The following is a 138,233-nucleotide window of genomic DNA, read 5'->3' as shown; positions in this document are numbered from 1 at the left end:
GGGTGGGGAACCTTGCTCCCAGGAGCTGCTAATACTCTGTTACCAGCTCTGTCCAGTCTACCCAGGTAGCCTCTCCCTTCTGTGTTCTGGAGTGGAGCCTTCCCCTCCCACAGCCCCCCAGCTCCTACCCCATTGCTTGGGGTTTTGACCAACCCCACTCCCACTAGCCCCTAGACCCCAGCTTCTGGGCAGCTCACAATAGACATTATTGAGACACCTCATGGATAGAGGGGCAAGAAGGGTTGAGCACGGTTTGGCTGGGTCCCTGTGCCCAGCCTCCGCAGCCTCCCCAGCTCCTCCAGCTGCTGCCGGTGGTGTCTGCCACCTGCGGGCACTGGCCAGCTATCTGCTGTGCCACACCCTCAACAGAACCTCAGAGCTGGAGAACACCTGTGCACTTGGACCAGCTGCTGCACCGTCCAGGTCAGTTCCCACCGTGTCCCACGGTGCCCCACTCCCTTTGTCACCCAGGTGACTACTACCTGAAATGCAGAATCCAGAGGGCAATGCTTGTCCTCACTGATGCATAGGCACACATTGACTTGGATTGCAAAGTGCCCCAAATGACATCAGACTTTCTGATGAGAGTATGTTTTGTCCTATTGGCTTGCCAGTGCACTGAGTGTGGACAACTCAAATGAGCTTCATCTGCAGCTCGAGGTTGACAAATACCTATGTATGTCAACCTCAAATATCTATGAGGTTGACAAATATGTTATGTTATATTCAGGAGGCTACATTGGTGCAACTCTTAAAGATTGGCATGAAAATTTTGTTGCTAATTAAAAATGGGCTGTAGGAAAAGGGGATAAGGGACTTCTCAAAATTCCTTTATGGGGTATGCAAGCAAAAATGTTTGCCTACCCCTGTTATAGGGCGTCCGCTGTTCCTCACTGGCAAGGTTTTTGGACTGGTCATTGTTCTCCAAACTTTGCACATGATGGATATTGTGATAATGCAAGGGGGCGGGATGAGGTGTTTAATGGGACACTGGGTTAGGCTGTGACCTTCAAGAGCCTTTTTATGTTCCATCTTGACCTTCAGAGGTTTCCAGGCCCAGTGTGTGGGTCCTGTGTTCTTCTTCCTCCCACTCTAGTCTTTTGGGGGTCCATCTCACGCATGTCTGTCACCATGGGCTCCATCCTCATGGCTCCCATCTTCCAGCACTGCTTACTGTCACCTGCAACTACCAGGTCCCAGGGCCTGGTCCATCCTTTCCCATGGGTGGGTCATCTCGGGCTCTCCTCTCCTCCACTTGGCCTCTGTCATTCTGGGTGCAGCATCTCATCTCCATCACTGTGGACTTGGCCATCACCCATCTATCATCTACTTCACCTCCATCATCCTCGCTTCAGGCTCATCTGGCCTCTAGGGCCTTGTACATGGTAGGCTTTCATTCATTCGTTTGCACATTCGGTGAAGGTCTACTGTGTGCCAGGCCCTGTGCCAGACATCGAGTAAACGAACGTTGCCCTTGAAAGTGCACACCTCGGGGAAATGGACAAGAGTCGGCGGATGGCGGAGAGCCTGGGCCAAGGTGGCTTGGGGAAGTGGTACAGAGAAGGGGCCACCTGACTTCTTTGTGGGGGCAGGGAGTAGGAGGGGCCCAGAAAGGAGAAGCTATGTGTGCCTTTCTCTCTCGCTGGTGGCTGACATCTCAGAAATGGAGCCAGGAGTTCTGCCTCCCTCCCTGGTCCCTGGTATGGTTCCTGCCTCTCCCTGAGCTTTGGGTCCTCTCACTCTGCATCCCATTCTCTGGGCCAGCCTCCTTGCTGTCTACTCTGTTGGAGATTATGCAATCCCCCCCAGATCCTTTGATGCTGGTTACATCTTTCCCTTGTTTAGATGGTAAAACTGATGCTCAGACAGGTTTCTTGAATGTCACATGTAGGAACTCAGATGGAGGGTTAAGGATCAAATTCTTTACACCAAAGAATTTGGTGGAAAGAATAAATGCATGAATGATGGGGGTAGTGGTGGGGGAGGCAGACCTTTACTTCTCATTGCACAGCCCTGGAGTTATTTAAGGCAGAGTTCAAGAATAGGAATGTGGGTTGGAGGAGGGAGAGTTATTGGGAGTGGGGATGGGTGGGCTAGTCTGAGATGGGACTGGTCATGCATCTGGGGTAAAATCAGAAAATGGAAGACTAGATTGTGAATTGTTTGTAAAGCAAAATTTGTTCTATTGTAAAATCCTGAGCTATGTCCTTGCTACTTTGTGCTGTTACAATGTACTTCCGTTATCTAAAATGATGGTGGTCATGATGGTGTTTTGTCTATTGATTTTAATGTCTTTGGCTGTCAAATATCTATTTTTGAAGTTTCTAGGTCCTGGAGAGTCAGAACCCTGGACCCTGTCCATGAAGACCTTGTGGATGTTCTGGGGGGGAGGGGATATGAACTTGTGGGGTATGACAGTGGCTCAGATGTTTTAAAGGTCTCCTTTAATAATTGGGGTGGACCTTGGTGGTCTTCAGATGTTTCAGGATTTCTAATTTGGAATTCTGCCTTTGGTAGATGAACTTCGAGAACGTTTAGGCTTGTTTAGTTGCTTGTTTCCATTTGATTATGAATCAGAAATCAGGTGGTGTGTGCAGACTGTCTAGGGACCTGTAGGGTTGTGGTGGCACCCTTGGTGTCTTACCTTCCCCTCAGCATGGCCATCACTTACTATGGTAGAGACTGCAGCTCTGGAATGTTTTTGAGGACAGATACCACTCTTAGGTTCCTGTGTCAACTAGGCCCCTCCTCCACTCATATGTCACACTGAGCCCCACCTCCACTCATGTGTCACAGTAGAGCCACTTCTCCACTCATATGTCACACTGACCCCTCCTCCATTTATATTAACAGGGAGCTCCTCTTCTACTTATGTGTCACACTAAGCCAATTCTCTATTCATGTGTAACATTGAGCCCCTCCTCTACTCAATTGTCACTCTATCCCCTCCTTTATTGATATGTCACACTGAACCCTCCCCTACTCATAATTAGCAAGAAGCTCCTCCTCTAATGTGTCATATTGAGCCCTTCCTCCATTCGTAATTAAAGGGAGATCCTTCTCTACTCATGTGTCACACTGACCTTCTCTTGTACTCATATGTCATAGTGAGCCCCTCCTCCACTCATATGTCACTCTGAGATTCTTCTCTACTCCCGTCACAGAGACCTTCCTGTATTCATATGTCACAATGAGCGCCTACTCCACATGTCACCTCCTCTACTCCATTCTTATGTCACACTGAGCCCCTCCTTCACTCATATGACACACTGAACTCCTCCTTTTCTCATGGCACCCTGAGCCCCCATCCACTTATGTGTCACACTGAGCTTCTACTCCATTCTTATGTCACACTGAGCTCATTCTCTACTCATATGTCCCACCAAGCCCCTCCTCTACCCATATGTTACATTGAGCCCTCTCTCTACTCAATTGTCACATTAAGCCCTGACTTCACTCGTGTCAAACTGAGCTTCTACCCCATTCTTAAGTCACACTGAGTTATTCCTTTACTCTTATGTCTCCTCCTCCATTAATATGTGACACTGAGCCCTTACACTACTCATGTGTCACACTGAGCCCCTACCTCACTCATGTGTTACACCGCACCCCTCTTGTACTCCTCCTCTACCCATGTGTCTAATTGACCTCCTACTGTAGTCATGTGTCACAATGAGCTCCAACTCTACTCATGTGTCACACTGGGCTTCTCCATTCTTATGGTAGACTGAGATCTTCCTTTATCCTTATGCCACACGGAACTCCTCCTCTACTCATATGTCGGCCTGAGCCTCTCCTCCTCTCTTATGCTACACTGAGCCCCTTCTTCACTTAAGTGTCACACGGGGCTCTTTTTCCACCCATATGCTACACTGTACCCCTCCTTTACTCATGTCAAACTGAGCCTTTCCTCCTCTCATGTGTCACACTGAGCTTCTCCACTCTTATGAGCTCCTCCTCTCCTCATGTGTCACACTTAGCCCCTTCTCAACTCGTGTGTCATACTGATCTCTCCCTTCACTCGTGTGTTATATTGAGCTCCTCCTCTACTCATGTTTCACATGAGCTCCTTTTCTAATCATATATCATACTGAACTTCCCCACTCTTAGGTCACACTGAGTTCTTCCTCCACTACTATGTCACACTGAGCTCCTCCTCTAATTGTGCCACACTGAGCTTCTACTCTACTTATGTGTCAAACTAAGCACTTCCTCCACTCATATGTCACACTGAGCCCCTCCTCTACTCCCGTGTCATATTGAGCCTCTTCTCTATTCATGTGTCACTCTGAGCTCCTCCTCTACTCATGTGTCACACTGAGCTCTCCCACTCTACTCATTTGTCACACTGAGTTCTTCTACTTTGATTTTCAACTGAGCTCTTTCTTCACTCTTAGGTCACATTAGGCTCTTCCTCTACTCATATGCCATTCTGAGTACCTCCTCTACTCATGTCACACTGATCATCTCCTCTATTCATGCATCATATTGAACCCCTTCTCTTCTCATGTAATATTTACCCCACCCCCACTCATATGTCACACTGAGGTCCTCCTCTCCTCATGTGTCACACTGAGGCACTTTTCCACTCATAAGTCACACTTAGCTTCATCTCATGTGTCACAGAGACCTTCCTTTACTAATGTGTCACAGTGAGTTTCTCCTCTACTCATGTGCCACAATGATCCCTTCCTCTACTTATATATTTGTCACCCTGAACCTCTCCTCCACTCATATGTCACGCCGAGCTCCTCCTCTTCTCATCTGTCAAATTGAGCTCCTCCTCCACTCATGTTTCACATTGAGCTTCTGCTTCAGTCATGTGTCACACTTAGCTTCACCCCCACTCATATGTCACACTGACCCTTTCCTTTACTCGTGCATCATACTAAGCTCCTCCTTCTCTCATATATCCAGTCTTTCCTGTATTCATGTTTCACACTTAGCCCCTCCTCCACTCATATGTCACGCTGAGTTCCTCCTTCACTCACCTTTCACAGTGAGCTCCTCCTCTCCTCACATGTCACACTTTGCTCCTCCTCCACTCATGTGTCATACTGAACTCGTCCTTCACTGCTGTGCTATACTGCGCTCCCCCTCTACTCATGTGTCACAGTGAGCCCCTCCTCTACTCGTGTCACACTGAGCTCTTTCTCTAGTCTTATGTCTAATTGAACTCCTTTTCCATTTGTATGTCACACTGAGCTCCCCCTCTACTCATGTTTTATACTGAGGCCAGCCTCTACTCACGTGTCCCACTGAGCTTCTGCTCTACTCATGTACACTTCCTTCATTGATGTGTCACACTTAGCTCCTCTTCCACCCGTGTGTCACAGGGAGCTCCTCCTCTACTCATATGTCACACTATCCCATCCTCTACTCATATGTCACACCGAGATCCTCTTATACTCGTGTCATAGTGAGCCCCTCCTCTACTCGTGTATCACACTGAGCCCCTCCTCTACTCACGTGTCCCATTGAGCTTCTGCTCTGCTCATGTTTCACACTGAACTCTTCCTTCACTGATGTGTCACACTTAGCTCCTCCTCCACTTGTCTCACAGCGAGCCCCTCCTCTACTCATGTGTCACACTGAGCTCCTCCTCTTCTCGTGTGAAATTGAGCTCCTCCTCTAGTCATGTGTTACACTGGGCTCTGCCTTCACTCATTTGTCACACTGAGCCCCCCCCCACTCGTATGTCACACTAAGCTCCTCTTCTACTCATGTGTCACACTTATTCTCTCCTACACTCATATGTCACACTGACCTCCTCTACCAATATGACACCTTGAGCCCCTTCTCTATTCATACGTCACACTGAGCACCTCCTCCATTCATGTCAGAGTGAGCTCCTCTTCTACTCATGTGTCACACTTATCCCCTCATTTGCTCATGTGTCACACTGACCTTCTGTACACATGTGTCACATTGAGCCTGTACACATGTGTCACATTGAGCTCCTACTCCATTCATGTTCCATATTGAACTCTTTTTTCACTGATAATGGCATACTTTGCTGCTCCTATAGTGAGCCCCTCCTCTGCTCAGATTCCTCAGTCACATGTCACAATCAGCTCCTCCTTTACTCATGTTTCACAATTAGCTTCTCCTTCACTCATTTGTCACACTGCGCTTCTCCTGTCTGTATGTGTCACATTGAGCTCCTAAACCCAATCGCTACTCATGTGCCCTATTGAGCTCCTACTCTACTCACGTTTCACACTGAGCGCCTCCTTCATTGATGTGTCACACTTAGCCCCTCCTCTACTTGTGTTTCACAGTGAGCCCTTCCTCTATGCATATATCACATTGAGCTTCTCCTCTACTCATGTGTCACAATGATCCCTTCCTCTGCTTTTCTGTCACACTGAGCTTCTCTTCCGCTTATATGTCACACTGAGCTCTTTATCTTCTCATGTGTCAAATTGAGCTCTTCCTCTACTCATGTGTCGCACTGAGCTCTGCCTTCACTCATTTGTCACACTGTGTACCCCCTCTACTCATGTGTCATACTGAACCCCTCCTCCGCTCATATGTCACACTGAGCCCCTCCTCCGCTCATATGTCACACTGTGCCCCTCCTCCGCTCAAATGTCACACTGAGCCCCTCCTCCGCTCATATGTCACACGGTGCCCCTCCTCCGCTCATATGTCACACTGAGCCCCTCCTCCGCTCATATGTCACACTGAGCCCCTCCTCCGCTCATATGTCACACTGTGCCCCTCCTCCGCTCATATGTCACACTGAGCCCCTCCTCCGCTCATATGTCACACTGAGCCCCTCCTCCGCTCATATGTCACACTGTGCCCCTCCTCCGCTCATATGTCACACTGAGCCCTTCCTCCTCTCATCTGTCACACTGAGCTCCTCCTCCCCTCATATGTCACACTGAGCCCTTCCTCCGCTCATATGTCACACTGAGCCCCTCCTCCTCTCATATGTCACACTGAGCCCCTCCTCCGCTCATATGTCACACTGAGCCCCTCCTCCGCTCATCTGTCACACTGAGCTCTTCCTCCTCTCATTTGTCACACTGAGCCCCTCCTCCGCTCATATGTCACACTGAGCCCCTCCTCCGCTCATATGTCACACTGAGCCCCTCCTCCGCTCATATGTCGCACTGAGCCCTTCCTCCGCTCATATGTCACACTGAGCCCCTCCTCCGCTCATATGTCACACGGTGCCCCTCCTCCGCTCATATGTCACACTGTGCCCCTCCTCCGCTCATATGTCACACTGAGCCCTTCCTCCGCTCATATGTCACACTGAGCCCCTCCTCCGCTCATATGTCACACTGAGCTCCTCCTCCGCTCATATGTCACACTGAGCCCCTCCTCCGCTCATATGTCACACTGAGCCCCTCCTCCGCTCATATGTCACACTGAGCCCCTCCTCCGCTCATATGTCACACTGTGCCCCTCCTCCGCTCATATGTCACACGGTACCCCTCCTCCGCTCATATGTCACACTGAGCCCTTCCTCCGCTCATATGTCACACTGAGCCCCTCCTCCGCTCATATGTCACACTGAGCCCCTCCTCCGCTCATATGTCACACTGAGCCCCTCCTCCGCTCATATGTCACACTGAGCCCCTCCTCCGCTCATATGTCACACTGAGCCCCTCCTCCGCTCATATGTCACACTGTGCCCCTCCTCCGCTCATATGTCACACTGAGCCCTTCCTCCGCTCATATGTCACACTGAGCCCCTCCTCCGCTCATATGTCACACTGAGCCCTTCCTCCGCTCATATGTCACACTGAGCCCCTCCTCCGCTCATATGTCACACTGAGCCCCTCCTCCGCTCATATGTCACACTGAGCCCCTCCTCCGCTCATATGTCACACTGAGCCCTTCCTCCGCTCATATGTCACACTGAGCCCCTCCTCCGCTCATATGTCACACTGAGCCCCTCCTCCGCTCATATGTCACACTGTGCCCCTCCTCCGCTCATATGTCACACTGAGCCCCTACTCCGCTCATATGTCACACTGTGCCCCTCCTCCGCTCATATGTCACACGGTGCCCCTCCTCCGCTCATATGTCACACTGAGCCCCTCCTCCGCTCATATGTCACACTGAGCCCCTCCTCCGCTCATATGTCACACTGGGCCCCTCCTCCGCTCATATGTCACACTGTGCCCCTCCTCCGCTCATATGTCACACTGAGCCCCTCCTCCGCACATATGTCACACTGTGCCCCTCCTCCGCTCATATGTCACACTGAGCCCCTACTCCGCTCATATGTCACACTGTGCCCCTCCTCCGCTCATATGTCACACGGTGCCCCTCCTCCGCTCATATGTCACACGGTGCCCCTCCTCCGCTCATATGTCACACTGAGCCCCTACTCCGCTCATATGTCACACTGAGCCCTTCCTCCGCTCATATGTCACACTGAGCCCCTCCTCCGCTCATATGTCACACTGTGCCCCTCCTCCGCTCATATGTCACACTGAGCCCCTCCTCCGCTCATATGTCACACTGAGCCCCTCCTCCGCTCATATGTCACACTGAGCCCCTCCTCCGCTCATATGTCACACTGAGCCCCTCCTCCGCTCATATGTCACACTGAGCCCCTCCTCCGCTCATATGTCACACTGAGCCCCTCCTCCGCTCATATGTCACACTGAGCCCCTCCTCCGCTCATATGTCACACTGTGCCCCTCCTCCGCTCATATGTCACACTGTGCCCCTCCTCCGCTCATATGTCACACTGAGCCCCTCCTCCGCTCATATGTCACACTGAGCCCTTCCTCCGCTCATATGTCACACTGAGCCCCTCCTCCGCTCATATGTCACACTGAGCCCCTCCTCCGCTCATATGTCACACTGTGCCCCTCCTCTGCTTATATGTCACACTGAGCCCCTCCTCCGCTCATATGTCACACTGAGCCCCTCCTCCGCTCATATGTCACACTGTGCCCCTCCTCCGCTCATATGTCACACGGTACCCCTCCTCCGCTCATATGTCACACTGAGCCCCTCCTCCGCTCATATGTCACACTGAGCCCCTCCTCCGCTCATATGTCACACTGTGCCCCTCCTCCGCTCATATGTCACACTGTGCCCCTCCTCTGCTTATATGTCACACTGAGCCCCTCCTCCGTTCATATGTCACACTGAGCCCCTCCTCCGCTCATATGTCACACTGTGCCCCTCCTCCGCTCATATGTCACACGGTACCCCTCCTCCGCTCATATGTCACACTGAGCCCCTCCTCCGCTCATATGTCACACTGAGCCCCTCCTCGGCTCATATGTCACTCTGAGCCCCTCCTCCGCTCATATGTCACACTGAGCCCCTCCTCCGCTCATATGTCACACTGAGCCCTTCCTCCGCTCATATGTCACACTGTGCCCCTACTCCGCTCATATGTCACACTGAGCCCCTCCTCCGCTCATATGTCACACTGAGCCCCTCCTCCGCTCATATGTCACACTGTGCCCCTACTCCGCTCATATGTCACACTGAGCCCCTCCTCCGCTCATATGTCACACTGTGCCCCTCCTCCGCTCATATGTCACACTGAGCCCCTCCTCCGCTCATATGTCACACTGAGCCCTTCCTCCGCTCATATGTCACACTGAGCCCCTCCTCCGCTCATATGTCACACTGAGCCCCTCCTCCGCTCATATGTCACACTGGGCCCCTCCTCCGCTCATATGTCACACTGTGCCCCTCCTCTGCTCATATGTCACACTGAGCCCCTCCTCCGCTCCTATGTCACACCGAGCCCTTCCACTAATCATGTGTTGCACTGAGCCTCTGTCAAACTAATGTACAACATTGATTTTCTGTCAATCCTGTGGGCCATACTGGTCCCCTCTTCTACTCATGTGTCACATAGAATCTTTTCTCCTTTCATGTTTCACATGGAGCACCTCCTGCACTCATGTGTCACAATGAACTCTTCCCTCACTTAATGTCACATGCCCCCCCCACGATGCACTACATCCAGTTTCTCTCCAACCCATGTGTTACACTGAGCACTTCCCCCACTCATGTGTCATACTAAGGCTCTTACTCACTCATGTGTCACATAGAGTCTCTCCTCCTCTCCTGTCCCACATAGAGTAGTACCTCCTTCACCATGTGTCACACTGAGCCCCCTTTCCCACTTATGTGACACAGAGCCCTTCAAATGCACCTGTCACATAGAGTCCCTCACTCATGTGTCTCATGCAGCACGTCCTTCATCCATGTGTAACTGAGCCCTTCACTGTGAATGACACATGTGTCACACTGAGTCCTTCTCCCACTCATGTGTCACATGGAGCCCCTCCCCCACTCACTGGTTTCATGGATTTCCTCCTCTACCCATGTGTCATACTGAGGCCCCTCACGTCTGTGTCCTGCTAAATTCCTCCCCACCCATGTGTCACATGGAGCCCTTCCCCAACCCATGTATCACATGGACCTCCTCATCTGTGAACCCTTTCCCGCTTCCACGCCCAGTTCTCCTTGGGGCCTGTGATAGTTACTGGCCTCCAACCATGAGGCAGGCTGTGTGAATGTGGTGTTGGTGAGTGAGTTCACTGGGAGGCCCCTCACAGGGGAAGGCGGACATAGTGGGCAAGAAATATGTGCAGGAATAAAGGAAGCTCTTTTATTTTTTTTAAGACAACATTTTATTGGGATCTCTACAGACATATAATCCAACCACTAAAGTTCACAATTCAATAGTTCTTAATGCATGCACAGGTATGTGTGACCATGCACACATTTGACTTTAGAACATTTTCATCACCCCTATAAGAAACCCCACAGGCTTGAGCTCTCCTCCCCATGCTCCCATCCCTGCTCCCCCAACCCTAGTCAGCCCCTCATCCGCTTTCTGTCTGGGGGAGACTGAGCTCCCATGGGGCTCAATGACTCCTCACAGGTTCCCAGAAGTGCCCGCTGAGCCCCACTGCAGACATAGAAGGTGAAGCAGATGGGATGGGATCAGACCTCTGATGTCACTCACAGCTTCTGCGCCAGCATCAGCCATGCTCCCCCCGCTGCCCCCCATTTCTCCCACCACCTCTGCAACCTGGCCCCTCTTTACAGTCTCCTGGCCTTCTCTTGGAAATCCAGGCCCTGGCCAGCAGAGGGAGCGGCAGGGCGAGGTGGGTTGCACCACTGTGCCACAGGTCCCCAGTGGCATGCCATGCTACCTGGGCTGGCTGTCCCTTGCTGTCGCTCCTCTAACCGCTAGCAGCAGGTGTCCTACCTGCTATCATGGCGCTTGCATTGTGCTTCCTGGAGGAGGGTCGCGGCCACAGTCAGTAAGTGGGGGGTGAGAACGGCTTCATCCAGGAGTTGATGCCCAGTTATCCAGCGCCTAGATGATGCCTTTCTTCATCCCCTTCAACCAGCGCAGCCCCGGACCCTCCTCTGCACCCCTGGCTGCATGGGTCACGCCCTCACGCTTGTGCTGCCCTGCCAGTCTCTTCCCAGCATGCTCTTCTCTTTCTCTTCTGCCGCTCCCCGAGATCCTGGAGGGGTGCCTGGGGCTGGGCCATCTCTGAGACCCCATCATTGGAGGGAAAGGCTATACCCGCAGTGGGACACTCCCCAGGGCTGTGCCCAGGGCCACCGTCTGGCTTGGTGGCTAAGAGCAGACAGGCGAGATGTAGATCAGGGCTTCTCCCACCGACAGGGCTGTGCTGTGCTTTCGTAGGGAGCCCTCTGAGGGGATCCAGCTCCCAGGAAAGAGGGGCAGGTGTTGGGGAGACCGTGTCCATTGTTCCCAGGACTGGGGTGGGGGGCGAGGCTCTGAGCAGACTGACCCTTCGCTGCCACAAGAGGAGGGTCTCCTTGAGGGGCCTTAGCCTCTACCCAGGACTCTTCCATGACCAGGAGGCTGAGGGCCCTCACAGGCGGCTGCTTCCTCTCTCCTGGAACCCAGTCTGGAGACAGTCCCGGCTTCCCCAGGACTCCCAGCTCTGTGTCCCCCGACGAAAGCTGCCAACAGTTGCCCTGCTTTCGCTCTTGTCCAGCCCTGCCCAGTCTGAGTGCCCAAAGGGCACTAGACCAGTGTCCCCCTGGGCCATGGCCTCTGTCTTTTGTGTCCCTCACTATCTCGGGTACCTGGTGGGAGGTAACCTGTGCTCATCCCCTGTGCTAGTGGCATCCTTAACCCACTAACCATCCATGCAGCCAGCCCAGGCACATGCGTGGGAGGAGGGCGGGGAGGGCCCTTAGAGTAGGACAGGGGTCATGGCTCCCGCCTCCTTTCCTGCCCTACCCCCCTCGCTCTCTCCTCCCCTGCCTCCTCCGCACCCCCTCTCCCATGCCCCCTCCTCATCTTTGCAACTTTGGTTCTTCATGGCATCAGGAGGTGGTTGTTGCTTCGGGAAGACCTTCCCGAGGAGGACACAGCTTGCACAAAGGCCGGGTGACCTCGTGGGGCAGTGGGAGTGTGTGGTGTGTGCATTTGTTGGGTGAGTGGGTTGGAGCAAGACGTGTGTGTGTGTGTGTGCGTGTGTGTGTGTGTGTGTGTGTGTGTGTGTGTGTGTGTGAGACAAAGGGAATGGAGGTGCCACCATGGAATGCTGTGAGCTCAGGACAGGCCTCTATCCCACTCAGTGACGCTTTTTGATATAAAAAGAGGAGAGGACAGTGTGTGGCAGGCGGGCCTCTCTCTTCTAAGTTTCCTTTTTGCAGAACTAAACTGACCTCTGCGGAGGCCTGGGTTCTGCTGCCGGGTGGCTGTGCGATGGTGTAGGTGGACGGCACATCAGAAACAAATCCTGTGTGTTCTGGGAGACCTTGTCAGGGGTCAGGATGAGGGCTGCTGTTTGGGTCCACCATCCCCGCTTGGTGATGCCCATCAGCCAGCAGCAGGGGCCTGGGTGTTTGGGGGTGGGGGTGGGAGATGGGCTCCGTCTGTCCTTTCCTCTTTCCCCCTTGAGGAGTGGGGCAGGGTTGCCCCGGTGGGCGGGGAGGGGGCTTCAGGCTTCCAGAGCTCCTGCCACACCTCTCCCACGGAGCCCCTAATTGGATCAGTGGCCACTTGAAGGAAGGATGGGCAAATCTGGATCTGAGAGGTGAGTACCATCAGCTGCCTGAGGGCAGGGGTGGGCTGAGGTGGGAAATAGTCAACAGCCTCATCTGGGGTGGAACTCAGGGGTCCCCCTGGTCTCTCAGATGGTGTCAGAGCTTGGTGGATGCCAGAAATCTGGCGGCTGGGGAAGGTGGACATGGTGCATTTGGGCCTGGTCTAGCATGGCCACTGGCTTATGTGCTAGGCACCTGTTGTCCAGAGTAATCAGACACTTGTCTTGAGTTTTTATTGTATTTTTTTGTGGTGGCCATGATATCAAAGCCCAGTATGTCATTTAATATGAATTTTCTTTCTTTTTTGTTTCAGGAGTAAAAAAAGGTTTGTATTGTGTGTGTGTTTAATTGTTTCTAGAAAGTGGGGACCTCATCACCCAATGTCTTTGCCTTTTCAGCCGTCCTCAGCCCCGGGGGCTGCCTCTGTTCTCTGTGAGTGGGGAGAAAGCCCTTCTGGTTGGATTCGGTGGGACCCAGGGCGACCAGGACTTCCCTGTCAGGTGGTGTAGGAGGCCATGGCCACTACAGTGCAGGCAGCCCCTCTGGTCTCCCTGTGTGTGCACGCACATGTGCGTGTCACTGTGGAAAACGTGTGCACCATAGTGGGTATTGGGACTCCCCACTGAAGGATAGGTCTGATTGTTTGGTGACAAATTATCCCTTTGGCCTTAACTAAGGAGTGGCCCCGTTGACCCTCCTCTAGCGCTGACCTGGGCTGCAGGGACATGAGAGGCCATCCATCCACCCCCCAGCCACTCAGGACAGCCCCTCCCAAGTAGGCATGTAGGTTTGCCCTGGGGGGTCCAGTCTCTGGTACCCCAAGGCCTGCCTGAACAAGACCCCGGTGTGGGAGTGGCCTCCTCACCATGACCACAGGCTCTGGCCCAAGAGAATTCACACCACAGGATGCGAGCCCCGGAAGAGTGTCATCTGGGAACAGATGGGATTTTAGGAGCCAAGGGCCCTTGGAGATTGTGTCTTGTTGCCCCTTGCACTCCCCTTCTCTCTTGCCATATCCCAATCCCGGACAAGGATACTGAACCTGTGAGAGGGGTGTGCAGCCAGTCAGCCTGGGACTGGTTGGGGTGGGGACAGGCCCAGAGACAGAGCTGAGGCCCTGGCTCTAAACCTGGAGACCCTGACCATGATCTCCTGGTGCTGCCATCAGGGCTAGATGCCTAGAACAGATGGACGGGTGCGTGAAGGCCAGTCACCCTTGGGGATCAGGGAGGCCATAGGGCATGAGGCCAGTGTGGAATTGGGGAGGGCTCAGAAGTCGGGGGTCAGAAGAGGATGTGGCTTTCCTGAGGGTGAGTGGGGAGGGGCAGGCTTGCCAGGGGGGTGGGAAGTCAGGACCCTGGAGAGCCCCTGACCTATGACCCTGAGGTCTGCTTGGTGACCTCAAGGGAGTGCCTTCAGGGGCAGATTTCTGTGCTGAGGGGGCAGCCCTGGGTGCCAGGGCCACAGGCCCAGCTGCAGCTCTGGGTCAGGCTGGGAGTGGGCCCTGTGCAGGGTGGGGCAGGGGTGCTCATCGAGGTCTGAAGCTGCTGCAGGGTGGGTGGACCCCGAGGCCAGGCAGGGGGCCCTGGGTGAGCAAGTGTGGGATGGTGGCATGAGTGAGCAGTGAGGGGGCCAGTGCCCCTCCCTCCAGCCTCCCCTCCCCCCACACTGCACCTATCCCGTGGGACCCTCCCCCTTCTCAGGGCTGTGCACTCTCAGAAGAGCCATTTTGCCACTTTAGGGCAGTGTGAGGACCTTGGCTTTCTCCATTGGGTAGGGGACAGTTGGGGGAGTGTTAGAAACTGCGGCTCCTTGGTTCTTAGACCCTGAGTTAGGAGGCAGAGTACAACCTGCCCACCCCTCATTTCTCGTGGGGGAGGAAGGCCCAGGCCAGAGGTAGGACTTGGATTTCTGGGGTCCCTACTCTGGGCCCTCAAGAAGAGGCAGTTCCCCAGTGTTCCCCCTTCCTGGATTGTGTGCCAGGCGCCAGGCAGGGCCTGTTTAAGTGGGGAGTTCCGCCCTACCATCTCCCCTCTCCTTCCCTCCCCCCTCCCCCCTCCTCCATCCTGTCCCCCCCCCCCCCCCACCACTCTCCACCTTCAGATCAAATCACAAAGTCAGATAATCTTTTCTTCTGCTTTATTTTGGGGTAGAATGGGGGGACATGCAGGGAAGGGCCTCATCTCCGTGGCAGAAAGCAGTGGTCTGGTAGGAACACTCTCAGCAGCTCAGCACAGGCTCTGGGGGTCTCACATGTCCTCAGTCTCTTTGGGAGCCCCCTGTGCTGTCAGTGCTGGGAGGGGGTTTGGGAGCCCTCCGTGTCCCGTGGAGTCAGGGGGACTCTCAAGGTTGCAAGCCCGGTAAGTACTGGTGCTATGGGACGTTCCATGGAGCACACTGTCCAGGTAAGAGGCAGAGTCAGGGTCAGGCAGTGAGTGTGGAATGGGCTGGACCGGACTGTGGGGGTGGCTCGCTTTGCAGGGGGTGGTGGGGGTGGGATGGGGACGGCACCACAGCACGTGAAGATGTGGGCGTGGGGTCGGGTCCAGGGGAGCAGGAGCACCGGAGCTGGAGGTAGAAGTCAGTGGAGCACCCGAGGTCAGTGTCCCAGGATGGCACAAGGTGGCCATGTCGCCACTTCAGCGGGGTGGGTCTCTGGCATCTGCTTGCTTGGCTGCTTCTGCTGTGCCTGATTCCTCACCTGGCCTGGGGTCATGGGGTCATTGCTGCTCATCACTGCTTTCTCCTATCATTGATCTCACTCCCAGTGGTGGGCCTGGGACCTGGAGAATTAAGACGGAAGGAATGTGTAGCCCTGAGCTGGCTCTGGGTCTCTGATGACTGGCTAGTCTGTTGGCACTGTAGATGTTGCTGGTTGATGAGTGGAAGAGATCATGGCTCTTCTTGAGTGGGTTCCCCTTGAGTCAGGAGTGGCAGGAGGAGCGCTGGGTCCGAGCAAAGCAGACAGGCACAGGGAGGCTGAGTGGAGGTGGTGTTGGGCGTCTGGCGCAGAGGAGTGGAGGGTTTGTTGCTGGTGAGGAAGTGTTTTCAGTTATGGTCCGAGTCCTCATCATCCTCAGGGAGCTCCTCTAGCCTTGCTCCGCCCCTGGCCTGTCTGCCTCGGAGGGGGACTGGATCCTCTGCGCAGATCATGGCCAGGAAGTGGGCCAGGCTCCTGGCCGCAGGGTCCTGATGAGGCAGATTGGGTTGATCTCGGTCCCCATACAACTGTCTATACAGGAAGTCGAGGATTCCACCAGAGGCCCGTGGTGGGGCTGGAGGGGTAGGGGAGGGGTCGGCCGCCGCAGCCTCCTGCATCTCGTCCTCTTTCTCTTCGTCCCCTCCCTCGTTCGCTTCCTTCACCTGGACCCCTTGTGCGCCTTCCTCCTGCACGTCGTCATCCGCCTGCGCGTCCTGCGAGGTGTCTTGCAGGCCGTCATGCAGGCCACACTGACGGTAACGTTGCAGGTCGTCTTGCAGGGCTTCTCGCAAGACGACATCACTGCCGATGACGTGCAGCTCCAGGTAGTGGCTCCTCCCGCGCAGGAGGGGCTGGGATCTGTCTCTGGGAGCGACTCTGACACAGAAGCGCTCGCACAGCATTGTCCAGAACTCAGATGGGAGGGGCAGGACCCGGGAGCCCCGGGGCAGCAGGGCCCTCTGTTCGGCCCGTTCCTCAGCCCGGATGGTGACAGTGCCCACGAGAGGGGGCATCTGGGTCAGCAGCTGGGTGATGGCCGTGGCGATGCCATGGTTTGTGAGGAGGGACGAGTCCAGAACGAGGCGCAGGGAGCGCGTGGCTGGCAGTAGTGCCACTTCCAGAGTGGGTGCGGGCAGCAGCGGGAAGTGCTGCTTCATCTTCAGTATTGCCAGCACGGCCATGGGGGCCAGGGCTTCCTTACTGATATGCAGGTCTCGGAAGAAGTGCAGAAAGAGGCTCCTCATCTGGTCCATGTTGAGATGGACAAGGAGGTTGCTGAGTATTTGGTCCATTTGTAACGGAGTCAGGGCCTCTTGCTCTTGGCTCTGCCTACTTGGCTCTTCCTGGGGAGGTACATGTTCATTCTCCTTTTGTTCCCGCAGTTCTGGGAGTTGATCCCTGAGGGACCCTTCTGTGGTGACAGGACTCAGAGGCCGGGTGTCAGTGAGGGCCCGGGTGACAGTGCGGGCCCGGGTGTCAGTGAGGGCCCACGTGTCAGTGAGGGACCGGGTGTCAGTGAGGGGCCACGTGTCAATGCGGGCCCGGGTGTCAGTGAGGGGCCACGTGTCAATGCGGGCCCGGGTGACAGTGAGGGGCCACGTGTCAATGCGGGCCCGGGTGACAGTGCGGGCCCGGGTGTCAGTGAGGGGCCACGTGCCAATGCGGGCCCAGGTGACAGTGCGGGGCCATGTGTCAATGTGGGCCCGGGTGTCAGTGAGGGCCCGGGTGTCAGTGAGGGGCCACGTGTCAATGCGGGCCCGGGTGTCAGTGAGGGCCCGGGTGTCAGTGAGGGGCCACGTGTCAATGCGGGCCCGGGTGTCAGTGAGGGGCCACGTGTCAGTGTGGGTCCGGGTGTCAGTGAGGGCCCACGTGTCAGTGCGGGCCCAGGTGTCAGTGAGGGCCCGGGTGTCAGTGAGGGCCTGGGTGTCAGTGAGGGCCCACGTGTCAGTGCGGGCCCGGGTGTCAGTGAGGGCCCGGGTATCAGTGTGAGCCCGGGTGTCAGTGTGGGCCCGGGTGGCAGTGCGGGCCCGGGTGGCAGTGCGGGTCTGGGTGTCAGTGTGGGTCTGGGTGTCAGTGTGGGCCCGGGTGGCAGTGCGGGCCCGGGTGGCAGTGCGGGCCCGGGTGGCAGTGTGGGTCTGGGTGTCAGTGTGGGTCTGGGTGTCACTGTGGACCCGGGTGGCAGTGCGGGCCCGGGTGGCAGTGCGGGCCCGGGTGGCAGTGTGGGCCCGGGTGACAGTGTGGGTCTGGGTGTCAGTGTGGGCCCGGGTGGCAGTGCGGGCCCGGGTGGCAGTGCGGGCCCGGGTGGCAGTGCGGGCCCGGGTGGCAGTGCGGGTCTGGGTGGCAGTGTGGGCCCGGGTGGCAGTGCGGGCCCGGGTGGCAATGTGGGCCCGGAGAGGCCCACGGTTGGGGTTCTGCAGCGGCAGAGAACCGCTGCCATCTTGTTCGGGCTTCTCCATGACATCGCAATGGAAGCGGCCGAAGAACTTGGCCCACTGCCCCGGGAGAATTACGGTGAGCCTGTCATTATTCAGGGAGGCTAGATCCTCTGTATTGAGAAGGATCATGATGGGCTCCTCGGTGCTCTCCAGGTAGCAAGACCACACATCCAAGGCAGCCTTAATCGCAATAGTCTTCATCCTCAGCGGAGAGGAGTTGGCCTCCTCAGGAGCGAGGTCGCGGGAGAAGAAAGCGCAGAATACTCTTTTGCCGGTTTGCTCATCAACTTGCATGAGGGAGGCGTACAGAGCGGTCATGCTGACTCCTGTGTCCAAGTAGAACTGCTTGTGGCGCTTCGGGTGGTGGAGGAGGGGTGCCTTGCGGAAAGCCCGCTTCACGCTTTCGAAGGCCTCCTGCTCCTCGTCACCCCAGTGGAAGGGGTTGGTGGTCAGCAGCTGCCGCCGCAGGGGCTCCGTGATGGCAGCGAAGCGCTCCACGAAGTGGCAGTAGGGGGACATCAGCTCCATCAGGTTTTGCAGGGACTCCTTAGAGAGGGGGATCGGGTAATCCCGGATGGTCTTCACGACGCTCTTGTTCAGCCTCACCCCTTTGGGCGTCAGGACAAAGCCCATGAATTCGACAGTGTGTTGGTGGAACTGGCTCCTGTCCAGGGAGCAGTAGACGTGGTGGTGTCGGAAGCGGACCAGGACTTGGCGGATGTGCCGGAGGTGGGCCTCCTGGCTCATTGAGTAGATCACGACCTCATTCCCGTAGGAGAGCACACATCTGCCCAGCAGGTCTTTCAGGATGCAGTGCATTACGCTCTGAGGGATGAGAGGGTCTGAGCAGATCTCAAAGGGCTGATAGCTTGTCTTCTTTTGAAGCTCCAAACCAAACGCTACTTTCCATAGCTCCTCTGCTGCCTTTTTCTTGCCTTCCTCCACAATGATCCCACGCAGCTCCAGCCTTGTGAACCACGTAGCTCCATGTAACTGTTGGAACAGTTCTGGAATTATCTGTTTCTCCTCCTGCGATTCCTCCTCTTCATTCCCCAGCCTGGCTGTTTCTTGCATCCCAGCACCCACAGGTTCCGGAGGAGCCACAGAGGGACGCGTGTCGGCGGTGCTGCTGTGATCACTGTCTCCAGCCTGCTGAAGCTCAGAGGGCTCTGATTCAGAAAGATCATCGGATCCGTCTGAGCTTGGCTGGTCGGAAGTCTCATCATCTGCTTTCTTCGGGTTGAACACGTCGGCAAGGTCGGAATACTGGGGCAACAGTCCGGGCAGCAGGCTGATGGCATGTCTCTCGAGTGTGGTCGATGGTGGGAGTGGGCTGAAGCAGTTCTTCAGGCAGTAGGGAGAGTGGAAGGTGCAGCGGCCTCTGGCCCAGTCGATATCGGGGGAGTGGACTCGGAGCCAGTTGATGCCCAGGACCACGGAGAAGTTGGGTGAAGGAACGATGTCGAATTCAATAAGCTCATGGTGGTTCTGATGAAAGCACACCAGAGGCTCGGTGTGCAGCCAGACGGGCTCGTTGCCAATCAGGGAGCCATCCATGGTGTGGATGGACTGTGGGTAGGGCTTCTCAAACAACTCAACGTAGTGCTCTTGGGCAAATCTCTCATCCATGAAGTTGGAGCTTGCCCCCGAGTCCACCAGCGCCTGTACCGCGACACTGTGGTAAGGGTTCACTCTCACCATGAGCAGCAGGAAGACGTGCCTGCGATCGATATCGGGCTGGATTTCGTAGGTCAGCCAGCTGCTGACCGGCCACTTCTCTGGAGCAGGTGAGTCCATCTTGGCCAGGTTCCGAGATTGGGTCTCTGGACGCATCCTGAGCACGGCCTTTCTCTCTGCCAGGTTCTCTTCTATCTGCAGGACGAGGGCCATCAGACTGTCCAGCGAATCTGGCTGAGGGAGCTGGAACAGATACTGCCTGATCTCCTCGTTGAGCCCCAGGCACAGGTGGGCCTGCAGGACTTCGTCTGGCCAACCCAAGGTGGGTACCAGCTCCCGGAACTCGTCGATGTAGTCAATGGCGGCGCGGTCCCCTTGCGCGATGTTGAGCATGGTGTCTTCTGCCACACGCAGTTCCTCCTTGTAATGGAACATGTTGGTCATGGCCTCCATGAAGGCTGGGTAGTTGGTAAGCAGGGGGCTTCTTTGCCGCTTCAGATTTTGGGCCCATTCGAGGGCCGTGTCTGAGAGGTGACTGATGACGAACCTCACTCGCCGGCGGTCGCTGCGGAACTTTCTCGGGTAGCCTTGTATGATCATGTGGCAGTGCACGAAGAACTCGGGGTAATCTCTTCGATCGCCCGAGAAGATTTGCGGTTCTGGCACGCGGCCTATTCTGATCGCTTTCATGAGGATCTCTATGGCTATTTTTTGCTGCTCTTTGAGGTCTTGCATCCAGAAGTACATAGAGGTGAAGGAGCTGACCCTGCCCCTTAACTCCAACTCGCCGGGCTCCTCCTCCTCCTCCTCCTCGTCTTCACTTAGGTCAGTGTCGTCGTCTTCTTCGTCCAGCTCTCCCTCATTGACTGATGCTTCTTCCATCTCACCAGGCGCCTCACCGATGGGATCCCCCACTTCCTGACGGGAAGCCTTGCATGACTCCTCCAGGTCTTGGAGTAGGTCATTGGGTGGATCCTTTATTTCACTATGTCGGCCACTGGATGGCTCCTCCATGTCTTGGAGGAGGTCAATGGGCAGCTCTCCCATTTCCTGGGCTGGGCCTTGAGCCAGCCCCGCCGCCTCCTGTACTCCGCCTTCTATCTCCATGGTGGTGTTGGATGAGCCCTCAGAGGACTCCATTTGTTTTGATGATGGATTCTTACGCTCCATCATCGTCTCAAATGAGTCTTCAGAGGGTTCTATCATTTCGTCGGATGGAAAGGAGTGTTCTCTGAAGACTGGTAAGGTGGTGATGCGTCCAGTCAGTGACTGGGACCACAGCGATCAGAACCTGGTGGGGGTAGGAGATGGGCAAGAAAGGCAGTGGTTTAGGGTCTCAAGAGGTCAGGGTCAGATTCCCCAGGACAAATCAGATTTCCAACACATTAGAACAGAGAGAAACCGGGGGAAGCCTTCGGGTCCCACGTGTGGTGCCCACAGGGAAAGAATAGAGAATATGTGTCAACCCCTGACCTTCTTGCCTACTCTCTCCCAGGCCTCCTCTGCCTATCTGGCCTGCCTACTTCCCAACGGCTGTGAGAAATTCACAGCCCATAAATTTGGTGGGGTGATGGGCCCAGAGCACCGTCGCCGGCAGGCACCTGGCAGAACACACTGGCCACTTCATTCCACCCTGGCACACGTGCCTGGTCAATGCTCCTTCCCTCCTGTGGTCACCCGAAAGCCACTGAGCTCACATGTCAGTGCTGTCCAAAGCCAGCTCTGCAGGCCAAGTGCTCTGGAGCAAGCTTGGCCTTGGTGTGAGGCAAGAGCCTCTAGCAGGGATGCCTGCTGTTTAACAAGTTCAGGGGAAGAGGAGAACATGGGCACTTGGCCACTATCCTGTCAGCTGGCTCGACTGCCCCAAATAGCTTTATTTCCTCCCTTAAATTCAAAGTAGAAATTGGGGGGGGGGGGGCAGCGGCGCGCTGGATATAGAGCTCTGGATTGTGGGTTTTATTTTTCCCATAAATATTTAGAAAACAACGAGGAGGTGCCAGAGATTTGCACGTTGCGATGCGATCCTAACTTGGAATTTTTTGGCTAATTTCTCTTCCTCTCTTTCATCAACTTGCATTGCTGTGTTTTCCTCAACTTCGAGTTGTTGGGGAAACCTGCCAGTCATCTCCCCACCCCCCCTAAAATCTCTACTTTCCCTGGATTGCCCTCTCTCTCTGTGGGGTTCAGGAACTTCCAAAAGTTCGGCCTCAGTTCTACACGTGCAAAACGTATTGACTTGCCCTCCCCTCTACCCCCGCCCCCACTTCCAGTCTTACTGGGTAGGGCTGACCCCTTCACTCCAGCAGACAGACCCGCTCTGTTGCTGGTTGGTTTTCCCCTAACATAGGGGTGTATCCAGTTGAGTTGGGATATTGAGTGAGGAGTAGAGGTGGGAGGTCTCTTTGACATCTGATTGTCTTGGAGTGGACTTTTGAAAATCTAGTCCTGGTGTTTTTAGTGGACCAAGACTGAATTTAAAGCGATGCTTTGGACGGGTTTTGCACATTTCTTTGCTGGGGCACAGCAAACTGAGTTCTGGTCATTCAATAGGTTAGCTCTACGGTTCCTGCTTTTACTTGTGTAACACCTTTTGTTACTTCTCGGTTTTCTCCATTAAAAACAAACATTCATGCCCTTCTGTAAAACTCTTCATTGCCTAATGTCCAAACCATCCAATGAGATACAAAATTCTGATCTGCTGTTTCTCAAAATTAAGTAAATCATCGTTAGCATGACAGTTAAATTTGATCCTGCAGGACCTCTGATTAAAACTTTTGTTGTTTCTTTACTGTCTACATTATTAAGTCCAAATCTTTTTGCATAAAATTCCTGACACAGAAACTCCCAAAAATCATTTTCTGGCTAAAATTTTACGGCCATAGAACAGAAAATTCTGATCATGCTGTTTCTCAAGGTAGATATTATATTTTTTTAGCATAAAATCTCCTCATCACCATCTTCTTCATTATCATCATCTCCATCATCATCAGCATCTGCATCATAGAATACCTTGCATAAATTAACTTATTTTCTCTTCATAAAAAGCTATGTGTTATTATTGTAAAATTACAAATCTGTGGTATAAAGTTCTAATTGAAATACTAAATTTGACTAAGTAATTCACCTAATTTTCTATTAGGAATAAAAATCTCAGTATATCTCTTAAGACCCATAAAACCCTCTTTTGGCTAAAATTTTAAATTTAAAAATTTAAATTGGTTAAAATATAACATTTAAAATATAAAAGCTCAGCATCTCACTAAAAAACACTTAAAACTATTAATTGGCTAATATTTAAAATAAAAAAATTGATAAAATTTAAAATCTCATGTCTTTTAAAACCTTTGGCTGATATAAATTAAAATTGATTAAAATTTAAAATCTCTATGTTTCCTATTATTAATATTAAAAATTTTAATATTTAAAATTTTAATTGATTAAAATTTTATTTTAGTATATCAAAGTCCTTAAAACTCTGTTGGCTAAAATTTAAACTCCTTAGCAAGATGATTTAAAAACTATAGATAATATACCCCTTCTTTAATATAAAGTCTACAATTATTAATATATTTACAAACTTGATGATGCAATTGATTAAGCCCTTAAACTTCCTTGTCCTTAACCCAAAATCAACTATCCTCAGCATGTCATAAAAACTCATCTTAATAATCCTTTTAATATCAAAGTTTAAACTTTTAACAAGATGCATAAATGTTATCTCATAACCTCTCTATTTAAAGGTTGCAAATGTTTTTTTTCACCGTTTATAAAATATGAAGTTTCAATCACTTACCATAAAACAAAATTTTTTTACCATGTAATTTATTTTCAATCTGACAGATATAGAACCCAAAGTCTTACCTAACTACTTCTTAAACTCTTTATTGACTTAATTCCAAACTTCTAAGCATGATAAAAAAAATTTGACCATGTCATTTCTCAAAATAAAAGGTCACACTCCTTTGCCAGACACTTTAATTTGGTCCTATAACTTCTGTGGAAAAGCCTATACTATTTCTTAATCACCTTTAAGACAATATCTAAACTCCTTGGAATACAATAAACATTTTATTTTGTAATTTCTAGGCACACTGCTCTTATCAAACACAGAAATTTCGCCCTGTCCTTTTTTTAAAAAAAAAAAATTTTTTTTTAAAAATATATTTTATTGATTTTTTACAGAGAAGAAGGGAGAGGGACAGAGAGTTAGAAACATCAATCAGCTGCCTCCTGCACGTCCCCCACTGGGGACGTGCCCTCAACCAGGGCACATGCCCTTGACCGGAATCAAACCCGGGACCCCTGAGTCCGCAGGCCGATGCTCTATCCACTGAACCAAACCGGTTCGGCGCTGTCCTTCTTTAAGATTTCTTAATGGCCCAAATCCAGATTCCTTAGGAGGCACAAAAAAGTGATCCTGTCATTCTTCCAAGTAGTGTCTAACCCGCTTCGAGTGCTCTGGGAATTCAGTCACATGACCTTCCCATGAGCCCGGCCCCGCCCACCGTTACTTGCTGTGAATGATACAGTTCCTCAGCTTGAACTGCAAAAGGATGCACTTGTGCCAAAGTGTGCCTCCCCTGAGCTGTCCGTGCTCGTTTATCATCTGGTTCATCAAATCCAGGCACCTTAGCATAAAATTTGTTTTGCCAGAGAAATTCCCCTGGAGACAAACTCTTATCAGTCACTCCTTAAAACACTATATTGGCTAACATCCCAATGCCTCTGCATTGAGGGTTCAAAAATGAGATCATACCCCTCCCTGAAATGAAATGCTCAAATGCCTTCAACTCTCACATGAAATCTCATCTCCTTGGCTTGATATAAAAATCTGATCATATTATCTTTACCATAAAAATCTACTTTTGTCGCCCTGCTGAAATGCATAAGTTTGAGCATGTAACTCAATTTGAAACTTTTCAAGCTTTCTTCATTGCCTTGTAACATAAAGTCCCAACTACTTAACATAAAATGCAACGTTTTACCATGTAATTTATCTTCAGACTGGTCTATAAAAAAACCTAAATCTCACCCCGTCATTCTTTTAAAGCCTTTATTGGCTTAAATCCAAACTTATTAGCATGATATAAAAATTCGATCTTGTCATCCCTTAAAATAAAATTCACACTTCCTAGCACAGTATATAAAATCTGATCCTGTAACTCTGCCTTAAACTCACACTCCCTCTCTCAGTTGTGGAATTATGGAATAAAAGGCCAAGTTCTTAGCATAAAATGTGAATTTTATTTTATAATTTCACTGCATACTGTTTATCAAATACAAAAAAATATCATGATGTCCCTCTCTTAGAACTTTATTGGCTAAAATCAAATTTCTAGGCGTGTGGAAGAATCTAATCATGTCAGTGCCTGGAAATAAATTCCAAATATTTTTGCATATTCCCAATGTTGATCATGGAAGTCCCCTGATTGAAATCTCTCAGCTTTGGTGCCAACATCAATCAAAGCTTCTTGGCATGTTCCCAGAGTCAGACATTAGCATCCCCTCGACCCATAAAGTCCAAATGTTTTTAGCATGATGTGTAATTTATGGCTGTTCCTTTTCATGTTATAATTTTCAATGTTTCCTCATTGCCTATAATGTAAGAGTCCAAAGCCATTGGCCTTGAAATACATTTTATCATGTTTATCTGCAGACTTTATCTTCCACAACAAAATCCTCACCACATTTCTTAAAACCCTTTGGCAGGAACCCAAACTCTTTAGTATGATTTAAAAGTTTGACTCTGTCACTCCTCAAAATAAAGTCCAGATTTCTTCCCCCAAGCCCCCAAATCTATTCATGAAAGCCCTGCTTAAAATCTTTTCATGAATCTCCATCACTGACAAAATACCTGGACATCTTAGCATGATACCGATTTACTGGTGGTATTCTCAGTTTAAAACCTTCCTTATTTCATGTCCCCAACACAAAACCCAGAGGCCTGAGCGTGGAATGAAAATTGCACCAAGTATTTGCTAAGCTGAAAAATCTTCACGATGCTCTTCGTTACTTTGGATACAAAGCCTAAGCTTTAGCCCCCATTCCTCCTCAGACTTCGCAGGAAGACCTGGTCTCCTACTTCTTGCCCCCAAACAAATCTTGATTTTATTGCCTCCAGGTCTTTTAATATTTTGAAGCTGGTACCTCTGTGTATAGTTCATTAATTCATACAGCGGCATGTCCCGATTCTTTTTTCTAGGACAGGCACTGGACCCTGCGGGTAAAGGAATAGAGGCAGCCTCGCCTTGCTGGACATCTGTCATCAGCAAGGAGGTGGGGACCAAGCCCTTGCTGTTTCATGCCATGCTGGAGGTGAGCGTGGGGTTTGTGGGGCAAGACTGGGAGGTCTCCCTTCCACCCCTGGTGAGCATATCCTTTCAGGGTTCTCTGGGCTCAGCTGTCCATCCTTTGGTGAGGACTGTGGGGCCTTGGGACCATCATTTCTGAAGGTGGAGGTTCCCCCGCCCTCTCACCTATCCCTCCATGCCCACAGCTGCCCCTGCCTCTTCTCTGGCCTCTCAGTCTTACGAATGTAGTTTCATCTATGTTGAGGTCTCAAGCCACAGGATGATTTAAAAAAAAAAATCTACTAATTTGGAAATTCTCATTTCATACCCCCCTCCCAAGTCAGGATTGAGTGCACCTGGTTCGGGGTCTTTGAGTCAGACCCCCTACCCCCGGCACCCACAGACAGACACCCCAGCCTCACCACCTGCCGTGCCCAGAGCCTTCTTGTTCAGGACAGCTCCCTGCTTGCCTCCGAGCAAGTGGCCCATTGGGTCGGGGCTGCCAACGTGTGTCTATGAAGGGTTGGGTGTGGGGGGGTAGCGCGGGGGGGCCAATCCCGCAGCAAATACCTCTGCCTGTCAGCTCACTTGTACAGTAAAGGAAATCTGATTTTAAAAATAGAGCTTGGAAGAGGAGATGAGAGGATATTTAGGAGCAGAGTTGAGCCTGGGGTAAGAGCGGGGGGCGGAGGAATTAGGGGAGAGGTGAGGACACAGGAGGAGGGCGGGAGGCCCAGTTGCTGAGGAGGAAGGTAGAGATGGTGTACATGAGGGCAGAGGGAGAAGAGGGGGATTGGGACTCTGCGTTCCGTGCTCCCCTTTTCTGGCCTCTTAGACCCCCGCCTTCACAGGGGACCCTGGCTCTCTGGGCTACCAGGATGGGTGTCCGGGCCAGCATCAGGCAAAGACCCTGGCAGCCTCTAGGACATACACAGAGCCATCTGGGTTTGAAGGACCAGGGCTGTAGTCACTTCTCATTCAGCTTCCTAGTTGGGAGTGGGCACAGAGAGCGGTGGCTCCTTGGGGGCCCTTGAGGAGGGTCCCAGTGGACTGTGGGCCCTCCCGAGGGCTGCTGGGCTGGCACAACTCGCATTGGGGTGCCTCTCTTCCAGGCCCCTGCCTTATCCATTCAATTGCCTGGCTTGTGGCCTAGAGACCACTGGGCCTTACAGATGAGAAAGCCTCCTCACCTTGACCCAGAGCTGCCATTCTCCCCTCCCTTCCCCTGGGTTTGTGAATGTCAGGCCCCACTGGGCCAGGGGCTTCACTGGGGAAACTGAGTCTCTAGAAGGGCATCACTGTGACTCAAGACATGCAGTGAGTTCTGGCAGAGCTGGGGTTGTCCCCAGGGCCACTCTTCCAACCCCAAACCGGGCTGGGTTGGGGGGCCTCTTGGAGAGGGTCCCTGAAGCCCCTCACCACCCCTCAAGGTGAAGGGCAGTGCCCGGGACCCTGCCATGTTCCTGCAGCCAAGTCCCTGTCCCCCTCCCCCGCTCCTTGATTGGCAGTTCCAGGGGGTAGCTGGATCACTCTGCCCAGAATAACCCTGGGAGGGGGAGAGTGTCGCCCGAGGGAGGGGCTGGGAGAGGGGTCACAGAGAGAGTCCTTCTGAGCTGCCCAAATCAGACGGGCCAATGAGCTGCTCCCAATGCTGCTCTTGCCTTTCAAGGCAAGTGGGTAGGGGAAGGAGCCAGCCAGCTGCCAGCTGGGACCCACGCCTACTTTCAGGGTGACCCGCTCCTCCTGGGCCCTCAGTTTCCCCAGATCTGCTAGGGGGGTTGGGTAGTGGTCTTCTCATTTTGTTCCTGTCACTTTGGGATCCTGAGGAGGTGTTTGAAGGGTGACCCTGGGGAGCTTTGGTGAAGGGAGGGGTTTGGCAGAGCAGGTGGAACTCGGGGATGGCGCCCACCCCGCCTCAATTCTTAGAAATAGGGGTCCCTTCTATTTCATTTCTCTAGAGGCCCCCACATGGAAGCCACTGTGGAGAGCACCAGCTGGTGGTGTCTTCTCGCGGGAGGGGTCTCAGTGGAGTCTGGTGGTGTCTCTGGTGGCCAGGAGCTGCAGGCGAGGAGCCGGTAGCCCGGGGAGGAGGGCCCGCCTGAGTAGGAGCAGAGGCCAGGCTCGGGGCGCCCATTTACAAACGGAGGAGCACCTCTCTCCCAGGGGAGATGGGAACAGTAAGGGCCTGTTTCATCATTAGGGCTCCCGTGTCACTACTTTGCGAACATCTGCTGTAATTGCAGCGGACGAGAATCAGAGAGCATTTTCACACATGGTGCCGACGTTAATTATTTCACTGGCCTGCCTTGACAAGGAGCGAACCAAGTACAGGGCGAAACAACTATTGAACACCCCCCCTCACCCCCCCCCCCCCCCCCCCCCCCCCCCCGGCGCTAAGTGGCTGGTGATGAGGCTGGGGAGGGGCGGTCTGTGCAGATGCAGGAGGTACGTGATGTCCCGACAGAGGTGATTCGATTTTTTAGTTAAAACTAATGTTTCCTTAGCATCTGCTGGGTGTCAAACAGGACCCTCACCACTCGGTCCGTTAGTGACTGCTTTCCTCATAAGGTGGTTTATTCCCTGTTTCCCAGCATTAAATGTAGGGGTTCAGCAGGCCCAATTCACGAAGGAAGAGGCGGGGGCAGCATTCAAACCCCGGCTTTCCTCTCTGCCCTGGTGGAGGGAGGGGCAGGAGCAGACACCCCTCAAGGGGTTGGCAGTGGCCATTTGGGGCCAGAGAGGAATATTTCATTCCATGGTCACCATGATCAGCCTCATAGTCGATTGGGAGACCAGACCAGAGGAGTGGGGGTCTCAGTGTCGCCTCTATCTTACCGAAAAGCTCATGGGGTCATTCCCAATTCATTTTGGCTAATTTGGTTGTCGGTGGAGGGACAGGACAGCTGGCCCAGGACCTGCTAGTTATAGCCGCCCAAGTATTTGAACAGAGATATTGAGAACCAAACGAACCCTTTAACCTTTCTTCCTAATGGCCGGCTCACCCCATTAAGTGCGCATCCCCTCCACCCCCAGGCCCCTGGGGGGAGGTCAGCATGGGACCTCCGGCCCAAGTCTTACCTTTGATGCAAGTAGTCACTGTAGTCAGCGGATGGGCTCCCGTCTGGTTGACAGGAACTGCGCTTCTTTCTAAAAAGTTATGGGATAAATGAATGTCTTTAATATGGAAGTCCGGGCTGTGTGACAAGCATGCATTTTCCACAGGACAATTTAAAATTTGTATGCGGAGCTTTTCTCACCTGACTGTATCATTAACCCCCTTTTCCCACATGGTGCATTTGGGTCTTTCCGTGGGATTGCTTGAGTGCTTACTACGTGGCAGGCATCGTTTCCGCGCCCCCCACCCCCCAAATATGTTTTTATTGATTTTGGAGAAAGAGGAAGAGAGAGGGATAAATAGAAACATCTATCTCTTTGGCTGCCTCCTGCACGCCCCCTACTGGGGATTGAGTCGGTAACCTGGGCCTGTGACCTCTTGGTTCATGGCTTGATGCTCAATCACTGAGCCACACCAGCCAGGCCAGGGCACTATTTTAATTCTCTTACTTTGTATAACAATCCGTGAAGGTGTTACTTTTGTTACCCCCACTTTCCAGAGGGGAATCTGAAGCCCAGGACGCACCTCAAGCCACCCATGTCTCTAACTGGCACGTCCACATCACTGAGAGCCACACTGGCACTCAATGTCCAGCACCTTGTCCTTGCTGGGCCCCCATTTTTCTCTCCAGCAAATGCCCTTCAGAGTTGATGTGAGTTGGGCCCAGCCTGTGTGCAACTCTGAGTGCAACTCTAAGCTCCCTGAGTTTTGACTCCAAGGTGGTTGTAAGTAGCATCTTTCCAGGCTGGTGGCCCGGCCCTCACCTGAGAACCCCCACCTACACCCTGGGGGACCCTCATGGTGTTTTGCCCACAGTCCGTCAGCACACAGTAGGGCTGCTGGTAGCAATGGGTCCGGTGGAGGAGGAGGAGGAGGAGAGGAGGAGGAGGAGGCTGCGGTGGTGGCTGGGACAGGTGGGCTGCATCCTGGTTGGACCCATGAGTAATTTCTCTTCCCTCCCAGGTGGCCAGAGGCGAGGCGGTGGCTTTCTCCTAGGAAGGGGGCAGATGCCTGGCCCAGGATGGAATCAAAGGTCTGAAAAGGATTTATTTTTTTCTGATTTTAATATTTGAACAATTTGTAAATATGTGAACCCTTCAGAATGGAACTAACTTGAGCCTTTGGTTCTACAGCCGAGGCTCGCTGCCCCCTGGAGGGCAGCGAGTCGGTGGGTTCCCGAGGCCAGGGTGCGGCACACCTGCCCAGAGCGGTGTGAGGACCTCCTGCGCTGACCTCCCAGCAGAACGAGTATGTATGCTTGTGACACTAACAGTCTTCCTGGGGAGGTAAGGGCCTTGAGGATTCTACAGTCTTAAAAACAATATAGTAAAAAATCCAGAACCATGCAATTCCTCTGCCTGTCATAGATAATCAAGGGAGGTGTTAAAAATCTCTCACTTTGATATGAAAAGGTGCTGACAACTGTGCTTGGGGCTTATGGGGCCTGCACAGGGTGAGAGAGGGCATGACCCCCTGGGAGGAGTGAGTGACCTTGAACCAGTGACTATAGGTCCCCCTCCTCCTGCTTCAAGTGTTGCCTTGCTGCCTTAAATGAAATAACAAGAAATGCTTGGCACGCAGTCGGTACTCAACACAGGAAAATGATTCTTACTTTGGTGGTTTATTCCCTGTCCCCTAACTGTCCCTTTCAAAGCCCTTCTCGTTTGTGTAGAAGCCAGGGGAACAAGGGGAACAGGACAGGGAGGGTCCGCCTCGGTCCCCAGGGCCTTCTCTTGCATCAACTAATAACTTGATTGACAGTACCTAGATTTCCGTAGGAGGAGTTGGCTGTCTTCACAGCAAAGTGCCCCGGTCTGCAGGTGGCCCAGGTAACTTTAATCTGGGTATGGCATTTTATTTTTATTTATTATAAATATATTTTGCATCTGAAAAACAATTTCAGACACTGGACGGGCCTCTCCCAGAAAAAAACAACGCTACGTAATAAGCAGCAGAGCCGGACAGAGGGGAGGAACATTCTAGAAGGTCCCCATCTGTATAGGAGGAGGGACTCTACCCGATGAACCCAGAAATTGCTATGTGCAGATGCAGGAGGGTTCAGACTCATTTGGGTTCAAAGCTGGCTTAGTGTTGTGTCCTTGGGGTCTCAGGGCCTCAGTCTGTGTCTTTATCTGTAGATGACAGTGGGCTCGTGGCGCATGCAGCCCCATGCTTGAGACAGCTGAGAAGGGGTGCCATGTCCTACGGCGGATGTGAAGCGGGCAGAGACCTGCAAGGTTGCCCCCATTCTCATGAAACTGAGCCGTTAGGAAATACCTGTGTCCTTCAGCCACGTCCCCTCTGGGTTAGAACGGGGAGAAAACATGGCAGCTGTGGGTTCTGCATGGGGACTGAGCTGTCGGGGGACCCAGCAAGGCCGGCTCTTTGCCAGCAAGCCACTCGGCTGTTGACGCTTGTGAGCTGCGTGGTTGCTGCTCCCCAGAGGCCCATGTCCCCTTCTCCCCGGCCGATCTCATGTCACATTCATGTTCCAGTTAGCTAATCCCGAGGACACGGGCCAGGGCATTAGCTTTCAGGGCCTCTTAAAAACGTACTCCCCGATGGGTGCATTGCAGACACCCGCTGGGCAGCTCCGGGGGGCCTGGGGGCCGGCGGGGGTGAAAGCACAGCCTGCGGCAGGGGCACACCTGCTGGCCTCCGGTCACTGACACGCCACTCAAAGGCCCCCGGCTCCAGCTTCAGAGCACAGGAAACTAAAAAAGGGATGATCTTCAGGATAAAATGAACCCCTGTGTCTGCAGAACTTGTTTTGGGGGATACATGACCACTTCTGCTCCATCAGCCAAAATGTCCTCCCTTTTGTATTTTAAAATAACCCACTCACAAAAATGTTGGTTATTTTAATTATGGGAGAAACGCATTGATAATTAATACACTCGTTACTGAAAATGAACGTTCCCGATAAAAGCAAAAGCCAGCTCCAAGCCCTCCCTCCACCCTAGCTCCCCCCACCCCCACCCATTCACTGCTGCTGTTAAAGGGTTTCAGGGTTATGGTTGCAGATATTTTTCTGTGCATTTGCATATGGATAGAAATTGAACTCTGAAGTGCATGATTTTCTTTATTTTTTTTGCATTAACTATATCATCCCGTACGTTTCCTTTCTGCGCAGCTCGTTTTTCTTCACCCAGGAATCTGCTTGGAGATGATAAAGATCGACGCCATTCCTTATAACAACACGGTGGCTCCCCAGAGCTGTGCACACCGGAGTTTATTTAACCGCCTCCCCGCTGCCACGAAAGCTCTCAGTCCTCACCCCGTGGGGACGGGGAGTGGAGGCAGGTGTGAGTAATTGCTAATGTCTGGATTTGGGGAGTGGGCTCCCAAGCGTTTATGGCATTATTACAGATGAATATATGAAGGCATACATTAGCATAAAACAGGGACATGCCCCGACCAGTGATGAGAAAGTGTTTATGAACAAAAGATCATGATGAATCCAGGCCTGCACAAAGCACCAGGGTCCATTAGGGGACAATGGGGCTGGCTCTTTCATGCCTTTTGAGAGCTGTTTAATATTCTGGGGTATGCACGCACCACGGCTGACCAGACTCTCCTCTCCTGTCGAAAAATCCCAGCCGTGTTTGCATTGGTGTGTGTGTGTGTGTGTGTGTGTGCATATATGTGTGTGTGCCTGTGTGTAGGTGTGCGCGCGCATGCACACGTGCACATGCACAATAGCTTTGGTCCAAGTCCCCGTCGTTGGGGTGGCCGACAGGTTCATGGGTGCTTGTTATATTAGATGAGAAGATAAACAAACATGAATACATAAAATGCAAGTGTTCCTGGCATAGATAAATGAGGGCAGATCACGAACCAAGGTTTTAATTAATGTGATTCCGCTCAACTGCAGCCTGCGCAGAAGCATCTCCGTGGGTCCCGTTTTGTGCTGTTTTGTTTTGTTGTGAATGACCCGGCAGGGAGCACTGCTGCGGCGAAATCTGTAAACACGGTTCCTTCCCCGCTAGTTCTCAGAGGTGGGATCGCTGGGCTAAACAGTTTGCAAAGTTTATTTTCACGGAGTGGTCTTTCTCAAATGCCATTTTGACCTTATCACTGTTTTTGCTTTAAATCCTCCATCTGACTTCCCGGAGCTTCTGGGACGTGGTCCAAGAGCCTGAGCCTGGCACGCACGACCCTTTAGGGTCTGGCTGGAAGCTCCCCAGCCTCGTGCCCTCTCTCTCTCGCCCGGTTGCCCCTGGGCTTGCTGCACCCCACAAACTACCTGCCCCTCTCTGTGCCTTTCTCCTCGGGCTTCAAGACCAAATGTATTCAAAAGTCCAGCAAAGCGTAGTCCCCAGAATTGTAATGCCTCATTGATGGGTCTTCCTAGTCCCAGACAGTGTTTTGCATTTTTCTAGGATTCAGGAAACTGGCTACATGTTAATCAGCCCCTCTCCTTTGTCCCTGGCCAGAGCCGCCAGGCCCTGCCTTGCCTGGATCTGACATCCCGTCACTGAAAACCGCCTCATATTGTTCCCGGCCGATGGGCAGTGTCGGAGGTCGGAGCTGTGTGCTCTGCGGCACGGTGAGTGCTCAGAATACCGTCGAACTGCACACACACGCCTGGGGGTGGCCCAGCTTGGCACCCCTCCTGCCCCACACTGCCCGGTCCTGCCTGGCACCCACAGGTGTGCAGTGCCCCAGAACCCGGGGTCCACAGCTCAAGCGTAGTAGCAGCTCATGTTGTGAGCGCTAGTGGCAGGTTTTCGAGGCATAATTACAGCCTGGAAATGGCTGATTACGTCTTCTGTGGCCTGCTCCTCCCCCGAGGGAAATGGGACTGGTCCCGGGACATGAGAAACATCCTAGCATGTGACAACAGGGCCACCAGCTGGGGTGTTGGTGGCAGCTCTGGGGAGAGGACACGGGTGAGAGGGGTGCTTGTACCTTAGTGACAGTGGAATGTTCTAGAAAGAACACAGGCTTTGGCGTGGAGGGCTAGGATGCCAAGTGCACATCACCCTTGGGGTAGAGGATTTACCCCGCCCTTGGGGGGAACAAAAGGCACCAGCATGATCAAGGTTTTGGTCCCTTTTGTTTCCCTGGGGTCGGGAGAGTAGAAAACATCCCTAGAAGCGGGCCATCTTGAACTCAAACCCAGCTACTGAACAGATGTAGAGCTGCATGTCTTTTTTAATCATTGAGATGTTCTGTGCCTCAGTTTCCTGATATTTAAAACATTAATCAAAATCTCCCACGGGCTCCAAGAGCAAACAACACCAATGATTGACCCGGCCCGATAGCCAGCATGCCATCCCCAGCAAAAATCAGCAGCCCTGTCCATCTACCCCCCCTCCTGAAATGCTGCACCCCCCTCCCGAGACGGGCAGCCCCTTTCAGAGCCCCTCAGAGGAGACAAACAGGCCCAGAGACAATGTGAGCGGGGAGGAGAGCCCACAGCCCCAGGGCAGACCCCCTACCCCCTACCCCCTACCCCGGGGAGACAGGCCTTTCCCCTGCACCCGGGGGCCAGGGAGGGGCTGCCCTGCTGGCTCTAACTGGGTTCTCTCCTGAAAAGTTTGGTGATAGTTCCTTTTATTTTTTTATAAATCTGTATAAAATGTCAGGCTGCTCTTCAGGCAGATTTTTCAGGCTCGTATTTTATAGACTTTGGCAGGGGCGGCTCGGAAGGAACAGTGGTTACAGTCTCCAGAGGTTCATAATTCCTGGAAGAACTTCTGGCTCAGCCTGCCTTCTCCTAAATTTCACAGAAAACGCTCCTGGGCCGGGCCCAGCCTGAAGGAGGTTTTTGTGCCTGGGCGCAGCCTGCCTTGGTGGGAGCATGACTTGTATGTTGCCTTTTTCACAGAAGTGAACTTCCTCGGCCATCGAGCACAAAGACTCCTCTCTCTGAATTTTGGGTTTGTTTACTCTAAGCGAGGCTCAGTCAGACATGTCCACCCCCCCCACCCCCCTCCACCGCCCCGCCTGTTTCTTTGCGGCAAATGCAGCTGCCCCTGTCTCTGCAGCCCCAGCCTCACGCCCTGGCTTCTGATGCGGTGGCGAGGGAGGGGGGCTCTGTGCCTGCAGTAGGGAGCTATTGTGACCTGGGCCTGGGACAGCCCCCTCCTCAGCTGGAGCCCCTCCCCAGCCAGCCTGCCCACCATAGGGTTGAGGGTTTTAGGACCCCAGGCCTCTGGCTGGTGAGGGACGTGGGTGGGTGACTTTGCACATCCGCACCAAGCATATTCTGAGCCCTTTTCTGAGCCACCGGCTCCCCCCACCAGAAACCTTCCTTTGCACGGTTTCTTCTGTGCGTGACTTCTTCCGAAGCGGCCATGAAATGCCGCAGAGGCTGCCACACACGTGTAAATACCACTTTGCCAAACATGTTCACAACACCAGTCACTTCATAGATTTAAACAACAGCAACGACGCAAAACAACCCAACGGGGCTCTGAGAGACAAATGGTCTCGCCAGCAGCACCTAGGCGGGTGGCCCGCGGTCTGTCTGTCTGTCTGCGGGGAGCCAGCCTGCGCTCTCCACCTGCAACACGATGCTGCCTCCCCACGGTGGGTCTGAGCAGCGGTTGGGACCCCGCGGCTGACAGACAGACAGTGCCCTGGCAGCCTGGGCTGTCAGGAGCGGGACAATTCAGGCGGCAGTGACAAGGGGCTCTCTGTCCCTGCGCCCCTGGTGCCTCCAACCTCCTCAAATCTTTCTACCCCTTGAGGTGCATCTGTGACCCCAAGGGTGCACTAGGGCAGCTTGGTCATTTCAGGGACAAGGAACCCAGGCAGCGCCCTTAGCCAGCCTGTTTTACACCCCCGCCCCCCCCCCACGCTGAGTGCTTGCAGTAGGAACAAAGACAAGAAAACTCCTTTAGAAACTGCAGAACAGAGCCTCGTCTAGCGGGGGTCCCCTGATAAAGGCCCCATCCACCCGGAGTTCCTGGGAACAGAGTCCCCATGAATGGGCATGGAGAGCCAGCCCCAGACGGCAGAGTTGGCCTCATTCATCAACATGCAGGCTCCTCGGCCCCAGCCCCGGATGAGGGGCTTTCAGGAGTCCCCAGAGCATCCAAGTCACGGTCCAGCAGCGGCCGAATTGGTGGCTGCGGCCCAGCCTTTAGGAAAGGGCCCTGCTTTTCCCATGACCGGCCAGCCCCTCAACTCAGCAGATCCCCCCTCTTCCTACTCGCCCTCTGGAAGGCTGCCCCCCACCCTCTACACCCGCCTGTTGCCCCTGAGAGGACTCAGGCCAGCCTTTGTGAGCCTGGGAGCCAGGGTGGGCACTGGGCCTCTCCAGGTGGCCCGGCCCTTGAGATGGGGAATTGGCTGCAGAACAGCCCCTCACCACCCCCCACTGGCCCCGAGCACTCACCCCCTTTCTCTGCTCCTCTCCCTCACTGCCTCATTGTGACAGAAGCGCTCCACCAGCCAGCGGTGCCTTTGCCATGCAGCTCAGGGCAAGGTACGGGGGACAGTGTGCATCCTTGCTCTGACCCCAGCCTGCCTCCTCTGCAGCCAGCCCCTCTCGCTCGCTCGGGACTTAGCTCTGTAGGAGCTGCTCTAAGGCCTAGACGTGCGGGCTGCCAGCCCGGGCAGGGAGCCGCGCTGCAGCCTTCCGGCCAAGTACCGGCCTGCCTCTCTCTGCTCGATGCCTCCAGTAACAGGGAGCTCCCTCTCTCCCGGAGCAGCCCGCTCAGGGCTCGCACACGGCGCGGCTTTGCCGAGCCCTCCCCTGCTTTCTGCATCTGCCTCCGTGGCTCGCGCAGCCCCCCTCACCCCCTCTGCCCTCCGCTCTCTGCAGGCAGCCAGCTCCCTCTGGGTCCGCTCCTTCCCGTGCGGTGGAGCAAGCCCCCCATCAAGGGTCAGCTCTGGGGTCCCCGTCCTGGTCCCAATGACAGCCGTCTACACCTGTCCCGCCTGTCCCCGCGCCTCTGCCCCTGCAGTTTGGGAGCCGGGACCGGGCCCTTTGCCCTGCTGTTCTGCAGGGAGCCCAGGGGAGGGCGCGGGTCTCCCCTCCCGTGTCCAGCTGCGCTGGATCTCCCCGTTGAGCGGCTTCAGAGCCCTCTCAGCTTTTTATGGCCCCTTTGCTAGTTGCCAAGGAGAAAGCTCTCTATGCAAACCCTGTCTTTTCCGCAAGAGCCGCCAGGCAGGCGGCCCTGGTCCGCCCGCCGCCGCAGCCTCAGCACAGCGAGCGTGGCGGGACCCGCAGGCAGCTGCTGCGGGGCTGGGGGCCTCCCGCCAGATTCAGGCAGACTGGGCTTGACTCCCAATCCCCATCTGTGACCACAGCAATTCCCTTTGCCGTTTTGAGCCTCCATTTTTCCTCTGAAAAGGATATGAGAGGGGCTCCCACTGGCTTGAAGTGAGACTAAAGGAGATAAGAGTAGCCTAGCTCACATCAGAAACTTCATGACGGCCAGTGCAGTAGACACGGGGACCCAGGGAGGGAGGCACACATGGAAGGAGCGTCACCAGAGAGAAACCGGTCTGGCCTTCTCCAGACTTGCACCACATGCAGAGGGGACCCTCTCCATGGCAGAGGGACCCCTCTGCCGGCTTAACCGCGCACACCAAGCCAGTTAGACGCAGCTAGAGGAGGCCCTAGGCCTCTGAGCTCACAGTAGATGCAGTATATGGTAAAAATGACATGTAAGCCCACATCTGTATTGAATAAAGCAAGAATTTGCATTGTATGTGCAGCCTGAGGGGCTCGGGGGGCTGAGGCATAAGACACATCTTCCCTTGCGGCTTCCTGGCTTCCTAGAAGGGCCAGGGTAGCCGGGGTGTCTGAGGAAGAGAAGCCTGACTGTCCAGGCATCCACAGACTGTGGGAACCAGTCCCCCATCCATGCCCTTTCCCCCCAAGCCGCCGTAGTGCACCTACCTTCCCGGGCCCAGACCCGAGTAGGACAGACTGGGAAGCTGGACACGGAGCTGGATGCTGGTTGCTTCCTGTCCTCGAAGCTCAGTCTGGTGGGGAAAGAGAACAGGGAGTGAGTCACTGTAAATCAAGTGATCAAGGGGATGATGGCAGTTGAGATTTATGGAGCCCGATGTAGGGGCCAAGCTCTGAGCTGGGCTGTCTTTGCAGGACTCTCCCCGGCAGAAACTCTGAGCACCGGCCTCAGAATCCCCATTAGATTGATGAGGAAACCGAGGCAGGGAAAAGCGAAGTCCCCTACTCACCGTCTCTCAGCTGGTGTGAGGCCAAGCCAGGATAGAACCCTAGACTGTCCGAGGCTCCCACCACACCCTGCAGCTGAACAGCTCAGCGAGGCTGTGCTGAGTGCTGGGGGGACGTGGGTGGGCAGGGATGGATTGATTAGTTATAAGCACCTCCCAGCGGTGCTTGAGATCCCCAGCTCCTCTGTGGCCCAATCCGTTTGAAGGGCAGATTCAAAATTAGGTGGTAGCACCTATGGGCAGAGGCTTATAAGGATGGCGTTATTACCCTGACGTGGGGGGGAGGGCCCTCCCTCCCACCTCCAAGCAGATTGCAGATGGAGATGGGGAGGGCTGGGCCTTGTTTGTGTGGACAGTGAGTGAGGACAGAGCTGCTTCCTGGGGAGGGCTGGCTTTGGAGGGGATGAGGGCTGGATGGCTGACGCAGGCAGTCGCTCACCACAGGAAAGTGCCCCCCACTAGACCCACTCCTGGGGGGAGGTCCCCCAGCCCCTTCTCTGACGCAGACAGCCACTCTGAGCCTCTGAACCTCAGTTTCCCTACCTGTGCAAGAGAGATGGAAACTACGTCATGGCAAGGAAGCCCCTGCTCTCACGCCCTCTCTCCAGCCCCCTACCTCTGCTACGGTCTCCAGACACCTGTCTGCTTGCCAGAGCAATATTCAACAGTTTCAGTGCGGCGAGCGGGCGGGGCGGGCGGGAGGGGGCTGCGCAGGGAGGTGGGGGGGGGGGTAGGCTGCTGCATCAGGCAGGCTTGTGCCGGTTAAGATTTGTGCCAACTCACGGTGCAGTGGAAGCAGACGTTCTGAACTCTCCAGACTCCAGCCGAGAGTCTGTGGCGCCCCCAAGTGCCACAAGGGGGCTGCCTGGGCCACATTATCAGCCAGGAAATTGAGGAGGGGGAGGCCGTCAGTAGGGACTGGCGGTTTTACTTTAGGGGTGGCGCTTTAAACTGCGTCAGAAGTGTGCTGGGGCCAACCTTCCCTGGGCTGGGGGCCCCAGGAGGGGTGGCCCGCCCTGCCTGGGGTGGCGCCAGCGCGCCCCTCCCTCGCAGAGCTGTGCTGCAATGCAGCAGGCTGCCAGAGGGCCGGGGAGCTGTCCCGGGGCGCTTTTCCAAAGTGGGAAGTGAGGGATGCTGGATCGGGGAGTCCAGGAAACTGAGGGTGCAGAGGGTCTAGCAGCTGCAGAAAGGGCCAGAAAGAGGGAGAGGTGGAGGGTGTGGTGGTCCCGGGGGCCTGGGGAGCCTGCAGTGGACCCGGGGTCCGGTGTGAGTCATTTTGCAGTGATACCACTGGTAGGAGAGAGGGAGGGGGTGCTGAGAGATGGGGAAGAGAGGGGCTGAGGACAGCCAGGGCCCCTTGGCACACATTTTAGGGCAAAAGCACCGACGTTTGTCCTCCCCAAAAAGCAAAAAAAAAAAAGCACAAAAACAAAAAAGCACCGGAAAGCTCTGCAGCTGACTTCTCCCCAGCCAGGCTGTGCAGAACGTGGGGAAGGAAGAACCAGGTAGCCAGCTCTGCCCTGGGGGAGGGAGGTGCTGTCAGGCCCTGTTAGAGCCGAAGAAAAGGAACAGGGGCCAGGGCAGGGCTGGAGGCCCTGTGGGAGGGTGGCTGGAAGGTCTGGGGAGAGCATGGGGGAGGAGGTGGTCTAAGAGAGGTAGAGAGGTGGGGTTGCAGGAGGCCCTGGGATGGAGAGAGGCGCGTGGGGAGGTGGATGGAAGCCCACAGGAGGGTCTGCAGTGGGAAGGAGGGCCGGGGGGAGGCTAGTGGGCGTTTGGCCCTGTAGCCCCAGCTCCCAGTTCTCACAGTCTGCTCCCCCAGGCCTGGACCCCCTCTCGTCCCCTCTGCACCCTGTGACTCAGCTCCCTGTTTTCCACCCGGGGTTCAGCTGAGACCCTGGGCCCCTCTCTAATGACCTCGTGTCCTCCACTCATTTTTACGTGTTGATTTTCAAACCCTCTAATTAGGAGACATGTCAAACAGCACAGACGGACGCACTTTCACGTTGCTGTCACCCAGCTGTGGTTGCTATCGCCTCTCAGTCCATCCGGACCTCCCGCTGTCCTTCCCCCGCCCGCCCCTCACCAACTGTCTTGAAGCCAAGTCCACATCGTTATCTCTGAGGACTTTTCAGGATGTATCTCTAAAAAAGAGAACCCTTCTGCTTTACAAACATAACCAATGTCATCATCGCAGTTCAGAAATTAACAGCATTTCCTCAGTGTCCGCCCAGCATCGATTCCGCTTTCCAATATCCCCCATAAACTTCTTTTACAGTCGGTTACAGCCTGTCCTGCACGCTCGGGGGCCCTGGGCTCGCAGAAGTGAAGTGCAGCTGTAGATTCAAGGGCCTCCAGCTGTACTCCCCTCGCCCCAGGGAGTAACCCAACCTCAGTGAGTTTCAGTTTTCTCATGGAAAACAAGACAAGTTCTGGGTCTCTCCCAGGGTCACTGAGTGCAATCGAGATAATGCACGTGAAACCCCTCTGCCTGTGTCTAATGCATACCAGACGCTCAGCAAGCAGGAGGAGCTAGAACTAATCCTTCTCCCATGGAAACCTCTACAGGGGCCTTGGGCGGGGTGGCAAACAGCTGGCTGCCGTCCACCAGGCAGTCCACCCCCTGAGTGGGTAAGACATCCCAACCAGGTCCCCGGGCTGGGACCTCTTGCTTCGCTGGCTCACAGCCCAGCTTCCCCGCTAGCAGACAGCAGTTGCTGCATCCCAGGTCCCCGCCACCCCCCTACCCCGGGACCCCACCGTGGGAAGTCCAGGCGGGACCACTACCCCAAACTGCAGTGTTTACAGGCCAGCCCTGGGCACCACGGGGGGCAAGCACACTGCTGAAACAGGGCAGATAATTTCTAAAAAGTGTTTCTCTCACGCAGGACATCCCGGCTTTGTCCCTGCGCACATCGCGGCCCGCTGGCATAAGCGGAGCGAAGGAACGCTTAATGGTCATTTGCTCAGGCCGGGCACCATCTGTCCGTTCTCTCTCTCCATCCTCATCCGGCTGTCTCACTGCCCTTTACTTTACAGAGGAGAGGACTTTGAGAGGTTAGTGACTTGTCCAAGGTCGGCTAGGAAGCAGCCCAGGATTCCAACCCAGGTTTGTCTGATTTCTGTGCATAATGGAGAGGAGGAAGGAGGGATGTAAGCTGGGATGGATGGATGGATGGATGGATGGATGGATGGATGGATTAGAAATAAGTCAGTTTCTCACCAAGGCGAAAGGCTTACTTGTTCCGTGAATAGGGGTCCTCTGCGTGGAGCGCCTGCCTTCGTCTGTCTTGCCTCCGAGTGCACTGACTGGCTCAGGTGGCGCAGGGACAACAGGTGGGCTGCCAGTCCACAGGGACCCAGTCCCAGTTGTGTTGCTGGAGCTGCTCAGCGTCAGCTCTGAGCCCCAGCCGCCTTCACAGCGCACCGAGACAGCAGGCAGCCTCCCCTTCCCATTGGCTCTCCTGGATGGATGAGTACTCCGTGACCCTCACCGCATGCTGGGCCTTTTCTAGCCACTTGGCGTAATTGCATCTCATCTAAATCATCACAGCCAACCTCCCTGATAACAATTACCCTCCTGCACGAGATAAAAGGAAACTGAGGGCTAGCAAGGATAAGTGACTTGCCCCAAACCACACAGGGAGCGAATATAGAATCGGCATTTGAACCCTCGCTTGCTTTTCTTTCCTTTTTTTTTTTTTTTTTGTGATTGTGCCTGAGAAAACCTGTACTCCTGGGGGGTTCACCCATGTCAGACTCAACCTCCTGGCTCATCAGGGAGCTGGACTTCTTATCCTCTGGACTCTAAATTTATTTCTCAAGTAACAACTTCTCTAGCTCATCCTATTTGTTAAAATCACACACACAAGGGTCCAACTTATCCCCGACATCCTACAGAACAATTAATGAAGTCCAACTAAAGTCCCGGTAGCTCACGTTATGACTGAATGCTGAGGAGACCAGACGCACACAGGACTCGAGAGCCCGAAGGGGTGCGAGGCAAGGCAAGAGGGAAATAGACAGTGGGCGCAGGGGCAAACCGGCCAGCCTCCCCGAAACCCTGCTCTCATTCCGCAGGTTCATTGTGAGCATCGACTGCAGGTGTGAGCCCTGTGACCCACATCCCAGACACTCGGGGTTCAATCCCAGCTCCCCCATGGACTAGTTTTGGGAGTTTGGACCAAGTAGTTCACCTCTATGCCCCAGTTTCCTCAGTGGCAATATGGTGATACGAACAGTACCTTATTGAAGATGAAGTAACTCAAACATTTAAAGTGCTTAAAACAATGTCCGTATATGGTGAGCCCTCAAATACTTCATTGTAATTGGCATTATAATTGCTATTCCTGCTCTCCCTGAGGCGGCATTTAATACCTTTGCCTGATAGGAATTATTGCCCAATTGCCCACATTTCACAGGTGAACAGGTACGCTGGTGTGTGCGGCTGCCTTTGGAGAGGGGGTGGTCAGACCAGCCCTCCCACTCCCCCAGCCATGCAGCCACACACCCGCCTTGCAGGCTGATGGGAGCATCGGGGAGGAAGAGCTACCAGGATGAGGCAGGCATTGGATTTAGGGTTCGATAGGCTTTGGAGCCAGAGCTCGCACGTTTGCTTTGTAGTTCAGCCGTCTTCCTAGCTGTGTGACTACACGCAAGTCACTGAACTTCTCTGAGGCTCAGTTTTCTCATGTGTAAAATGGGGACAAGTCTATCTAAATTACTGAAGCACTCTCCTTATTGTTTCTATCACCGCCTTTCCTGTCCACTTTTTCTCCATATGGGTGACCCTGGACAACACAGGAGTGAGGACTGCTGACCCCCTCACACAGTCAAAAAAAAATATGTGTATAACTTTAGACTCCCCTAAAACGTAACTACGAATACCCTACTGTTGACCAGGAGCCTTACAGATGAGATAAACAGTCAATTAACACATATTTTGTATGTTATGTGTATTTTATATTGTATTCTGACAATAAAGTAAGCTGGAAAAAAGTAATTAAAAAATCATAAGAAAGAGAAACAACCTTTACAGTATTTACTGAAAAAATTCTACATATAAGCGGGCTTGCAGTTGAAGTCTGTCCTTCAGGAGTCAGCTGTTGGTCTGATGACCGTCTCCTACCTGCTATACTCACTTTTTCTTGTCTGTTTTGTTCCCTGCTATATCCTAGGCACCTAAATGCATGCTCACCATTTTTTGGGGGGGTGGGGGGATGGAGGGGGAAGATGCTGTTGAATTGGACCCACTGCAGAGGACTGTCAAGTTTGCAAAGCAGGCAGCATGGTGCCTGGTGGAGAGTGTGCATCCAATAAATATCGGCTAATTATGATTATTATGTCTAATCCACAGGACCGCTGTGGCGAGGATCAAACAGGATAATGTATGCTAAAGCATGCTGTGAGCACAACGTGCTTGGTCCAGGAGGTACCACATTATCGCTCCCAGGCTGCTTACAGGGAAGGCGCACTTAAACTTCATGCTTTGCATTTACACCACCTGGGTGGGAGGGGAGACTGATGGGTTACTGCCCCCCGAGGCTCCGCCAGGGGGTGGGTCCCCGCCGAGGGACGAAGGCAGAGCTGAGAGCCACATCCTAGCGCCCAGTGTGGGGTCTCTCCATGACTCCATATCAACGTCCCCATAGATGTGGTTATGAATATATCACACTGTATACCAGCGGTTCTCAACCTGTGGGTCGCGACCCCTTTGGGGGTCCAATGACTCTTTCACAGGGGTCGCCTAAGACCATCGGAAAACACATATATAATTACGTATTGCTTTTGTGATTCATCACTATGCTTTAATTATGTTCAATCTGTAACAATGAAAACACATCCTGCATATCAGATATTTACATTATGATTCATAACAGTAGCAAAATTACAGTTAGGAAGTAGCAACGAAAATAATTTTATGATTGGGGGTCACCACAACATAAAGGGTCGCGGCATTAGGAAGGTTGAGAACCACTGCTGTATACACATACTATATATATATATGCGCGCCAGCATTTATTTATTTATTTATTTATTTATTTATTTATTTATTTATATTTTTCAAGTCTCAGGAAGCTGGCGGAGTATTGTCAGGAAGGGTTAGAGTGGAGGCCTCCTTGGTGTCTGGGAAGTTATTGATGTTTCTTACATTGATGTTTCTCTCTCTCTCTCTCTCTCTCTCTCTCTCTCTCTCTCTCTCTCTCTCTCTCCTCTGCTTCCCTTCCTCTCTCCATAAAGCAATAAAGAAAAAACAAAAGAATCTCACAGTATAGGCGCCCCTGGAAGTGGCCCCAGTTTGTGAAATGAATCCTTTACTTGGACTTGTACTCTCCAGGGTACTTGTTTAAGCTTTGATGCTGTGTCCAAAATAGATACAGACCCTAACAATTTCCTGCCCAAGGCCCGTCCTTCCCAAAACCCTCTGGGCCTGAGCAATTTGATAATTCTGTAATCCGTTCGGGGGCTGTATAACCAGCAGATGGGCAGCATGGGCACGGGTAGGGCAGGACCTGGGCCGGGTGGGAGCTGCTTCAGCCACTGTCCGTAGTGCGATGCGCCCACGTTGGAGCCACGGGGGTGTTGCCGTCCTCAGCCTACTATTCGCACAAGTCGGGGTACAAGACAGCGAGGCCAGGTCACGTCTCTGCAGTTACACAGCTCATGAGTGCCTGCTGGGGTGGAACCTGGTCTGTCTGTCTGTCTAGCACCAAGGCTCAGGCGCTGCTGCAGAGGGGACAAAGATTTGGGGGAGGGGCTCAGAGATGGGATGGGGAGGGGCTTTGCCTAGCTGAGGGACTACAGCTGTGACTGTCGTACAGATGGGGAAACAGGCACACACAGGCTGGTTAGCTCGCCCGATGTCACCCAGCGGGTCAGGGTTTGAGTCTGGGTTTTGAGGCAGGGGGTGTGGTGTGCACACCTGTGCTCTGACCATTGTGCCTGTGAGCACAGGGATGGAGTCTAATGGTCTGGGTTCGAGTCCTTTTACCACCTCCAGCAAACCACTGGCCCATGGAAACTATTTTTAAAGAATACTTATACTTGATAAAGTTTTATGTATATAAAAGGAGCAGGGGAAGGTACATAGAAGATGGGGGAGTGATGAGCTGAGGTAGAGGGCAGCAAGGGTTGTGCTGGACAATAGGCATGGAGGTGGGGTTCAGGCCTGGTTATTGTACCAGTGTGAACAAGTGATACAATGAGGGAGACATGCCCAGAAGAATGATGAGAACAGGCCATGGGCCAAAAATTGTGATTAATTCCCTATAGCCAAGGGAGATAAAGAAAGATTGGAGTGGTTTGTGGTTGTTAATTTTATTATTAAACATAAAGAAATCATAAAATAAAGGCCTCAAATAGAGCAATTGTGAGAATTTGTTCTGGACAAAAGATGGTGATTAATCCAGGTCTGCTAGCCTGACATTAACACACACGAAGGCCTAGGCTACTTTCTTCCTTTCCCTGGACTTTGGGTCCCACAGGATGGGCGCACTGGGCTTTTTCCGTCAGAGAAATCTTGGCTGTGGGAGGGACACTGTAGACAGGTGTGGGCGGGCTTCATGGGTGCTCACTGAAGAGGCAGAAATGAACGTATATATAAATTAAAGTAGAGAGAGCCAGGCTCGGACCAGTGATGAGAATGGGGTTTTAAACAAGGATTATGAATAATCTGGTTCACCCTGCCCCCTAAATCCAACAAGGCCCAGGCTGTTGGGACTGTGGGGGGGAAGCATACCAACAGGTGTATAGAATGGTCACTGGTGATGGGCTGAATGGTGGCCTTAGGTGTATTTATTGTGCAGTTAACAATGAATTAGATGAGCAATAAAAGATAAATGACACAATGAAAGAGGGTCAAGAATGGGCCATCAAAGACAATGTATTATGAATTATGGATTAAGATTAACTCACGTAGGTACAATTGTGGTCTATTTCAAATAATAGAACAAAGCAAAGCTTGTGCCTCTGGTGAGAAAGCATTTTTGGAAGTACTAAGTGATATTTTTGTTCTGGGCCAGGGCTGAGCTCATATGTGTTTATTGTATTAAAAAAATAAGTACAAGCAATAAAAAAGACAAGTAAGAAACAATAACGAGATGAGATTATGTGTAGAGTCACAGATTGTTTTTATTCCAACTCTGCATATCTGAGTCTGTTGGGAAGAAGATCTAGGCTGGTCGCTTGGGAAGAACCAAAAAGACAGATAGCTTATAACCATCGTTCTTGTTTTTGATTAGGGTGGTGAATTTGTGCATGTTTACTGTAATAATAAAATTATTAGATGAAAAAATATGTACAATGAGAGGTATTCTTGAGCCAGTGGTGAGACTGTGTGATGAATCAAAGACGGTGATTATGCCTGTGCCGCTCACCTGACCCTTGAAAACACCTGGGTGGTTTTTCCCTAATCTCTCTGCCTTGTGATCCACAGAATGGAGGCCCCAGAGCAAGTCTATGATGAAGATCTTGACTGTGACCTCTGTGAGAAATGAGCCATGGACCAACCAATGTGCGTGATGGTAAGTGTTGCTGCACTTTGGGTGGTTGGTTGGTGAGTGTGTCTGTATTACACATACATGGGCACAAATAAAACTAAAGATGGCCACGCGATAAGACTTGACTCTATCCTGATGGGAGTGTCATGAAGCAAGGACGATGCATTTCATTTGGCATAACTGCCACCAAATTCAAACATAATGTAACTGGGATGTTCTCTATGTTAGGGAATGAGCACATAAAATAATTATATACATATATAGTTATGTTAATTTTATATATGATATGAGTAGCTACAATATACATATATGCAATTTAACCCTTTGAGTGCCAACCAATATCCCAGAAACTATGCTAAAATTGCCAAGGCATTTTTTGCTGATTTTACAGCAGTTTAGGAAAAAAAATTATGAATCGCAAGTAAATGAAGTTACATATTCAAAAACTTAAGGAAACCTTTACTACACTGATATATTTAGCAATGTCATCATCACTAATAAAAGCAGACTTAGAAATGGACGCCATTTCGAAGCTTTGATAGCGCTCCCGGCACTTTTGGCGAAAGACAGGAGGAGCGCGATCGCACTCCCGGGCGCTCTAGGGGATAAATCTGTTATTATTATAAATATAATTGTTACTTTTTCTTGGGTTGAGTGGTGGATTCATGTGTTTTTATTGATTTATCAAAAATAGATGCGTACATAAATCAGAGAGTTAGGCATGGACTAACGAAGAGAATGTATGATTACATAATTCTCCAAATTTGAGGGCCATTAAAACAAAAATATCTACTCTATTTCATTTATGTTAATATCATTATACCATTCATTTATACACCCTGGTTTCTATAAACACTTCCCTATTGATGCAGTTTAGGCTGTTAGATCAGTGAGGGAGGTACACATACAGACATAATGTATTGGTAGTTTTTTTTACTTTTTTCAGTTACACTTGACAGGTATTGGTAGCTTTCTCTTTGTTGGATAAGAATTATAGGTATTCTTTTATGATATTTTTAAAGGAATAAATAAAAAAGGGGCTAAGTGCAGACCAATGAGGACATGTTTCATAAACCAAGGAATTCAATTCTACACAAGTGAGAGAGATTAAAAGTGAGCCAGGGTGTTTTTTCCTTTCTATTTTTGTGTTAATCCTCCCTTGAGGATACTCCTCCCCCCCTTTTTTTTTAGAGAGAGAGTGGAATGGAGGGGGTGGGACAGAGAGAAAGAAACATTGATGTGAGAGCGACACATTGATTGGTTGCCTCCCATGTGTGCCCTGTGCCCTGATTGGGGCCAGGAATCGGGCCTGCAACTGAGGTACATGCCCTTGTCCGCATTCGAACCCGCGACCCTTCAGTCCAAAGGCTGACGCTCTAACCACTGTGAAAAGCAGGCCAGGGCCAGGTTGTTAATTTTTTAAGTATTTGGTTTCTATTTCACAAAATGAACACACAATAGTTTATTTAATCATGCAGTATTTATGAGAATTTTGACTCTTATTTGGGTGAATAAAGTATGTATAGAAAAAGTAAGTAATAGTCAATGTTCTTAAATATTCAGCTGGAAAGTTGTTTCAAGTGTTCATAAATAAGTAAATGCATGAATGAACAAATTTATGAATAAAACAAGAGAGTGCAAACATGGGTCAATGAGGATAATATCTCATTATCCTAGAATTAAGATGATTCTAATTCTGTACATCCACGGTCTGTTTAAAAACTGCTAATTAAGGAGCAATTAATTTTCTTGTTTTTGCATGGTGATATGCTAGATGTTGATTTTAATACTAAAAATAAATAATTACACAAGTAATTATTTACAAGAAAGGCCAAAATACAAGAAAGGCCAAAACATAGACTGGTGATGTGAATGACCCAAGAACTAATAGATTAGAGTTAATTTAGTTCTATTGTTTTTATTGTGCTCTTGACTTCCAAATAAACAATCTAGCCTGCTTCATCCCTTTTATGTGCCTAGTTTGTTCAGACATTTCTCCCTGGATAAAGATCTAGGCTATGAATTCTCTGAGCAAGGAGCACAATGGGAGATGAAAGGTAATGTTCTACTTGTGGGTGAGAAATTGGATTTTTGGTTGCTCATTAAAACTTCTTTAGAAATGATTAAATAAAACAGAAAAGAAGCATGGAGCAATTATCAAACATGATGATTAATTCCATTTGGCTTCATTAGAAAAAATGCTAGACTATTACCCAAGGGTAAAGCGTAAATATTAACACTGTCCAATAGAACTTTCTGCAAAGATGGACTAATGATGAAGGTTTATAATAAAGCAAGGAATATTATCACTATGTTTTTGAAGCACTGAAGTCTGTTAAAGTGTAGACATTAGTTTATAAAAAGGGAAGATATTTACATAAATAAGAAAATTGAATTGGACCAAGGTTGAGTTTGTGTCAGATGATAAGAATTATTAATCCAGTTTATTCGTTAAGTTCATTAAACAACAGCAAATAACAGTTGCTTATCTCTGTTAGCAATGAACAGGTTGAGAGGTGTTAGTTTTTTCCAGAGTTTTTGACCAGTTTCTTTGGAATTAATAAGTTACAATCAATGCCTTAAAAGCAGACAGATCATGGATCCGTGATTTACATGACTTGTAAAGCAACTATGAGGATAAATTCAGAGTTCCTTGCTGGTGTCCATAATGATGTTTATAAATAATTACTCATGACTATTTATAAAGGCTATAAAGTCTTGGCTCCAACCTTATTTGTTTAAGGTTTACAGGTTAGGTTCATGTTAAGTTTGAGCTAATGATAGATTTACTCTTGCTAATTCCCTTCAAAAAACTATAGGATTTTAATTAATCCATATCTAATAAAATTAAATACTAAATAAGCAAATAGCTAAATACATATAAAGAGGGTCATGAATGGGCACTGGTGAATTGTGTCCAAGTTAGATTAATTCAACTTTGAACAAGTGAGGTCCATTAAAACAAGATGAAGGTGGTGCTTCATTCTTCTTACAGTTGTCCAATACTTCATTTTGTTGTTCATCACTATTAATTTATACATCCCACCAGTGATAAACATTTAGGTTCCTAACCAACTGAGATAGAACACAAAAAAGATAGAAAATTGTTAATGACATAAAATGAGACATTCTTGGATTTTTTGTTGTTGCATATTTAAAATGTTAACAAATGAAGGAAAACCGAAGGAGGGGCCAAGCATGGCCATGAGAAGTGTGGGTTTGCCTAAAGAATATTGATTGACCCATATGTGCCGCAGTGACCACAGTAGAAAGCCATCCTGTTGATGAGTCTGGGAGAAATTAGGCAAAGGACTGAAGGGAGTGTGATACTCTTCCATATTATTCTTGCTTTGTTGTGAATCATGGATGTAAGGTAATTTTTTTCTCAATCAATGAATAAATCAGTAAACAAATGTATAAAAAAAACAGTGCCAAGCCTAGACCCATGATGGATATCCTGGTGAAACTCTATAACTCTGAGGTTAATTATTAAAAACTTAATTTCCTGCCCCATGAGACATGAGCTTGTAGCTGAAGTTAACAAGGGCATCTTGCCCCTGACTTTGGTAGATCTTAGGTATGGGTCCTTTTGTTAGTGAATCAATTCATGGGTAAATAAAGAAACATCAATGAATAAAGACAAGGAGGACTAGATAGTTACTAATTATGAGAGTATGTAATGAGATATAAATGCTCATTTAAGGGTTTCTGCGGAGCTGACTTCCCATTTTCATTTCAACAATATTACCATGTTGGTTAGAAACATGGGCAGATATGTAAGAGTTGATGTTGTTTCTTGTGGTTGTTGTTAATTTTATTAAGAAAAAGGAAACAGCCCCGACTAGTTTGGCTCAGTGGATAGAGCGTCGGCCTGTGGACTGGAGGGTCCCAGGTTCGATTCCGTTCAAGGGCATGTACCTAGGTTGTGGGCACATCCCCAGTGGGGGGTGTGCAGGAGGCAGCTGATTGATGTTTCTCTCTCATGGATATATCTAACTCTCTACCCGTCTCCCTTCCTCTCTGTAAAAAAATCAGTAAAATATATTTTTTTTAAAAAAGAAAAAGGAAACAAAATAAACAATTAATTACAGAGCTGCCTAATTAAAGAAGACCAAGGGATGGACCAATGTTAAGGATGCATTATGATTAAATCAGTTCATCTTAATCAGTATCATTTTTTTAAAACCCATGTAGTTGTTTTTCTTTGGGCGGATGTTAGTGTTATTTAGGACTCTTTCCGGGGCATGTAGGTTTATGAATATTGATAATATTATAATAAGTGAATTAAGGAAAAGGTAGTTTAAAAAGAGGGCAAACAATAAGGGTATCGGGCTCTGCCCACTTTGGGTAAAGAGCATTGAGGCAGTTACCTGTGAGAGTATTTTAGGTAATTTTGCATTTATTTGGGGGAAAAAAAAGAAAATAGTAATGTCATTTCATGAGTAAATAAACAAAATAAATTAATAACTTCATAAAGTAGGGTCAAGAATGGATCATTGGTGAAAATATGTCTGGAAATAGGATGTAAATTTACCTAAATCTTTTTTTTCTTTTCATATATATTTTATTGATATCAGAGAGGAAGCGAGAGGGGGAGAGAGAGAGAGAGAGAGAGAGAGAGAGAGAGAGAGATTGATTGACTGCCTGCCTCCTGCATGCCCCCTACTGGAGATCAAGCCTGCAACCTAGGCATGCACCCTGACCCGGAATTGAACTGTGAACTCTCCTGGTTCATAGGTTGACGCTCAACCACTGAGCCAAACTGGCTGGGCTAACGTTACCTAATTCTAATCAAACAGGACCCATATCAAAGATAAACTAGGCTCTTACCTATGTGTGTGATTTTAATAGACAGAATTTGGAATAGGCATAGTTCTTTTTAAAAAAAGTAAGTTTTTATTCATTTTTAGAGAGAGAAAATGAGAGGAGAGATAGAAACATTTATGAGCTGCCTCCTGCACACCCTCCACTGGGGTTCAAGTCAGCAACCCAGGCTTGTCCCCTGCCTGGGAGTTGAACCGGAGACCTCCCGGTGCAATCCATTGAGCCACGCCACTGGGCGAGGCATAATTCTTCATTCTACGGCTAGGATTGAGATTGAGCTGTTGTCATCATATCACATATATTTCTAATTAAATAAAATGAAAAGAGGGACATTCTTGGGCTCTTGGAATGTGATGAAAACCGAGGTCATGAGATATCTGGAACAGCAGGGCTAAGTTCTCTGGAAAAATCTGCACTATTTCAATTTTCTAAAAACTGCCCCTCTACTCCACAGATTCAACTTAGTTATTATCCAGTGACGAGGACCTCAGTGGTTACTTCTTTGCAAAAGGGGCAAAGGGACTCATGTAAGTAATGGCGCTCATTTTCTTAATTTGGAGGGGGTTATTCATGTGGTCCATGGAATTGTTTCAAAGCCATGAGTGGCTACTGCAAAGAAAGTCCAGGAATGTCATGCATGGACCGCTAGTGGGGATGCATAATGAACCACTGATTAAGACTAGTCCCTTTTAAGACAACTGAGACACAGTAAACATAGATTTAGAGACTTTTGCATTCATTTTCAGAATTGCCTAATATTCCACTTTATTTTTGCACCACATTTAAAAATATTTTTATGGATAATGTTATAGTTTGTTAAATCATTGAGAAGGAACACCTAGGAAGATAGAAAGTATTGTCAGTAGGTTCATTGTACTATTGTTCTATTTTTAAAATATGAAGACATTCAATGAACCATGAGCAAGCAGAGAGTGGTGAAACCCATGTGATGGGCATGAAGCAAGGCTATTGATTAATCCCTATTTTCAACACTGAGGTCCAATTAAAAAGATATCTCATTTATTACCTCTGTGGGAAATAAACCTGGAAACTGCTCTCTGCAGTATATAAAGATATTATTCTTGGGGTTTTGTGACTCATTGGAATAAACTTTTGATCAGGAAATCCACGAATGAACTAATCAATATTGCATAATCAATCAATAAAGTATAAATAAATAGATGAAGAAAAGTGTTGTGCTTGGATCAATGTGTAAGAATCAAGAATGTCGGTTAAACCCTAAACTCTTAGAAAGAGACGGTAAGGGAATAGAGTTCAGAGCAGAAGTTCAAGCCCATTGGGGATTTGGCTCTTGGGTCCTAGTAGTTCCTGGGTGTAGATTGTATTGATGTAAGTGAATTAATGAATGCATTATTAAATAAACATGTAAGTGAATGAAGACAAAGAGGATCAAATATGGATCATTTATGAGAGAGTATCACGAAAGAAGAATTATTAGTGGTTATTTGTTTACAGTGAGTTGCCATCTCCCAGGTAAGAGCTGTCCTCCCCTTTGGAGCACATGCACGTAAGGGTCCCTGTTGCCATTCTGGGCCGATGGGAGGCGGTCGATTGTTGGTGTTACTTAGAAGGAAAGAACGTTTACATAAGCAAGTGATTACTTCGCTCACCAGTGAGAAAGAAGCAAGCATGGGCCAGGGTTGAGGATGTGTTCTGTGACACCAGACTGCCTTAATCTAATTGTGTGTGCTGAATTCATTTAAGAAAAAAAAAGGAAAAGGGATATAGTCAGTGATTTCTGTGGGTAAGGAGCCTGTGGACAGTTGTTAGTATTTCTGGTATCCAAGTATAGGGTCTATAGATTCTTGGTAATTGTATACTTTTATTAGCTATTGAATAATATGATGATATCTCAAACAGTTACCTAAAAGAGGGCAAACAATGGATAGTGTGAAGCATATCATGTGAAAGAAGGTAGACGAACCCTGCCATACCCGATGATGTCCACGTGTAGAATGTGGGACCTAGTTTGTTTTTTTGTTTTTGTTTTCAGCGGTTCTCAACCTGTGGGTCGCGGACAATGAAAATACATCCTGCATATTCGATATTTACATTACGATTCATAACAGTAGCAAAATTACAGTTACAAAGTAGCAACGAAAATAATTTTATGGTTGGGGGCCACCACAACATGAGGAACTCTATTAAAGGGTCGTGGCATTAGGAAGGTTGAGAACCACTGGATTAAGTAGAGACACGTACATATAATAATAGTTTTTCAGTTCCAGGTTTCATTTGGAGAGTTTTTATTATTTTGTATATAATTTTATTATGTTTATATTTTATATAGTATATTTTATATATCACACATAATACATATTTTTAGAAAAATGATGATCAAATTATACAGGTTGGCAAAAGTAGGTTTAAAATTGTATGGAAAAATAATACAATAATTAATAAATAATAATACAAGTATAAACTTTGTTTCTTGTACTCACAACTGTAAGCCCACTTTTGCTCCACCCTGTATTTCATATTATATATAATGTAATGATGATCAAATATAATATATATATTTTTAGAAAAAATAGATGATCAAATTATTTCATTAATAATTAAATCAATGAAAGAAGTTAATCAAGTCCATAAAATGAGGTAAAGCTAGTTTTATTCATGAGACTTTGCCATGATAGTAGGTTTTAAATGTCTCTAATTCTGCACAAGTGAAATGACTATGAGTAGGGGTTATTTGGCCATGCGATCTGTGATAGTTACCAGCCTAATGTATGAGTTGGATGTTGGATTGAATGATGCTTACTTACTATATTGCTCAAAATTAAAAATAAGATAATCTGATAAATAAAAGGAATGCAATTTTCACACTAATAATGATAGTGAATATGATTCAGGTTGATGATTGATCTGGAGCACAAAAGTCGTGTCTACTTAAAATATCTAATACAGACTGTCTGGAATTGGCTTGCCAGTACGCACACACTACAACCAACTCAATCATTCTCTATTGGGGATGAGTATAAGTTACTGCCAGAGTTCATGTTCTTGGTTTGGGGAGTTTGTTCATGTGTTTTAAAGGAAGTATCTTAAGTAATTGGAGAGATATATATCTATATAGATACATATTTACAGGGTGGGGCAAAAGTAGGTTTATAGGTGTTAGCATGGAAAATAATACGGTAATTAATAAATACTAATACACAAATAAACTCTGTGTTTCATAGACTCACAACTGTAAATCTACTTTTGCCTCACCCTGTCTATCTCAAACCTTGGTTCATATCATAATCTCATTCATGGCCAGTGATGTTTTTATAAAAACACATAAAATAACAAAGCACCAACCATTGACAAAGGATGGGACTATAGTATGAACCAAGGCTCCATGATTAATGATTTTGGGGCCACAAAAATGTATTGAGGCATCCCTCGTGGCAAAGATGGAGGCTGTTGACTTGTTGAGGGTGGAGAACACAGGAAGATGGAGAAAGTTACATGGTTTCATTTGTGAGCGGTGACTCCTGCTTGTTCATGCTGCCATCTGCACGATGTGGACACATTAAAGAGACAAGCAGAAACCTGTTGTCACTATGACATTGAGATGAAGCAGAGCTGTTGGTCCATCCATATAGGCAACCTAGAGGGCAGTGAAAAAAGGCACTCAGCTCTGTGGGACAAGTAGGAATAGACTTGTCTTTCCATAGTCATTCATCTTGTTCTTGGCATTTGTGATTCCTGGATATTGGCTGTATTTCAAAGTATGCATGTGAACATGATCCAGAAAGGAAGACATGAAAGAAGAAATCAACAATGCCAAGTCTGAATCAATGACGAGTGTCCTGAGGTGTTTGAATTAAGGATTTTGGTTAAACTCTATAGGTCCGAGGTCATTACAAGATAATATCTAGTTATTTCTTTCGTGGGTACAAAAAGGGAGGATTCAGGACCCTTTTCTTGGGTTATTTTTTTGTTATACATGAAATAATAAGTAAGGAAAGAAATGAAAGAATGAATGAAGACCAGGAAAGTCGCACATTGTTTAATTATGAGAATATGTTTTGAAACATTTCTGAAGCAGTGAGATCTAGGCAAAGAAATAGATCAAGGTTTTACCACTTTCGGAGGAGCAAATAGACAGGTTTGTTGTTATTATGGAATGATGGTGGATTGCTGGTGTTTATTTTATTAAGAAAAGGTCAGACATGTTAGCATAAACAATTATCTATTTTAAAAAAATAGAACAATCACAGACCAATGATGAGAATATGTCCTATGATAAGAATAATGATTAATTTAAGATAGTTTACTGTGAGCATACGATCACATGCTAATATTATTCAAATTTTTTGTATAATGAGTTACAATTATATTACCTAATTATATATTGTTATAAGTGAATGAATACATTCATATTTCACTTAAGAGATGAAAAGCACATAGCAGTAAGGAGTCTTATGATGAAATAAGGATAATGATTACCTTGTTTTATACAACTGACATCCATATTTTTTAAATACCCAGGGTTTTTTATTTTGCATAATGTGTATGTAGACAGCTGCACATAATAGCACGTATTGTAGTTCTGGTTTGCTGCCTATTTTACCATTTTGCCTTTTCTTTATGTAGTGAACCGTTGGTGAAATTATTCTGTGAGTATTTAGATGTATGAATGAATTAATGAATACAGTAAGTAGAGTTAGGCATAGGCCATTGTTAAGAGTATGCTATGAGAGAAGGATTTACATTCATGCAGTCAAGAAAGATCCATTAAAAAGGACAATTAAGCCTTTACCTATGTAAAGCATTTGGACATATTTATAATAGTCATAGTTCTGACTTGTGGGTTAGATGGTGAATTTAGTGATATTCAATATATTGTTTAAGATTAAAATTAAATTATTTAGTAAATAAAAATAGTGATATTCTTGGGCTAAAGACATGAACTTTTATGTCTAATTTATGTCTGAGTTTTATGTCTAATTTATAACTCTACAAAAATATTCTTAAAAATACTTAAATTTATGTTTTTTTCACTATTTAAAAGCCTGCTTAAACACAGAGATTATTATCCAAAATCTTCACTATTTGTTATGATTTAATTAGCTGTGGAATGTTCTGCATTCCCTTATAACAACATAGCAATATCAATGGTGTGCTAACCTTTATCCATTCATAGGTTCACTTCCCAAAGCCCTGGATGAGAGTCCTGAATACCCTGTCCACATGTCCATGGCCCAGCCACATAAGAAGGATAAATAGTGCCCAGCCAGTGTAACTCAGTGGTTGACTGAGGACCTATAAACCAGTTAGTCAGGGTTTGATTCCTGGTCATGTCTCATGCCCAGGTTGGGGGCTTGATCCCCAGTGGTGGGCGTGTGGGTGGTAGCTGATCAATAATTCTCTCTCATCATTGATGTTTCTATCATACTTTCCCTCTCCCTTTCTCTCTGAAATCAATAAAAATATATTTAAGCTCTAGCCAGTTTGGCTCAGTGGATAGAGTGCGGCCTGCGGACTGAAGGGTCCCAGGTTCCATTTCAGTCAAGGGCACATGCCCATGTTATGGGCTCAATCCCCAGTTGGGTACGTGCAGGAGGCAGTGGATCAATCATTTTCTCTCATCATTGATGTTTCTCTCTCTCTCTCTCTTTCTCTCCCTCTTCCTTCCTCCCTGAAATCAATACAAATATATATATATATAAATAATGTGTTTGTTTTTTTTTAAAGAAAGGATAAATACTGTGGAGAGTAACATTTAAAGTTTATATACTTGTTTAGGGGAACTTGTTCATGGGTGTCCACTGAAATATTTCAAAGAATGCTGTACATCTTTAATAAACTGAGGGTGGCCATATAATGATGGAGATAGATTATGAACCATAGATAGAAAGATTAATTCTATTCTTCACATGTGATGACTCCTTAAAAAAGATGGAAGATGTTTCATACATTTCCAGGTATCTTTGCTGCTCTCATTCCTGTTTACATACAGCTGATTTCATCATTTTAACTTGAAAAAGATCTCAGTGAGAGGGAGCACTTAGGTGCTACACTGAGACCATTGCGAAAAGGGACCTAATGTACAAGCTCCATGGACATGAGCCTATGGATAGATCCTAGAAATGTCCAAGAATCTTGTTTTTGACACTTTGTGATTTATAGGCAATGATTATATTTTTACTGGATCAGTGAGTGAATCAGTAAACAAAGGGCTGAAGTGCCAAAGGGAAGGAATGCAAAGCTTGGGCCAGTGATGCCTCCTGGAGTGGGGGTTGAGTCTGAATCCAAAATTCTGAAATCTGTGGACTGTTGCAAAAGAGATAAGGTGAACTGTTTGGGAATTGAACTCATGAATGATAAAGAAATATGTAAAGGAAGAAAAATAGGGAGGGCCACCCAGGGACTAATAATATGAAATTATGTAATTTTTATTAGTGCATATTTGAAACACTGGGCTTCTTAGATAAATAGATCAAAACCCCAAACCCTCCATAACAACAATATGGATAGATATACCTAAGAATTTGTGTTGCTGTTTTGGGTGTTTGAAGTGTTGTTTTAATTAGAAAACGACAGTAAGTTTACATAAATTAACAATTGCTTAAATAATTGTCTTATTGAGAGAGGGCTAAACATAAACCAATATTATGAAGGTGTTATATGACCAGAATTATGATTAATCTAACTCTATTCGCCCTGAGTTTTTTTTTAAATTTTTTTTAAAATTAAAGAGGATATGGTCAGTTATGTGGCTGGGCCATGGGCATGAGGACAGGGTATTCAGGGCTCTCATCCAGGGCCTGGGGAAGTGAACTCATGAATGGATAAAGGTTAGCATACCATTGATATTGATATGTTATTATAAAGGAATGAAGAAGTGCATTTATTTATAGATGACTTATTATAAGGAAGGCTGAGTAAGGGCCAATGAGGAACATGTATTATGAACCAAAGATGATGATTACCCAAATGTTTTCCAGATAAAGAAATAGAACTCAAGGTTCCCCCCCGCTTTGACTAAAGTACACATAGAAAGTTGCATGGAGAAATTCTTTAAAAAATGGGCAGATCATTAATTTACTTCATGCATAATTATATACATGAATAAATAATCACTAGACATATAAATCAGAAAAATGTGTGCATCATTGGTGAGACTATGCTGAAAAAAATTTGCATTTATCCAATTTTGCACAGGTGGGGTCCACTCAAAGCAGTCACTGAGCTGTGAAATTATGAATTCGGAGTATGTAGGCAGATTCTTGTGAAATATAAACGTTCTTATCCTCAGGCTCATTGAATTATTAAAAAATAAAAATTAGATAAGTCAATAAAATAAGGTGTATAATTCTTGCGCAATGATGAGTGTAGGAAATGCACCAAGTTTATAATTAATCTAATACTGCAAGACTGACTTCCATTAAAAAGTATCTAACTATAGGCTGTTTCTTTCTTTTGAAAGTTTGCATTGTTCCCATTTGAACACACCACCGATGATCTCATCATTCTCTGAGGCTCACGCTCCTGGCTTTTACAAACTGGGTAAGGAGAGAAGAAACTGGTGTAAGTACCAACAGCTTGCTTTCTTGACTTGGGAATTTGGTTTCTGGATGTCACTTGAATTTCTCAATGTAATAAGTGAATGTATTAATAAATAAAACCAAAAACACCAGCATAGACCCGAATTGGGGTTTCTGGTTCGTCTGATTCAGTACTACTAAAATTCAGTAAGAAAGACGAAAGCTGTCATTCATCTTCAGGGCTGCCTCGCATTGTGTTTTATTTTTGCATTGCGATTCATTTAAGTGCTTCTCCATTGATAAAGATTTAGGCTAATTCCCTGTGGAAGAACACATAGGAAGATGGACAAAATTGTTAGTGTTCTAGTTTGAAGTACGTTTATGATGCAAAATGGTTATTCATTGCATCGCCTTGATATGAAAAGGAGCCAAGCATGGGTCAGTGGAACTGATATGAAGCAAAGATGTTGATTAATTTATATGTGCAGAAAGCGCGCGCGCGCGCGCGCACACACACACACACACACACACACACACACACACACATACACTGCAAAGAATTCCCTCACCTACTAACGCTGTGGGATATGGGCATTTGGCAGTTATTAGTGATCCTTAAGGATGTTGTTTTTGGGCTTTTTGATTCATGAGTTTTGATTGTATTATTGTTGGTGAATTGATGAATAAAGGAATATATCATGTCAAAATAAAGGAAGAAAAAGATGTCCAGTATAAACCAATGATGAGTATTCTGAGATGTATGAATCCAGGCTTTTGATTAAGCTCTGTAACTTTGGGATCTGTTACAAAAGAGAAATGTCGTTATTTTCTCTGAGGGGAAGGGATCACTGAAAAAGTTAGGAGTATAAGGCCTGGCTTGTGAGCTTTAGTTCTCAGTGTCTGTGAGATGTATCATAAGTGAAGCAATGCAAGGATAAAAAGGTGTCAATGCACATGGCCAAGAAACAACGGTTATCACCATTACTTTATTGTTTCTTGAAGCACCGAGTTTCATAATCTAAATAGACCAAGTCTCTCTTAGTGAGTCCCATAAAGGGCATATCCTATTCCATGAGAGTCCATGTTAGTTTGGATTGGTGGTGGGTTGCTGGTTGTTGGTTTTATTTTAAAAAGGAACAAATCACTTACGTGAAAAATAATTGTTCAAATAAGTGCCTGATCGAAAGAAGACCAACATGGACTCCTGTCAAGAGTATGATAGTAGGTATCATCAGATCAGTTCTGTTTACTGGCTATACTTAAAAAACAAAAAAGGATCTAGCAGATTGTATATATCTGGACAGTGAGCATACAGGCAGATATTGAATTAGTCAAAGTTATTGTCCCGTATCTTGAATGTATTGTTAAAAGTGAATGAATGAATGAATGAATGAGTTCATATTTTGGTCAATTATTTAAAGTATTATTCAGTAGATGATTGAATAAAGAAGTAGGACATAAGAGCATCAGCCTGTGGACTGAAGGGTCCCAGGTTCGATTCTGGCCAAGGGCACATGCCTGGGTTGCGGGCTCCATCCCCAATGTGGGGTGTGCAGGAGGCAGCCAATCAATGATTCTCTCTCATCATTGATGTTTCTATCTCTCTCCTTCTCCCTTCCTCTGAAATCAATAAAGAAATAAAAAAAAGAAGTAGTACATATATACAATGGAATACTACTCACAATGGAAGACTGTTCAGCCATAAAAAAGATGAAATACTGCCAATTGTCACAACATGATGGATCTTGAGAATGACATGCTAAGTGAAATAAGTCAGAAAAAATTAAGGACCATATTGCTTTCACTCATATGTGGGATATGAAACTGAAAGCAACAAATGAACACATAAGAAAAACAAGCAAAAACACATGGACACAGATAACAGTATGGTGGTTACCAGAGGGAAGGGGGTGAGGGCATTATAAGGTAAAGGGAGTCAAGTATATGGTGACCGAAGAAGATTTCACTTTGGGTCTTGAGCACATAATGCAATATACAGATGATGTATTACAGAATTGTACCTTTGAAGCCTATATAATCTTATTAACCAATATTACTTCAATAAATTAAAAAAAAGAAAAAAGGAAAGGGGGCAGAGTAAGGGTCAGTGAGGAGTAGGTGTCATGAAATTACTAAATCATTTTAGATGAAGAAAAATAGATTAGAATTCCCTCCCTTTGGACAAAGTGCTTGTCAGCTGTTGTATGAAATGGTATTTCAGTTGTGGATTACTGGTAGGTTTTACTCTTTTTCGTTAAAAAAAAAAAGGAATAATCTCATGAATAAAATAGATCCAGAAACATAGAAGCATAGAACAAATTGAGGAATTTAAGAGGGAAGCGGGGTGGGGAGGGTGGGTGGGTGAGAAGAGATCAACCAAAGAACTTGTACGCATATATGGACCAACAATAGGGTGGTGAAGGCTTGGGACCGGGGGCAGTGGAGGCCTAGAAGAGGTCCATGGGGGGAAAACGAGGTGGGGGAAGAATAAATGATCAAATTATTCTTTGAGTAATTATATGAGAGAAAAACAAGTGAGTAAATGTATTGATTAGGGTAAATCTTGCACCAATTCTTCATTGCATACTCTAAGCAACTTGTGAATATAGTCCTTAAAAAGATTAATGAGGCTGTGAACTCTGTGGCCTGAAAATAAGTATAGAGATAGATAGTAGCACTAGTTACGTTTATCACTCTTGTGTTGGGCGGTACATTTAACAGTGTTTATGACAGGAATTAAAAATCAAATAGTAAATTTATACATACATAAATAGTAGAGTCATTTTTCAAAAAATTAAAATTAATTTTATTGTTGACAGTATTACATCATATGGTATTAGTCTTTCTGTGACCGACATACTTCACTTAGCAAAATATACCCTCTAGGTCCATCCATGTTGTCACAAATTGTAAGATTCTTTTTTTCTGGCCAAGTAATATTCCCCTGTATGTATGTACCACCTCTTCTTTATTCACTCATCTATTAATGGGCACTTGGGCTGCTGCTATATGTTGGCTCTTGTAAATAATGCCACATTAAGTATAGGGGTGCATATATCTTATCAAAGTAGTGCTTTGTATTTTTTCAGCGATATACCCAGAAGTAGAATGGCTGGGTCAGAAGGTAGTTCTATTTTTAATTTTTTTAGGAACCTCCACACTGTTTTTCATAGTGGATTTGCATTCCCACCAACAGTGCATGAGGGTTCCTTCTTCTCCATATCCTCACCAACACTTATTATTTGTTGATTTATTGATCATAGCTATTCTGACAGGTGTGAGGTGACCCCATGGTGGTTTTAATTTCCATTTCTCTAATCATTAGTGACATTGAGTACCTTTTCGTATGTTTGTTGGCCATCTGTATGTCCTCTTTGAAGAAGTGTCTTATTGAGGTTCTCTGGCCATTTTTCATTGGATTATTTGTTAGTTTTTTGGCATTGAGTTGTATGAGTTCTTTATAAATTTTGGATATTAACCGTTTATTAGATGTACCATTACTGAAGATTTTCTCCCATGTAGGTTGTCATTTTATTTTTTTTGCTGGTTTCCCTTGCTGGGCAAAACCTTTTTAGTTTGAGATAGTCCCATGTTTATTTTTTATTTTTTCTGTTTCCTCGTGTGAGGAGATGTATCAGACAAAAATATTACTAAGAGAAATGTCAGACAGTTTACTGCCTATGTTTTCTTCTAGTAGTTTTAATGGTTTTTGAGTTTTACTTTTAGGTCTTTAATTAATTTTGAGTTTTTTATTATTATTTTTGTATAAGAAGGTGGTCCAGTTTCATTTTTTTCATCCAATTTACCAACTTCATTTATTGAATAGGTTATCTTTGCCCCATGGTATGTTCTTGCCCCCTTTGACATATATTAAATTGACCATATAGGCGTGGGTTTATTTCTGAGCTTTCTGTTCTGTTCCATTGATCTATGTATCTATTTTTATGCCAGTATTATGCTGTTTTGATTACTATAGCCTTGTAGTATAGTTTGATATCAGGTAGACTGATACCTCCAACTTTGTTTTCCTTTCTCAAGGTTGCCTTGGCTTGCAGTTAGGATTGTTGATGGGTTGATCATGTGCTTTCTCTGGAAAAGTAAATTGATGTTAAAATTATTCATGAGCATAACAATAAGAGAATAAATAAAACAATGAATGAATAAATACAAAAGGTAGGATCTAATATGGACTATTGGCAAAATTATCCCCTGAAAAAAAGTATTTAAATTTATCCAGTCCTGCACAAATGACATCCACTATTAGGAAAATGTTCTATATTCTTACTATGTGGTTAGAGACTCCAGAGATGGATACTGGTAATAGTCATGTTATGTTCTTGTTTGTGTTGGGTATTAGATAAAGTCTGTAAAAAAGATGTCAGGCCATTCTGGGGCCATTGATTAAAATGTAGCATGAGTTAAGGTTTATGACTAATCTTGTACAGGCTTACTAATTAATATACTTTGGAAAATTTAAGTGTAGACTTTTATATTCTTTTCAAAATCTGCTTTCATGCCACATATTAGATACATCATACCTGACTTAATTATTCTTCATTGGTAAAAGTCTTGGCTATCATTTCTGTGGATAAAAAGCCTTGAAACCGATTTACGTAACAAAGTTCAGACTTCATGTTCTTGATTTGGGGTGGGGGTGTAGTTTATGGGTTTTCATATTTCAGAAAAAGAAATGAGTATCTATTTAAAGAAAATAAAAGCACCAGTTATTAACCGAGTATAGTTATGTATTAAGAACAAAAACAAAGTTAGATTATTCCGATTCAACAGAAGTGAGCCTGTCAAGGAAAATAAGATTCAGGTTCATTTCTATCACTTTCCGAGTTGGTTCCTATTAGTCACCTGGCTATTGACGTTCCCGGCAGGGGGAACCTTTTTCTCTGCCAAGGACCATTTGGATATTTATAACATCATTCGCGGTCCATACAATACTATCAAACTTAAAAACGAGCCTGCTATATTTGGTCAAGCATTTAATGAACTCATCCCTAGCGCATTGGCAGGACCAGACCAAATGATTTCTCGGGGCTTATATGGTCCCCCACCCCTGCTTTAAGGGGAGAGCGTAAGAAGATGGTTGATAGTGTCAGGGGTCTTGTTCTGGGGTAAGATGCTGGGTTCATGGTGAGTGTTGTACCATATTTAAAACATGGACAAATTAAACAAAAAGGATTAAATATGGATCAGCAATGAGTTCCGGATTTCTAAGCAGCAAGGGATTTAATTATGCATCATGTGACAAAGAGATTCATCTGTCGATGTTAGCCATTTCGAAGTACTTATTGTGATTTGGGGGATTTTACGTGCCAATTCTGTTATTGTTAGTGAATCAATGAATGAATCAATAAATAAACGTGGAAATGAATGAAGGAAAAGAGTGCCAAGCCTAACTAAACCAATGATGAGCGCCCTGGGGGTCTGGATTAAGGATGTTGATTAAGCCGGATAGCTGTGAGATCCATTAGGAAAAGAAAATTACCCTATTATCTCCGTGGGAAATGAGCTCACAGCAGAAGTTAGCAAGTGTCAGATCCTATTTTTGCTCTATTAAAGTTCTTGAGCATAGATTATACTTTAATAAGTAAATTAATACGTGAATGAAAGCATAAAATATGTACATTATGGAGGGCCTTGATTGGAACAATGATGAGAGTATGTAATGAAATAAGTAACAGGACTAATACAGTTTGGAAGTGTTGCATTCCAGCAAAGTACATAGATCAAGGCTCTGACACTTTGGGGTAGGGAACATTAGAAGACAGCTGTATCGAGGGTCCATGTTGCTGCTGATGGGTAGCAGCCGATTTTTTGGATGTTGCCTCCTTTTAAAAAAGACTTTACTTTTTAGAACAGTTTTATGTTCACGATCAAATTGAGTAGAACGTTCAGAGAATTTCCATAATCCCTCTGACTCCATACATGTACAGCCTTCCCCGTTATCAGCATCCTCCACCAGAAGGTACACTTTGTGATAATTGATGAACCTGCTTGGACATGTCATTATCATCCGAAGTCCAGAGTTTACATTAGGGTTCACTCTTGTTTGTAAATCCAATGACCCGAGACAAATGTATAATGACATGTATCCATCATTACAGTATCATACAGAATATTTCACTGCCCTAAAAATCCCCTGGGCTCTGCCTGTCCATTCCCCTTTCCCTCTATCCCTGGCAGCCGCGAATCCTTTCATTGCCGCCAGTTTTGCTTTTCCAGAATGTCATCTGGTTGGAATCCTCCAGGATGTAGCCCTTTCAGACTGGCTTCTCTCACTGGGTAATAGGCATTTCGGTTTCCTCCATGCCTTTCCATGGCCTGATTGCCCGCTTCTGTTAGCGGCTGGGTAACCTTCCATGGGCTGGAAGGAACAGTTTACCCAGCCACCTGCTGAAGGATATCTTGGTTGCTTTCAGGTTTTGGTAATTATGAATAAAGCTGCTATAAACATTGATGTGCAAGGTTTTGTGTGGACATAAGTTTTCACCTTCTTTTGGGTAAATACCTAGGAGTACAATTGTTAGATTGTCTGGTAAGAATACGTCTAGTTTTGTAAGAAACAGCCACGCACCTAGCTGCACCTCACTGTTGTTGGAATTTGATGACATCGGAAGTGGAGCATCTTTTCATATGCTTACCTGCCATTTGCGTATCTTCATTGGCACTGTGTCTGTTAAGGTCGTTGGCTCACTTTTTAATTGGGTTGTTTGTTTTTTATTGTTGATTTTAGATGATACGAATAACCATCCTTTAATGGATGTATCTTTTGCAAATATTTTTCTCAGTCTGTAGCTTGTATTTTTGTTCTCTTGGCAGTTTTTTTTTTCTTTTGCATATAAGAAACTCTTAATTTTAATTAAGTCCAGTTTATCCACGATTTCTTTCTTGTATTGTGTCTTTGGTGTTGTGTTTAAAAAGTCATCGCGAGACTCAAGGCCATCTAGATTTTCTTCTGTTATCTTACAGGACTTTTATTTTTTTATATTTTCCATTTTGGTCTATGATCTATTTTATAAAAAAATTTTATGAATTGATATTTTTATTGAATTTATTAAGGTGATAATGGTTAATAAAATTATATAGGTTTCAGCGTATAATTCTATAATACATCATCTGTATATTGTATGGTGTGTTCACCACCCAATGTCAAGTCTCATTCTGTCACCATTTATCCCCCACTTACCCTCTTCTACCCCCGCCCCCTCCCCCATAGTCACCATACTATGTCTGTGAGTTTTTTGTTGTTGTTTTTTGTTTTTTTACCTTATTTAATCATGCCACCTTTTTTAGCCCCCCCAAACAAGTTGATTTTAATAGTCCTTAAACAAGCCTTTTATGATACAGTTTCTTTAAATATATTAATCCAAATACTTATGATCTTTTGGAGAGAATGCTTGTGAAGAGTATAAGATCAGTGTTTGGATTCCTTTTTTTTGCACTTCGATATCCAGCTGTTCTAGCACCATTTGTTGGAAAGATTGTCTGTCCTGCTTCATTGTATCACCTTTGCTCTTTTGTCAAAGATCAGGTGGCTCTCTCTATTTAGTGGGCTCTCTATTCTGTTCCATTGATCAGTTTGTTCTTTTGCCAATACCACACTGTCTTGGTTACTGTAGCTTATGTCTTGAAGTCAGGTACTGCCAGTCCTTTAACTTTGTTCTCCAATATTGTATTGGCTCTTCTGGGTCTATTGCCTATTTACATAAACTTTAAGATAAGATCAGTTTGTCTACATCCACAAGATAACTTGTGGGGATTTTGATTAGTATTGCATTGAATCTACAGATCAAGTTGGAAAGAATGACATCTTGACAATATTGAGTCTTCCTATCCACGGACATGGGATATTTTCCCACTTATTTAGTTCTTTTTTGATTCTTTTCATCAGAGTTTTCCAGTTTCTTTCATATAAATCTAATATATTTTGTTAGATTTATACCTAAGTATTTCATTTTTCAGGTGATAATGTAAATTGTATTGTATTTTTTAAAAAAATCCTTACCCGAGGTTATTTTTGCCATTGATTTTTTTTTTTTTTAAGAGAGTGAGTGGACAGGAGTGGGGGGGGGAGAGACAGAGAAAGAATGAGAGAGAGAGAGAGAGAGAGAGAGAGAGAGAAGCATTGATGTGAGAGAGACACATCAATCGGTTGCCTCCCACATGTGCCCTGATGGGGCCGGGTATCCAGCCTATAAACAGGGTATGTGTGCTCTTGACCGGGAATCAGACCTGAGACCCTTCTGTCCAAGTTCTGATGCTTTAGACACTGAGCCAAACTGGCCAGGGCAATAGTATTGTGCTTTAAATTTCAAGTTCTCCTAAAGCAATTGACTATATATATTTTCTACATAAATGACCATGTCATCTGTTAACAGAGACAGTTTTATTTATTTCTTCACTAATAATACACCACTTATCTTTTCTTGCCTTATTGCATTAGCTATAACTTCCAGGACAGTGTTGAAAAGGAGTGGTGAAATGGAATATACTTACATTGTTCCTGATCTTAGTTCAAAACCATCATCGTTAAATATGTTATTATCTATAGGTTGTTTCTTCATCAAGTTGGAGAAATTCCTCTTCATTCATAGTTATTGAGAGATTTTTAATCATGAATGGGTGTTCTATTTTTTCAAATGCTTTTGCTGCATCTGTTAATAGGTTCTTTCTTCCTTAGCCTGTTGATGTGATGGGTTACATTAATTGACTTTTGAATATGGAACCAACATTGCATACTTAAGATAAATTTCAGTTGGTCATTGAGGATTTTTGCATTTTGTTTTCATGAGAGATGTTGACCTTTAGTTTTCTTTTCTTGTAATGTTTTTGTCTGGTTTTGGTATTCGCGTAATGTTGGCCTCACAGAATGAGTTAGGAAGTATTCCGTCTGCTCCTACCTTCTGAAAAAGATTGTAGAGAACTGGTGTAACTTTTTCCATAAATATTTGGTAGAATTCACCAGTGAACCTACCTGGGCTTGATGTTTTCTGTTTTGGAAGGTTATTGAATATTGATTCAATTTCTTTAATAGATATAGGCCTATTCACATTGTCTGCTCTTTCTTGTATGAATTTTGGCAAATTGTGTCTTTTGAAGAATAGGTTCCTTTCATCTAAGTTATCACAATTGGAGGTCAGAGAATTGTTCATGGTATTCTTTGCCTATCCTATTAATGTGCATAGGAAAGGTAATAATTTATCTTCTTTCATTTGTGATATTAGTAATTTGTGTCTTCATTTTTTTCTTAGTCTGACGAGCAGCTAAATGATTTTATTAATCTTTTCAAAGAACCAGATTTTGGTTCATTCATGTCCTCTTTTTATTTTTTGTTTTAAATTTTATTGATTTATGCTTTAATTTTTTTGAGATTTTATTTATATTAAAATGTTGTTTACCTTTAGTGTTAATTTGTATTAATCTCAGGTATGCAGCATAGTGGTTATATAATCATATACTTTACAAAGTGTTCCCCCTGATATTTCCAGTACCCAATTCGCACCGTTGCATAGGTATTACAATGTTATTGACTCTTTTTCTATGCTGTAGTTTACATCCCATTACTATTTTGTAAATGCTCACCTGTATTTCTTGGCCCTTTCACCTTTTGGCAACCATGAGTCTGTTCTCTGTATTTCCTTCAGTTTCTTTCTTAAGTGTTATATAAGTTTCCAAGCACAGGTCCTTACCCCCTTGGCAAAATTTATTTTTATTTCATTTTTTATCCAATTATAAATGGGATTGTTTTCTTAGTTTCCCTTTCTGATAGTTCATTATCATTGTATAAAAATGCCACCAACTTCTGGGTATTTATTTTGTATCCTGATAATTTACTGAATTTGTCAGTTGTGGTAGTTTTTTGGTAGTCTCTCTATATACAGTATCATGTCATCTGCAAATAATGACCGTTTTACTTCTTCTTTGCCAATTTGGATGCCTTTTCTCTTTTCTTGTCTGATTGCTATAGCTAGGACTTCTAGTACTATGCTGAATACTAATGGTGAAAGTGGACATTGCTGTCTTCTTTTTTGTCTTCTTTTTAAAAAACTCTTCATGATGAAAGCATTACATAAGTCCCCCTTATGCCCCATTGACCCCTTCTCGCAGGCCCCTGCCTCCAGCCCCCCACCACAGGCCTTCACCACACTATTGTCTGTGTCCATGGGTTATGCATATATGCATACAAGTTCATTGGTTGATCTCTTCCACCAACCTACCCACCCCAGCCTTCCCTTATTCCTAATCTTAAGGGAAATGCTTTTAGTTTTTCTCCACTGAGTATTGTTAGCTGTGGGTTTGTCATATATGGCCTTTAAGATGTTGAATATGTTCCCTCCATTCCCACATTGCTGAGAGTTCTTATCATAAATAGGTGGTTGATTTTCCCCAAAGCTTTTTCTGCAACTATTGATAGGATCACGTGATTTTTTTACCCCTCGTTTTGTTAATGTGGTGAATTACATTAATGGGTTTGTGCATATTGTACCAACCTTGCTTCTGAGGGATAAATCCCAGTTGATGATGCTGGATGATCATTGTAGTGTATTGCTGGATTCCATTTGCTAATATTTTGTTGATATTTTTGCATTTATGTTCATCAGGGATACTAGCCTCTAGTTTCTTTTCTTTGTAGTATCTGATTTAGGAATTAGTGTAATGCTGGCCTCGTAAAATGAGCTTGGGAGTCTTGCTTCCTATTGAATTTCTTGGGATAGTTTGAGACGGATAGGTTTTAGTTGTTTTTTGGTAAAATTGACCTGTGAGGCCATCCGGTCCAGGAATGTTGTTTTTTGGGGGTATATTTTTTAAAATTTCTGCTACAATTCCATTAGTTGTAATCAGTCCGTTCAGATTTTCTGTTTCTTCTTGATTCAGTTTTGGAGACTGTTTGTTTCTAGGAATTTATCTACTTCTTCCTGATGGTCGTGGTCCAATTTGTTGGCATGTAGTTGTTCATAATATTTTCTCATAATCCTTTGTATATCTTTGGTGTCAGTGTTACCTCTCCTTTTTCATTTCTGATGTTATTTATTTGGGTCCTCTCTCTTTTTTATTGATGAGTCTGGTTAAAGGTTTATCAATCTTGTTTATCTTTTCAAATAAGCAACCCTTGGTCTCCTTGATTTTTTGTATTGTTTTTTTTAGACTCGATTTAGTTAATTTCTGTTCTGATCTTTATCATTTCCATTCTTGTACTCAATTTGGGCTTTGTTTATTCTTTTTTCAAGTTTCTTTAAGTGGAAAGTTTGATTGTTTATTTGAGGTTTTCTTGATTCTTGAGGTAGTACTATAATGCTATGAATTTTCCTTTTTGGTCTACTTTTGCTGGGTCCCACGGATTTTTGGTGGTGTTTTTCTCATTTTCATTTGTTTCAAGGGATTTTTTGATTTCTTCCTTGATTTCATTGTTATCCTATTCATTGTTTAGTAATGTGTTAGTTAGCCTCCGTGTGTTTGTGTTTTTCAGTTTTGTTTTGTTTTTCTCTATACCATTATGGTCAGAGAAGATTCTGCTTTAATTTGTATAATTTATTTTGGATAATTGGATTTAACTTGTTCTTTTATTAGTTTACTAAAGTATATTACTGATTTTTAATTATTGTTTTCTTTCTTTAAAAAAGTATATGTATCCAATGTGTACAATATTGTGTTTTCATATACATATACATAGTGTATTACTTTAATCATGGTAATTAATGTATCTATTTCTCCATGTAGTTACTCATTTCCTTTTTTCTCTTTGTTATAGCAATCTACTCTTTTAGCCAGTTTCCAGTATACAATATGTTATTAACTATAATCATCTTGCTATACATTGGATCTCTAGAACCTATTCATTCTACATAACAGCAACTTTGTACCCTGACAAGCATCTCCCTTTTTCCTCCATATTTCACTTGTGATTGCTACTCTTCTACTGTCTACTTCAATGTATTCAACTTTTTTAGATTCCCACATATCAGTGAGATCATGCAGCATTTTTCTTTCTGTATCTTGCTTATTTCACTTAGCAAAATATCCTTCAAGTTGTTACAAATGACAGTCTCATTTTTTAAGACTGAATAATATTCCACTGTGTATATGCCACAATTTCTTTATCCATTCATCTGTCAACTGACACTGAGTTCTTCTTTTCTCATATATGCATTCAGTACTATAAAATTTTCTCCAAGCACTGCTTGTGCTGCATCCATTTTTTTAAAGAAACAGGAAACATTTACATAAATGAGTATTTGATTGAGTACATATCTCATAGAATGTCAAGCAGTTATGGAATGTGTCCTTGATCAGATTGTGTTCACTAAATTTTATTAACAATCTCAAAATTGACTCAGTTATTTCTGTGACTATCAAGTAGATAGACAGATATTAGTATCATTCAGGATTTATTTCCAGTGTCTTTGCATTTGCTGGTATTGAAGTATTATAATGAATGAATGAATAAAATCCTATCATAATTATTTAAAATATGAAAAAGCACAGATCAATAAATAACATGATATATGAAACAATGATAATGATTAACTTGGGTTTCCACTACTGATGTTTATTGAAGGAAAAATTCCCGGCCTGCTCTCATTTTTGATTAGGGACATGTAGCTCGCTGCATTCAACAGTATTTCTGTTCTTGATTACTGGCTGGTATACCAATTTGACTTTTTTAAATATAATGAACGTATGGCCAAATCATCCCATAAATGATTAAATAAATAAGTGAATGAATAAAAATATATACAATAGAATCAAGCATGAGTCATTGAAAATGTGAAAGAAGGATTTAAATAGACTCAGTTCTGCAAAAGTAGCAGCCATTAAAAGTAAAATACTGGTCTAATTAAAGAGGACCAAAGTTTATTGCTATCCAGTCCCATGTAGTTAACATACATTAAAATATAGGCTAATCCCACTTTGTCCTCCGCAGAATGACTCCCAGATAGCTGACTTTTTCATTTTTCGAAGAAACAAAATCTTGGCAGTTAGCTCTATGGGTAAAAACCATAGTAAGTAAGACTCGAGGTTCCCATCATTGGTTAGAATGTTTTGTTCACAAATCTTCAGTGGTTCGTCAAAAGAATCAATAATTATCAATAATTATAAAAGAACAAAAACCTCCTAAGTGTGGACCAGTGATGCGAATATGTTCAGAATCAAAAATTACCTCTAATCTAATTTGGGATAACTGAGGGAATTAAAAAAAGATAGGACCATTTCATTCATTTTTCAGAAAAATTTGATATTACATATTATTTTCCTCCACAAAGGACTTAGCCATTTGCATATTTGTCTAATCCTGGCTGTTATCTGTGTGTGTGGCAGCCCATAGCCCATGGAAGATGCAGTGTTTACGGGGGATTAAAGATGGTGGTTTCACCACTCTTACTGAACCGTCTTTAAAACATGGGCTGATTAAATAAAAGAAAGCCACAGGAGGACGAATGGTGAATGTGGCTTTGGTATGAAGCATAGATGTAACTGATTCCACATGTTCTCTGAGGTCCACTGTAAAGGAGATCTACTCTAATGGGAAGATCATCTTCCTGGAATTTTATGAATGTATTGTTATTCATGGATCAATGAATAAGTAAGCATGAAGGAATAAAAACATGCTGGGACCAATGATGAGTACCATGGGGTATCTGAAGGAGTTTTGATTAAAGCCATATGCAGTTCTGAGGTCCACTAGGAATGAACTCATGTCATCTTGTGTTTGGTCTTCTTTTGATTCTTGGGGATGGATTATAATTTTTATTATAAAATTCCTCCAAAAGTAAATAAAATGAATGAAAAAAGAGGATAGGTCATTTACCTATTATCAAGAAATTTAATGAAACATGGATTATTATTAAAAGTTGGCTGAGGCTCAACTTCCAAAGAACTAAAAGTAAAAGCTCTCTCGGCTCTGGAAAGGACCATATACACTGTCACTTGCACATTAACAGTTAGAGTTTTTGTTCTGTGTTGGTGGTGGATTGCTGACTGATTGTTTTATTAAGGAAATGGAAACACATTTACTCATATAAATAGTTGGTTAAATAACTACATAATTGAAAACCTAGCACAGAGACCAAAGATGAGAATGTTTTATATGACAATACTCATGATTAACCTTTTTATTGATTTTTATTAAAACACAAAACAGAAGCAAGTCTGTTATTGATGGTAGAGTTCCGTGTTTTTATCTAGTAAATAAGATCTCAGAGACTGAAGTCTTTGTATAGAGAGAAATATAATTTTATATCTTAATCTATGTTTGAACATTCAGCAAACCACAGACCAAGTAGGAACACATTTTGACATGAGTTTACCAATTCATCTTTGCTCCCAGCAACACATATTCTAGGACGAAGTCTGGGCTCTGCTATTATTTGAAAGGTGCACGTAGAACTTTCCAAGTTAAAATAATTTGGTTCTGGATTGTTGTTTAACCATTTTGGGTCCTTAGAAAAATGAGGTCATGGTATTGTTATTCCCTCAATAATAAAATAAACCAGTGAATAAATTGATAAATACCTATAGTAGAGGATTGATGAGATTGTACCTACAGATGAGATTGTACCATGAAACAAATTAAATATGCCTAATTCTACACAAATAAGCCCAATGGAAATATTATTTTGTCTCTCCCTATGTAGGTAGCAAATATAGTCACAGGTCATTAATTGGCATAGTTTTTATTTTGTATTGAACAATGAACTCAATGGTGTTCATATTATTTAATAGTAAAATTTAAGGAAACGTAAGCTTGCCACTCTTGAGAAGATAAGAGTGGTGTGAGATAGAGTTTATGATTAGTCTAGTCTTTCTGACAAATTTCCATTTAAAAAGACTAACTCCCAGCCGGCCAGTGTATCTCAGTGGTTGAGTGACAATCCATGAACCTGGAAGTCACTGCTTGATTCCAGGTCAGGGCACATGCCTTGGTTGTGGGCTTGATCCCCAGTAGGGGGTATGTAGGAGGCAGCCAATCAGTGATTCTCTCTGATTGCTTTTCCGTCTCAGTCCCCCTCCCTTACTCTGTCTGAAATCCATGAAAACATATTAAAAATAAAGAAAACGGCTAACTCTGTCTTCATTTTTAAAGAAAGACTATTATCTTCCCTTTATAGAATGAGCACCACTGATTTAATTGTTTTCTGATGGTGAAGACCCCTGGTTGTCACTTCTGGGACTAAGGAGTTTAAAGACTGATGTAAGTAAACATCAGTTCTAAGCATAGATGGGGTGCCCACAAAATTATTTCAATACAATAAATAGTTAAATAATATGTGGAATTAAGGAATATCAGTCATGCACCCATGATTCCAATGTAGCATGAACTGAAACGAATGATTAATTCTGACTCAGCCCAACTAAGGGCCCTCAGGAAAGTGATAGGGGGAAGCATGTCACACCTGTTGAAAGCAGTTTAACTTCTCATTCAAAGTTGTTGTCACATTTGCCTAATGTATTCCTTCACTGATACAGATCTCAGTTGTTCGCTCTTTGAGGCTAGATACCTTCCAAGATAACAGATGTCAGTTTTGTCATTTGTGGGCTGAGGTAACAGACAGGTCTGTGGTTACTGATTACACCAACTAGTGAGAGGAGCAGGTGGACACTAGTCATAAGTAAGGGTCTGACCTGAAGGACGGTGCTGGCTGACCCCTGTGAATAGTGATTGTCAATTTGCTCCATGTGGACAAGGGCAAGGATAGATCTTGGTTGCATTTAAGGCTTTTCTTCTCAGTCTTGTGTCATTAGAGTTTATTGATTATATAATTACTATTATTCATGAATCCATGAATGTATGAATCCGTTAAAAAAGGCATGATTGAGAGAAGCAATAGAAAGCTGTGCCTGGATCAATGATGAATAGTGGTGCAGGTATCTGAGTCAACACACCCCTTTCATTAAGTCTCGGTGACTCTGAGGTCCATCATGGAAAAAGGACTAGTCAATATTCCCTGTAGAAATTAGCTAAGAGTAGGAGTTAGGAAAATTCAATAAACTTGGGTCTGGGCTTTTGTGATTCATGGGTATAGGTTGTATTCTTTCCAGTAGAATCAATACATGAATAAGCACAGAAATATATATATGAACAACGAAGAAGCTTATTCATGGAACAATTGGGACATTGCAGTAAAATAACTTAATATAATTCTGAAGGAAAATGAACAGGTTTAGTCTATAATCCTCTTTCACATGGAACATATTAGCATCTGTAGGTAGGCAGTTTTCGAGTTTTAGTCATTTGCTGGGTATTTTTTTCTAATATAAAAGAAAGGAAAAGTGAGTATTAAATAACCACAATATAGCAGTAGTCTATTAAATAACCACCTAATTAATAGATGTTCATATAGTTGGAGATTTATAACATTATAGATCTTAATCTTGGGCTACGTGGTGGATGTAGTAGTGTTTGTTATATTATTTAAAGCTAAGACTTTAATACTGGATTGATAAAAAAAATAAAAAGAATCTAAATCTAGTCTAAACCTGCTGTTTCCTCTCCAGAGAGAATGGGGGACAGCTGAATTGTCTTCGTGAGCACGGTGCAAAAAGTAATATAAGTGAGTCCCTTAGTTTACATTCTCTGCTTGGAGTGTTTGTTCATGGGCGTTATCCAAAGAAATTTAAAGTAATCATTCTGTACTACATACATGAAATAAATAAAACACTCCAAGTGTGGGCCCGTGATGGGAATGGATTATAATCCAAATGTTATGTTTAATCTAAATCAGTACAACTGAGGCAATTTTAAAAGATGATAGAAGTTATTGAATTCATTCTCAGCGCAGTTTAATATAGCCAGGGTCGACGCACACATTCTCATGTGCATAGAGCTGGCGGGTAACTCTTTGGGGGCAGTGACTTGCAGAAGGTGCTTTCATTATTTTTAATGGAAACATCTTTGACATATGGACACATGAAATGAAAGAGGGCCACACAGGAAGAACGCGGAATATAAACGCAGGGATGTTGTCCCATCCCATGTGCAGCTTGAGTGCCATTACACAGAGATGGAGTTTATTAGTTCTTTGCAACAAGAGCCTGAAATTCAAGGATCTTGTTTTGGAATTTTGTAATTATATTATTATTTGTGAACCAGGAAAGTAATCATCATTTTTAAAAAATTCCCAGCATGGACCAGTGATGAGTGTCATGGGGTTTCTGAAGCAAGAATTTTGATTAAATCCTAAAACTGAGGTCCATTGCTCTGACACACCTCATTATCTCCTAATGAGCCTACAGAACCTTTTTCTTGGGCTTTGCGGTTTGGGGTGTGAATGCATTATTATAATAAAATGAACACACACATAAAGAAATATGTCAATGAATGAAAAGTAAGAGTAATACGTGTACACTGCTTTTATCCCATTGAATGAAACATGGACAATTATTAAAAGGCAATTTTGAAATTCTCAATTCCAATGAATTAGTAGTCAAGGCTCTTAGCACCTCAGTAAAGAGCATATGGTCATCTGTTAAGAGGCAGTGTTTTGGTTCTGTGTTGAGGCAGATAGCCAATTGGTCATTTTATTAAGGAAAGGGAAATACATTTACATAAATCCTTGATTGAATAAACTATGGAATTGAGGGAGAGAGCATGGAGCAATGATGAGACTGTTTTATACAAACACAGTAATGATTAATGCAACCTTTTAATGCAATTTTGTGTAAGCAAACCTTCGTTAAAGGAACCAGTGTGCTATTCTTTTGGCTAAGGACATAAGGACATATGTAAATATTATTGAGGTACTTATCCAGTGTGGGTGGTCTCACATACATTGAAGTATAATTATAAATGAACAAATGTATACATTTATATTTCAATCAGCCAACAATACATCAATGGAAAGCATGCAGTTGGGTGTAAACATCATGCTTCATCATGTTTTACACAACTGATATCCATAGGAAGACAAGGGTTCTAGGACTTTCCAATCGTGCATTAAACATTGGCAAATAACAATGTTTCAGTTCTATTTTGATGGTTGTTTATACTTTTGGGAATTCTTTTAGGAAAATGAAGAGATGGTCTTCTTACCCCACAGTAATTAAGTAAAGCAAGTGACTGAATAAATATATTCAGTAGAGTTAAACTTGGACCATTGGTGAGATTGGGCCATGCATTGAATCCGCCATATATCCAGTTCTGCACAAAGTTCAACATAAAAGATGATCTTGGCTGTTACCTATGTGGGCAGCAATTACAGACAGATATTCCTATAAAAACAGTTTGTTTATTTTTAATGTTAGCAACGCTGGTGCTCATTATATTACTTAAAATATAAAATTGCACATGCTGCCCAGCCAGCGTGGCTCAGTGGTCGAGCATTGACCTATGAACCAGGAGGTCACGGTTCCATTCTTGGTCAGGGCACGTGGTTGCATACTCGATCCTCAGTGTGGGGTGTGCAGGAGGCAATTGATCAATGATTCTCTTCATTGATGTTTCTATCTCTCTCCTCCTTTCCTCTCTCTGAAATCAATAAAATATATAAAAAAATAAATAAAAATAAAATTGCTCATGTTAATAAATATAAGGTAGTGGATGCTCTCTTTTTCCAAATGTTAAAATAGGGCTTAAGTCTTTGATTAATTGATTATTGATCCTTTAAAATAGCCCAAGGTATACTGATTCTTTTAAAAATTTGTTGTTTACTCCTCAGAATGAACGCTATCAGATTATATTATTATCTCGTGGTGACAATCTTGCTTTTTCCCGCTTTGGAGTAAAGAAAGAAGAGATCAATGTAAGTTATAATCAGAGTTCATGTTCTCACCATTCACTCAAATGAATTGCCCTGTCTTAGTAAAACACTAAGCACAGCACATTGCTTAGCCTCTAAACCAGTGTGGTTCTCAACCTTGCTAATGCCGCGACCCTTTAATACAGCTCCTCATGTTGTGGTGACCCCCAACCATAAAATTATTTTCGTTGCTACTTCATAACTATAATTTTGCTACTGTTATGAATCGTAATGTAAATATCTGATATGCGGGATGTATTTTCATTGTTACAAATTGAGCATAATTAAAGCATAGTGATTAATCATAAAAACAATATGTAATTATATATGTGTTTTCTGATGGTCTTAGGCGACCCCTGAGAAAGGGTCGTTCGAGCCCCAAAGGGGTCGCGACCCATAGGTTGAGAACCGCTGGTCTAGACTATAGGGCCACTCCTCCAGCTCTGGGGGAACTGGTTTCAGAGACACATTCATATCCTCAAGGAACTCGGTTTTGTCTTCATAATTCATGGACATTGATTGTATTATTATTCATAAACTGATGAATAAGTCAAGAACAAGATATTAAATGGAAGCACGGAGTACCAAGTCTGGATCGATGATGAAGAAATGGTTGGGGCATTCTGAAAAAATATTCTGATTACCCAGCGGCTCCTGAGGTCCACTGCGTCAATGGGAAATGTGCTTACAGAGGAAACCGGGAAAACTCAATGACGTGTTCTTGATGTTTTGTTGTTCATGAATATGAATTATATTATTATGAGTACATCAACACATGAGTACAGTATAAAGAGGAGGGTTGCTCTTTACCTAATTAGGATAGGAGCCAATGAACCAAGGGTCATTGGTAATACATTTTTGAAATTTTGAGTTCAAATAAAGTATATTTGAGGCATAAGGGCAGATAGATGTTGTTTTTCTGAGTTGGTGGTGAGTTTCTGTTGTAGGTTTTATTTTAAAAAGGGACAAAAACTTACATAATTGCATAATAATCAATAATACTTTATATAATAAGCTCAATAGTAATACACCAAAAAATGATAAACACATTAGTATAAAATTATTTTAATATATAATCATCTAATATAATCAATAATAACAATAGTATGCAAACGATCAGATAGTTATTGAAATGTGGAAAAGGTCTAAATATGAGCACTGAGAAATGTGACTACTAATTCCCTTGTGTTCATTGATTTTTTATTTAAAAACAAAAATGTAAATGCATTTTGTATAGAAAAAGCCAATGGATAAATTTAGCTCCATGCATGTCCTTGCCCATTGTCCTTAGGTGCTATAATAAGCAAATGAAAGAATAATTTCATATCCAATCCCTTAGAAAAGCATAAAGCAGGGGCAGTGAGGCAATATGTGGTGTATGCAGAGGCGGGATTCATCCTGCTCTAACCTTATGAAGTCACTTAAATAACAAAGATCCAGGCCCCTCTAAATGCATCTTTCTATTAGCATTTCAAGTCAAATTGATTTAATAAGAACATTCAATGTCTCATTGACACTAGCCACATTTTAACCCTATGTGGCCAGTGGCTGCCATATTGGGCAGTGCCCATAAGCAACATTTCATCTCTGTGGCAAGTTCCATCAGTGCAGACGGTGCTGAGACAGAAAGTTGCGTGTAGTCTGTGGAGCTTTGGGTAGCAAATCGCTCTGCCCTTTTGTGATTCCCTTAGGCAAAGAGAGCAGATAGTTAAATTAACCTTAGAGTTATTAAATAACTGAATAAATAAGTTAATCAATAAATATGTGAAAGGAAGCACAGCCTGTCCCATTGGATAGATTTAACTTTACTTAGTGTTTCAAGAAACAATCTCATTTGGTAAAATTTTCCCCCAATAGAAAGTGGTGTCCTTTTTGCTATTTGGTAGGGGTATGTAGGCAGATATGAATATTTTTATAATAGCTATAATTCTTATGTTTGATGGTAGATCAATAGATGAAAAGTACATGGCTATTGGGTTGATGAAAATGTGACACAAACCAATGTGTATGAATAATTTAGTAATGATCAATGAACTACTATTTAAAAATCTCAATTTACGCCTTTCATCTTTTTAAAAATCTGCTTTTCCTCGTGAATGAACACTCCACATGGGATTCAGTCCTTGTCCATTGATGAAGATCTTAGCTGTCACCTCTGTCTGTGGGAAAAGGGCAATGTAAGTAACACAGTTTCTGTTCTCGGCTGATATGGTTTGGTCATGTGTGGTCACTAAGGTGGTTTAGTGGAACACAGCTATATAAACAAATAAAGTCCAAGAAAACCAAGTATAGACCCAAAATTGCATGTGTTTGGTACCTAAAACTATTACCCTCTTTTCATAGAGAAGAAGGGGGTTTGTAGTTTGTAGGAGGGAGATAGTTACGGGGGAACTTCTATGCATATATGCATAGCCCATGGACATAGACAATAGTGTGGCAAAGGCTTGGGAGGGCAGAGTGGAGGGGGTCAATGGGGAAAAAACAACAACAAAAAACCCCAAAGTGGGCATCTAATACTTTCTACAATAAAGATAAATTCATAAAAAAATTAACCCATTAGAGTACACCTGAGATTCATTTCTTCAAACGATGGAAGGCATTTAATTAGTTTTGAGAATGGTTTGCTATTCCCTATTCTTTCTGCACCACAGTTGATTTAAGTATTTCATATTGGTAGAAATCCAGGCTAACTGTTGAGAGGAAGCTCTTAGAAGGTGGAACACATTGTCTGTGTCCTAGATGTGGGGTTCCCTTGTGGGTTTTGAGTGTCTATGACTTCATGCTTTAAATTGGCCAAGTTAAATGGACACGGCCCAAACCATGGGCCATTTTGAGCGGAGATATTGTATGAAGCAAGGTTCACACTGAGATCTAATCTAAAATCTCTGTGAGAAGTCAGTCTAGAGACAGACCACAGTTGTATCAAGCACCTTGTTCTTGGAAGTTTGTGATTCATGGGAAACTGAAAGTATAAATGAATTAAGAAAAAGAGGCCAAGCCTGGACCAATGATGACTGTGGAGGGTGTCTGAATCAAAAACATTGATTAAAGCCACCTGTAACTCTCAGGTCCATTATCACACAGTATCCTCCGCTCTTCCTTAGGGAAGTGAACTTATAGCGGAAATTGGGGCTGTTCAGCCCCCTTGATCACTTTATGGATATAGACTGAATTTTTCAATGATAACAATGAGACTTGAATTGACCCTATGACTAACCTAGTACCACAAAAGTAATGTCATTTAATTCAGTGTAGATATGGACTGCTCATGGCCTTGAACTTGGCATATATTTGGCTCCATAGATTGAAGACCACGGTTGCTGTCATCAGTCTGCTGATGAAGATCTTGGCTGTTAGGGTAAGAAACCTAAAGACTGAAGTAAATAATGGTCAAAGAACTTGTTAACGTTCCTAATATGAATGTGTTATGACACAGAGATTAAGGGTTAAACCAATTCAGTACAATTGCGGTTAAAAACAAGATGGAAGACATTTTCTCTGATTAATAATCCGTCTTATTTTTGCTCTGCATTTGATTTAAACATTTATCCAGCATTAAATTCTTGGGCTGCACTGTCTAATTTGGTTGCCCCTAGCCATATGTGACCATTTAAATTTAAAGGAAAGGTGAATGTTACATTCAGTTCCTCAGTTGCACTAGCCACATTTGAAGTCCTTAGTTACCTGTGGCTAATGGCGACCGGATTGGAGAGCCCAGTCATAGCACATTCATGTTACCATGCACCGTTCTCCTGGATGGCTCCTCACTGAGGGAGGCGTGCATCCGGAGATGGAAGGTAGTTGGGATAGGATAGGTGTGAGGCAAGGATGTTAATTGTTCCCTCACTGATGGCCACTGCTGAAAGAGATCTCGTCTATTGAGAATAAAATTGAGTTCATGCCAAAAGAGCCTAGAAAGACATCTTGGTCATAGTCAAGGATATTCTTGGCTTTTATAGAAAATAATGAATATTGACTTTATTGCTATTAGTGGATCAATAAACAAAAGTATAAATGTAGAAAAAGATTGTTCACCCTGGGTCAATGATGAGTGTGTCTGGATCATTCTGAAATCAAGCATTTTAATTAAACCCTGTACTCTGGGGTCCATTACCAGAACATTCCTCTTTGTGATCTGAGTGGCACATGAGATTATGCTAGGAGTTATGAATATGAAGGAGTTTGTTGTTGGGTTTCTGAGTATTGTATTTTCACTAAATCAATGAATGAATCATTGAAGAAACATATAAATGAATAAAGAGAAAATGGATTATTCCTGATTCGAATATGAGAATATGGAGTGTAATATATATAATATAAAATCATTGTTAATACATTTCTGAAGCACCATTGCAGTAAAATAAATAAATTTATTAGAGCTGACCCTTTTGGGTAAAGAGCATTTAGATAAATGGATGTATGAGCCGATGTTATTTTTCTGGGCTGAGTTATTGGTTTTTTGTTTTATAGAAAAGGGCAAAACATCAACTTAAACTAATCATTGATTAAATCGCTGCATAATTGAGAGGACTTAGACACAGACTATGTTGAATGTGTCACATGACCAGTTAGTATTAATTCAATGATCTTCAATATTTTTTTAATTTAAAAAGAACAGAAAAGATTATTTGGTCTTTTCTTTTTGTGCCCAATGAATATATGGACAGTCATTAATATTATCCTGTTTCTGTATTAATGATATTATTATGTGTAAAAGAATAAGTTAACATTATTCTTTTGTCTGATGTTGGTTTCAAAGGTGTTCATTATATAAGTTAAATTTAATATTTGAAGCAATTGATCAATAAGCCATTCAGAGTTTTAATATATAACAAACACTAAGGTTTATTTTTAGTCAAATATTTTTGACTTAGATCAATTTAAAAAATCTGACTCTATGCTGATCTGCCTGCCTATATAATCTAATCTATTTTTATATTTGCTTTGCATTTACAGAATGAATGCACAAATGATTCAATTAAAGGAATGTAGAAACGTTAGTTACACTCAAAGGAATCACTTCTGACTTGGTGGTTTGTCATGGGTCTTAACTCTTAAAAAAGTATATATATTTATTGATTTTAGAGAGGAAGGGAGAGAAAGAGAGACAGATAGAAGCATCAGTGATAAGAGAGAATCATTAATTGGCTGCCTCCTGCACAACCCCTACTGGGGATTGAGCTTGCAACCCAGGCATGTGCCCTTGACTGGAATCAAACCTGGGACCCTTGACCCTCTATCCAGTGGTCAAACCAGCTAGGGCATAGGGCCTTAACTCTTATTGAAAGGAAATAAATAGTTACATATACAAATAAAATGAATTAAGGTTATGTGTGGGCCAATTTAGCACATCTGAGGTCAACTAAGGAGGAAAAAGTAAGACCATTTATTCATTTTAAGAGTTAATTATTCAATTAATTAATGTAAAATGTATTATTCAATTTTAATTCTGAGTCACAGTTCATTTTAACCTCCTTTTACAGAGACACAATTTAGTCAGCTTCAATTGCAAATGGGGTTAAAGTTTACATTCATTTATATAGCAAGCATTGGTCAATTAATGAAAGATATATATATATATATATATATATATATATATATATTTCTCTACAGAATTACTTCCTACTGACAATATAGGATTTATATAAGTATATCTATACTGTTAGTGGGAAGTAATTCTGTAGAGAAATACTGGAAATATTCAAGGATCTAGTTTCAAGTTTTATGGCCTGTAGGCATTTATTTTATTATTATTAGTGGATGAATTAATTAGTAAAAACATGTAGACACAATTGAAGATAATGAGGGCCAATCTGGACCAATGGTGATGCCTGGTGGAGTATGAGTCATGGGTGATGAATACTATGTGCCTGTTTATTTCACACAGTATATAATCTAATCTGTACCTTCTTTGAAATATTCCTATGGACAGATGTTAGGAATATTCAAGGATTTTGTTCTTAGTTTTGTGTTCATGATATTTAATTTTATTAATATAAATGGAAAGGATTAATATAAATATATGAATAAATAGGGTGAAGCATTGTCCAATTATGTAAATATATGGTGAGGCCAGAAATACTATTACTATATATTAAAAACACTGAAGTTCATTAAGAAATAAATGTCTTTGCCCTGGCTGGTTTGGTTCAGTGGATAGAGCGTCGGCCTGTGGACTGAAGGGTCCCAGGTTCGATTCTGGTCAAGGCATGTACCTTGGTTGTGGACACATCCCCAGTGGGGGTGTGCAGGAGGCAGCTGATCGGTGTTTCTCTCTCATCGATGTTTCTAACTCTCTATCTCTCTTCCTCTCCCTTCCTCTCTGTAAAAAATCAATAAAATATATTTAAAAAAAGAGAAATAAATGTCTTAAAGGCATTACCTCTTTTCCTAAGGAATGATACCTACACTACAAATAACAGTCCATGCTCTTATTTGTTCTGTGCCTTCTTCAACATTGTTTTCTCAAGAAAAAATATCATAATTTAATACAGACTTAAATGTGTAATAAAATGATAGGAGGAATTCAGGATAAATGAAGAGAATATTTTCATATTTTAATCATTTGTTCTGCTTTGTACTCTCAGAATGATCGTTCCCTGCAGATTTAATCATCTTCCATGGTCAGAAGCTCTCTAGTTCCCTCCATGTGTTAGCAGCATGGAGACTCATGTGAGTATAGTCACACACTTTGTCTTGATTTGGGTAGTTCTTAAAGGATATTTCCTGTATTGTTAAAAGAATTCAAGAAGGCCAACCATGGCCCAATCATAAATATGACATTCTTATGATGTCATAGTAACATATGCCAGATGAACATTGTGCCGCTTAATCAATATTTGCAAAATATTGATTAATAAATGATGTAATCAAGCTGATAAATGATCACATGGCTATAAAACTTAAAAATCTTGTTAAATTTTTGTGATTTATCTATTTATTTATTAGTGAAGTGATAAATTAATTAATAAAGAAAATTAGAAATTAATGGAGAAGAAGAGGGCCAATTTTGGACCAATGATGACGACTGGTGGGGTATGAGTCATGGATGATGAATACTGTATGTCGGGACTCTGAGGTCCAACACAAAAAGAAATCTAATCTATTTCCTCTGTTGGAAATGACCATAGTGACAGATGTTAGTAACATGCAAAGATTATGTTCTTCACTTTTTGTGTTCATGGATAATGATTCTATGAGCATAGATTAGCGAAAGAACTAAAAAACACATACAAGTAAATTAATATAAATGCGTGAAGCATTGTAAGTTATGAAAATGAGTAAATATTTAAGTTACTAAGTAAGTTAAATGCAGAAAGCAAAGTCAGTGCAGAGAAAGTCTCAACTTTTCCTCTCCCTCTGTGCTTTGCACTTCTTAGAATGGATGCACTGGACCTGAACTGCAGATTCTCCCATGGTCTCAAGATGTCTGGTGTCTGTCTGTTTGGTGCATAGAAACAAATGTGAGTTTTGTGAACATATACTCTGTATTTGAAAAGTGTGAATTATAACCAAAGAAAGCCAACCATGGTCCATTATTAAATATGGAATTGATATGTAACATTATAGTGATTGATCCCTATATGAAACTTTGAGGATGATTAATGAAAGATATATTGATGTCATGAATGATCCTATAGACAGATATAGGACTAGTACAGGCTCATGCTCTTAAGTTTAGTTGTGCTTCATAGTTTTTAATTTTATTATGATCAGATAAATTGATGAATTAATTAATACACATAAATGAGAGTGGATAAAAAAGGCTAACCCTGGACCAATGATGACTACTGGTGGCGTATGAGTCATTGATGGTGAATACTCTTTAACTCTGAGGTCCAAGATACCTTTAGCTGAGGAAGTTACAGGTGATATAAATAATGAGCGATATTGGGGTTAGTGGAAAGTTTAATAAAGTTACCCCAAAATAATATATAACTTAATCACCAAATAATTTAATGTAAATGCAAAGACCAATAGAGAAAATATCTCAGTCGTGTTGTCTATTCTGCTTTCTACTTTTTAGATGGACACACCCCAGCTGAATAAAGCATTATGCCTTGGTCAGCGATCTTTCTATTGGCCTGTAGGAGCATGAAGACCAACGTGAGTAATTTTCAATGTCTTCATCTTACTTTGGGTGGTTTGTTTGGGGTTTCTCTGTGTTTATATTTTAAAATGTTCAATATAAGAAAAAAATACCAACTATGTTCTGATAATTAAGTTGGAAATATAATGTTGACTAATCTAACTTTTAAATTATGAAGATGATTAATAAAATTCAATTAGCCAATGATTCTTAAAAAATGATAAAGATTTTAAGGCTATTGTTCTTGATCTTTTGTGATTCATTGATATGTATTTAATTATTATTAGTCGATTGATGAATTAATGTATAAACATATAGATGAGAATGAAGAAAAGGGGGCCCGAAACTGGACCAATGATGATGACTGATGGCATATGAAGCAAGTACTATGATTGCTATGTGTCTGGAAGTCTGAGGTCTAAAACAAAAGAAAATCTAATCTATTTCCTCTCCGGCAATTGTTCCTATTGGTCTTGTAATTTTGGATTAATATATTTCTAGTATATTACTATTAATATCAATGAATCAATGATAAAAACCAACAAACAAATATATCACTAAGGAAACAAGGCTTCACTAAGTTGGTCTTATCAACTATGAATATATATGGTGAGGCAAGAAATATTAATATGAACTGAAAAATCTGATAAGAAATAAATGGACAAAGGGCATTATTTATCTAAGGTGTCATATCATTAATTTATATTTATGTTTATATATGTGTATAAATTTTACACATATAATAAATATATATGTATATGCCTTTATGACTGAGTAACTGAAATAATGGGGAAAAGGGTCAATTTAGAGGGGTTCTCAATTTTTTCACCTTCTGCTCTATTCTGTATTCCTTAGAATGGACGCATTTGAGCAGATTGAAGCATCATCCGTGGTCACGTGCTCTACGGTTGCCTGTTTGTGTAGTGAGTAGAGACCAATGTGAGTAATACATTGAAACAGTTCATGTCTTTGAGATTTTTTTTCTCTCAAATATTCATGTGTCATTAAGAATGTGAAATATAGTCCAAGATGCCAACTATCGTGAATTATAAATATGGGATTGGTCTGAAGATTATCTTTATTAATCATCCATGAAACATTAATGATAATTAAAGAGATATATCAATAATATGGCAAATGGTCCTATATGTGGAACATTTATTACTCTTATTCTTGTTTTTTATGAATCATATAGTTTTAAAATTTAATATAAGTGAATCAATAAATTAATAAATGAACTTATGCAGATAAGAATGATGAAAAAGATGAATATTTATTGAAAATACTGAAGTTCATTAAGTTGTCATCTTAGACTGCATTATTTGTTTAAACATATTTATTGAATTATTAAAAAATATTAAACATAATAAAAAATTAACTATGGCCAAATGATAAGAAACATTATATTATTAATCAATAATGTACAGCATTGAGGTTGATTAATGAAAAAAGAATTAGCCTCTGTGGGAAATGATTCTATAGACAAATGTGAGAGATATCCAACAATTTTGTCCTTGGATATTGTGAGTCATGTGTTCATTTAATTATTATGAATGAATTAATGATTTATTTGATACAAATGTAGAAATGAATGGATTTTTATTATTTTATACATGGATTAATTTCAGAATCAATGTACAAATTTTAAAAATCAGAGCTGAATAACATGCACTCTTTAAAAAAAATTTTTTAATTGATTTCAGAGAGGAAGGGAGAGAAAGATAGAAACATCAATGATGAGAGAGAAAAATTAATTGGCTGCCTCCTGCCCCCCACCCCCCCCACTGGGGACCAAGCCCACAACCAGAGCATGTGCCTTGATCGGGAATCAAACCTGGGCCTCCTGATTCAGAGGTCGACACTCAACCACATCATACACTTGTAATCCGTGGTGAACGAATAAAAAAAATTCCAGTTTATTGAAAATACTGTATTCCCTTACCAAAAATAAATGGTTCCAGTACCTTCCATCTTCGATCTTATTCTGGTCACTAAAAACATGATATTAAGTATTAGCCCACATAACTATCTTCTAAATGATTGACTAAATGTAAGGTGCGGTAATGTTTCCGTCCTGTTATCATCTCCTTTGCTTTGCACTTCTCAGAACGAAACCGCCTGAAGGGGACTCAGCATCTGTTGTGTTCAGAAGCTCCATGGAGGGACATGAAGGCCAGTGTGAGTAATAATCAAAGGTCTTGTCTTGGTCAGGGACGTTTGTTTAGGATATCACTGTAGTAATTTAAAAAGTGGAAAAAGACCAACCATGGTCCAGTGATGAAACTGGAAATGTACGAAACATTATATTGACTACCTTACCTTTGGAATAATGGTGATGATTAATGAAAAGAGGTATAATCAGGAAGCCATTGGTCCTAAAGGAGTGTGACAACAATCTTTAGGCTCTTGTCCTTGCATTTTTGTGATTCACACACATGTGTTTAATTATTAGTAGTAGATTGAACACTTCACAACTGTAGTTGAGAATGAGGAAAAAGAGGCCCCAAACTGGACCAATGATGATCACTGATGGCATATGAAGGAGGTACTATGATTGCTATGTGTCTGGAAGTCTGAGGTCCAAAATGAAACAAAATCTAGTCTGTTTCCTCTCTCATTAGGAATATGCAAGGAAATTGTTGTTGTCATGTTGGATTCATGGATTTCTAGTATATTACTATTAATGTCAATGAATCAATGATAGAACCAATAAACAGATATATCACTAAATAAAACAAGGATGAAGACTTATCAAGTATATATATGGTGATGCAAGAAATACAATTAACATAAAATGAAAAACTGATATTAAGAAAGAAATGGACCAAGTGCATTACCTCCTTTCTAAGGATTATATGAACACTGACACTGAGAATTAATATACAGTTTAATTGGCCTGTGTCAGTCTTGAGTTGACGATGTTAGTTTTTAATATGTATATTTATATCTTATATGTAGATGTTCTGAAGAAGTAAATACCTAAATAACTGATGAAATGAAATGAGAAGGAAACTGACTAATGGAGAAAAGGCTTCAATTTTTAATTATCTGCTCTGTCTTGTACTCCTCAGAATCAACATGCTCAAGCTGATTTAAGTGTTTTCCATGGCAACACGACCTATGGTTTCCTCTGTGTAAAGCATTGAGATGAAATGTGAGTAAAGGTTACAGTTCTTGTGTTTGTTGAAGCATTTTTTAAAAGGGTATTCATTGTATTGCTAAAAGTGTGAAATATAAGCCCCACACCAACCATAGGAAATGATAAATATGAGATATTATGAGGCATTATATTTACTAATGCAGATTTGAAATATTGATGATAATTAATGAGACAGAGAGAACAATGAGAATGAAGACAAACAGGCCACAGCGTGGACCAATGATGACTGTTGCTGGAGGAAGAGTCACGGAGATGATGAATACAATGTGTCTGAAACTCTGAGGTCCAATAAAGAGAGAGACATAGTCTAGTGCCTTTGTTTGAACTGATCCTATAGACAGATATTAGAGAATTAAAAAGGACCATTTCCTTGGTTCATTTTCATGAATTTTGATCCCATTTTAATAAATGGTTCAAAAAGAACCAATGAACAAGAATAAATAAGATGAAGAGGATGAGACAATAAACATTTCTAATGCTTATTGAAAATACTGTCATTCATTAAGAAATCTAAATGGTTCAGTTGTCTTCCCTCTTTGGTTAAGAATGATACAGACAGTAAATAATAGTCAAAGTTTTTAATTCGTGGTCTGTGTCAAGTTTGATATTGTTTGGTTTGTTCATGAGTACATATTATATCCTTGAGTGACTGGCTAAGTGGAAGGTGATGTGTGCCTCAGTAGACCGTCTCTCAATTTCGTTACAATCTTCTCTGCTTTGTATTCCTCAGCACGGACATGCTGTAGCTGACCGAGCCCTTGGCCATCATAGGAGCTCCACTGGTCGGCCCTCTGTAGAGGTGCATGTAAGTCATAGCCACGTTCTTCTCCTGGTTCAGATTGTTTGTTTAGAGTATTCACTGTAATGCTATAAAATGGCATTAAATATGTTCAAAGAAGACTAGTCATGCTCGCATAAGAAGTATGGAATTGACATGAAACTTGATGTTGATTAATGGGTATTTGTATCAATGAAGCGGATTAATTACATAGGCATATTCATTGAGGCAAATGCTTCTATAGATAAAGATTAGAGATATTAAGAGACTTGTCCTTGAGTATTTATTATTCACAGATGTTTTTATTATTAGTGAATTGACAGATTGTTCAGTAAACAGGTATAGATGAGAACGAAGAAAAGAATTCCAGCCTGTCACAGCGATGACGACTGGCATCATATGACTCAAACATGTACAGTACAAACGGATGTGTTTGGAACTCTGAGATCTTAACACAAAGGAACCTAGTCCCTTCTTTCTGTTAGAAGTGATTGTATAGACAGATGTCAGGAATTTACAGAGCTCTTGTTCTTGGTTTTGTGTTCATAAATTTTATAAAATATTATTATAAAAGAATAAATGACAAAATAAATATGGATGAAGAGGGTGAGGTATTGTTCATTGTTAAAATGTATAGAAGAAAAATAATACTGATGTCTATTGCAATCAATATCAAATGGATCAAGTGTATTACATCTTTGATTAAGAATGAGATATATAATGATAAGTAATAGTAACTGCTCTGAGTCAGTTACAATTCTGATGTTTAATTTATTAAGAAAGAACAAATATATCTGATCATTAATCAATGAATAATGAAACGGAGGAGTCAGGGAGCCATGGAGATTAGGTCTCATCTTTCTGTGCCCTTTTGTGCTCTGTACTCCTCAGAGTGGGTGCTCTGGGGCTGACTCCAGCATCGTCGCTTGTCACGAGCTCTGTGGTTGCCTCTATTTGTAAGTACGTTCTTGTCTCAGTTCCAACGTTTTTTTTAATGGCTATTCACCGTATCATTAAAAAGTGTGAAATATAATCAAAGAAAGCCAACTCTAGCCCAGTGACAAATGTGAGATTTCTTTTATTCATTGATGTAACATTGATTATGTCCATGAATATATATACAAAGAATATTCATTCTTCAATTAGAGATTTATGTAAGAATGATTTGATACAAAGATTAGGGATATTAAGGCTTTTCTTGAGTTTTTATGAATAATAGGACCTTAAAATTATATTGATAAATGAATAAATTACTCTGTAGAAATTATAGAAAATATTAGAGAAAAAGAGGGACAGTGACATCGTGGATCAACGATGACTCCTGGTGGTGTGTGAGTTACATACGCTCAACACGTATCTGGCTCCCAACACAAACGCATACTAGTCCATTGCCCTGTTTGAAGGGATCCCCTACAATTCAGGAATCTATGAGCATCTTGTTTTTTATTTACTTTCATGTACTGTCATTCTATTTATAACTGGATCAATGAAATAATCAATAAAAACATATAGGTAAAGATGAAGATCATAGAATTGCCCAAATATAAAGATATCTAGTTAGATAGGAAATACTATGCATCTGTATAGAAAAAACTCCTGCACATTAGGAAGTAATGGTCGGCAGGTGTTACCTCTTTGGCTATAGATTCTATAGTTAGCATTTCATAGTAATAGACAATGTTCCTATTCTGTGTCCGTGGCAAGGTCACCGTTATTTGCTCACTTGGGAGAATTTAGACATTTCTCCATATTGCTAATTATCCTAAATGACTAATCAAAAGTTATATGCAAGGATCAGTAGATAAGACATCTCAATCTTTTTTAACCACCTACTATGCTCTGTACTCCAGGACCGACCCACCCTAACTGATTTCAGGATTCTTCTGTGGTGATGGTCTCGACCATAGATCTCTGTGTCAGTAATATTCACGTTCTTGTCTCAGTTTGGGTGGTTTAAGGGTATTCACTCTATTACTAAGAAGTGTGAAATCTAATCAGTGCATGCCAATCAAAATGCAATTACTATGAAGCACTGTGTTCATTAATTTATATACAAATCATTGAGGTTATTTAACAAAAGGGATGAGTTGCTGAGGGAAATAACTCTATAGACAGATGGGAGAGATTAGTCCATGCCAATCGTGGATTAACAATAAAGAGGTTACACTGAAGAAAGTACATTGACTAATCCATATATTCAACACTGAGCTTCAGTAGCAGAACAGACCTACACTATTGGCTCTTTAGAAAATGATTTTGTATCATATGTTTAGGGATATTAAAGCTACTTCAAAAATTAATTTGTTATATATTTATTATTAATGAATTAATGATTTCTCTCTTCACAAAATGACACTAAATGAAGAACAAGAGGGTGAATACTGAGTCAATACGGTGCCCTGGCGGCAGGTGAGTCAAGGGCAAATACTGCTTACCTAGAACTCCGAGGTCCAGTGCAAAACAGATTTGATTTCTTATTAAAAGTTCATGCAATAATAACTACACAAATGTATGAACAAATGAAGGCTAAATGGGTCAATTTTGGAAGGAAGATGGCATACGTAATGAAACAAACATCATCCCCAGTCCATTTCAGAGAACTGAAGTCCATTAACAATATGGAGAGGCTTTTGTCCCTAAGCATAAGGGAGATGTATTTGCCAATGTTCATGTTCTGGGCTGTAACTATGTAGCAGGTGTTTTTTAAAAACTTAATTTAATAGTCAAACAATTATATAATTTAATCAATTAACTACATTAAAGATGGCCGAGCATGAACCGGTGACAAAAATATGTTCAATGACAGTTAAGACCAATCCATTTGGCTTCACGGTGCCCCATGGGTGATCATTCCACAATGTAAATCAAATCATCAGGCTGTGCACCTTAAAGATTTCCAACTTTGTCAATTTTTCCTCATGGAATTTGGAAAAAGTATATTATTCCCCAATACTCATGCCAGTTAGCACCTGCTATTACAGTCAGTTAGTTATCATTTTGAGTTTGTGCACAGACATACTGATTTTCTCATCAGTAATTAACAAACAGGTGAATAATTTAATAAGATGAAGGTGACAGAGCTCCTGACCAGTGACGAGTATATGTTGAAACCTCATCCTTCATCAGTTCTACTCATGTTATGTCCTCCTTATGAAAAAAAAATTGCTCTTATCAGTTGGATTGAAGGGAGTTAAATAGACAGAGATATACAATACCATTTCTGTTCTGGGATCCTGGGAAGTTAAATAGTTTTGATTTTGTTTAAAAATTAATAGTCTCCAAATACCCAAATGACTAAGAAAATGAAATGAGAAAAGTATGGACTTATGGCAAGAATGTCTTAATATTGTATTATCTGTATTGCTTATACTCAGAGTGAAGGCACCTAGCTGATGTAGTACTTCTGCCATGGCAAGAACTCTGTGAGGAGCATGGAGACCAGTGTGAGTAATAGCGAACTCTCTTGTGTTGGTATGGGTGACTTGTTTAAGAACATTAACTGTATTGTTCATAAGATGTGTTAAGTATAATAAAAGAAGTTAACCATGGCCCACTATGGGGTTCATGTGGAACATATGTTCCTTAATAGATTTATGCAACACTAACATTGACTAATGATAGTTTTGAGGGAAATTATTCTGTAGACAGTTGTTAGGGAGACTTAAGAGCATTGTATTGAATTATTGTGATCATGTAAATTTATTTTGTTATTATTAGTCAAATGAAAGTTAGTAAATCAAGAAACATGGATGAGGGAAAGGGCAAATCTTGGAGTAATGATGGACCCCTGGTAGGGTCATGGGCAATGAGTAGGATGTGTCTGCAATTGTCAGGGCCAATGCAGAAGAGATCTAGTCTATGTCTCTGTTGGGACTGAACCTCTGGAAAGGTTAAGATTAAGAATACACAAAGATCTTGTTTTTGGCCTTCTGTGCCTCATTAATTTTTACTGTATTATGAAAAAATCAATAAGTAATCTATATAATTACATAAATGAATAAAGACGAAGACTGTGAAGCATTGTCTAATTATAAAATAATGACATGAGACAAGAAATGCCATTAATATAATGGCCCTTAGGAAACCAGTGGATTAAGGGTGTTACCTCTTTCCCTAACAGGAACAGTAGGTGTTACTGCTTCAGATCAGTGGTGAATTCTACGTTGTCCTTTCTTTTAGAAGAGACAGTTAATTATTAAAATCAACTAGTAAATATTTAAATGATTAAGAGTATGACAGGTGGGAAACAATGATCAATGCAGAGAATGTCTTCACCTGTTTTTCATCTGCTATGCTTTGTATTCCTCAGGGTAGATGCTCGCTGCTGGTAAGGTTCTGCTCTGATCCCCGTGATCAAAAACATTGTAGTTGCCTCTGTGTGGGGACCACTGTGAGTTATAGTCATATTCCTTGATGAGGCTGGTGGTTTGCCCAACGGTATTTATTGTATAAAAACCTGTGAAATATAATCACAGAAGTCCAACCATAGCCTACTTATGAAGCTGGTATTGATAGCATGATTTGATGAATTGATACATGAATCATTGAGGCCAAATACAGAAAGAGATCTAATCTCTGTAAGAAATAATTCTATAGGCAGAGGTTAGGGAGTTTCAAGAAACTTGGGTTTTTACCATTGATTAATTTACTTTGTGATTATTAGTGAATTATTGAATTAATCTCAAAAAGGTGAAGAATAAAAGGGCAAAACCTGGAATAATGTTGATGAGTGGTGCTTATGAGCACGTACAATGAATATTATGTGTCTGGAACCCTGAGGTGGTGCAGCACAAAAGGAATCTAGTCCACTCCAGTTGTTTGAAGGGAACGTAGACACATGTCAGGAATATAGAAGATCATTTTCTTGGGCTTGTGGCCATGTATTTTTAACAATATAAATTGCAGAATAAATGAACAAATAAACAAATGGAAAAAGATGAAGAGGACTAAGCATTATTTATTATTAAAATATCTAATAAATAAAAATGATATTAATATGAGTTGGAATGAATAGTAAATACACCAGGTGTATTACATTTCGACAAAGTATGATATATACTATAGATAGTGTTAAGAAATAGTTAAAATTTTGACAATTAATTTTTTAAGAGAAGGATAAGTATATATTACTATTTGAAATAATTACCCAAATAACTGTGTATGTGAATGGTGGATGGATCAATAGAGAAAAATGTCTCAATCTTTTTATCACCTTCTGCTTGGTACTTTTCAGAAGAGATGGAGCTGATTTCAGCTTCTGCTGTGATCAAGATTGTCATGTTGCCTCTGTGTCAAGAAAGAGACTAAAGTGAGTAATGAATAGTCCAAGATGTTATCTTGGTTCAGGTCACTCGATTAAGAGTATGCACAGTGTCATTAAAATTATTAAATTAATTAAAAACTTAATTATTGTCCCAGCCATCAACGTGATATGGAACATGTTGGTTAATCCATAATGTAACATTGAGGTTGAATAATAGAAGAGATGTAATCTATATGGGAAGTGATTGTTTCGGCTGATGGTGGGGACGTTCAAGGACCTTGCTCTTTGGTTCTTTTTGTGTGTGAATAATGTACTTATTTTGTTATCATTGAGTAATTAAAGGTTTAGTGATACCAATATAGACTTGAAGGATCAAGAAAAGAGAAACCCCAACATGGACCAGTTTAGGTGAGTCATGGATGATGAAAAGAAGTGTCTGAAACTCTGAGATACAGCACAATACATACTTAGTCATTCCTCTTTGGAAATGATGCTATAGACAGATGTCAGAAATAAACAAAGGTCATGTTCTTATTTTGAATTTGTAGATTTAGATTTATTATTATTAATGAATCCTTGATAAACTCATCAAATAAAAATAATACTTAGATAAAGGAGAAAGTGAGGCATTGTCCAATTATGATCATGTTGTGATATAAGACATACTACATAAAATTAAAAAAAAACATCGATGCCCATTTAGATATAAATTGATCAAAGGTTTTACTTCTTTGGCCAAGGATTATGTAGATGAGGATAATTATGCCAATTTTATTCTTCTGGATCAGTTTCAAGTTTGAGGTTGGTCCCTTTGTTAATAGGTAAAAATACATAATGAAGAATTAACAAATACCTACCCAACTTAGTAAATGAAAGGTGGGAAGGAAGTTCCCATGTAGATGAATTCTTTTTTTTATTGACTGCGCTGCTCTGTGCTCCTCAGAATGGACCCACTCGAGATGACGTCAGTGTCTTCCCTGGCCTCCCGCCCGCTGTTCGCCTCTGTATTGCAGGAGCATGCACCCCATTGTGAGTGATCATAAAGTTCTTGTGTTGGTTTGGGTGAGAGTGTGAATGAATGAATTAATAAACAAGTTGGAAATGAACAAAGGGAATGTGTGCTAGTCCTGGACCTGTGATGAGAACCAGTGGCATTTGAGGAGAGGATGATAAATTTCAATGTGTCTGAAACTCTGAGGTCCAGCGCAGAGCAACCAGTGCCTTCTCTTCGTTTGAAAGGATCCCATAGACAGAACTTAGGAATATGCAAGGACGGTTTTGGTCTTAGGGTTTATTTTATTCTATTATTATAATTGGATAAATGTAATAATCAATAAAAAATATATAAATAAACATGAATGAAGTTTGTCCAATTATAAAAATACATTGTGAGGCAAAGAGTACTATTAATGAATTTGGACTGTTAAGTGCTAGTCAATGTTCATTTCCTAGGTGAGGGACAAGTTCTAAGCTGTTTATTTCCTTAGTAGAAATTGAAATAAATGTACTCTAGATTAATGAGTGACTAAATCACTAAATTTTTTATCATTGCTCTGTTCTATACTTCTCAGGAAGGACACATTTGGGCTGATTGCAGCATCTTCCATGGTCAGAGCTCTGTGGTTGCATCGGTGTGTGAGGAGCATGGAGTCACGTGAGTAATGGTCAGTGTGCTTGGATTGGATTGGGTGTTTTATAAAAATTCTTTTTTATTATTAAAAGTATTAAATATAATCAAAGAAGCCCAATCATGTCAATATCACATGTTATTTATATGAAACCATATGATGACTAATTTACATATGAAACACTGAGTTCAGTTAATGGAAGAGTTTGGTTTCAGTGGAAATGATTCAATAGGTGGATGGTGGAGGGGGGCAGTGGGGACAACATGGGAGACACCTGTAGTACTCTCAACAATAAAAATAAATAAAAAATGGATGTCAGAGGTATTCCAGGATATTATTTGTGATTTTTCTTCATTTATGTTTATTTTTATATTAGTGAATTTAACAAATAAGAAACATAGATGACAGTTGGTAAAAAGAGCAAATCCAATGATGATGACTCCTGGCATATAAGTCATATGCAACGAATACCACTGGAACTCTGAGGTCCAACAAAAAATGAATCCATTTCATGTGGCTGAAATACCAGGATATACAGGGTCCTATTTTGTTTTTCACTCATTTGTATTTTATACATATAATTGAATCAGTGACTATACCAATAAATATATTACAAATAAATGATGGGGTAAAACATTTTCCAATTATACCAATATGTGGTCTGATAAGAAATACTATTCATATATAGTGTGAACACTGAAGATCAATGAAAATAAACAGTATAAGGATGCTGTTTATTTTTGCTAAATTTGATATAGATAGTAATGAGCAACAACCAATGTTCATAGTCTGTCAGTGTCCACATTGGTATTGTTTAGTCACTTAAGAGCAAGTAAAATAGACACAATCACCAATTACCAATTATGTACATGGCTGACTAAATAATGGTGGAATTGGGACCAGTGGAGATAATGTCTCAATTGCTGCTTTGGTTCTGTTGTGCATTGTACTCCATAGAATGGATGCACTGCATCTGATGTCAACATCTTCCCTGGGAAAGCGCTCTGGGACTGCGTCTGTATTAGGAGCATGGAGGCCACTGTGAGTAATAGCCAATGTTCTTTTTGCTTTAACTGTGTTTTATTTTTTAAGATTTTCCCTGTATTATTAAAAAGTGTTACTATCTATATACTAAAAGGATAAGTGACCTTTACAGCGGAAGGACCAGAAGGACGGGTCGCTGTGATGCGCACTGACCACCATGGGGCAGACACTCCGCCCAGAAGCCCCCTGGTGGTCAGTAGGCTCGCACAGAAGAGTGCAGCGCAGCCGAAAGCCGGGCTCAAGGCTGGCTTGTGCAGTGGCCTGGCAGGAGCCTCTCCCACCTCCACGGCTGCATGAAGGAGCAGCGAGACGAGTGGTAAGGAGTAGTGAGCAGGGGGGTGGTAAGGCATGAGGTGGTCCCGGACTGTGAGAGGGATGTCTACCAGCTCCCCACAAGAGGTCCATGACATCCCCCAAGGGGTTCCGGAATGCAAGAGGATGCAGGCCGGGCTGAGGTACCCCCTTCTCCCCGCCCCCGTGCACACATTTCAGGCACTGTGCCTCTATTAATCAAAGAAGATTAGAGATGTCACTGTTAAATATCATATTACCATGAAACATTGTGTTGATTAATCCATATATGAAACACTGAGCTCAGTTAATGATAAGAGTCTGGTCTTAGTGGAAGTGATTGTAAAACTGGATGTTAGAGATACCTAAAAATCTCACTCTTGTTTTTTTGAGATTTATGTAGATGACAATACAGAATGAAGGCCACCCCTGGACCAACAATGATCACTGGTGCATTGTGGGGCATATGAGCTCAATAGGTATCTGGAAGTCTGACATCCAACACAAATGGAGTCCGGCACGTTTTCCTTTTATGACAGGAACCTGTGGACAGATGTCAGGAATATAAAAGGATCTCGTTCTTGGTCTTTGAGTTCATGAATTTTAAAAATATTATTATTAAAGATTTAATGGCAGCATAAATAGACAAATGTATAAATGAATAAAGATGAGGAGCATGAAGCTTTGTTCATGAATAAAATATGTAATAATGAAAAAATGAATATCAATATAAATGGGAAAGGTTAAAAAAGGGCCAAGGGTATTATGTATTTGCCGAAGGATGGCATCCACACTGACAGGTAACAATTATTGCCCTGAGTCAGGTATTAAGCTTGAAGTTCATTTTATTAAGAGAAAAATAAATAAATATCACCATTAATTAATAAACCCTCAAATGACTGTAAATGAATAGTGGAAAATATGGCACAATGGAGAAAATGTCTTGATCTTCTTTTTGGGTAAACATATAGTTGAATTTTAAAAATATATTCTGATTATTTATGACATATCTGTCTAATGTATTGTTTTACATTTTTGTGATGACCAATATATTTGTATGTACTATTTATGTATTTCTGAGTTGACTTTTGTGCTTCTTTATTGTTTTTTTCTGTTTGTTACACTCCCTTCTTGGTTTATATTTGATTAGTTATGTTTGTCTCCTAATTTAACTATTTTCTATACTAATCTGATATACATTCATTCTAATTATATTTCTATAGGTAGTATCTTTACATTTTAATGAGTATGTTTACATTAAATTATAAAAATAGTATCTTTTATTCTTTTGTCTGCTTGTACATTTCAGAATGAATGCACCAAACTGATTTCAGCATCTGCTCCGATTGAGATGATGGTAGAGAAGAGACCAAGGTGAAAAGTAGGTGAAGATTTTACCTTGCTTGGATGATTTATTAAAAAAGTATTCATAGTATTATTATAAAGTAATAAATATAATAAAAAACGTAAGTGTGAATCAAGTACAAATATGATATAAAATATGTTGATTCATTGATAATGTGCAACATTGAAGTCAATTAATGTAAAAGATATAACCTATGTATGTAGTACAGAGCTAGGTTTAATCAAGGATCTTTTTCTTGTGATTTTATGAATCATGTATTTATTTTATTAACAATGAATTAGTGCTTTAATAATCACATATAGAGAAACCAATGAAGGAAAAGAGACCCAGAAATGGATCAATTATGATGACTGGTCACGTAGAGTCATATATGGTGAGTGTGAGGTGTCTGTAACTCTTGTGTTCACAAGAAACAGAATTTGGTTTATCTTCTCTTGTAAATGACCCCATAGGTTGATGTTAGGAATATACAAAAATTATATTCTCATTTTGAGTTCATAGATTTAGATTTATTATTATTAATGAATCAATAGTCAAACCATTAAGAATGTAATAAACAACTAAAGAGAAAAGAGTGAGAGACATTGTCCAGCTCGGAATATATGTCATGAGGCAATAAAATGACAATCATACTTGTGAAGCCATAAGTGGAAGTAGCATATGCCTTTTGCCTAAGAACCATATAGACAGTGATGAGTAAGAGTCAATATTATTTTGCTCTTGATCAGTCTCAATTTTAAAATTATCTGTTCTTCAGAGAAAATATGTTACAATATGAAAAATTAATCAATGTCTAAGTGAATAAATAGAATGTAGAACACAAGGATCAGTGGAGGTAAATTTGAAAACTTTTTATCTTCTGCTCTGCTCTGTACTGCATAGAGTGGACACACTCGAGCTGATTTCAGGGTTCTTCCATGATCACACCAGGTGGCAAGGGTCAGTATATTTATATATTGCCTAATGATGATCACAATGAAGTTTACTTTAGCCTTGGTTACCATATATAGTTATAAAATCTGTTTTTTGGGGAAGAAAACTTTTACGATTTATTATCTTACCCACTTTCCTTTGTTAAGATAAAAATTATACATTAAAATATAAGTACCTTAATACTGAGTCAATGAAACTCAGAAAGCAAGGCTTGGCCTCGGTTTTCCGTTACCATCTTCCCTTCTCTGTCCTCTTCAGAACGCAGACACGCTAGATGATGTATGCACCTTTCTCAGTCACAGACCCGTTGGTTCCCACTTTAGCGTAGGAGCTTGAGGATTAATGTGAGTTAGGGATGAAATTATTTTCTCGGTTTCAGTGTGGTTGTTGTTGCTTTAAGTTTATTCCCTGTATTATTAAGTGTGAAGTATCAGTAAAGAAGGCAACTGTATCTGTTAAATATGGACTATAAGAACAATTATATCCAGTAATGCATCATGGGAACAGGTGATAATAAAGAGATATATTGCTGTGAGAGTAAATGTATATTAAGTTGAAAGATACGAGGGCTCATCTTGTTTTTAGTGAATAATAGGCTTTCAGAATTATTATTATTGGACTAACATTTCATCAATATACAAATATAATGAGGAAATGAGAGAGAATAGTGAATTGATGATGGCTACTGTTGGCCTAGGAGTTACATGGGGCAAATACATGTCTGGAACTCTGAGTTCCAATTGAAACTTACTATAGTCCATTCCCATCTCCCAGGAATCTTCTAGACAGTTGACAGGAAGATCCTAAGATCTTGTTTCCGGTCTTATTGTTCATGTATTCTCATCTATTATTATAATTGGATAAATTATAGAATCTATAAATAAACATTAAAAACAGATCAATGAAGTAGTGTCCAATTATAAAAATATGTAAGGAGGCAGGAAATTGTATTCATATATTATGCAAATCATGAAGTTCAGTTAGAAACAAATGACACATTACTGTTACCTGTATAGTTAAAGGATAAATCATAGAAAATGCTCATAGTCTGGGTTAGTGGTCCAATTAAAATTTGTTTTCTTAGGAGAAAAAGTATATACCAAATCAATGATTGCTCAAATGACTGACCATGTGAGAGGTGAAAAGCAAATTTCAATGAACAGAAGGTCTCAACCATTTATATCATCTGCTCTGCTTCATACTCCTCAGGACAAGTGCACTGGGTCTGCTGTAAGGTTATTCCTTGACCATGAGCCATAGAATTGCACCTCTGCTTTAGGAGCCTGGAGACCAATGTGAGTCATAGTGAAAGTTCTTATTTTGGTTTGGGTGGTCTGTATTAATAAAAGCATGACATACTCAAGATGGCCAATTGCATCCTCGTGGCCAAAATGGGATTAATAGGCAGCATTATATTAAATAATTCATATATGAAAAATGTTAATAAATATGACAGATGTGATGATGGTTTCAGGCACAATTAGGGCTATCAAGACCCTTTTGAGTTCTTGTTAATAATAGACCTTTAATTTTTTATTTAGGGAATTAATGAATTAATCAATAAACTATATAGAAATGAATAAAGAGAAAGCATCCTTTTTTGGATCAATGATGCTAACTGCCAGAGTATGAGTCACGGATGATGAATAATATGTCTCCAACTCTGAGATCCAACACAGAAGGAATGGGTTCTTTCTCTGTCTGCATTTTCATTCTTAATTATAATTGGACCAATGATTTATCAATGATCATATATATATATGGTAGTTGCATTGTCCAATTTAAAACATGTGAGTAGGCAATAAATTCTATTAACATAATTGGAAACAGTGAAAGTCCAAAGAGAAACAAATGGTCCATGACTCTGTAACCTCTTTGGCTTGGGATGCTATAGAGCAGCGATGGCGAACCTTCTGAGCTCGGCGTGCCAGCATTTTGAAAAACCCTAACTTAATTCTGGGGCCGTGTCACATGTAGAAATTTTTTGATATTTGCAACCATAGTAAAACAAAGACTTATATTTTTGATATTTATTTTATCTATTTAAATGCCATTTAACAAAGAAAAATCAACCAAAAAAATGAGTTCGTGTGTCACCTCTGACACGCGTGTCATAGGTTCACCATCACTGCTCTAGCGAGTAAAATACAGACAGTGTTTATATTCTGTGTCAGTGGGAAGTTCACAATAGTTTTCCTGAAGGCCAATAACATAAATATACTCCCAATCATGAATGCCTAAATGACTGGCCATATGAAAGATGTGCAGGAAGGAGCTATGAAAAGAAGTCTGAACCTTTTGTCTCCTCTGTTTGGACTCTTCAGAACAGATGCTCCAGCTGATTTCAGCTCCGCCCTGGTGATGTTTGCCTTGTTGCCGCCACCTTAGGCGAGAGATCAAGGTGAGTAGTAATCAGAGATTTTGTCTTGGTGGGTTAATTGTTTAAGGGAATTATTCATGGTATTATTAACATTTAGTAATAGCAGCATTATTTACCATTGCTCAGATCTGGAGGCAGCTGAAGTGCCCCTCAGTAGAGGGGTAGATAAAAGAGTTGTGGGACATTTACACCATGGAATACTATACAGCTGTGAAAAAGAAGGATCCCTCACCCTTTGAGACAGCATGGAGGGACCTGGAGATTATTATGCTAAGTTAAAGAAACCAGTGATAGAAATGTAAGTATCACATGATCTCATTTATCTGTGAAATCTAATGAAAAAAACAAATTGATGAACAAAATAGGTCCAGAGACATGGAAGCATGAAACAGACTGACAAATCACACAGGGACGGGGTGGGTGGGAAGAGATTAACAAGAACCCATGCATACCCCATGGTCAAAGACAATAGTGTGGTAGAGGCCTGGGGTGGGGCAGGAGCCAGGTGGAGAGGGGCAAAGGAGTAAAATGAGGGACACCTGTAATATTCTCAACAAAAAATTAATACATTTAATAAAAATTAATTTATTGCCCCATGCTAAATATGATATGAAACATGACATTGATAAATTGTAATTATGTAACATTGAGATTGATTAATGAGAAAGATAAAATCTATGTTGGCAGTTATTCTGTAGACAATAGTTAGATATGCTCAGAGTTGTTGGTTTTTCAGTTTTTGTTTATCATGCATGTATTTTATTATTGTCAGTGAATCAATGATTTAATCAACACAAATGTAGAAATTAGTGAGGAGAAAGTTGGCCTCTATGGACCAATGATAATGCCTGTGGCAGAGGAGTTATGGACACTGAATAATCTGGAACTGTGAGGTGCAAATATCTACATTATAAAGCATGAAATTTTTAATGTTTAAAATATTTTTATTATATTTTTGGGATTCCATTGGCTAATAAAATTATATAGGTTTCAAGCGTACAATTCTATAACGCATCATCTATACATTGCATTGTGTGCCACCACCCACCGTCAAATCTTCTTAAGTAACTGCAAATGTGAAATGTGGAAAGCAAGAATCAGTAAGGACTAAGGCTTATTTATTCATTTATCTTCGATTGTGCTTTAGGGTTTTCAGAAAGGGCACATGTTCGCGGGCTAAGCACTGTTCTTCGCTGCCGAGCTATATGATTACACCTCTGTGAAAAGCACACGGACCGATGTGAGTAAGAGCCACAGTTCTCATCTTGAGTTTCGCGATTGATTTTTTCAGTATATCATTAAAAAGTTTTACATAGGATTTCAGAAGGCCAGGTATAGCTCAGTAATAAATATTGTATTTTATGAAATATTAAATTGATTAATGCATAAGTGCAAAACAATATAATTTTTAAAAGATATTAGATTCCATTTATAGGTTAGGGATATCATGACTCTTCCTGGGTTTATTTTGTATGTGTGTGTAATTAGGGTTTTAAAATTATTAGCGAATTATGAATTAGTCAATAAACAGTGTAGAAATGAATGAAACAAATAGGGGTGATACTGGATCAGTGATGACTACTGGTGGCATATGAGTCCTATATGATGACTACATGATGACTACATGTTGAACTCTGAGGTCCAACATGAAATGTAGTCCATGCCCGTTGTTGGAAGGGATCCCCTAGAAAGTTGTCAGGAATATATGAAGGTCTTGTTTTTGATTTTTATGTTTATGCATTTTCTGTCTATATAATTGAATCTATGAAATAATAATAAGCAAACATAAATAAATAAAGATGGAGGTGGCAAAATATTGTCAAATTATAAAAATAGGTGTTTAGTCAAGGTATATTTTAATGTGTATTTAAAACACTGATTTTGGTAAGGGATTATATGGTATTAGGTCATTATTCTTTGACTAAGGATGATACAGGTATTGATAAGTGGTAGTTAATATTCATATCTGTCAGAGGTCAGATCAATATTGTTCATGGACTAATGGGAAATTAAAATATATATTGTTCTAATGTAGATTACATGAAGGAGTGACTCAATGAAAGGTGAAATGCAATGACTAATGACACAGTATCTCAATTTTTTTTTAATTATCTGTTCTGCCTTGAACTTAGCTTGTTCACATCTAAGATGATTTCAGCATTTCATGATCAGAAGGTCTATGGTTCCATCTCAGTGTTAAAAGCATGGGGACCAATGTGAGTAATAGTCAAAGTACTTTTCTTGGTTTTGTGTGTTTGTTTAAAAAGGTTTTCACTGCATTATTAAAAATGTCATATAAAATAAAAATTATAACCATGGCCTATCAAGCATTATATTAAGTTAATTAATGAAAGATTTATAGTCAGTGGAAGTTTTTTTTTTTTTTTTTTTACTTTTTGTGATCTTTGTTTTTAGTTAACAAATTAATCAGTAAAAGCATTAATGAATACAATAAGGAAGTAACCTGTACCAATGATTGTAATTGGTCAAGTACAAGTCTTGGATGATGAATATTATAGGTCTGAAACTGAGGTCCAACATGGAACATAAATCTATTCTTTTAGTTGGAATTGCTTCCATAAAGAGATGTCAAAAATATACAGTGATCATATTCTTGTGAGAATTTCCTAGATGTAGATTTATTATTAATGCTACTGGTATATTGGTGGAACCATTCAACAAATATAAATAAGTATTTAAAAAATAAGAAGGTGAGGCCTGATCTAACTTTTAGTGTGTGGTGATGCCTCTTAAGGGATAAATGGATAGAGGTCTCACCTCTTTGACTGAGTCATAAATACCCTTATAAGGAAGAATTCATTGTATTGTTCTTGGTCTTAAAGATTGAGTTTTTCCTTTTGTAAGATATATGTATATATATCAAAAGAAAAATAAATCAATAGTGAATTGATGAAATATGGAAAGAAAGCATCAGTGATGATGGGCTCTTTCTCTCTTTATTCTATTTTATCACCTTCTACTCTGTACTCCTGTGAGTGGAAACGCTCAAGCTGAGGAGAGCGTCTTCCATGGTCATGAGCTGCGTGGTTGTCTCTCTATAAGAAGACGAAATGTAATGTGAGTAACAGTAAAAATTCTTTTCTTAGTTGCTGTGTTTTTTAAAAAGTTAATTCACTGTTTTATTAGAAAGTCTGAAATATAATTAAAGAAGGCAAATGCATCTTAGTGATAAATATGGGATATATGAAACATTATATTGATTATTCCAGTGGAAAACTGAGGATAATTAATGAAAGTGACACATTGATGTTAGAATAACCAATGTATAAAATAGGGATATAAAGGCTTTTGGGTTTTGTTTATCAGTGTTTAGAAATTAATAGTAGTAAATTAATGATATAACCAATGAACCTAGAGAAATGACTGAAGCAAAGGAGAGACAAGATTGGATTGGTGATGAGCACATGTGGCTATATGAGATATATATGATGAATACTAGTATGTGTTGATCTCTAAGGCCCAACACAAAAGCACTATAGTCCATCCCTATTGTTTAAAGGGGTCCTATAGATAGATGTCAGGAATAAACAAGGATCTTGCTTTTGCTGTTAGTCTTCATTCATTTTTATTCTATTATTTTAATTAAATAAATGGGAGAATCTATAAGTTTATAAATAAAGATGAATGTAATGAAGCATTGATCAATTATAAAAATACGTGTTTATGTAAGAAATACTATTGCTATATTATGAAAATCCTAAAGTTCCTTTAGAAATAAATGCTTCATGACTACTACCTGTATAAAGATGACAAACATTATAAGTCATAGACATTGTTCAGATGCTGGATCAATTTGCAAGATCAACATTGTTCTTTTCTTAAGGGAAAAATAGATCCCAAATTAATCATTGCCCAAACTGCTGAATAAACAAAATGTGAAAAGCGAGGATCAATGGAGAGAATGTCTCAATTAGTTGTATCATCTGCTCTGCTCTCTGCTCCTCAGGACAGACACACTGGACAAAGTTACGGGTTCTTTCTTGATCCATCCAGAGCCCTGGAGCTGACCAATGTGAGTTATAATGAAAGTTCTTGTCTTGGTTTTGCTGCTTTGTCTAAGTATCTTCACTGTAGTAATACAAAGTGTGAAATCCAATCAAAGAAGGTGAACTGTATTCTAGTAACAATCATGGGATTAATAGGAAGCATTATCTTGATTAAAAGCACATAAGAAAACAAGATAATGACAGATATTAATGTAGGGATGATTCTTCATGCATATTAGGGATCTTAAGATCTTGTTAAGCTTTTGATTGTCATGGGGATTTAAAATTTTAATTAGTGAATTAATGAATTAATCAATAAACAGTGTAGAAATGAATGAAGACAAAGTGGTCTTCTGGATCAATGATGATACCTGCTGGCATATGAGTCACGGATAATGAATAATATGTGTCTGAAAATGGGGTATTTCTCTATATGCATTTTCATTCTTTATTATAATTGGATCAATGACTTATCAATGAAGAAATATATAAAAATAAAGCTGAATGGTAGTTGTGTTGTCCAACTTAAAACATATATGGAGAGGCAATAAATTCTATTAATATAATTTGAAATAGTGAAGTCCAAAGAGAAATAAACGGTACATGACTATAACCTCTTTGGCTAAGGGTGATGTAGACAGGGTAAATTATAGACTATGTTTATGGTCTTTGTCAGTGGGAAGTTCAAAGTAGTTTGTTTTCACAAGAGACAATGAGGTAAATGTTCTTAATAACAAATTTCTAAATGCTTCCATAAAAGATCAATGGAAGGAAGTCTGTTTTTGCTATCTGCTCTGTTCCCGACTCCTCAGAATGACGCACTCCCGCTGATTGTAGCATTCCTCCGTGGAGACCATGTGAGTGATAATTAAAGTTATTGTCTTCGTGGGAATGGCTTCGTTAAGGGTATTCACTGTATTGTTCAAAAGTATTAATTATGATCACAGAAGGTGAAATAGGCCATGTTAAATATCGAATTGATAGGAAACATTTAATTGACTAATCCATACATGTAATACTAAGGTTAGCTAATAAAAGATATCTAGTCAACGTGGAAATGATTCTACAGATAGATGATAGGGATGTCAAAGGATCTTATTCTTGTTTTTAAGATTAATGTTTATTTTTTATAATGAACTAATAAACACATGTTTATTAGAATGAAAAGAAAGAAGGACAGCCATGGATCCATGATGGCTGGCGGACAATGAATACTATGTGTCCACACGAAAGGTACTAGTCCTCTCCCCATGTGTCAGTGGATCCTCCAGACGAGCGTGTGGAAGCTTTTTCCTGCCAAGGGCCATGTGGATATTTATAACATCAATTGCTGAATATAATTCACTTAATATAAATTTATGTTGCTATGAAAAAAGCTCCTAGATTTATTGAATTTCGGGTCCCACCTGCGGTTGCCTTGGCAGGGCCAGACCAAATGACTTCGCAGGTCTTACATAGTCCCCACCCCTGCTGTAGACAGATTTGAAGCATATACATTTGTGTTGGTCTGCAGGGTCATGATTTTAATAATATTAACAAAGTATCAATGGCAGAATAATTAACAAGTATATAAATGAATAAAGATGGGTGAAGCATTATTCTCTGATAAATATCAAGGTAAATGAAAATTAATATGCATTAGAATGAATAATAATTGGACCAAGTGTGTTGCAACTCTAAGGTTCATAAAAACAATGAAATGGAAGAGTCAGTTATTGCCTGAGTCAGTTGTAGGTTTAAAGTTTATTAAGTTAAAAATAAAAATAAGTATTATCATAAATTAATAAATGCCTAAATGACTGTTGAAAACTATGAATCAATGAAGAGAAAGTCCCAATGATTTTATCAACTCTCTGCTTGGTACTTTTCAAAGGAGGTGATCAAGTTAATTTTGTCTACTGTGCCATGATCAAGATTGTTATGTTGCCTTTATCTAGGAAAGATACTAAGGTGAGTAAAAGTCTAAGGTCTTGTTTTGGTTTGGGTCATTGTTTAAGGATATTTACAGTATTACCAATAGTAATATTATCAGAAAGGAACCTATTGCCCAATAATAAATCTAATAGAAAACATTATCTTGATTAATTAATAACATGTAACATTGAGATTGATTAATGAATGACATAAACCTAAGTTGATAATGATTCTTCAGGTAGAAATTAAGGATATTTAAGTATCTTGTTAAGTTTTTGTGAATAATGTATTTTCATTATCAGTGAATTAATGAATTAATCAACACAAAAATAGAAATGAATGAAGAAAAAGTGGACTTCCGATGGACCATGATAGTGATAACAATTTGAAAATATGTGTCTGAAACTCAGGTCCAACACAATGCCTAGTGAATTGTCTCTGTTATATTCGATACTGTAGACAGATGTTAAGAATATACAAAGATCATGTTCTTATTTTGGCTTCATAGATTTATACTTTTTATTATTAATGGATCTATAGAACCAGTAAAGAAATGTGAATAATAGCTAAAGAAAAAAGGGTGAAGCATTGTGCGACTTTGAACATATGTGGTAAGTAAAGAAATAATATTTTAATTAAAACATTGTGTTCATTAAGAAATACTGAAAGTAAATCAACAAACAAGAAAAACAAACAAAAACTCACAGCCACCGGGGGGGGGGGGGTTGGGAGGGTAGTAAATGCTAATGGGGGTCAAATATATGGTGACGGAAGATAATTTTACTTTGGGTGGTGGGCACATAATACAATATACAGATGATATATCATAGAATTGACACTTGAAACTTACATAAACTTATTAACCAATGTCACCCCAATAAATTTAAGAAAAAAGAAAATAATTGGGTGAATCTGTTGTTTTGGGTTAGTCTCAAGTTTGAGATGGTTCCTTTTGTTAAGGGAAGATAATATATACACAGAAATTTTAAATACCTATGTAATACTTTAATTTTCTCCCGTTCGACTGTGCTTAGAATCTCTCAGAATGGACCATTCGAGCTAATTAAGTCTCATTCCATGGGGGCAGCTCCATGCTACCATCTGCATGTGAGCAGCACAGAGAGCAGCATGAGTAATAAATAGTCAAACTTCCTGTCTGGGTTTTAATGATTTTTTTTTAGGGTATTTAGTATATTTCTAAAAAGTGCCATAGGGAATCAAAGTAATCCAACTGTCATCCATTGATAAATATTGAATTAACAGGAAACAGTATATTGATTAATGCTCCAATGAAATTTGGGATTATTTATGAAGGAGGTATATTGATATGAGAATAATTCTAGGTACATAATAGGGATATCATTGTCTTCTTGGTTTTGTGAATCATCAAGTTTTAAAATTATAATTAGTACTTAATTAGATCAATGATGACTACTGGTGGCATCTGAGTCATACATGATGAATATGTGTCTGGAACTCTGATAGATAGATGTCAGGATCAATACAAATCAATACACAGGCCATGTTTTTGTACTGATTTCATTGATATACCAGTAGATATTTTATTAATAGACTGATAGAAATATTAAACACATAGTTAACTACTTAAAGAATTAGGATGAAGAAATACATAACCATGAATGTATATGGTCAGGCAAAGGATATTATCAAAATTGAAAGGACATATTAATTAAGAAAACAATGTAGCTGTGAATTTCATCTTTGGTTAAGAATCATATAGACATTGATTAGTATGAGTCTATTATATTGTTCTGGGTCAGTGTCAAGACTGAGTTTTTCATCATGTTAGGATAAATATACAGGGTGTCCCAAAAAATGTGTACACACACTTTGAAGAATTTATAAAGGCAATGTTTATTAAAATGCATTTCATTTTCAAAATTGAGCTATCAGCTGTTAAAGTATGTATACGTTTTTTGGGACACCCAGTATATACATTAAGATAAAAGAAGAAATATCTAAACCCTGAGTCTATGAAACGTGGTCAGCAGGGATCAATGGCCATTAGGTCTTACATTAAATATCTAGGGATAGTTAGGACTGCTTCAGTGTCTTCCCTGCTTGCCTCTACATAATAGGAGGATGGAGATTAATGTGATCATAGTCAAAGTGTCATTTTCTTCGTTATAAGGTAATTCACTGCAGTATTAAAAATTATAAAGTATAAATAAAGATGGAATGTATTTCAGTGATAAATATGAGCTATATGAGCCATTATATTGATTAATCCATGTATGAAAAGCAGGATAATTAATCAAAGAGGGAAACTGATATGAAAATAATATATGTACAGGTTAGGGGTATAATAACTCTTCTTGGGTTTGGGTGAGTCATAGTGTTTAGATATTAATATTAGTGAATTAATGATTTAATCAATAAACAATTAAAAAGGAAGAAAATGGGTTCCAATAGGATCAGTAATGACGACTGGTGGCAAACGAGTCACAGAGATGACTACATGTCTGCAACTCTGAGGTCTATCATAAAAGAAACCTAGTTTGGCCTAAATGTTCATACATTTACATCCTATTATAATTGTATAAATGAGAGAATCTGTAAACAAATTATAAGTAAAGATGAATGTAGTGATATTTTATAACAACTTATTGTAAAAATACGTGATTACGCCACAAATGACTATTGATACATTATGAAAACCCTGAAGTTTAATTAGAAGTAAATGGTACATGACTGCTACCTGTATGGCTAAGGATGACTTGAATAGTATGATTCACAGTGTTCAGATTCTAGGTCAGTGGCAAGATCAATGTTGTTTGTTTTCTTAAGAGAGAAAAGAATTTACCAAATTGGTGACTGCCTAAGTGCCTTGCGAACTCAAAGGTGAAGAGCAACAATCAATGGGGAGATTTTCTCACTTTTTTTATCATCTGTTCAGCCTTTTATCCCTTAGAATGGACAAGTTCGACCTGCTTTAGGGGTTTTTCCTTCACCATGAGCCATAGGATTGCATCTCTGTGTTTTGGAGCATGGAGACCAATGTGAGTAATAATGAAAGTTCTTGTCTTTTCTGGTATTTGTTGTGAATAATTGCAACATTAATAGTTTTTTGATTAATTCATATGTGCAAAACAGAATAATCAACAATGATATCTTGTTGTGAGAATGATTCCAGTTAAATTCTAAGAATGTCTAGTTATATTCTGAGGCCTTGTTGGTTTTTAAGTTATAATTAGTGAATTCATGAATTAATCAAGAAACAACATAGAAATGAATGAAGACAACATGGTCTTCTGGATCAATGATGATACCTGCCGGCGTTCTGAGTCACCATGACAAATAATGCATGTCTGAGACGCTGAGGTCCACCTCGGAAGCAGTGCGGTCTTTCTCTTCCTGCAAAGCATGCCTCATTTTATTATCACCTGCTTTGCTCTTTATGCCTCAGAATGGACGCACGCGACCTGTCTTAGGCATCTTCCCTGGTCCTGAATGTTCTGGGTGCATCTCTGTTGTAGGAGCATGGAGACCCACGTAAGTAATATCAATATTTTAGATTGAATGGCTTGTTTTATGGTATTCACTGTATTATTCAACATGTTAAATGTAATTAAAGAATATGTGCACCCCTATGTGCATAGCAGTGTTATTTACAATAGCTGAGATCTGGAAACAGCCTAGTGCCCATCAGTAGATGAGTGGATAAATAACCCATGGTACATTTACTCAATGGAATGCTATGCAGCTGTAGAAATGAAGGATCTATTACCCTTCGAGATGCTGTGGAGTGACCTGGAGATTATTATGCTAAGCAAAATAAGTGAATCAGAGAAAGACAATATCACAGGAAATCACTTATATGTGAAATAGAATGAGCAAAATAAACTGACCAGGAAAATAGAACTAGTGACATGGAAAGATGGAACAGACTGATGAATCTCAGAGGGAAGGGGGCATTCAAAGAAATAATAAATAAATAAATAAATACAGGGTGTCCCCCCAAAATGTATACACACTTTAATAGCTGATAGCTCAATTTTGAAAATTGTACATATTCTTAAAAACACTGCCTTTATAATTATTCAAAGTACGTGTATACATTTTTTTGGGGGGGAATACCCTATAAATATAAATATGAAGATGGTGAAACTTTGTCCAATTTTAAAAATATGTGTTTAGATAAAAAGCTATTAATAAATGTATTGGAAACAAATATCTCTTAGTATATAGGTACAAAGTGTTATTCTTTGACTAAGTATGATATAGTTATTGATAAGTAATAGTCAATATTCATATTTATCTGTCCCTTGCAACATTGATATTGTTCATTTACTTATACATTATCTTAATTCACTACTTACTGACTAAATGGCTGACTAATAAAAAGGTGACATTCTAGAATTAATGAATTAATATCTCAACGTTATAAATTATTGTTTTCTCTTGTACTCCTTAAAATCCTTGCATGTGGGTGATTTAAGCGTGCTGCCATGATCACAGACTTTGAGGCTGAATCTATGCATTAAAATCGCGGAGCACAATGTGAGTACCATAGTTCTTTTCTTGGTTTTGTTGTTTTTTAAAAAAGGTTTTCACCACATTATTAAAAAGTCTGAAATAAGATCTCTGATTGCCAAACATGCTAAAAAAGAATAATGTTGCTAATATGAAGTATTATGTTAACGTTTGTAGGAAATTAATTAACCTTTGAGGTCATTAATGAAACATATATATTGTTTATGGAAAGTAATTTAAAGACACATGTTAGACATATTTAAGACTCTTGTTTCAAGTTTTTGTGACTCCTTAAGGTCTTTATTTTGTTATTCGTAGTCAATTGATGATTTATTCAATAAATATGTGTAGACATGAATGAAGACAATGAGGCTCAACCCTAGATAAATGATGATTAGTGTGCGTAGGAGTCCTTTTCCCCCCATTTGAGGTGATCCCATAGGGAGAGGCTAGGTATCGAAAGGATCATGCTCTTGGTCTTTGTATACATGAATATTTAAAAATTTCATTAGAAATGGCAACGTAAACAAACAAATATATAGTCAATACATATGAAAAGGGTGAAACCCTCATCATTGTTAAAAATATATAGTGGGATGGAAAATAATACCACCCCGTGTATATGTCCTAAAACAGTGATAAATCATAGTTGGTTACCGATGGAGTCAGTTTCAACTCTGACATTTGATTTATTGAGAGAAAAATAAATAAATATGACCAGACATTAATAAATGCTTAAATAACTATGCAAATAAATAGTGGAAACTCTGAATCCATGGAGAGAAAGTCTCAACATTTGTATAATGTTTCTTTGGCCATTTGTCTCCCGAATGGACCCTGGAACTGATTTTGGCTTCTGCTGTCTGTCATGTTCCCTCTGTGTATGAGAAGCGGTCAAGGTACCTAACTGTCATGTTATCATGGAGTGGGTCGTTTGTTTAAGGATATTTACAGTATCATTTAAAGACATTAAATTCATAAAAAGTTAGCCATGTCTCATTGTTAAGTATGACATGAAACTTTATGTTGATAATGTGCAAGATTGGAGCCCATTAATGAATGAAGTATAGTCTATGTGGGAAATGATTGTGTAAAATGACCTCATTCTTAAGTTTTTATAATCCATGAATTGTTTTTATTATTATGAATGAATTAATCATTTTATCGATACAAATGTAGTAACAGATGATGAAAAATAGACCAAGTCATGGATCAATAATGATCCTTGGCGGCGTAGGAGTCATGACGATGAAAATACATGTCTGAGACTCTGAGATCTAGAACATAGTCTGTTACTTCTGTTGAAATGGTTTCTATAGAGAGATGTCAGGAATATAGAGATCATATTAGTGTATTGATTTCACAGAGATAGATGTGTATTTATTCATGGAATAGTGATAAAACTATTAAATATAAATACACATAAAGAATGAGGTGAAGTATTGTTCAATTATGAAGGTTTTGTAGTGAGGTAAAAGGTAGTAATGCCATTGAAAACATTGATTCCCATTAAGAAATTAATGGCTCAATCGGTCACCTCAGTGACTAAGGATTATATAGATACTGATAAGGAAGTCTATTTTATTCTTCTGGGTCAATCTCAAGATTGAGTTTTTACTTTTCTTAAGATAAAGAATGTATATTAATAAAAATTAATACATACCTAAATACTGAGTTAATGAAATGTGTGGAAAGCAAGTATCAATGACAGTTAGTTTAATTTTAGTTTTTATCTGCTGTGTCCTCCTCAGACACTCTCGGGCTGATGTATGCATTATCCATGGTCACCAGCTTTCTGGTTGCCTCTAGTAGGAGGACAGAGATTAATGTGGGTAATAGTTCAAGTTTTTTTCTTGGTTTCAATGTGTTTTTTTAAATTATTCATTAGAAAGTGCAAAAGATATTTAAGAGGGCAACTCTAACTCAGTGATAAATATGGGAAGTTTATTTTATAAAGATAAAAATAAATTTTACCATAAATGAATAAATACCAAAATAATTATGGAAATTATAGATCACTGGAGACAATGTCTCAATCTTTTTATCATCTGTTCTGCTTGATACTCTGTAGAAACACAGCACCCAGCTGACTTAAGCTTTCTTCCATGATCAAAATAAGATGTCACTTCTGTTTTCAGAGAGACAAGGTGAGCAGTCATCGAGGTTCTTGTTGTGGTTTTGGTCATTTGTTTAAGGTAATAACCTTAATCAAATTCCCACTATTATTAAAAAGTATTAAATATAACAAAATGTTATCTATGGCCCATTGAGTAATATAATAGGACACATTATGCTGATTAATTGATAATGTTCAACATTAAAGTTGCTTAATGCAAAAGATATACTGTATTGGGAAAGATTTCTATAAATAGATTTTAGGGTTATTCAGGGATTTTGTTCTTGCATTTTTGTGAATCATGTGTATTTTATTACTGTCAGTGAATTAATGATTTAATTGATACAAATTTAGGAAGAAAGGTGGCCTCACATGGACCACTGATGACGACTGGTTCATATGAGTTATGAATAATGAATAAGATGAATCTGGAATTCTGAGGTTTAACACAAAATATCATTAATGTATTCCCTCTGTTAAGAGTCCTATCAACAGAAATATATGAAGATCATGTTCTTATTCTGGATTCCTAGATTTAGATTTATTATTATTAACAGATCAATGATTGAACGATTAAACAAATAAAAATAAAGAAAGAAAAGGAAAAGGGTTAATTATTGTCCAACTAAGAACTTATGTGATGAGGCAAAAAATATTAATAATAATTGATGCCTATTAAGACATCAATGAATTGAAAGTTTTACTTCTTTGTTTAAATAACACTGATAAATAGACACTGATGAATAAAAGTCAGGTTTATTGTACTAGATCAGTTCCAAGTTTGAGGCTGTCCTCATTTAGAAAACTTAATTTATTGGGGTGACATTGGTCAATAAAATTATATAGGTTTCAAGTGCACAATTCTATGATACATCATCTGTATATTGCATTCTGTGCCGCCCACCCACAGTCAAAACTTCTGTCACCATATATTTGACCCCCTTTACCTTTTACTACCTCCATAGCCTCTTCCCTTTGGTAACCACCATAGTGTTGTCTGTTGTCCTTTTGTTAAGAGAAAAAATATATACATTATGAAAATATAAAAATTACCTATATGACTGAATAAATGAAATGCAGAAAGCAGGATCATAAAGGATATCGTCTCAATTTTAAAAAAAATCATTTGCTCTGTTTTGTTTGAGGGGGTTTTATTGACAGATGTCAGGAATACACAGAGATGCTTTATTAACTTTTGATCTTTGTGTATTTTTATTCCACTATTATAATTGGGTAAATAAAAGAATCCATCAATAAATATATAAATAAAATAAAGATGAATGGAGCAAAGCTTTGTCCAATTGTGAAAGCATGTGCTTGCGCAGGAAATGCTCCGACATATTGAATACTCTGATATTATTGAGGAAGTAACTGGTTAAAGGGCGTTTTCTCTTTGGCTGATGATACTGCAGACAGTGTGAAATAATAGTCCATGCTCTGCGTCAGCGGCAAGAATGATACTGTTTATTTACTTCCAAGAAGATAAAATGTTAACCCAAATCACTACCTCCCTGAATGACTGACTGAATGGAAGGTGGGGTGCACAGGCCAGTGCAGACAGTGTCTCCCTCTTTTAAAAATCATTTCCTCTGCTCTGTACCCCGCAGTCTGGACTCACTCGAGCTGATTTAAGCATCACGAGCTCCATGGTTATATCTGTGCATTATGAGCATGGAGAGCAATGTGAGTAATAGTCACAGTTCTTGTCTTGGTGTCATTGTTTTATGTTTTTTAAAAAAATATTCACTGTGTCATTTTAAAATTGTGAAATGTAATTATTGAAGGACAGCCCTGGCCCAGTCATAAATATGGGGTTCATAGGAAGCATTGCTTTGATTAATCCCTAAATGCAACATGGAAGTCGAGTAATGAAAGAGATTTATCACCATGAGTAATAATTCTATAACAGAAGTTTTATGAATGTATCTTACTCTCAAGTTTGTGACTTTAGGTATATATTTTATTATTACTGGTGACCTGATTAATTAACAAAATTCATGTAGACATGAATTTAAAAACTGAGGACCATGTCTGGATCAGAGGTGACCACTGGTGGCATAGGAGTCATGGATGATGGCTGCTATGTGTTTGGAACTCTGAGGTCCAACACAATACAAATCTCGTCTATTGTCATGTTGGAAAAAATCCTATAGATAGATGTTAGAGATATTTAAGATTCTCATTCTTCTAATTTTATGGTTCATGGATTATGATTATGTTATTATAAAAGAGTCAATATCAAATAATTAATGATGGAGAGAGTGAGGCATAATCCAGTTATCAAAACATGTGGTAAGAAAGAAATTAATATAATTTGGAATGGATAATAAGGGGACCAAGTGTGTCACCCCTTTGGCTAAGGATTACAGAGCTATTGATAAGTAATAATCAGTGCCTTGTTTTGGATCAATTGCAAATTCAATATTTGTTTTAAGAGAAAATACCCAACTAGTACTATAAATTAAGACATGTCAAATTATTGAGTAAATGAAAGGCCACTCCTTTGCTGATTTTAACATTCTGCCATGGCCTCCAACTCAGTGGTCATCTTAGGAGCATGCACTTCCAGCATGAATAATAGGTGCAGTTCTTGTCTTGGTTGGGAGGGTTGGATTGGTTCATGCATTATTAATAAGTAGACAATATAATCAAAGAAGACTAAACATGGCCCATAATGAACATGGGATTAATAGGAATGGTTATATTGAGGCAGCCATATTTGAAACACTGATATGTTTCTTAAAACATCCATTGAAGAAACATAATCTAGTGTCTATGGGAAATGTTTTTATGAACATTAAGGGTGTCAGGGCTCTTATTCTGAGTTTCTGATTCATGTGTATATCTTTCTTAGTAAGTTGTAAATTAATGAATAGATCAATAGACAAAGAATGAATGAAGACAATGATTCATGTGCTTGGACCATTGGTAACGCCTGGCGGTGCATGTCAAGGATGATGAATAACATGTGTCTGGATGTCTGAGATCTGACACAAAAAGAAATCTAGTCTATTGCTCCCTTAGATATGATCCCATAGACAGTTGATAGGAAAATATTCAGTTATCCCATTCTTGTGCTTTTGTAGTTCATGGGTAATTATTACAGTGAGCTGATACATGAAGGGTTTAACAAATAGAATTGAATAAAATCCCTGCCACACCAGTTCAGCTGTAGCATTTGTAATGAACAAGTGTCAGGACCAATCTATCATTGAGGATCTGGGATTCATGTTTCTTTAAATTTCAGAATGCAGCACATATAGACAGATATATGAATTCTGGGATGTCTTTGGTCTACTGGTTGTTTCTTTTATTACTGCATATAAAGTATTTATAAAATTAAAGATTAAGCACTATTTAAATTAAAGAAGGCCAGTGATAAGTTTTGTTATATACCTAGAGCTGTTGTGCCCACTAAATTCCACAGTGAAGTGACACACCAGTAGTTGGTAATGAGCAGCAATTGCACATGCGTTACTATTACTCAGTGCTATTGTACTGAGTGTTTGCAAAGATCTTGCTTTTATCACTGTGGTGAATAAATAAGCTCATAGCTACTAGTAGCTCAGAGGGACAAAGGAATCATGTTTATGATTTAACCCAGTTCCCCGCAGATGATAAAGCTTTTAATTAAGTAAAACATTTGGGCTCCTCTTAGTTCTGTGGGTGAGGGACAGAGTTCTCATGTTGGGTGGCTTATTGAAGGGTGTTTGTTATATTATTAAATGGATAACTAAGTACTTGAATACAATGGCAGTCTATTCATGAGCCAGAGATAAGACTGGGACATAAAGCATTGTTTGTGATTAATTTCTTTCATGTTTGCCATATTAAAACCCCAGTCTGGGCCTTTTCATTTATCAGCATTCTTTTGACATCCCATAGGATGGAAGCACCACAGCTAATTAAATTATTCTGCAGTCATGAAGATCTTCGCCTTATCCCTCTGGGGAAGGTGCATACCGTGCTATGTAAGTAACAATGTTCTTGGTTTGAGTGGTTAGTTCATAGGTTTCCATTACATCATTAAAAAGGCACAGAAGTGGGCCTTCAGCTTAAGTACCAGGCACTTTATGGAAGAGATGATGCCTGAGCCAGTAACAAGCTCACAAGGCTCTAACTCCATGAAGTCAGGAACCACACTCACATGCCCATTGTGCCGTGTATGTATATCGCATTTAATAAACCAGTGGTTCTCAACCTTCCTCATGCCGCGACCCTTTAATACAGTTCCTCATGTGGTGGTGACCCCCGACCATAAAATTATTTTCGTTGCTACTTTATAACTGTAATTTTGCTACTGTTATGAATCGTAATGTAAATATCTGATATGCAGGATGTAGTTTCGTTGTTACAAATTGAACATAATTAAAGCATAGTGATTAATCACAAAAACCATATGTAATTGTATATATGTTTTCCGATGGTCTTAGGCGACCCCTGTGAAAGGGCCATTTGACCCCCAAAGGGGTCGTGACCCACAGGTTGAGAACCGCTGTAATAAACATTAATAGAATGAGTAGCTGAATAAACAATGATTGAAATAAAGAATGAATGAAGCAGTGAGTTAGTGAAAGAATGAGCCTTTGTGTCAACAAAGGATAAAAAAATGAATGAAAATACGAAGTAGCCCACCAATGGGTGAATGATTTGGCAGTGTGTTGAATAACTAAATTAATAAGTGCATACATGCGTGATGAATTAGTGAATGGACCTGTAAGTAAAGTTTTCAAAAAGAGAATGAGTGATTGAATAAAGTAGTTCAATGACTCGTAAGTGAAAGATGAGTGTACAAATGGATGAGTGAATAAATAAGTGAATCTCTGAATGAGTTAATGAACTGATGGATAAGTGAAAATTAATTAGTAATGAGGGAATAAATGAACCAGTGAGTCAATCAGTGAATGAGTCAATCAGTGAATGAGTCAATGAATAACCAAATGACTTGATTAATAACTCAGAAAATGAGTGAACGAATAAATGAATAAATCAATGAAAGAGGAAAAAGTTGAATAATTTAACTAATGAGTAAGTCACTGAATGAAACGAACTAATGAGGGAATGAATCAGCAAATGGATGGAGGAATGACTATATTAGAGTGAAAGAATAAAAGAAGGAATTAGTGAGTGAGTCAATGAGTGTGCAATCCAAGAATAAATTAACTGCTCTATGAATGGATGATTGAATATGCAAATTAACCAATAAATGAGAGGATGAGTCTGTGATCCATGTGTGAGGCAACTAGCCAATGACCTCACCATGGGCCTCCTTCCCTGTCCACTCCAGAGAGTTAGCCCCACCCCAACCTCACAGCACGTTGTAGTTACCTCACCCAGATCATCAGTCTTACTCCATCATGAACATTTGTTCAATGTCATCACTCAGCTGATGTGCCCTGAGAGCCAGAAACTGGGTCAAATTTTTCTCCGTGTCCCCGGTGCCTTCCCAGCCCTGAGCATAGCAGGTGCCAGTAAATTATTACCGAATGAATGAATGAATGAATAATTAAAAATACATGTGCTTTTGTGGAACCAGGATAACCCTTCTCAGGCAGCCTGAGAGCCGCTCTGTGGTGAAGTGCGTTGCATATCAGATGGCCGGTATCTCCCATCCAAGTTCAGATTCTCCCTGGAGTCCAGCGCCAGACAGTGAGGCAGGATACTGGCAGTTCTGACTGCCCTGGATGTTGGCCTGTGCTTGGGCAACATTGGCTTGGCATAGTGGAATGGGAGCCCTGGGTCTTCCCGAAAGCTGCCCGTGCGCCTGCCAAGACAAGAGATTGAAAATAGCCCAGCCTTGTTTTTATGCCTCTTGTTTTTATGCCAGTGAGTGGGCGCGCTCCCTGCCTCCTGGTTCTAGTTGTGGGACTTTGGGTTACATGCGAAGCATCCTGGGACCCAGCCTCAGCGTCATCCATGAGATGGGGACACTGACGCCCTCCAGCTGAATGGTTGTGAGAATTAAGTTGGCCTAACAAGAGCTCACGATAAGGCCCTTACATGGCGTAGGCTCCTCGGTCAGGTCAGGGGGGGAGAGAGATGAGCAGACTCGGGAGTTTCTGCAGCTGCCTGGCTTGGGAGGAGCCGGCTGCTGGGTTTCTCTCCAGTACCAGCTTGTCAAGGAAGCTTATAGTGTCCAGCTTTGATCTGCCATGTCCACCCTCAAGTGTTGCACTTAGATGTGCCGCCAACTCACAAACTTAGGGTAGGGTGGCTATGCATTGCATTGGCCGTTTCTTCTCTCTCCATCTCCCATATTCACCCTGAGCCTCTTCCAATGGCATCCCCAGGAGCCCTCCCACTGCTAACATTGCTGTAGTGTCCACAGCGCACCTCTGACTCCAGTCCCGCCCCTTTAGCATCTCTCCAGTGGGCCAGGGTCACTGTGGGCTCACGTCAGTCTTCTGGTTGGTCTTCCTGTCCCTGCTCTAGTCTGTTCTCACTCTAGTCATTGTCATCTTTCTAGAAGGCTTGAGGATGAGTCCCATGCTCTTTAGAGCCTTCTTGTGAGTTCTGGAAACTCTAGGCGGAAGTCCAAGCCCCTTGGTTTCCCACTCAAGGGTCTTCATGATTTGGCCTCTAGCCACACCTCCCACCACACGCTCCCTGGCCTTTTGTACCAGCCACAGCCGCTTCCCCAAGTCTCTGTGTGTCTGTGTCTCTGGGCCTTTGCACAAGCTCGTCCTCTAGCTGGAGGGATGGATGACCCCACTCTTAGAACGGATACACGGTTGCAAACTTGACCTCCATTCAGAAACGTCTGTTGCTCGGTCATGACCTATTTAGGTATCTACCTTCCCAATCAGACTTTGAGCTCCCTGAGTGTGGATACTCAGTCTTGGGGGCCTCAGAGCCCCTACTGTCCAGTGTGGAACCTCTGCTAGTGGATCCCCAACTCGGTGACAGTAGCCATAATGTAGGTATTAGTCTTCCTTCTCAAAGTCTGGGACACAGCCCCAGTCCCATTTAGTGCTCTGACGGCTGATGGGTCCGTCAGAATGCTGGTTGGATGACGGAGTGAATGCACGAAAGAATGACTGTGAGGTTGTCATCCTGGCACAGGACAGGGTCCATGGTTCTGAGGAGAAGCATTCCCTCCCTCCCGAGGCCTGTCCTCCCGATCCTGCCCACCCCACTGTGCCTCTGCCTGTGGCTCATTAAGAAATATGTAACCTTAATCCTTGAAATTGCCTGGGATGGAGCGTGTTTGCAGTCCATGGCACAGACATGGGGATTTTATTCCTTCCTTAAATAAATCTCACTCCCCCAGGAAGTTTGGACAGGATGTGGGCAGTTGGACTAGGGCTTGAAACTGAACATTTTGCAAAAGGCCCGTTTCAAAATTTGAAACCCCGTGGCCACTGGCCAGAGCCAAGCCTGGTTTGCGAGGTCGCTGGGCCTCCTCTCCGAGAAGGGAAGGGAAGGAAGATGAAAAACAAAAGTCCGCTGTCACTGAGCGGGCCGACGGTTTGCAGGAAGAATTCCGCGGTTTGGTTGCCTCTCTGATGAAGCTGGAGTGAGCTCGGTCACGGTCACCCTCATTAGCTCTTTTCTCAAGCTTTCGGCTCAGGCCTCAGACCTTCCCAGAGCCCGAGGAGCCTGAGTTGGTCCTGCAGACGATGGGACAAGTGCCTGAGCACTAAATGGGACTGGGGCTTTGTCCCAGACATGAGGAGGAAGAATAGTAACTACATTATGGCTATTGTCACCAAGTTGGAGATGGGTGACATCAAGCCCTCATTGAGGAAACAAGGAAACAAGCCTTGGGAAGGCAGTGCCATGCTCCTGGTCCCATCAGGGCCACAGTCTGGCTTGGGCAGCCCTGACTCCATGCCCAGTGCCTTCCCCAGGCTCCTCTGGCCACAGAGCTCAGACCCTCGCTTCTGGCTTGGCCACCAGGGCCCTGGGTGCAGGCCACCCTCGGCCTGCCGGAGCTTGCCCCTTTCCACTTGCTCCCAATCTCCTGCTTTCATGACCTTGGGGAGAGCTTCCTGTGGGTGCTGGGCTGTCTGTCTGTCCTTCAGACCAGCCATTTCTTCAACGAGCAGAGCTCCCAGGCATGGCTGGGACTGTATCGATGGGAACAGGGTGTGGTGAAGCTCAACTCTCAAATCCAGATCAGGGGTGTGGCCACGGTGGGTCTCAGCCGTGTTCGGCAGGGCTGACAGGGAGCTGCAGGACCACCCAGCCCAGGGGGGGCAAGTTACAGTTAGTGTTTCTGCTCTGCTTAGAGCTGTGGTGGGTTTATGAATGGGCATTTAATCCTTAAAATGTTGAATAAAGATCAAAATACAAAAGAACCTTCATGGAACAACGATGTCTGGTGTCATGAAACAATGATGGCTGGCAACCCCAGGTACACATAGAATTTGATCAAATTCTACCTGGGGTTGCCGGCAATAAGAGTAACAATAGCAGGAACTCAGTGAGTTGAAGTCTGAGAGCCTTGATCTGCTCAGCCAACTGCATAACCACCCCGCCCCCTATTCTATGCTCTTTACTATCTCCCAGAGGCCTTGGCTAGACCCGACACCTGCCCCCTGCTCCTTGCTTCATCCTGAGTGTCTGCTAATTCCCCAGTTCACGCCTCCTATCGGCTCTGTCACTCTGGGAGGGTCTCCCTGACGCCCCAGTCCCACTGGAGCTGCTCAAGGTCTTCCCCGTACAGAACACCCGTGTTCAATACCATCTCTATCCTTTTCCCCTGGAATGTTGAGTATCCTGTCCCCGGTGCTGAGTCCCCCACCCAGGAGTGGTTCCATGCTCCCGGTACCCCGTGGGTCAGACAGTTGGGTTTTGTGACATGGCCTTCTTGTCTCGAAGGTCGTCTGCAAAGATCCTGGAGGTGTGGCTGCCTGAGCACAAGCCCCCCTGAGAGGACGCCTCTGACGGTGGAGCCCTCGCTTCCCGGGTGAGTTCTGCGTCTCCTGCTGACACTCTAGGAAGCATACATGCCGGTGGGAAAGGGCCAGACAGTCTAGGTCAGTGGTTCCAACGTGGGGCACAGGCCTGCCGGGGGGCAATTTGATTTTTAAGGGGGGCAATTGAGTTATTAACAGTGAATGTTTTGCATTTCTTATGGTTCTAGGGGCCTCATATACAGTATATAAGTATATATTGTGACATTTATGAATTTCAGTTCTCTATTAAATGTTTCGAACTTTATTTGCTATTTTGTCATATCACTTCATCATTATTATTATTATTATTTTTTAACAATTTCTTAGCGATTTCTTCCTTAGTACTTCAGCTGTCCTTTTGTTCTTTTATTTTTGTCTTTCATGGATGCCATGTTCTTTGGAAGCTTGTTTAGACCAAGTTAGTGGCCTTTTAGGGTTCCTCCATGTGAATAGGAGTTCGCTTTTTGAATAATAAGAATTATATGTCACCGAGGGTGGAGGGCATCAGGATTCTAGAGATGCTAGGTGGGGCGTGGCCAAATAAAGGTTGGCAACCACTGGTCTAGGTCATGTGAAGATCGTAGGTGATCACATGGGTGGGTGCAGCCCATTTGAGGGCCTCAATGGCCCCAGCAGGTGCACACCCACCTGGGGCAGGGCAGGGGAGGCTGGGCCAGTCCTGGCAGATGCCTCTCTAAGTGTACTGCAGGGCCAGTAGCGAAGCTGCTCAAAGTTATCCAAGGTCCTTCTAGGGAAAGGGTGAGCCAAGAGGAGAGGTCAGCAGGGGCTCGACCCTTGACCCTCGACCCCAGACAGGTGTCCGACTGGTCTCAGGTCTCATCCAGGCGGTGGGGCCGAGTTCACTTCCCAGCTGACCAAAAAGAGCCCTTTTTGGCCACTTGAATCGGGGCTCAGGGTTACCGTCACACTCCTGCCCCAAGCGAGTGTCCTCAAAAGTATGCAGGTCACTGCATTCTGTGAACTGTCATGGAGATGCAGTCAGTGGGAGCCATGCGACATTTCCCATAAAGGACCCTCAGCCAATAACTGAAACATCTTGAATGTAATTCTAAAAAATAACATTTCTTCTCATTACAAAGGAAAAATGCATCTGTCTTATAAAAACTTATAAAATGCTAAAAAGAATAAGCTGGTCCCACCATTCAAAGATGACCACTGCCCACATTGTGGGCCCCGCCTCTCATCTTGTGTTTGCCCCATCCATTTCGTGTGTGCGTGTGTGTGTGTGTGTGTGTGTGTACATACGCATATGTATGTATGTATATTTTTAATTGGGGATCATCACTGTCATCTTAACTTTTTCACCCAACTCTGAATGTTTTCCCATGCCATTAAGTAATTTCCTGTTTGTTTTTTTGTTTTGTCTCTATGGTTACATAGTGTCTCAGCAAATGACTATACCATAATTGGCTTAATTGGTTCACTCGCATCAGATATTTAGATAATTGGTTTAATTGGTTCACTCGCATCAGATATTTAGATAAGTCTAAAAGTTGGCTAGAGCACCTTGGGGTGAGCAGCCGTGTTCCTTCATCCTCACGCATCCCTGACTTGTTTCCTCGGTTCCTTTTAAAAGTGAAATGACCGCCTCAAGAGCCATGAGCTTTTTATGGCCAGATTGACCTCCTCAAACTTTGTGCCAACTGACAGTCTCAGAATTAGCTTAAGAAGTGCCTGCTTCTCTGCTAATTATGGAGGTTTTTAACATTGGCTCTTTGGTCAAAACATGGCCTTCCGTTCTCTTTATTTCCAGCTCTTTTATTACCTTTGATATGAGCATATCCCCCCCTATCTTTATTGGTTCTTCGTAGTATCTGAATGGCCAGTTCAGGTCCTTTGCATTTTTCATTTAGTTTATTTTAGATGAGGTCACGCATGTGCATCATTTTGAGTCACATAGTTCTGCAAGGTTGTTTTAGAAGCCTCAGTCCTCCAGCCTCCCAACTCTTCAATATCCTGCTCCACAGCGCAACAGGTTTGCTTGTTAAATGAATTCTCTTGACATTTATATCCATATTTCTAAGTAATATTCTTACTTTTCTTCTTCATTTTTTTTTTGGGGGGGGGTTAGGCATTATCTTGACTCTTTACCCACAGAAGGTATGACTTTCACTCACACATGCCCTTGAGTTCACCACACATCCGTTAAGCACACCTCCGCTCAAAGATGTTTACTTCAGTTTTGTTTGATCAGTATTCAGTCTTTACATGATCACAACATTGTAAACACTCTTGACAATGGAACAATGCAATATCCGATGCTTTATCTCTTCTTCAAACTTTTTGTTTCTTCTGGAGTTGATAATTGCCGTGTCTTTTTTTCTTTGTTTTTTTTTTCTTTCTTTTATTTACTTTTTTTTCGTTGGTTGGATTTTAATGAACATCACAAATTTATCCTAAGCTTATCAATATATTCAAACACATTAGTGTTTTGTTTGTTTTTTCATGCTTTATCATTTAAACAAATCTCTTCCTGGCACCTCTTGCCTGCTCTGTTCTGGATTGGTTGATCTTTGGGCTTCCTGCCTGTGTCTTGGGCTCTTCCCTCATTTTCTTCCTAGGGATTCCCCTGATCCTTTCTCCTTGGTTGAATTCCCTGATGTCATAAACCCTGTGTTATCCTCTCTTTTTGGTTTATTCCCCTGTTTTGCTGCAGTGCACACTCTAGCAAAGTGTAAAAGGATTCATGGGAGATAAACTTTTGGAGACCTTTCACATGTGAAAAGGCAAATGTCTAGTTCTCACTGACATTGATAGTTTGTCTGGGTATTGAATTCTAGTTGGTCATTTTTTCTCTCCTCAGATTTTTGAAAGCATAAATAATTGTCTTCTGACTTCTAGCATTGTTGAGAAGTCTGAAGCCTTTGGGATTATCCCTTTTATGTGATCCTCCCCCTTCCTTCCTGATACTTAAAGGATTTTCTCATTGTCTTCTAGTGTTTTAAATTTCATTTGCATGTGACTTGATGTGGCGCTACATTCATCTATTTTGCCAGGTCCTTTTGATCTGAAATCTTGTGTCCTTCAGTTATGGAAATTTTTCTTGAACAATTCCTTCGATAATGACCTCCCATCTGATTTCTTTTTCTAGAACTTACATTGCTCGAGTATTGGATTTCCTTGACTAGTTGTCTAATATTCTTATATTTTCCCCTCTGATTGTCCACTCTTAATTTCTTTGTTCCCATTCTGAGATAACTTTTTTATTTATCTTTTGACCTATTTTCATTTCTCTGGTCTCTAATACTCAAGATTTTATATTATATTCTAAATTTTATTTTATAACATTTTGTTTCATGGGTGCAATTGCTTCTTTGAGCTTCCTGATAATATTAATAGATTTTCTCAAAATTTCTTTTCCCTATAGAACCTCTAATCTTTTTTTCCAAGTGTGTGTATTTCTAACCTCCATGTTATATGTTTTTCTCAACTCGATATAAATACAGATGAAATAGATAGGTCTCTGTTCTAATTATCTTCACTTTATTGTCTCCATGTAACACATTTTTAGTCTTCTCTCAGGGTTAAGGAAGACTTCTGCCCAGCGAGTGAGGATTTGGGGAGCTGCCTTCTCAAACAGGTGTTCAGCCAACTCTTATCATTTAGGCCCAAGTTTTCCTCCCACACTGGGGTACCTGGTGCTCTCAATTCCTGAGACTTCTGTGGATTCCTAGAATGCTGGGCTTTATTTCTGTTTTCCTCAGAGCCAGTTTAGGATTCCTAGCTTCGAGTCAGTTACAACTCCTATCTTTCTGCCTTTGTCTCTGTGTACTTATGCTCAAAATGAAAGTCTCTTCACACGCATTTAGCAGTTTCAAGGGGTGCCAGGGGCAGGTGAACGTCTATATTCCATTCACCATATTAAGCTGGAAGTTATTTATCCATTTTTCTCTCTTGGTGTGTTCATCTTTTACTTTTATTTTATAAAACCTTTCAAAATTAGAATAGTAACTATTTTTCTATCATGTATTACCAATGTTTTTTTCTTCATGAAATTTTTAACTTAAAAATTTTATGTTGCAAAAATCTATCACAAAAATTTCTTTATAGTTTCTTCTTGTTTAGAAAGACCTTTCCCATCCTGAGCTCATATAGTCACTTTATTTTTTCTAGTTTTTCCATGATTTCATCTTTTATAGTTGCCTCTTCAATCCATTAATTTAATTATTGTGAGAAATAAGTATATGTCCCATTTCCACATTTACCACATGCTGGATATTTTTATAGTTTTTGTTTCTTGTTGTGGCTTTCTGTTATTCCATTAATCTGCCTATTCTTACACCAGTGTTACTTTGTTTCAATATGTGGTGTTGTTATAATGTGTGTTATCATTTGGTGGCAATAGTCTTCCTTAATTCTTATTTTTCAAGTTTATCTTGATTAGTCTCACTTGTTGATACTTCCAGATGAATTTTAGTGATATTGTGGAGTTCAAAAAAATTGTTAGAACTTTTCTGTGAAATTTCATAAAATTGTAAATTACAGAGAATTGATATTTTTGATACTTGGGCTGTGCATGATTATTTGCAGTTTAATGTATATATTCACATTTTGTCAGATTTTATAAATTTATCACTTGTCATTAACTTATTTCAAGGAATTAAGTATTGCTTGTATTATTCCTCTTTCTTATATTTCATAACTGCTTATTACTGGTGTGTTGTGAAGAGATTATATATTTATTGTTATTGGCTGTCTCACTGATTTCTCTCACTTGGTCTACAAGATTTTAGTTGAACGTTTTGGAATTTCTAGGTAAAGAACCATTCATTTCTATATAATGCAAATTTTGCCTTTTTCAGCATTTTTTCTCTTTTATTTCTTTTTCTTGTCTTATAGTATTGGCTAGATCTTCTAAAACATTGAATTGTTGATAATAGAAATTTTTATCTTGATTCTGGTTCACTATTTAATATGGTAAAAATAAATTTAGGCTCTACATTTTTCATAATGCTATTGAAGTATTTATTTCTACTTAATATGTGACTAAAATCAGGAATGAATGTAGAATGTTATGAAATGGTTTTTTGATATCTATGGAGATATTTACGTTGTTTTTCTCTGTTGACTTGATACAATGAGTTATAATAATGTTTCATAACTTTGAAACATTTTTGGATTAATCTACTTGTTCTGGGCATATTGTTCTTTTAATAGATGACTGGATTTGCTCCGCTGTTGTTTCATGTAGGACTTTTCCAATTTGTCTTTTGTTGATTTTGCTGTCAAAGTTATGCTGGCTTTGTAAAATGAATTAGGAAATAGTCCATCTTTTTCTATATTCTGTACCATGTATACATCACTTAAATATCTATTCCATGAAGGCTTGAAATAATTCACTCATATGACCTTCCTGAGATAATTCTTTGAGATGTTTCCTATTTCTTCTGTATTTCTTGGGTTCGTTATATTTTCTACATCTTTAGAATTTTTTATTCTTTTTCTAATATAGTTCAGTGTTTAAATGTGCAGACATTTGAAATTAAATGTGCAGGCAATTTGGGTTCATATTTGTGCTCTGTCATTTTCCATGTGACCTCAGGAAAACAATGTCTTCCTCCTAATTCTTAGTTTTCTCTTTTGTTAAATGGTAAAATGATAGCCTGTAGTTAATAGGGCCACTGTGAGGGTTACCGAGATAAAGTAACTTGCACTATGTCTGGCACAGTAACTGCCCAATGACTTTTTTAACCTAATAATAATCGTAGGAAATAATTTCTTTTTCTGTGATATAAAAATTCTTAGCGTAGAGTTTTAAATATTACTTTTATGACACATTGTAATCTATTTCTATGATTATATAATATTTTCAATTCTTAATTTTGTGTATGTGTACTTTATCTCTTTTTTTATTTGATGAGCTAGAATAGTGTCTATTAGTAGTTTTTCATAGAATCAGTTCTTGGAATAATTTATCAATTCAACTGTTTTTGTGTATGTGTTCAGATTCAACAATATCTGCCTTTTGGTTACCTCTTTCTGCTGTCCTTAAGCTTGTTTTATGGATTGGCCTATATATCTCTTATGTTATTCTTCTTTAATAATGAAAACATTTCATGGTATGAATTTGCCTCTGGATGCAATTTTGACTGCATATCAAAAGTTTTAGTATGTAGTCTTTTTAATATTTTAAAATATTTGTAATTATGCTTTTCATTTCTTATTTTTCTTAGAAGAAATGATTACCTGAATTAAATGTGCAAAAGTTAGAGCTTATTTGAAATTAATTGCAAATTTATTTGGGTTGTGTGTTGTTGCTTATACCTTTTTATTGAATTGTGGTTATATTTCATTGTGGGTTGAGAATGTGGACATAAAAATTCTACTCCTGGGAATTTATTAATGTCTTTGTGCCTTATACAGTCAATTTTGTAAATGTTTCATGGGCCTTTAAAATAAGGTGTACATCTTGTTTATAGGTTACTGATTTTGATGTGAAAACAATTAGTTTTACTAGGTTTACAGTTTAGTCTTTTGGATTTTCTTAGTAAAGAATTAAGAATTCTATAAACAATCACAATTTTAATCTCATTCTAGTAGTTTATAAAATTTATCTATCTTTTGTTTTATCCTATCGGTTAGAGCTTCGTGGACAGTGTAACCTAATAATCATGCCTTATGCATCTTTTCTTTGTTTCTTATTTTCTGTGAAATATGATGTGACTTGCCTCTAAGATTATCATTAACTTTTTGCCTATTCAATGTCTTTACTATTGAAAGGGCTTTGGAAACTGTTTTTATCTGTTTCCCCCAGTTTGGGATGTTGTTTTATTCCTCATGTAAATGTTTCTGACTGTTATATCCTTGTGGCTGTACCTTTCGACTCTGAGAGGTGGTTTTCGTCGGCCTGCTCAATGATTTTGCTCTTGGGCACTTGGAATTGCTCTCCTGCCTCTGCTGTCTCCTCAGTTGTGTATCTGAGTTGGGTAAATTGACTTTCTCATGTAAATGTTTCTGGAAGCCTGTTTTCAAGACAGAGTGTTGTTTGAAAGCTGAAATAGACACTTGCATGTTCTGAAGGAGTCTGCTCCACGAGAGCTCACTGTTCTGCACAGTTGCAGACAATTTCTAGCATTTTCTTCTGTCCAAGCACGTAGTTGACGGCCTTATGTCCGATGACCAAGGCTAAAGATTGGCCACAATGGGCTCACCTCATGATTCCCATCTTTGTCTTAATTTTTAAAGTATATATGACATCTATGGTCTTACCACCGATATCACTAATTTTATTTTTCCATTTTCCACTTATTTTTATAAAATAATATGAGCAAAATGTAATTAAATACTGGGGTTTCAATGCCGCCAAGCCCTTTATTCAGACCAAATATTACCCAGAAGTCCAATAAAGGAGATCAAATCCAGGCTGCCGTATTTAGAGCTGGGCAGTGACCTCAAGCTGTGGGCATCATTTTGCCAGAGACATGGGGTTCGTCAGTGATGGCGAACCTTTTGAGCTCGGCGTGTCAGCATTTTGAAAAACCCTAACTTAACTCTGGTGCCGTGTCACATATAGAAATTTTTTGATATTTGCAACCATAGTAACACAAAGACTTATATTTTTGATATTTATTTTATATATTTAAATGCCATTTAACAAAGAAAAAAATCAACCAAGAAAATGAGTTTGCGTGTCACCTCTGACACAGGTATCATAGGTTCGCCATCACTACGGTAGGGGCAAGCACCCCTCAGAATACCCTATGAAAGCCTCTGCAATGAGATATTTAAGCAATTGTACACAGAAAATTGAACTAATTGCTATATGTGCAGAACTGGGATGCCATCGGTAGGGAGTCGATTGCTGGCAGTCAGCTGGTGCGTAAATTCCGTGGTTTTTGACATGTCTGTGCATGAGCGTGTGGTTGCCTGAACGTCACATGCATGAAAATTGAGATCTTCCCTTTTATCTGTGCCCATACCTTCTATTTGAATTTTTGGAATTCATTTATATTTAAAGTGTGTCTCAAATAAACAATCTATAGTTTAGATTTGAGGCTGTTGACTTGAAAAATTCCCCTTTTAGGAATGTGTAACCCATTTACATTTCTTTCTCGATTCTCTTGTATGGACTTAAAAATTGCACTTAATGCTTGTTTTTAAATTTTTCCCTTTCCTGCTATCTTTTGTTATACAGACTACATTTCTTTTTTTAAAAAATGTACCCTGGGGATTTCCGAAAGTACACAAGCAGCTTCTCATGTTAGGCCTTACATTTTAGGTGTTTGGTTTCTTCCTTTCTTCCTTCCTTTCTTTCTTTCTTTCTTTCTTTCTTTCTTTCTTTCTTTCTTTCTTTCTTTCTTTCTTTCTTTCTTTCTTTCTTTCTTTCTTTCTTTCTTTCCTTCCTTCCTTCCTTCCTTCCTTCCCTCCCTCCCTCCCTCCCTCCCTCCCTCCTCTCTCTCTCTCTCTCTCTCTCTCTCTCTCTCTCTCTCTCTTCTTTCTTTCTTCTTTCTTTCTTTCTTCTTTCTTTCTTTCTTTTGAAAACCAAACATCTATATTTCTTTATGGTAAAAAAGAACTAGTATTCTCTTGACTTTGCCCTATGTGTAATTATTAAGCTGAATATGTATCTGTTTCTGCCCACCCCCCTGTGTGCACCCTTCCAGATGATAAGGTGTGAATGGGTTCCATCACCAACTCCTGTACTTACCTCCCACCCTGCCCCGCCTCCGGGAATTGCCTGTCTTGGTTTTCTCTGGTCTGGCCCCCTCTGCAGGAGCCAGAACTCCTTACTGTTTCTGGACTATAGATTGTAAGCCTGGAATCCTACCACTTTGTACACTTCCATGTCCTCCTATCAGCACATGGGTTGAATGTCCATCTTCCTCCTACTAGACTGTGAGCTCCTGGGAGACAGGAACACTGAGTCAGGGCCGCATTGCCCTCCGCACAGGGCAGAGGCCAGCAAACGTGTCATGGCTGCGTGTCTGAGAGGACATGTGGGCAAGTCAGGGCAGGGATGAGGAGCTGGGGCGTAAATGAGTGCACGAAGGTGTGAACTTGAAGGCGTGAACTTGGGATGGAGAAGGGTGCAGAGCCAGGGGGTGAATTAGCGAGCTGTTGAGAGAATGGCTGGGCAGATGGACAGGGGAGGCAGTGAGCAATGACCGGGGCCTGAGGAAGTGAGAAGAGCCACCGGCTGGCAGCCGTCTGAGGTTAGAGGCTGTTCGGCCCAGGCTGCGTGTTCGACCGCTGCGAGGCTGGGTGGGGAAGGTGGGTTTGCCCACCTCTCTAGACATCCAGGAAGCTGTTGGGGACACATGCCACTTTATCCGGGAGGACAAGGACAATTTGTTCAGAGTTGTCCTTTCTTTCATGCCTCACTACTTTGAAGAATGTCTGGTCCTGGTGACCGGGGCACCCGGAGGGGCTGGTGTGACCCCTTCTTGCCCAGAGGCATTCCGGTCCCAAGGGGAGACATGAGCAACTTTCTCCTCAGTCATGGACACAGAGCAAATAAAAGCCACCAGAATAACTCCCCCAGCCTCCCACCATTCGCCTTGTCCCCTGGGGTGTCCTTCCCCAATGACCAGAGGAGGAGGCCACAGCCTGCACTAGCCCAGCGGCCCACCGCCACCTGCGCTTGGCTCCATGCTCTGACTCTCAGGCGTCTTCATCGACACTTTGGCTGCATGTCAGAGAGCCTCTCCCTGACCTGGAGCCTGCTGAGCCTCTTACCATGCTCTAGTCCCTTTAATCTGAAAACTCTCGGGAACCCATCTCCTCCTGCTGGCTACCACCCTCCAGGCGACTTCTTTGTATTTCGCTTGTATTTGGCTTTTGACCCTGCCAGTGTGTTGGAGGAACTTTCCTTAAAGTCACTGGGGACCTGGCATCTCCACAGGATCTCTCACCACCACTCAAACTCAACTCCTGCTCCTCCCCAGCATTCCCGGCCTCAGCTCAGACAGTGGTGCCACCCGCTCCTGGCTTCCCTGCCAGGCACCTGCAGGGTTCTGGACACTTTCTTATTGCTCGCAGCTCCTCACCTGCATCTGAGACATGGCCAGTCTCTCCTGCTCTTCTTCCGAACTGTTCTCAAACATGCCATTCCCCCACTTTTTGGACTCCTATACTCTTTCTCTCTACCCCCATTCTTGCCCCCAACAGTACTCTCTTTTCCATATCAGGAAGAGATACCTCATGAAAACATGGAGCTCAGGCACTTTATTAGGTAATAAGGACTTCCCCTTGGATGGAGAATAACATCTGCTACCTTTCTTTAGCCGTTGTTGTAGTTGTCCTAATGATCTACCCCCATCCAGCTCCTCAGCCCCATTATTGGCACGTTTTTGGCTCTCCGGTCGCAAGGATGCGCTTTTGGTTACCAGGCCCCTTCCAGAGTGTGCTCCACTCATCTGGTCCACGAGCCATGTATCTGGTTCATGCTTCATCCATCTGGTCCACGAGCCGTTTACTTGGTTCACGCTTCATTTACCTGGTTCATGCTTCATCCGTCTGATTCCCGCTCCATCTGTGAGGCCCATGAGCCATCTCTGTAGTCCATGCTCCATTGATCTTGTCCATGCTCCATCCAGTCCTCTGCTTCCATTCTGCATTGTCCCCTCTCTTCCTGGCTTAGAATCTTCATTATTGTTCTTCTTCTTTTTAGTCTCTTCATTCTTCATATTTTTTCTAAATTTCTTCTAAGAAGCCCCCCCCCTCCGATTGGCCAGATCTTATTAAATGCTCCCTGCTCCTTCACAACACTTTGGCCTCTTCTAATTTTGACATCAGTGCCCTGCAAACATTTCTTTCTATGTGGGTTCTCTGTCCTCCTGCTAAGCTAGAAGCTGCAGGAGGGCCAAGCCCTCTGGCTCCAGCACCTCACGGGTCTTTAATGAACATGAGTTCATTTCTATGACTGACCGCATGGACAGTGTGACTGGGCTGGAGGAGAGGCACAGGCAGGGTGCTATGGAGGATTAGGGGGTGAAAAGGCCGGAATTGGCTGAAGTAGTGTCAGGGCTCAGGGAACAGGGAAGAGAATGGGGGTGAAGGCGGAAGCCTTGAATGTCATTCTAGGGAATTTGGTCTTTAACCACCTGTGTTGTGAGCAGGAGGACGACCCGCTGTGCACTGGGCTTCAAGACTTTGGATAACCGGGCCCTCTCACCATGCTGCCTAGGAGCCGACCCTTCCCTTTCCTTGGAGACCAGCCCATCTCTTGGCTGTGCATCCCATTCATAAGGGGTTGTGGTATGGACAGCTGGGCTACCAGAGGGGATGGGGAGACCCAAGAGAAGGCCTCCTGGGGGGTGGGTGCAGATGTTGAGATGGAGCTGGAAGCGCGCACCACCACTCAGGTGGTGTGGAGTATGGTGAGGACTGTCATAGCTCGGGTGAGCTTGGGCAGGCTGTTCCCCAGAACTCGAGGGGCCCTCTTTCACATGGGAGCTCTGCCCTTAGAGCTTCCCACTCCGCCATGCAGAGCCAACCACTGCCCTTCCCTTGGGTTAAGACATAGTTGACCATGTAATGGCCAAAGTGTGGCCCAGGTCGCGTGGTCGGCCTCTTCTCAGTCTTTCCGAGTTGGCATGGCCTTCCCAGGGGAGATGCTGCTTCTGGGGAGCGGCACCTCTCCCCCCCGCCCCCAGCACTGTTCCCCACACTTGATGGGGGGTGTTTGTGTTCACACAGGCCGGCTTCCCAGTGCCAAATCAGGCTCGGAAAGCTTTCTGGAAGTGACACCAACTTGAGGGACACACCCTGGCTCTGGGGTCAGCAGCACTCCATGGTTCCTGAAGAGATGGTAGACTATGGAACGTAGGCTTTATGATTTTTGACCTATGTAACATGGTCCACTAACTCTCAGTATCCACTCCATCCTCGGAGGGCACCCCGGAGGTGTGGCCAGCGTGAGGGAAGAGCACACGGGGTTAGCGCCAGCACCGCTCATGGTAACTACCGCTGCCTCTCTTCCATGCCTGAACTGTGCAGCGAGGCCGGTTAAAGGCATCCTCGGGTGGGGGTGGGGTGTCTGGAGGTGACAACCTGGGGGCAAAGACGCCAGTTCCAGCCTCAGCCATGGCACTTGAAGACATGCTTTTCCATGTGGCATATGCACCAGGAGAGATTTCACTCCCCAGTAGCCCGGCTGGCTTTGGAGGGCTTCATGGAACTGACACTACCTTCAGGGGGACCCACCAGTCCAACCTCCACCATGTTCCATGCCATTGAAGAGATAATTCCTTATGTGGAAGTCCCGTTTGTACTAATGTCCACCTCTGGTTGATAGTCAGTTCAATCTCAGAGGGTTTCCTGGAGGCAGTGACAAGATTGGGATGAGACGGAAGTTCCAACCTTAGGGAGCCTGTTGGCCAAAAATGACATCTGCTTTGTTTACGAAGATGGCATGATGGCTACTGCTCATATCCAGTCCAGCCTAAGAGAGCCCCTGACGTGAGGCAGAGATGGTCGTCAGTCATTCCTTGTGCTGTACTTTTTTTTTTTTATGCCCCCAAACTAGGGCTTAAACCCTGGGCTTCACATGCCCTTAGATTGTTTGCTTGGCCTGCTCAGTCTGACTAGACAGGTGTCCTTTTCGGTTGCTCACAGGCCATCTCATAGTTTTCACTTTGCTCATCACTCCCCATGTAGTTCTCTTAGCCAGCCACATGGCATACCACTGTCCCACTGTGCCCACCCAATTCATTCCCTCAGATTCACCAGGGTGCCTGGCACATAGTAGGCACTTATTCAGTATTTCTGGAGTGATGAAAGCCATAAGTCCACTTCTGCTCAGTGGGACGTTCAGCCTTGGAGGGCTTCCTGGAGGAGTTGTCAGCTTTGGGGATAAGCCACCAGTTCCAGCGTCAGCATCAACTCCTGACGGTGGAGACAAGACTCCTAGCCTGTGTGTGCTTGTCGCATGGTGCATGTGTTGTGCTCGACCTGCCTCTGGTTCGCCCCGGTTCTGGAAGGCTTTCTGGACGTGTCCTCAACCTCTGTCCTCGGCGTCCCTGTGTGGTACTTGGAGAGATAGTAGACCGTATAGCGTACGCTTTATCTGTGACGTATGTAACACGGTCCACTAACCCTCAGTATCAAATCCATCCTCGAGGCTCCCGGAAACCACCCAGCTGCAGGGCGGCGCCACTGGACGCAACGTGAGGCCTCTCCGTGACTCTTGAGGCTGGTTTCTATAGGGCATGCTCTCTTCTGCATGATACGACATGACATTCTCTCACTCTTCCTATACCAACTTCTGCCTCGGGAAATCTCGCCATCTCTGGGGAGGAGATCTTGATTCTTTCTGGGATCGGTGCTGCTCTATGGCATTCAATGACATGGTTGACTCCACAACTCTTGTCTCGTATCCACCATTACCTGCTTCTTCTCAGCGTCAAGTGCAGCCCTGAAGAGGTCCCCAGACGCAACCTTGGACGCGAGCCTTCTTCCAGCCGTCACTGCCACCGTGCGGTACTTGAAGAAATGGTTTACCGTCCCACATACATATTCAAAATGTATGTGGGACGGTAAACCGCTTCTTGGTATCCAGCCCAGCCGTCCAAACCGTCCCGCAGAGCCTGAAGTCAGAGACGCAGCGCAGCCTTGGCGGCATCCTCGTGCTCCGGTACCGGCCTGGCGGAATGGTAGACTGTTACATGTGTACCTAACCTGTTCATGCTTGCAGCACCGTCTCCTCCTCATTGTCAAACGCAGCCTCCAAAGGCTTCCTTAGGACAATGACCACCTCTTGGAAGGTGTCCTGCTTCTACACCGGCACATCCCCCCAGAGTCCCCGAAGAAACTCTGCTCAGTGTCGCGAATGTTCACGAATGAGGGATGTTACACGTCCTGCCTCTTGTCATCCTCCAAGCTCTGCTCCGATGGCTTCAGGACCAAGTGCCCCTGGAGAGGCAGC

At 42.3% G+C, this 138,233-nt stretch overlaps 1 protein-coding gene, 6 long non-coding RNA genes, 8 other non-coding genes and 20 pseudogenes across 17 annotated transcripts; 34 read left to right on the top strand and 1 right to left on the bottom strand.

Moving 5' to 3' along the window:
* Positions 1-16,092: 16,092 nt before the first annotated feature.
* Positions 16,093-21,063, bottom strand: RTL1 (retrotransposon Gag like 1). Its single transcript, XM_036296643.1, has 2 exons — positions 18,075-21,063; positions 16,093-17,156 (listed from the first exon to the last, which is right to left on the bottom strand). Exons 1-2 carry the CDS (start codon positions 21,061-21,063, stop codon positions 16,093-16,095), a joined length of 4,053 nt encoding a protein of 1,350 aa, XP_036152536.1.
* A 9,334-nt stretch (positions 21,064-30,397) lies between these two features.
* Positions 30,398-33,982, top strand: LOC118664945. Its single transcript, XR_004970468.1, has 3 exons — positions 30,398-30,510; positions 32,396-32,567; positions 33,699-33,982. It is a non-coding gene; the product is annotated as an uncharacterized LOC118664945 (long non-coding RNA).
* On the top strand, positions 32,676-32,752 carry LOC118662393. The gene has a single exon (XR_004969752.1). It is a non-coding gene; the product is annotated as a small nucleolar RNA SNORD112 (small nucleolar RNA).
* An 11,266-nt stretch (positions 33,983-45,248) lies between the features above and the next one.
* LOC118659993 lies at positions 45,249-94,953 on the top strand. 2 transcript variants are annotated; one of them, XR_004968776.1, is made up of 15 exons: positions 45,249-46,940; positions 52,195-52,267; positions 59,182-59,261; positions 77,905-77,988; positions 80,106-80,162; positions 81,289-81,343; positions 84,573-84,657; positions 85,365-85,448; positions 86,012-86,091; positions 86,930-87,013; positions 88,182-88,252; positions 89,146-89,228; positions 89,965-90,039; positions 90,904-92,421; positions 93,387-94,953. It is a non-coding gene; the product is annotated as an uncharacterized LOC118659993 (long non-coding RNA). The 2 variants fall into 2 exon arrangements; XR_004968775.1 differs by having other exon boundaries at positions 89,965-92,421.
* On the top strand, positions 75,090-75,168 carry LOC118661751 (annotated as a pseudogene).
* Positions 76,375-76,444, top strand: LOC118661745. Its single transcript, XR_004969456.1, has one exon. It is a non-coding gene; the product is annotated as a small nucleolar RNA SNORD113/SNORD114 family (small nucleolar RNA).
* Positions 80,986-81,059, top strand: LOC118661707 (annotated as a pseudogene).
* Positions 83,800-83,863, top strand: LOC118661736 (annotated as a pseudogene).
* Positions 84,996-85,069, top strand: LOC118661661 (annotated as a pseudogene).
* On the top strand, positions 85,759-85,827 carry LOC118661659. Its single transcript, XR_004969425.1, has one exon. It is a non-coding gene; the product is annotated as a small nucleolar RNA SNORD113/SNORD114 family (small nucleolar RNA).
* LOC118661674 lies at positions 86,422-86,496 on the top strand (annotated as a pseudogene).
* On the top strand, positions 88,584-88,658 carry LOC118661673 (annotated as a pseudogene).
* Positions 89,447-89,523, top strand: LOC118661685 (annotated as a pseudogene).
* Positions 94,954-95,066: 113 nt separating the features above from the next.
* Positions 95,067-98,586, top strand: LOC118664940. 2 transcript variants are annotated; one of them, XR_004970467.1, is made up of 4 exons: positions 95,067-96,304; positions 96,847-96,939; positions 97,861-97,944; positions 98,060-98,586. It is a non-coding gene; the product is annotated as an uncharacterized LOC118664940 (long non-coding RNA). The 2 variants fall into 2 exon arrangements; XR_004970466.1 differs by having other exon boundaries at positions 97,861-98,586.
* Positions 96,404-96,479, top strand: LOC118661693 (annotated as a pseudogene).
* Positions 97,326-97,395, top strand: LOC118661742. Its single transcript, XR_004969451.1, has one exon. It is a non-coding gene; the product is annotated as a small nucleolar RNA SNORD113/SNORD114 family (small nucleolar RNA).
* Positions 98,587-98,668: 82 nt separating the features above from the next.
* LOC118661763 lies at positions 98,669-98,740 on the top strand. Its single transcript, XR_004969463.1, has one exon. It is a non-coding gene; the product is annotated as a small nucleolar RNA SNORD113/SNORD114 family (small nucleolar RNA).
* Positions 98,741-99,487: 747 nt separating this feature from the next.
* Positions 99,488-103,183, top strand: LOC118664935. Its single transcript, XR_004970465.1, has 3 exons — positions 99,488-101,832; positions 102,862-102,938; positions 103,044-103,183. It is a non-coding gene; the product is annotated as an uncharacterized LOC118664935 (long non-coding RNA).
* LOC118661754 lies at positions 99,938-100,011 on the top strand (annotated as a pseudogene).
* On the top strand, positions 101,206-101,277 carry LOC118661733. Its single transcript, XR_004969447.1, has one exon. It is a non-coding gene; the product is annotated as a small nucleolar RNA SNORD113/SNORD114 family (small nucleolar RNA).
* Positions 102,139-102,211, top strand: LOC118661688 (annotated as a pseudogene).
* Positions 103,184-103,748: 565 nt separating the features above from the next.
* On the top strand, positions 103,749-103,816 carry LOC118661749. The gene has a single exon (XR_004969457.1). It is a non-coding gene; the product is annotated as a small nucleolar RNA SNORD113/SNORD114 family (small nucleolar RNA).
* A 665-nt stretch (positions 103,817-104,481) lies between these two features.
* LOC118661676 lies at positions 104,482-104,562 on the top strand (annotated as a pseudogene).
* An 820-nt stretch (positions 104,563-105,382) lies between these two features.
* Positions 105,383-105,455, top strand: LOC118661750 (annotated as a pseudogene).
* Positions 105,456-106,324: 869 nt separating this feature from the next.
* Positions 106,325-106,401, top strand: LOC118661716 (annotated as a pseudogene).
* Positions 106,402-107,278: 877 nt separating this feature from the next.
* On the top strand, positions 107,279-107,357 carry LOC118661711 (annotated as a pseudogene).
* A 999-nt stretch (positions 107,358-108,356) lies between these two features.
* LOC118664928 lies at positions 108,357-112,766 on the top strand. The gene is made up of 4 exons (XR_004970463.1): positions 108,357-108,874; positions 109,379-109,449; positions 111,756-111,858; positions 112,266-112,766. It is a non-coding gene; the product is annotated as an uncharacterized LOC118664928 (long non-coding RNA).
* LOC118661680 lies at positions 110,256-110,341 on the top strand (annotated as a pseudogene).
* LOC118661697 lies at positions 111,270-111,340 on the top strand. Its single transcript, XR_004969439.1, has one exon. It is a non-coding gene; the product is annotated as a small nucleolar RNA SNORD113/SNORD114 family (small nucleolar RNA).
* LOC118661729 lies at positions 112,112-112,186 on the top strand (annotated as a pseudogene).
* Positions 112,767-113,090: 324 nt separating the features above from the next.
* LOC118664924 lies at positions 113,091-124,531 on the top strand. The gene is made up of 4 exons (XR_004970462.1): positions 113,091-115,479; positions 117,056-117,131; positions 119,334-119,419; positions 124,272-124,531. It is a non-coding gene; the product is annotated as an uncharacterized LOC118664924 (long non-coding RNA).
* LOC118661700 lies at positions 114,541-114,613 on the top strand (annotated as a pseudogene).
* On the top strand, positions 115,822-115,895 carry LOC118661690 (annotated as a pseudogene).
* LOC118661667 lies at positions 117,481-117,555 on the top strand (annotated as a pseudogene).
* On the top strand, positions 118,367-118,439 carry LOC118661727 (annotated as a pseudogene).
* Positions 124,532-138,233: the final 13,702 nt, after the last annotated feature.

This window comes from Myotis myotis, unplaced genomic scaffold, assembly GCF_014108235.1.
Source record: "Myotis myotis isolate mMyoMyo1 unplaced genomic scaffold, mMyoMyo1.p scaffold_m19_p_1, whole genome shotgun sequence".
Taxonomy (NCBI): Eukaryota; Metazoa; Chordata; class Mammalia; order Chiroptera; family Vespertilionidae; genus Myotis; species Myotis myotis.
This window is presented reverse-complemented; position numbering and strand designations above follow the sequence as displayed.

Bases quoted from the DNA above. Each gene is read 5' to 3' on its own strand.
- RTL1 (XM_036296643.1), bottom strand. From the start codon at position 21,063: ATGATAGAACCCTCTGAAGACTCATTTGAGACGATGATGGAGCGTAAG. The intron at 17,157-18,074 runs GCACTGCCACCC...CTGTCACCACAG, and splicing joins CCACACTGCCACCCAGACCC to AAGGGTCCCTCAGGGATCAA.